The sequence below is a fragment of the Microplitis mediator genome, chromosome 6 (genome assembly GCF_029852145.1).
Source record: "Microplitis mediator isolate UGA2020A chromosome 6, iyMicMedi2.1, whole genome shotgun sequence".
Lineage (NCBI taxonomy): Eukaryota > Metazoa > Arthropoda > Insecta > Hymenoptera > Braconidae > Microplitis > Microplitis mediator.
In genome coordinates this window covers 16,663,775-16,807,953 of record NC_079974.1, presented here as the reverse complement: position 1 = coordinate 16,807,953, position 144,179 = coordinate 16,663,775, and the positions used below count along the sequence as shown (strand labels likewise).

The 144,179-nt window shown below is 29.6% G+C and overlaps 14 protein-coding genes and 1 long non-coding RNA gene across 28 annotated transcripts in view; 8 read left to right on the top strand and 7 right to left on the bottom strand.

The window, feature by feature from the left end:
- The window catches only part of LOC130669854 (uncharacterized), a 39,091-nt gene extending 13,755 nt beyond the window's left edge, over positions 1–25,336 (top strand). The window contains exons 2-9 of one of the 2 annotated variants that reach the window (XM_057472981.1): positions 11,644–12,049; positions 13,007–13,429; positions 16,457–16,953; positions 18,280–18,759; positions 18,835–20,013; positions 21,644–21,813; positions 21,877–22,139; positions 22,220–25,336. In XM_057472981.1, coding sequence (XP_057328964.1) covers positions 11,900–12,049; positions 13,007–13,429; positions 16,457–16,953; positions 18,280–18,759; positions 18,835–20,013; positions 21,644–21,813; positions 21,877–22,112 — 3,135 coding nt within the window. In that variant the 5' untranslated portion in view covers positions 11,644–11,899 and the 3' untranslated portion in view covers positions 22,113–22,139; positions 22,220–25,336. Of the gene's footprint in view, positions 1–11,643; positions 12,050–13,006; positions 13,430–16,456; positions 16,954–18,279; positions 18,760–18,834; positions 20,014–21,643; positions 21,814–21,876 lie in introns of both variants that reach the window. The other variant, XM_057472980.1, reaches the window with a different exon arrangement.
- A 661-nt stretch (positions 25,337–25,997) lies between these two features.
- On the bottom strand, positions 25,998–27,148 carry LOC130669862 (CXXC motif containing zinc binding protein). The gene is made up of 2 exons (XM_057473000.1): positions 27,008–27,148; positions 25,998–26,922 (listed from the first exon to the last, which is right to left on the bottom strand). Exon 2 carries the CDS (start codon positions 26,876–26,878, stop codon positions 26,393–26,395), a length of 486 nt encoding a protein of 161 aa, XP_057328983.1. The 5' UTR covers positions 26,879–26,922; positions 27,008–27,148; the 3' UTR covers positions 25,998–26,392.
- A 5,023-nt stretch (positions 27,149–32,171) lies between these two features.
- On the bottom strand, positions 32,172–49,433 carry LOC130669847 (uncharacterized). The gene is made up of 4 exons (XM_057472965.1): positions 49,265–49,433; positions 35,078–47,187; positions 34,754–34,993; positions 32,172–33,975 (listed from the first exon to the last, which is right to left on the bottom strand). Exons 2-4 carry the CDS (start codon positions 47,084–47,086, stop codon positions 33,904–33,906), a joined length of 12,321 nt encoding a protein of 4,106 aa, XP_057328948.1. The 5' UTR covers positions 47,087–47,187; positions 49,265–49,433; the 3' UTR covers positions 32,172–33,903.
- Positions 48,511–54,239, top strand: LOC130669849 (uncharacterized). Of its 4 annotated transcripts, XM_057472969.1 has the most exons (5): positions 48,511–49,020; positions 49,782–49,894; positions 51,116–52,049; positions 52,718–53,873; positions 54,002–54,239. In XM_057472969.1, the coding sequence occupies exons 3-5, from the start codon at positions 51,218–51,220 to the stop codon at positions 54,126–54,128; spliced, it is 2,115 nt and encodes a 704-aa protein (XP_057328952.1). In that variant the 5' UTR covers positions 48,511–49,020; positions 49,782–49,894; positions 51,116–51,217; the 3' UTR covers positions 54,129–54,239. The 4 variants fall into 4 exon arrangements, with proteins under 4 accessions (XP_057328952.1, XP_057328953.1, XP_057328950.1 ...); XM_057472970.1 differs by lacking the exon at positions 49,782–49,894; XM_057472967.1 differs by lacking the exon at positions 48,511–49,020 and having other exon boundaries at positions 49,452–49,894.
- A 95-nt stretch (positions 54,240–54,334) lies between these two features.
- Positions 54,335–56,281, bottom strand: LOC130670556 (enkurin-like). The gene is made up of 3 exons (XM_057473974.1): positions 55,999–56,281; positions 55,811–55,899; positions 54,335–54,586 (listed from the first exon to the last, which is right to left on the bottom strand). Exons 1-3 carry the CDS (start codon positions 56,279–56,281, stop codon positions 54,335–54,337), a joined length of 624 nt encoding a protein of 207 aa, XP_057329957.1.
- Positions 56,282–56,585: 304 nt separating this feature from the next.
- Positions 56,586–62,255, top strand: LOC130669848 (putative uncharacterized protein DDB_G0282133). The gene is made up of 6 exons (XM_057472966.1): positions 56,586–56,737; positions 56,825–56,922; positions 58,303–60,371; positions 60,451–60,555; positions 61,024–61,079; positions 61,182–62,255. Exons 2-6 carry the CDS (start codon positions 56,911–56,913, stop codon positions 62,033–62,035), a joined length of 3,096 nt encoding a protein of 1,031 aa, XP_057328949.1. The 5' UTR covers positions 56,586–56,737; positions 56,825–56,910; the 3' UTR covers positions 62,036–62,255.
- Positions 62,256–64,598: 2,343 nt separating this feature from the next.
- LOC130669412 (odorant receptor 43a-like) lies at positions 64,599–67,667 on the top strand. Of its 2 annotated transcripts, none has more exons than XM_057472313.1 (6): positions 64,599–64,954; positions 65,185–65,650; positions 66,443–66,542; positions 66,626–66,748; positions 67,078–67,233; positions 67,468–67,667. In XM_057472313.1, exons 1-6 carry the CDS (start codon positions 64,612–64,614, stop codon positions 67,519–67,521), a joined length of 1,242 nt encoding a protein of 413 aa, XP_057328296.1. In that variant the 5' UTR covers positions 64,599–64,611; the 3' UTR covers positions 67,522–67,667. The 2 variants fall into 2 exon arrangements, with proteins under 2 accessions (XP_057328296.1, XP_057328295.1); XM_057472312.1 differs by having other exon boundaries at positions 65,176–65,650.
- A 6,594-nt stretch (positions 67,668–74,261) lies between these two features.
- Positions 74,262–78,068, top strand: LOC130670274 (eukaryotic translation initiation factor 3 subunit J). The gene is made up of 6 exons (XM_057473599.1): positions 74,262–74,474; positions 74,572–74,654; positions 75,155–75,274; positions 75,570–75,708; positions 76,811–76,960; positions 77,832–78,068. Exons 1-6 carry the CDS (start codon positions 74,459–74,461, stop codon positions 78,026–78,028), a joined length of 705 nt encoding a protein of 234 aa, XP_057329582.1. The 5' UTR covers positions 74,262–74,458; the 3' UTR covers positions 78,029–78,068.
- A 2,807-nt stretch (positions 78,069–80,875) lies between these two features.
- Positions 80,876–85,582, top strand: LOC130670272 (uncharacterized). Its single transcript, XM_057473595.1, has 7 exons — positions 80,876–81,070; positions 81,224–81,331; positions 81,402–81,611; positions 82,714–83,271; positions 83,335–83,567; positions 84,313–84,534; positions 84,627–85,582. The coding sequence occupies exons 1-7, from the start codon at positions 81,044–81,046 to the stop codon at positions 84,652–84,654; spliced, it is 1,386 nt and encodes a 461-aa protein (XP_057329578.1). The 5' UTR covers positions 80,876–81,043; the 3' UTR covers positions 84,655–85,582.
- Positions 84,824–91,753, bottom strand: LOC130670271 (carcinine transporter). The gene is made up of 10 exons (XM_057473594.1): positions 90,017–91,753; positions 89,695–89,919; positions 88,676–88,852; positions 88,509–88,612; positions 87,253–87,407; positions 86,734–87,151; positions 86,451–86,665; positions 85,582–85,763; positions 85,207–85,385; positions 84,824–85,084 (listed from the first exon to the last, which is right to left on the bottom strand). Exons 1-10 carry the CDS (start codon positions 90,086–90,088, stop codon positions 84,868–84,870), a joined length of 1,944 nt encoding a protein of 647 aa, XP_057329577.1. The 5' UTR covers positions 90,089–91,753; the 3' UTR covers positions 84,824–84,867.
- Positions 91,754–94,334: 2,581 nt separating this feature from the next.
- Positions 94,335–99,821, bottom strand: LOC130670269 (importin subunit beta-1). 2 transcript variants are annotated; one of them, XM_057473593.1, is made up of 7 exons: positions 99,481–99,818; positions 98,889–98,947; positions 98,623–98,805; positions 97,495–97,848; positions 96,851–97,000; positions 94,910–96,780; positions 94,335–94,532 (listed from the first exon to the last, which is right to left on the bottom strand). In XM_057473593.1, coding segments are annotated over exons 1-7 (2,679 nt in total). In that variant the 5' UTR covers positions 99,542–99,818; the 3' UTR covers positions 94,335–94,531. The 2 variants fall into 2 exon arrangements, with proteins under 2 accessions (XP_057329576.1, XP_057329575.1); XM_057473592.1 differs by lacking the exon at positions 94,335–94,532 and having other exon boundaries at positions 94,906–96,780; positions 99,481–99,821.
- A 927-nt stretch (positions 99,822–100,748) lies between these two features.
- Positions 100,749–104,201, top strand: LOC130670273 (uncharacterized). Of its 3 annotated transcripts, XM_057473598.1 has the most exons (5): positions 100,750–101,150; positions 101,535–101,773; positions 102,485–102,613; positions 103,361–103,459; positions 103,600–104,201. In XM_057473598.1, the coding sequence occupies exons 1-5, from the start codon at positions 101,065–101,067 to the stop codon at positions 103,620–103,622; spliced, it is 576 nt and encodes a 191-aa protein (XP_057329581.1). In that variant the 5' UTR covers positions 100,750–101,064; the 3' UTR covers positions 103,623–104,201. The 3 variants fall into 3 exon arrangements, 2 of the variants coding, with proteins under 2 accessions (XP_057329581.1, XP_057329579.1); XR_008990344.1 differs by having other exon boundaries at positions 100,749–101,150; positions 101,535–102,367; positions 103,361–104,201; XM_057473596.1 differs by having other exon boundaries at positions 100,762–101,150; positions 103,361–104,201.
- A 3,445-nt stretch (positions 104,202–107,646) lies between these two features.
- Positions 107,647–129,485, bottom strand: LOC130670261 (probable nuclear hormone receptor HR38). Of its 6 annotated transcripts, XM_057473565.1 has the most exons (9): positions 129,347–129,485; positions 128,580–128,960; positions 114,222–114,463; positions 112,691–112,911; positions 112,239–112,560; positions 111,476–112,162; positions 111,093–111,401; positions 110,334–110,568; positions 107,647–109,913 (listed from the first exon to the last, which is right to left on the bottom strand). In XM_057473565.1, the coding sequence occupies exons 2-9, from the start codon at positions 128,710–128,712 to the stop codon at positions 109,657–109,659; spliced, it is 2,406 nt and encodes an 801-aa protein (XP_057329548.1). In that variant the 5' UTR covers positions 128,713–128,960; positions 129,347–129,485; the 3' UTR covers positions 107,647–109,656. The 6 variants fall into 6 exon arrangements, with proteins under 6 accessions (XP_057329548.1, XP_057329550.1, XP_057329551.1 ...); XM_057473567.1 differs by lacking the exon at positions 114,222–114,463; XM_057473568.1 differs by lacking the exon at positions 128,580–128,960 and having other exon boundaries at positions 129,347–129,483.
- LOC130670263 (uncharacterized) lies at positions 115,373–116,150 on the top strand. Its single transcript, XR_008990343.1, has 3 exons — positions 115,373–115,486; positions 115,551–115,630; positions 115,954–116,150. It is a non-coding gene; the product is annotated as an uncharacterized LOC130670263 (long non-coding RNA).
- A 9,755-nt stretch (positions 129,486–139,240) lies between the features above and the next one.
- The window catches only part of LOC130670260 (COP9 signalosome complex subunit 8), a 5,511-nt gene continuing 572 nt past the window's right edge, over positions 139,241–144,179 (bottom strand). The window contains exons 2-3 of the mRNA XM_057473562.1: positions 144,113–144,179; positions 139,241–141,394 (exon numbers count right to left, since the gene is read on the bottom strand). The exon at positions 144,113–144,179 is cut by the window's right edge and continues 183 nt beyond it. Of these exons, the coding sequence (XP_057329545.1) occupies positions 141,144–141,394; positions 144,113–144,179 (318 nt within the window). The 3' untranslated portion in view covers positions 139,241–141,143. The remainder of the gene's footprint in view (positions 141,395–144,112) is intronic.

Genomic DNA, 144,179 nt, shown 5'->3' with positions numbered 1-144,179 from the left:
TTGTTATATGCCATGATTCATTAGTTACATCCGTATGTATGTGTAGTAAAGCTTATACTATCGATGTTTAGTTCTTGAGTTCTAGTTTTCTTTCAACTTGCTATTAATACAGAACCGAGCCTCAGTGTAGCCTTTGTGACATTGAAAAAGCTCTTCTGATTCTTCCTCGTTCGTTCAAGACCATAATTGGTAGAAGTAATGAGCTCTTTCCTTCATCGTCTTCATCTCTTGTTCTTACTTTTATATTTTTCTCTCCCTCTTTTTTATCTTTTTCTGTTTCTTTATTCAGGTCTTAAGACAATAGAGTGTTAATTAGCATCTAAAATCGGAAAGCACGGATTACTTTAAATATATCATTAGTATATTAAAATACATAATAATAATAATAATAATAATAATAATTTTTGTGAGTAATTTCAATGTTATAATAGAAAAGAATTAAGAAAAAATTCTCAGTTCCTTTCTATTATAACATTAAAATTACTCACAAAAATGAATAAATTTATTTATTAAATTGTCTTATGAATATATATTATAATATATATATTACACGGAAAAAAATAAACTTTAAAAATTAGTGTTTGAAATAATAACCCGGAACCCGGTTGTCAATATGGGAAATTTTAACATTTCAAATAATAAATTTTATAATACGTGTCGTCAATTTTCTAAGTATCAGTTATGATTTTTAAAGTTCAAATAGTAATTTTTCTTACATAGACAATACATTTTCATACTTATCCTGTAATTATTCACGTTTTAATCATAAACGAAAAAATTACTGTTTAGAATGATAATTTTTACTGATCACTTTATCATTATATTACTTGTCGTTCTCAATTTCTATAGTTCATTTTTTTCCGTGTATATTCGTAAAGGTCCTGATAATTTCCAATATAATAAAAGTAAGACACCAAAAATTTAATAATAAAACGTCATCTATACCAAAAATATGACCGCGCGCAATACATAATAATAATAATAAATAAACAAATAATATAAATCATGACGTAGATTTGTCGAAAACGACTGAAACAAATAGTGAACTTTAGAGTATTGTTAGATACATATATTTATGTATGACTTCTATAAATTCATGCGGGATTTCCACTTCACTCTGTTGAGAAGAGAAAAGGACTCCCTGAAATACTTGAAAAGGATAAGTACCGTCAAGGAAAATTGTAGAGTGAACCCCTGGGTCAAATTCATCCCTCATTTTCCTTTTACCTCTTACTCTTATTCACTCTTATCCTCTTCACTGCCTCTCACTTTATTTTTCTCGTTTGTACTACTACTAAGCCTTACTAATTGAGAATTAATATAAGTACCACTCGATCTTGCTCTCTCTTTGCCATTATCAACAATTAAGCTATTTTATTCTTATAACTTAAAAAAATATGCCTTGTTTTTTTTTTTGTTTTACAGAAATATAATTAATTTTTTTTAATTACAAGTTTTAAAGTCTGATAGACAAAAGATTGTTCATTCATTTTTTCGCAACAGATTTATGGAGTTGTTTTCATTGGTCATAATTTTTTTTCATAGAAAAAAAGCTACAGCAATAAACCATTACGATATTCAAAGTACCTTGTTATTTTATGCAATAATAATTTAAAAAGTGCAAAGTTTTCGGTGGTGAAAAAAATAAATAAATGCAAATGCAAATGCTTAAATACAATTTGCATAATTGTCGGTAGTAATATTATGCAGTAGAATATAAGCATTAAGAGCTTTAGCAGACTTAAAATGAATATCCTAAATATCTCCTGCAAACCACTGTAGCCATAGCTTTGGCAAACGAAACGTGCAAATGAAGTAGGTAGCATTACATTACATTAATAGAAGACCTGGGTGTGATAATGCCTCCCCTTATATAAAAACTCAATAATCGGGTTCACACTCTCTCCCTATATTATATATAATATTTATATATTTATTATATATTATATAAAATAATACACATCAATAAGTTTTCTCGTTATGGATATCTATAAGACACTTTGACGTTTCATCGATTTCCGCATCGGTGGCATTTACATCCGGAATTGTATATGTAAAATATAAAAACACGATGGCAGAACAATATCAATACCAGATTTTTCTCACTGGAATAAATACATACATTTAAATATAATTTATTATAAAATATAAATTTCAATTTAATACATATATTTATTATATGCATTGACATAAATTTATTTGTTTGAAACATTGAAAGCACTCGTGGCCTCAATTAATTTTTTTCCACTTGAATTGAAACATTTGCATCCTTTACTTTTATCATTATTGTTATTGTTTTTTATTTTTTGTAGATCGCTTTTTTATTTTTAATCACTCGTGTCTCTGGCGCCCTGAAAACTCAACGGGAATTTTCCGCTTAGTATTTTAAACATGAAACAATAGCAAGATTGCCATTTATTTCACTGAGAATAAATTCTCAGTTTGGCATAGAGGGTTTACCCCACTTTGATACCCTGCGATTATTTTAAAAGATCGTCGCTGGGGTTTTTATTTTTAAACTTAAAAATATTATTACAGTTTGTATAAATAGAAAGCATTAAACCGTTTGGGTTTAATTAAAGACCTGGTTAAACGTTTTTCAGTTTTTATACACTGTAAAAAAGAAAGAGGTAATTCAGCGTGATTACGAATTTTATTTCAATCCGAATTCACTCTGTCAGTCGGAGTTTTGGAGTTTTTAACAAAAATCATTTGACATACGGAGTAAATTGGGAGTTTGTCTTTTCAGCGGAGTGGTTTGGATTTTATTTAAATCCACATTTATTCCGATTCGGAGTTTTAGTATTCAAATAAACTCCCCTTCGGAGTAAATTTCGCTCCGAGGGAATTAAATAAATAAATACGGAGAAATATGTTGACTCGAAACCTACCAATTTTTATTATGATGTCGGCCGAACTTGAAACAGGAAGTGAAGCATTTAAAAAGTTATTATGCTCTTATAAAAAGTTATTATGCCGCATCACAATTATTATAATGTATGGAAGTAATTGTTATTAAAGCTTATCGATAAGTTTTTCGCGCGTAGTAAGTATTGTGAAACAGCATAATAATTTTTTGGATGCTTCACTTCCTGTTTCAAGTTTGATCGACAGCATAATAAAAATTAGACGGTTTCGAGCCAACATTTGTCTTCATAAACAGTCTTCTGCTCTGCACTGACTCCACATTAACTCCAGATTTAATCCGCATTCACTTCGCCAATTTTTGACAGTGTATTCGCACAATTCAGAAAAAAATTAATATTTGTCATCAATTTTTTTTTAATATTTTGAACCGCGCTATTACGTAAGCTGTTAAAATAAAAAATATTGAGTTTGTAAAGCCTTTGTCCGGAATAAATAAAACCCCTCGGCATATTTACGATACTAAAAAAAAATTAGGTAAACTTTACATTAATATTAAAACTTTTTTTCACTAATATAATAAGTTATTTACGACAGAAATATTTTTTAAAATTATCAATTCAAGTAACTCATAAAATTCAGAGACTATTAGCCTCCCTGCTTAAAAAATCCAATAGATTCGTATAGCTGTATGTATAAGGCCCTATATATTACTTAACTATAGCACTTCTCATAGAACTCATTCATTTTTATACAATCTCTATGGGAATTTATGAGAATCTATTGAATTCTATAAGATTTTCTAAACAGGGCTCAAACAAAATTAATTAGTTAATTTCCATGCATGGAGAATAGAGACATGTCTCTATTTTCCATGTTTCCATGTGACAATCTGTAGCGTAAATATTTTTTCGGGTCGTGATAGATTTTAATTTATAAAAATTATCATTAAAAAAAGTTTTCACTTCAACTCTCTTATTTTTTGAAACTTTTATAAATTAAAACTTTACAGTTACGGCTAAAGTTTTAATAAATTTTTTTAAAATACATAAAATTATACTTTTTTAATTAATATTATAAAATGAGGCTCAATTTTTAACAAGTTCCTTGAAAAAATTTGTCAATACTTTAATTAACATTTTTCATCGGATAATTATAGAATATTTAAATAATCTCTCAATAATTCGTTTTTATTTAATTACCATTTATTCATTTAAATTTTAATAAATAATATTATTTTAATGGAATACGATTCAATCATTTATTATTGAACGTAATTAATTGATAAATAATTAATTAATCCATCCGTTTCAATTACTACAAACATTCGATAAATAACGTCCCCTCTCTGGGTAAATCTCGTAACTGCAAAATTACAATTCTTTCAGAAATCAGTCAAAACATCTATTCTGTTACTCGTGCGTTAATGGAAATATTAAAATTCAAAAGTCTCTCAAACGTTCTGTTATAATTGTTAAAATTTGAAGCTTTTTTACGCAATGGCAGTACAAAAGAATGTTTTCACTTATAATTTTGATTATGAAAAAAATTTAGTTTCGAGGTTTACCCAGAAAAGGTACGATAATCTATAATCATTTTTTCTATTTAATCATCTATGTGAAATCGTCCTATAGGACTTTATTTAAATCCGAATTCACTCCGTCAATCGGAGTTCCACATGGAGAGAAATTTATGGTAACAATTACAATATATTATGGGAATGGTTCCCATAATGCATGGTAACCGGTTTTTTTGAAGTGTTGATTATAAGAACGGCACCCATATATTATAGTAATCGTTACCATAATATATGGTAAGCATTATCATAATATTATAGTAACGTTTACCATAGTATAATGGGAACGATTACCATAATATTATGGTAATCATTACCATAATTCTTTTACATGCAATATGGGAACTGTTACCATAATGATGGGAATTGTTCCCATACTTATGGGGACTTTTCCCAGAAAGTATGGGCCTATATCCCATAATTCCAAGTAATCATTACCATAACGGTATGGAATGATATTTCATAAATGAATTAAGAATGGTTACCATAATTTCTCTCCGTGTACTGCATAATTATACCAAATATTTTATGGATTATTTTTTCTCACGAAAAAAAGACTTTAAAAAAAATTGTTTTTTATTGATAGAAATGTGTACAATGAAGTAACTGCAGTAATAAGAGCTATTACTAAACCTAGTTAAAAACTATAGTTAACTTGGTACATATAAAATATAATAGCATTGCTGAATATCTTGGATAAAAGCCACAGTAATAGTACACCTGGCTTAGTTCCAAATGTTAAACACGATATTTCTTTTTCTTATCTACACTCCTTATGTGCCAAAATCTCGTATAATATCTCTTGTATCCGAGTGATGTGAAATTGCCAAGATAAATTTTGAAAAGCAACTGATGATCGATTATAATCTTTACTTACTGTATATGTATACACAAGTTTTCCATTTAAATAAATTTAAAAATATTATACATTATATAATATTAAAAATAAAATAGGTCACTGTGCTTAACCATTAACTTATACAAGCACGATTGTAGACGATAACGACTGTCCTTTAGATTTTAAAGAGCCGGGAAAAAAAAGAGGAAAGTGTCGCGCATCCCTTGAGTTTGTGACTCGAGGGTTGCTTGCTTGTAGATGTATTTTGCCAACAGGGATGCTCACTTATATTTTTTTTACTTTTACCCTCTCTACTCTACTCTACTCTACTCTACTCTTTATTCTTATACCTCATTTCTCATCCAAACTATTCTTTTATAATTTAAAAAAAAAAAAAGAAACCCACAAATTTTCACACTTGCGTGTTCACTTTAAACAACCCATTAGTTTATGTCTCACTTTCATTAAATATTTACTCAGCTAAATGCGACCTCTTCCATAAAAATAATTTATCAACTCGCTCTATAGTTTTTTTGCTTTTTATTAATTTTTATTTCATTTAGAAAAATAAATAAACAGTAATAAATAAAGTAAAAGGTAAATAAAAAAATATTGTAAAATAAATACATATATATTTGAAATCTTTTCCTCTCGCTGTCTCTTAGTTCTCTAGAGTTTATTCTCTCGTACAGATATTTTCAGATTGGATGAGTCACAGTCGAGGTGCTAACTTTGGACTGGATTTTTTTTTCTCAATACTATACCATACCATACTATACTACATTCCCATCTCATCTTGTTATTTCGTAAATAGGGTTTAGCTGCATGATGTTGACTCTGATCCCTATATACCTAACGTCTCTAGCTTGTCTCAAGAGACTCATTTCATCGCGTCTTTTCCAACAAGTAAACACATATGATCGCTACTTCTCTTCGCACTCCAATAAATCATCAAATTCTCGTTATTTTATTTTCACGTGAAAAAGTCATTTATATAAAAATATTAATAAAAATAATATACATTCTCATATAGAGTCTAGAAGCTCATCATTCATTTTGTTATTTTCTTTCCTCAACATTTATGAGATTTTAATCAAAAATATATTTTTTTTTTTTTATATAAAAATGAATAATGCACAACTCAATTGCGAAGCAATGAGATGTGTTCTGCTAACACTTACTAGGTCCCAGCTGATTCACTCATGTAAAAATCATATTTACACTTATTCAAATATTCTCAACTAAAACATTCGTATCATTTGAAAGATAATTAATTAAGGGAAGCCACTAGTGTGAAATTTTGAAAAAATCGATTTTTTTTCATATTTCGATAGTCTATAGCTTAAAAATAACATACTGAAATTTAAAGTGCATATCTCGAATAGTTTTTTTGAGTTACAGCCATCTAAAGAGCAGCCGCTTGTTAGTTCTCAAAATTACATTTTTCAAAATTGCAGTTATAACTCGAAGTCGAATCATCCGATCGATTTGATTCGAATTGCAGCTTCTTTTATATTATATGTTTATAATATATGTTTCTTTTTCTTTTACAATATATGTGTTTACGTACCATAAATCTCCAATTTCCTGATCGAATCAAAAATGTAATTGTGGCAGGCCAAAAATCATCAAATTTTCGCGCAAAATTTGAAATTTTTTTTAAAAACGCCATTTTTTTTAATTTCGATTTTTTTTCTTAACTCTAGGGTTACGGTACAGGAAATACCTTCTTGTTTAATAAACTTATTGGTTTATTTAAATTCAGGTACTGTGAAGGTCGCTATCATTGCCGTAGTGGGGGGACTTTGTTTTTTTGGAGCGTGTGGAGATTGTAAATAACTCGCTGAGTTCTGAATTTTTTGGTCCAAAAATTTTATATTATTTTCATTATATATCCATAAACATATCTTTAAAACATTAAAACATTCCATGCCATAGTTTTCTTTGAAAAAATTCCCAAAAATCATCTTTTCTTCGGGTGGTCACACTAGTGATCCCCTCAATGAATAAAATGAACTCAATTTTAAGTCACTTTTTTTTAAAATAATGGTTAAAAAAAAATGTTAGAAAAATTTGTGATGTCCGTCAGTATGTGCGGATGTTGGTAAACACAATAACTTAAAAAACACACAACCCATTGATCTATTTTATTTTTTATTCCACTTGGATTCCTAAAGAGAAGAACCCTTTCAAAAATCACTATCAAAATTATTTTGATTTAATTACAAAATGAAAATTTAAAACTGACAATTCACGAAAAAATTTAGCTGCTATTATTTTTTTAATACTTTTTTGCAAATGAAAGCGTTATCTATTGATCACTTTCTAAATAAACAAGTGAGTTGTGCACGTTTAGATTTTTCAACTTTATTTTATTTATCGATAATTAAAAATTTTTATGATAAAAAATTTATAGTTATTTTATCAAAATTGTAATTTATTGTATAACCTTCTTAATTAGAAAAAGTTTTATTAAAAATTTTGTAAATGGCACAAAATTTCAATTTTATTTTATGTTTATTCATTCAATAAAAGTGAATTGGATTAAAGAAATGATTATAGCAGGGGAGACTGACTGTAGCGGAACATCCAAAAATTGAGTTAAAAAAAAAAAAGAATAATTGAAAGTTCTTTTATTACTTCAAGTTTATCATAGAATTCGAATCCAAATAAGTTTTATCATCAAAAATAATGATAAGTCGATTAAATATAAATGAAATGAAAATATATAACAGTAATTAAAACTGTTACAAAAAACAATGAAATGAAAAGTTTTTTAATATAATATTTTTGAATATGTTATTGTATCTTAAAGAATAATTTATTTTCTAAATTTAATATAAATGATGACAAGTTTGATTGAAATAGATACATATCAATTTAGTTCAGTGCTCAAAAGCCACAAGAATTAATTAATCTCGATATCTTGTTGCACCCTGGTCTTCTCTATATTTTAATTAAAATATAATCCAATTAAAATATTAAAACAATATCTGAAACAATGCAATATTGCAATCTTGCGACTAATGAGTTTATAAACCGAAAAAAACTGAATTTAAAAATCAAAAGTTACCAACTTACAATTTATACAATTCTCTATTCTCATCTGGGTTTTCTCGCGAAAGCAGATAATTGAATATTCCTATCCCTTGTCTCGTTGCTCGTTTTCATCCCCCCTGAGATTTTCTAGTAAAGGGACGCTCGGGTGCACAAGTGTATATATACAAATACAAAATTCGTAGAGATATAAACCAGACGCACAGTAGACTGAGGAAAATCGCAAGAGTCCACATGGATAAATCATATTTCCAAAGTGTATATGTGTATATAATAGTTGTGTCAGTGAATTTTCAACGACTCTTTGCTTCCATTCTCTAAAATCTCTTCTCTCATCTCTTTGCCAGAGAGTATAGCAAGCTATCTTTATTTCCGGAGTCAGGAAGATGCTTCATGTACCAAACCCCATACCCATCATCCCTCTAAATCGTGCGGCTACCTACCACCATCATTTCCTACCAATTTTAATCTTCTGCACGTGCACGGAAAAATCTTATAAAGACTTTTCCCGTTAAATAAAAAATAATATTACTCGCTGTTGAAAGTTATTTTTAAATTTATTATAAATGATGAAAACTTTAATAACTTTCATTATTTTTTATTCCATTTACTAACTCAGCTTCTTACTAATACATCACTTAAACTATATTCATTACTAATGTTATGAAAAAAGTTTTACAGGAGGTTATTAAATATCTCTTATATATTGAATTAAATTTAAAATTAAATATTTCAATTTTTTCATTTAAATATTATTTTAAATATTCAACTTTAAATTATCGCTGAATATAAATTTAAATCATTAAAATGATTTTTTTAAAAATATTGTATTAAGTGAATATATGTTTTTTTTTAATTATGTATTTATATAAATTCTTAAAACATTTTGCTGATATTCCGAGACTTTTATATGAAAGGATATCACGTATGCCCGGATATACGAATTCAATTCCCAAATGGGTAATCAAATGGGCGTAAAGTCCGTGCAATGAATGACTGCCGTCGAAGCGTTCGTGCATGCACATGAATATGACAAGAGAAAAAAAAAATATTTACATATATATAAAATAAAGAATGAGAATAAAGTATAATCGAGAATGCGAGAGGATAAAAAATATTATTTAAAAAACAAAAAAATTTGTAATTTAAAATCGAGCTGACAATTGATATGCACGAACAGTCGACGAGACAAGATGACAATTTGCGCTATTCAAATGTGTCGTAAATTAATAAAAAAAAAATTATCTATGATATTGAATTGTATTGACAAAAAAACAAACAAATACTGGATTGACCACAGGCTTACAATAAATTAAATTGACCAAACAGGGTGATGATAACCCTTTATTGTTAGGGAGACGTTTGTCAGGTAGCACCAGACACTAACAAGGCTTTGACTTGTCCCCCAATTCTCTCGATGCACCAGCTCGTGTCGTCTGTTACATCATGTATATACATGATGTCACTTTGCACTAACTCTATACGAGGGTGGAGTGTACATTTCCTGGGAGGGTATGTGGTTCCAACGACCACAGAACTGAACCCTTCGTTGGTTATAATGCACCAAGGACTCTAACACTCTCATACACTCTATATTATATGATGCGATACTCTGAAACAGACTTCATATTCACACATATAATACACACTACTCTTTATGTACGTGCTTATATGTTACTCTCATCAATGTTATCTGTAAATAGTATGGATAAATGGATGAATGTTGTAAATATATGTTAGAGTGGAATGTGTATAATAACAGAGTAAAACCAGCATTAAATGGCTCTCATGTATTAAATTATATTTAACCGGAAAATACAAATTTTATTGTATATTCAATGTTACCAATAATGTTTGTATTATACCTCTTTTATAATATTTATCATATAAATATAATAATTTATTTTTAGTTGTTCAATTTATATACGGCACGTGGGTTGTTTGTTTCGATGTATTAATTGAAAAATATTAGAATAATAATAAAGATAATTAATTCGGAGGGTGCGTGTCAAAAATATATATCTGCATGAATGAACCGATAAATTCATCCCCAAAGCAATAGAGACGCGACAGTTTGAAAATGCGCAAAAGATAATTAAAAGCATCAAGTCCGCGTGAAATATAAATTACTCATTTTTTTTTTTTTTTTTTTTCAACATCTGGTTTGTGTTCAGGAAATTAATACGCATGATAATTCTCATATATAGAGAATTTATTAAATTATATTTAATCTCTTATTTGTGAAGCGAGTGTACAAAAAAGGATAATTCTTAATTAATTAATTTATAAAATAAATTATACGCTAATTAATTAAGATATTTAATTGAAAATATTTTTTTAATATTCATAATTTGACCTTTTATAAACTATCAAGTGTTAACGAACTTTGTATAGCTTTAATTTAAACTCAGACTTTTATCTAGTTACTTATGATTTTATAAAACTCAATTGATTCAAATTAAGTTAAATGGAATTGTGTTTAAAATTGTCAGTAAAAATTAAATTTCTAATTTAATATTTAAAAGTTCATTTAAATTTAATCTACTAACATATAATACTGTTTTAATTTTGAATTAATATTTTCTGAACTCAATAATTCTTTTTTTTTCTCTTAAAATTAATTGATATTTTTTTTCTTGGCTTAAGTTAACTATAAAAATAGTTCACTTACTTTTTCATAAATTTTAATCGAATATAAAGATGTCACTTATCATTATTGAAATAATTAAATATACATATATAAATATGATCCGTTAATAATATCACTTAAATATTGATCCTTTATAAATTTATGCTCTATATTTTAGAAATGCCATTTAATTATTTAAACCTTCTATTGAATTAACAAGATTTTTACATGCGCTTCACATTTATTAATATGAAAAAATTTTTTACATAAATAAAATACATATATATGTTTTTACAACATTATATTTGAAGTAAAGTTTGACTCATGTCAGAAATCGAAAGTACTGCGAGTACACCCTCATCTCGATGATCCACGCATTATAACTTCTCAACCCTAGTTCCGTTTGCAGAAAAGTCAGTCGCCCCCACGACTAAATGTTATTATACATATATATATATTGCAAGCTGAACAAGTCGAGAGTAGACGGTAAAGTTTCTAATACCTCTGTACGTTCATTGTTGAGAAATTTATACTGAAAGCTTTCTACTAGATTTCAATCTTCTTTAACTTTCCAATTTTTTTTTTGTTTTTTATTTTTTTTTTAACTCAGAGAAAATAAAATGTTACATCTTATCTTTATATATTTTATTTATTAACAAAATGTTATTTTTGTTACAGATGGGCGGGAGGAAAAAAGGGAAATTTGGTGGAAAAAAATACGAATCACGTCAAAGATATTATAAAAATTTTTAATATAATTCTATAAATTCAAATAATGTATAATTTAATAAATATAAAGTAAATTTATATTTAAAAAAAGAATATTAAAGTAAATTTAATTATTTATAAGTAAATAAAATTGAATAAATTTGAATATAAAGACGACAATATAAATCGGCAAAGCTGATAATAATAGTTAGTTGTGGGCGTAATCATGTTCGGTACGAAGTTGCGTACGTGGATGGAGGCGCATATTGTGCGACCAAAGAAAAAAAAAGATAGAAAGAAAGGTGAAAAAGGTTTTGATTCAAATTGCAACTCACCAGGTAGTCATAGCAACAATCGATCGCCAGGACTTCATCAGGTATTTAAATTTTTATATAATAAATAAAATTTTAAATCTTAACTATAATTAATAATCTTAAATAAACATAACAAACAATTTTAAAAACTATCATCATAAATATATTAAGATAAATATTCTTATCTCCTGCGGTGAGACATATTGTTTTCAAATATTTAGTCACAGGAGGCTCTTTAATATTCAACACTTACCCTCGCCTTTAATAAAAGCCTGGTTTACCAGAACACCACGATATTTATGAGCCATATTTAATCCTCATCCTCTTAATGGTACGCAGAGATCAATAAGAAATTATTTGACAAACTAACGAACATTATATATATGTATATTTATAATATATAGTATATAAAAGCAACCGTAATCTATAAAGGTAAACTTTAGATCAGAGAAAAAAATATACTTTAGATTGAAATAAAAATCAGACGTATTTTTCTATTTGAAGTAACTCTCGTATCTCTTTTTCAAGTCACAAAACCACTCGTTTATTTTTATCGGCTAGCCATCGAATTATAGACTTCTCTCTTTACCATTTCCAGTTTCTTTACACTGATTTTAAAAAACACTTGTTATCTATATCCAACTTTAATTTTTTTTTCTCAATCAACTCCATTTATTCGTCTATCTCATCTTAAAAAATACATTATTTTTATCTGTTGAAAAAGTTTCCCAGTAAAGCTTTTATAAAAAATAAATTTTAATTAATTATTTATAATTATAAGCTTAATGAAGTAAAATTACCGGTTATAGACACTTCAAAAATTTTTATAATGTAATTTATACAAGATGCAAATATATAATGATACTTCTATCATATTTAAAGATATTGTAATTATAATTATTACCGTAAAAACACTTTTTTTTTATTCCTCATACGCTAAAATAAAATATAAAGTATCAAAAGCCGGTACTTTTACCTTGTATATAAATTTTTTTTATTTTTTATTTTATTGCTTAAAGGTTTACCCGCTTAACTCACCAGTAAAAAACGTAGACAACATTATTTTGAAGAACGGTTCGACGACAACGTACGTAGGCGCAACAACAAATTCGTCTGGAACTTCAGGTGGAACCGGAAGTGTTAATTTATCATCACCCGAAAGTGCTTATAGTACCGGGTATTCGACAGACGGAACATCGCCAGGAGCCAGTTATCCACCAGAGTATTATATAAATATCAGGACGGGGACGCATTACTTTCAAAGTAACAAAGGAGGTCGCGTTAACAAGCGACCAGGTGATACTGCCAGTATAATGGTCAACGGTCCGGTAAATGAGACCCAGATTGACGAGTGCGTCGAGAATATCAGGGTGAATGGTAACATTAACATGACACGAGAGAACAAAATCATCAGAGAATTAAAAACTACTATTCCCTTTAAGGTAATATAATAATTATTCACCGAAAAAAGTATTTCTTGATGCAAAAAATTTCCCCGCATGAAAAAACTATGTATGAATATTATAATGTGATATATTGTACAATATATAAAATAATATTTACATTTTTGCCGTATTAATATATGATAATATATTTTTAAAAAATATACTGCTACAATATAATAACTATATATTTATCAACATACATAATATTTTATGTATGTTTAACATACATATCTTGGTATATCTTTTTTATATTGATATATTGTATTGTTAGTAGTACATTAATTAATATATAGTATTATGTATATCTTTCATATATGTTTTCCAGTATATTGCAAAATATAATTTTTAATATATTGGAAAAATATAATTGCAATATACCGCAAACCATAGATTTAAACATTTAAATTCTTCCATATGTAATCAATTATATAGAGACAATATATCATTAATTATATAAGTTAAGATGTATGGAAATATATATAGTTTATTACGTTATATGAGATAATACATATAGAAAAATATAAAACATTATAGAGAAATAAATTTATTATTATGAGTACATTAGGGTGATCCAAAAAATAACAAATTTTTTTTTTTTCTTCCAAACAGGTTCAAAAGTTTCATTTAGATAAAAAAAGACGCCTGTAAAAAATAGAGCTCTTAATATTAACATTAAGAGGTTCCTCATCGCACTTTTCTATTTTCCATAAGAATAACATGGGAAAAATTTTTTTTCCGTCTTCTGATTTTTATAAGTAGCTAACGATGCGTCATAGGAATAATTGGCAGGCATATTTTTGTAGGGAATTAAATGCTCTACAAAAAAAGATTCTTATCATTTTTTGAGGAATCTATTTGTTCAAAAGTTATTTGAGGTTGAAGTCGAATTCATATTAAATTTTGAGATTTTCTACTTTTCCGGCGAAACTATCAGACTTATTACAAAATATCATCAGACCTTTTTTGTAGACAATTTTATTCCCTAAAAGTTATTTCAAATAAAGTTTTTTCGAATTCCGCATTGTTTTCTAGTTATTTTTATTTTAATGTCATGCTCATAAAAAAGTAGTCTTCTGATCGATTTTAAGAGCTTGACATTAAAATAAAAATAACTAGAAAACAATGCGGAATTCGAAAAAACTTTATTCGAAATAACTTTTAGGGAATAAAATTGTCTACAAGAAAGGTCTGATGATATTTTGTAATAAGTCTGATAGTTTCGCCGGAAAAGTAGAAAATCTCAAAATTTAATAATTCCCTACAAAAATATGCCTGCCATTTATTCCTATGACGCATCGTTAGCTACTTATAAAAATCAGAAGACGGAAAAAAAATTTTTCCCATGTTATTCTTATGGAAAATAGAAAAGTGCGATGAGGAACCTCTTAATGTTAATATTAAGAGCTCTAATTTTTACAGGCGTCTTTTTTTATCTAAATGAAACTTTTGAACCTGTTTGGAAGAAAAAAAAAAAATTTGTTATTTTTTGGATCACCCTAGAGTACATAATCCAATATATGTAAAAAACATATATTTCTCAATATACATATTTTTACCGCCATATATTTATTACATTACCAAGAAAATTTTTACGTGCACCAAGAAATTTTTTGCGTTATGAATTAAAAAAAAAAATTTTCTTGGGACGAGAAAAAATTTTCTTGGGTAAATAAAAAATATTTTAGAAAAAAAATCGGTTTCGCCTCGGCCAACAATTACATGTGATCTGAGACATTACTTACTTTACTGTCCTAGGTGTGTAATATACTATTATGCGCCAAGAATTTTTTTTACTCCTAAAAAAATTTTTATTTTCAATTCATAATGCGAAAAATTTATTGAGGACAAGAAATGTTTTTTTTTCTGTGTTATTTTTTAAAAAAATTTATTGGAAAATAAATTCCTTTTAAATCCAATAACATAATAATAATAATATTTACGTTATATCATAATAAAATTTAATATTCTTCTGTAAATTTAGGTCAAGAATGAGCAAAAAAGTTTTAATTATATATTAGTTATAGAACAAACCCGAATACTCAAAGCAATCAATACTTTTACGTGCTAATTAAACACGAGAACAGTAGCTATTTAAACGGGGTCAAAAGTTTGATTTTTTATCTTATCAGTTGAGAAAGTTTATCACGATTGTTATGGAGCATCTCCGGTCGAATGTATATTTTCGTTGAACCTTACTCAAAGAGTTCATGACCTGAGATTAGCTGTTCTTGGTGGTTAGGTTCAAAGACACCTCGGTGAGTTTATTCATATAGAACACCGGTGTTGTCAAAGCTACCATGTGTATTCGCGTATCTCTTCTTCCGCCGTTGTAAATTTTTGCATACATTTTAAAGTAACTTTAGTGTTGGAAAAAAAAAGTAAAAAAAAAACACACACATACGCCCATTCACACATTGAAAGCTTATCTCACGATAAAATGTTTGTCTTTTTTTATCTAATGAACGCAGACCCGGAAGTTAGATTCGTTGTTTTAAAATTATGTAACACATTTTTATTTTTATATTTTTTTATGAGAATAAAATCTAATATGAACTTTTGAATAATTAAAAGTTAATAAAAGTTTAAAAATAAAATCAAACTTTTATTTCCACCTGTAATTTAAAAATATATTTATAAAGTTTGAAATTTTTATCATGACATTTAACTTGATAACAAATTTTGTTTGACAAGACACGCTAATCATCAAAACAGATACTGTGTAAAATAGACGTCAGTTTGAATTAACGGTTTTTCATTCGACATCAGAGCGTCCAATAAACGACGGGTGGCTCGTTTAGTATGCAAATCGAATTGGAAAGCAACCCGATATACTGGGAAAAGGACAGGCAACTGTGTTCACATAAAAAGAGGGTTGAATTTGAAATAGACTAACCCACAGACATTAACATTCGTAAAATAATTATACCCAACTTGAAAGAAATATTTCGTAACAAAACTACAATAAAAAAAGAAAACAAATATATGAGTTTCGTACATTGAAAGCTTATTTTTTTTCCATCATAGACTGCAGAGGCAGTTAACCATCTAGTCAACAAGCAGAGTCAGCTGAATTCGCAGACTCATCAGCGAGACTCCCTTCAACTGCACCAACACCAGCAGCAGTATCATCATCAGCAACCTCAACACAGAAGGACCGAGTCATATTCAACCGATGTAACGGCTCGTAATAGTTTACCAGTGCCCTCGTCAATTCCTCCGCCCTTAATTTCTTCGCCCTCAGCTCAATCACCCCGACAACGTTCCCGCATTCGAACAAACCCATGGCTTTCGGCCAATTCTTCTGGCTCCAGTACTGCTACAACAACAACAACAGCAACAACTGGAACAATTGCAAATGGTTACAACAAATCCGGTTTAACCCTTGACGAGACCAGTAGTAGCTCTGGTCTTAAGCTCACTGAGTCTTCCGGAAGTGCCAGCGATGTGAATGTTAATAACCATAGGAACGGCCACGCCAAGAGGGAGTGCCGACAGGAGAGCCTCAGCGCAGGGCGTAGTCCGTGAGTATATCGATGCCATTGATTTTATGAGGCTTGACAGACGTTTAAACAGTTTATATCTATAAATCTAACGTATTATACTACTTGTTGTTAATTAATATCACAATTAATTATTTACATCCGTAAAAAATATTTTTTTTTTAATAGGTTTGAAAGTATATTGACAATATTCTCACCCATTGGCGGTGCATAATACAAACAGAAAAAAATAAATATTATAAACAAATTAAATAATGAAACTGGAGGAGTTTTTTTTTTGTTTTGTTTTAATAATGCACTGACAGAAAAAAAATCGTTTCGAATCATTAGATATTCTTATCACAAGAAATTATGATATTTAAAATTAAAAATCTAACATATTTTTGGTGCTAAAATTTGAAGATTTAATTCAAAATAATTTTCTTTATCGAAAAAACCCAAGTTTATTTCAAGATATTTTCATCTTTTTTTTGCAGTAGTGTAAATAAATTTTGATTTTCTTCTGTAAAAAAAATGAGTCCGCGCTAGATATGAAGTTAATAATGCAATAATTAATATCGATTAATTACTCGAAAAAATATTGTTTTCATAAAAGTTATTTTTTTTTCTCAGCATAATAATTGCGAGAAAAATATTTATTGCATACATTAATTACAAAAATGAATAAAAGTTTCAATGTAATTAAAAAGTCACTTTTTTTTCGTAAAAGAGTCGACTATGTTGTACCAGCTACTCTCTGGTGATGATTATGACGATTCCCTCGTTGCTATTGTCTCTGCTACCGATTGTATAAGCAGTTATTGTATGACTTACTTTCAAACTGAACTTTTTAAAATCTCATAAAATTTGAAATCTTTTTTTTTACTATTTTACGTCTTATAAAATACAAGTACATTTACTTACACAAGTTTTATTTATCTTTAATAAAATTTTTCAATAAATAAATTATTAAGACAAATTGATATTTTTAAAATAGTTAATTAATTCCAATAAAAAAAATATTTAATTTTGATAAATGTATGACGTCCTTTAGTACAAAATAGATTAACACCTTTCCAATTTATTTTCCCATCATATTTATATGCATAAACTTTCAAGAGTTTACCAATTAAATGTTTATTTTTTCTTTTATTTCATCACATACATTTTTTTTTTCTACTTTATTGCAAACTTTTAATCACGGAGTACAGTTGACAATACGTCTAGAGACTTCTTTTTGTGTAGTCTATCCGCAGAGACTTTTATTCGCTGGTTGAAAAAAAAAAAAAAAAAGAAACAAACTTTCAAAAGTCAAAATGAAATGAATAAGTTTATTATCTACTAATGTACTTTTTTTTTCTTTGGTAGAATAAATCAAAACTGGAGGATTTCACCAGCGATGGATGTTAGATCAAAGATAACCGGATTATTAAGGCGAGACAGCAGTAGTTCATCAGAAACATCATCAATGACACAGAGTTTTCGGTCTTCTGAAGATGACATTACGCTTAATGAAATGATGGGTAAATTTGATGAGAGTTATATTTATGAAAAAGAGACTGACATATTGTCAGACAGTGATCCAACTGATTGTGAGGATTATGTCAATCATTCACCGTCGGACATTGACACTGGCCAGGATGGCGGCGATGAAAATGATCCACTAGAAAATGATGAATTTGATTATATTGATAACGGGAGTTTTTTGGATCTTGAGGATTTAGAAGCTCATTTACCCAACACTGGCCACTGTACTTATTTTACATTTACAACTGAACTGACACGTCGCAGTACGCGGCTGAGAGAATCGCTTTTGAAAAGACGATCTAAAGATGAAGTTCAACATCGGTAAGTTTTTAAATAAACATTGCAACCATAAGATTATTTAAAAAATTAAAAAATCATCTCTATTAATTTTTTTAGATCCGCAAGTATGAGAAACAATTCAAAGCGTCAAAGTCTTCGGCACAAAAAATTCGATGATAAGTCTAGTGAGAAGCGTAAAAAACGTCAATCACAACGTAAAAAATCCGTATTAGAAAAATGCGACGACGCAACAGCAAATTTAAACAGGGTACTGGTAGAAAGAATGTTACTAAAAAACTCTGGTTTTAATCAAGGGAGTCGAAGTGTCGGTGGTACGCCAATTTGTTTGAGACGTAGAAAGCATCACGACATAAATGAGAATTTGTCGTCCTTGAGGCAGAATGAAGATAACCACCGTAACTTTATTCATCCAAGTGTGATGGATAATGACGTGGTAAAGCGCCGCTCAAACTCTGTGAGTTATGTCAATGGGAATATATTAAAACAGCAGCGTATGTCTGGAAATTCTTATATGACAACCTTTGCATCTGAACTTGCGCTTATGGAAGCCGATAGAGAAGCGGATAGAAAATATCGTGAGCTTATACTTGAAGCTGAAAATATTCTTGTAAATATGAAAAATACCAGCAGCACAACAACAACAACTACTGCTACAAATACTCGAAATACTTCACCTGTTATAATGCCTTCGCCGTCGCGACGTATTCATAACGGATTGGCTAACAAACGGGTTGAATTAATTAAAAATACTGAACTAAATATTGAATTGGCATTATTAAAGAGCCGTAATTCACAACCAGAACTACAGAGCGGAAATATACGTGATATTGAACACACTAGTCCTAAAAGACAATTTAATCAGCCTTGTTCACCAATCCATCGTTTTATGGAACGTAATTCTGGTAATTTAATAAAAGATAATTATCATTATCGTCACGATAAATGTCCCGATTCACCGGTTGTCTTACGCCAGATACCACAACATTCCCCATGTCGTAATTTGGTACAGAATCGGGTTTTAATGATGGAACAAGAGACAAGAGATAGATCGAGATCGCGTGCCATTGAATTGAATGGCATTAGATCGTTTAGTCAAGACGGTAGATTATCTAAAACTTTTACAAGAGAGCAAGCGTTATCTCTTGCTCAAAAAACCTCTAGTCTTATGATTAAAAATGAAATTCCAAGACAAACTAAAGAAGATACTCTGACATCAAGTTCTTCAGAGTCAGACGATCGATGTGAATTAAGACGAGCGCCTTTGATGACATTCAGGTAAACATTTATCGTTAATAAGTAATTAAATTAAGTCAATAATAATAGCAAGCGACCTACAGTCACTACGTGACTGCCCGAATATTACTACCAAATTTATTAAGTATTTGAATTCAACTATTTATTAAAATCTCTACTCTAAAATTTACTCTAGAATCTTTTGTTTATTTTTATTATCATTGAAATTTAATAAGAAAAATCTCGTCATTAACTCGCAAACTTATTGATTTCGATGATTGTATAATAACGGGATTTAAAAAAAAATCTACACACGGTCAATTCTTTTTTATTAGTTGTCTAATCTATTTTTGTTGATTGAAACCAAATTATATTTAATTTTTAATGAGTGTGAATGTAGCAGACATAAGACAATTTACAAATTTCAAATTAATAAATAAATTAATTGAAGTAATGAAATTTTAAAAAATGCACGTACAGACGTTGCATTCATCTAAATACGCATTTTTAAATTTTTACTCTTCTTACATTTTGATAATTTACTCTAAAATTTGAAAAATTGCCAATTGTCAGCTACATTCACATTCATATTTTTTATTATCATAGAAAACATAACATGAACTAAATTTTTCTTATTCTCTTTTAATTATATATATAATAGTTATGTATATTCAGTCATATTCAATGACAGAATAATTTATTTAAAGAAAATAAATAGGATCGTTTTTTTTCCCGCGTAATTTAAATGTAATTCGAATGATATAGATAAATTGATTTATCTTGATATTTGGCAATAAAAAAGAGTTTAAACCATGAAAAGGCATAAATTCAAGTCAAGGCCTTTTTAACGATACCAAATTTAATAACTTTAACTAATTCTATCATATAGATATGGCTGGAACAAAATTTACCTTATTCTCAATAATATAGACGAGCAACCTGCAGTCACTACGTGACTGCCCAAATATCACCACTAAATTTATAAAATACGCAGAAAAAAAGGATTTCTTGCCACAAAAAATTTTAATTTGCATCAAGAAATTTTATGCATTATAAGTTAAATACAAAAATTGTCTTGGGGCGAGAAAAGATTTTTTCGGTCAAGAAATAATTCCTTGCACCAAGTAATTTTTTCTAGTTCTAAATAAATTTTTGTTTTCAATTCACAATGCAAAAAATTTCTTGGGGTAAGTAAAAATTTTCTTTAGGCGAGTAAAGATTTTTTGTATCAATGAATCCTTTTTTTTTCTATGTACACATTTTTGGCTTTGAGAAGATTCCTAAAACCAAAAGGAAGCATAAAAATCTGTCATTTTGGAATAAGTAACGCGATATAAATAATATAGCTATATATTCAGTGACATTCAGTCATATTTGGTGACAGAACAATTAAAATATTAATTAATTAAAGAAAATAAATACGATCGTCTTTTTTCTCGCGTAATTTAAATGTAATTCGAATGATATAAATAAATCTATTTATCTCAATACTTGGCAATTAAAAAAAGTTTAAACTATGAAAAGACACAAATTCAAGTCAATACCTATCTGATGATACCAATTTCAATTACATTAACTAATTCTATCATATAAATATGACGGCAACAAAATTTTCCTTATTCTCTTAATAATATAAATAATTATTTATTATTTTTTTTTTTTTGCTCAATAGATCTATTGATATGGGACCGGTTAAAGAAAGCACTTACTATTGTCCTCAAAGTGAACCAGTAAAGAGAAAAGTTTACGCTGGTAGTGCAACATATGGAAGAATACAAAAGACTTTAGGCGAGCATGTCATTTTGAGAAATTCAGATGGAGATACTGCGACTGATGATACAGGTATTAATTTATAAATACAATTCAAAACAATAATTAAAATAATAAATTTAAATAAAATTACAGATGATTCAAGACGGACATTGAGAGAAAAAATAGCACAATTACGACAAGAACGTTTAGCAGCAGAAGCAAATCTTAGTGCTCAAGACAACCAAAATTTTCAGCATCACCTGACGCAGCTACGAAGACAAATGCTGATGCACACGATCGCTGGCCTAAAGCGTAGCCTCGAGGACCAGTCGGCTACTCTAAAGCAGACGTGCCTGCAGGACACGATCCTCGACGACACGTTGCCTTGAATCGATACGAAAAACTTGTCCCTCAAAGTATTTTCTTTTTTTATTTTAACTTTTAACATAATACCTAATTGTCTGTATAGGTACAGAGGGGATTTTTTTTTTAACAGACACCCTGCAGGGGGACTCACATATATTTTTATGTCTGTCTACAACTAAACGTGAGGAAGATTAAAAGAAACGTCAAAGTCATATATGACGTACTATATAAAATATTTTCAGGGTATTTTTCCTGGTCGTTTAAACTTTTTACAAAGACGTGTTATAACAGTCTCGATGTTTATTAATATACTGAGTATACAAATAATGAATGGAATTTAAAATTCATTATCATCATCATCATCATACACAGACACAAGTTTTTTAAATTTATTTCAAAATCAAACTTCTTCATAATGTTTATTTTATTTTTAATAGAAATGGGCACATTTTTTAGTGTAGATATATTTTTTTTATGGTCATATTCAAATATATATGTGTATTATATATAGTAAATAGATTAAATTTGCTACGTATAAAAAATTTATACATTTAAAATTTAAAAAATGGCGGTAGTAATTATTCTCAAAACAATACATCAGTAATCACTAGTACATATAAAGTAGATATTTAAAAATTATTATCAATCAATAAATATCCAAATAAATTATATTCTTAACAACCTAATGAATATGACCCACTTAGAAGTATTTATATATTATTTAATCTCATTGCTTTTTTCTAAAGTAATGATAAAAAAAAAGACAATTATCCATTACTTGTATTTAGAGACAGACGTTTACTATTTAATTATTGACGATTTTTTATTTCATTAAAAACAAATGACCGAGATTTTTATTTTTAAAATAGATGTTAAAATAAAACTTCTGTTATATTATTTATTATCTCGAATTGTATTTAACAATAATTTATATAACGTACAATACATATGTTATATATTTATATTACTTTGTACGTCATACTGTCAATACTTTTGATTACATTAAAGTAGTCTAGTGACATAGATTTTTTATGTTTGTCAGTAGGACTAACTTTCCCACTTTACCAAAGATAATGTAGAAAATGAACATAAAAAAAAAAGTCAACTTTGCTTCATTAGAAAATGAGGAGAAAAAGAAAATATTCTGACAAGTTTATTATTATAGGCGATTAATTTCGATGCCAAAAATGATATTTATGTTCGTTATTGTTAAATTAATTCATTTAACTTAATTATAGTTGACAGATTAAAAGCTGAATGTAAATAGTCTACTGTGTGACAAGGGATGAAACAAAACCATTTCAGACCAGGATGAAGTTGGCTCTCATTACCTGCAGTCTGAAATCGTGTTTCATTCTGAGTTACTAGATTTTTCATGATTACCTGCATTGGAACTTAAATTTTCATTGTCAGCAGCCATTCAGAAACAAGTTAATGTAAGACCTATGGAATGTTCAACTATTAGCGTAAGCGTAAATTGTGATTTCCAATTTATAATCAAGCAAAAACTATTTATTATTCAAACTAATTTTTATAAAACTTAATCACAGTCAGAACTGTCATTTACGTGAACAAAATTAATGGTTTGAAATTACTATTAAAAAAATGACAAGTATCAGAGTTTTAACTGCGAAAGCCTTCAGTCAGCGGACAGAAACATTATTTGTTTGTTCCCAGGGGACGAAACAAGTTTATTTCTGCCCGATGACTGAAGACATTCATAATTTACGCGTTTGCTAATATTCATTCGCGGCATTGGACAAATTAGTTTGTTTCGACTGGCTGTAGACACTGAAATTTCGATGCTGGTACAGTCGAGTCGCGTTATAAGTCCGCCTACGAGGTGTAGGGGAATATAATTCTAAGAATTCCTGTACCCCACTTATGTTCAGTAGTAGATTATACTTCCCCTACTTTACAAGTGTGTGAGAGCGTACGTGATTATTTTCATAATCGTGTTATGAGTCCGCCCGATTGATAAGTTCATAACTATTAGTCCATTAATTTATAATTAATTATTTAACTATTTATTATAACAATACAGATTCTATGATTATTATAGCAATAATATTTATTGAATATGTTATTAAAAGTTTTATTCTGCCGTGCTTAGGAAGAAGGTAGTAACTTCACTTACTGCCTTCTTCCTAAGCACGACAGTATTTTGTATTTTCATTAAAAAATGACGTTTAATTCGTCTCACCAACGTTCCGGTCTCATATCAAGAAACTGAAATGAATTTTTTTTTTTAGTTCATGGAGGGGGAATGTCCTCAAGAGAAATATGAGTCGATGGACTTATAACGAGCGGACTCATAAAGCGATTCGGCTGTATCATGAAAAATTCTTTTTTTTTTTTTTCTTTTTAGTAATAATTAATTTTATTAAAATGTATTCAGTGACTGAATTAATAGTTTTGCATGATGGGTTTTACCCGACCTGATCTTTGCGATTATCTTAAAAGATCGTCGTTGGATTTGTTATTTTGCAAATTCGAAAATTTTACAATTTGTATGTATAAATCCAACGTATTAACCCGGGTCAAAATATCTAGCCTCAATCTAGCCTCGATGAGCCTGAAGTGAACCTAGTCTCGACTGTGTAATTCGAATTCGAATTCGATTAGTATTATTTGAGGCCCTTTGATCACCATTTGAGGCTCGTTGAAAATTTTTTAGCATTATTTGAGGCTCATTGAGACTTTTTGAACATCATTTGAGGCTCGAAATGCTTTTTTACTCAGTGAGACTGGATTGAGGCTAACTTGGGTTCGATGAGGCTAGATATTTCGACCCGGAAAACCATTTGTTATTAATTGAAAAATATACCGACGATACTTCGATTGACGGTTCATAATAAAAAAAAAAAATTATTGTATTCAGTCACGGTGATATTTTTGTGAGAATAGACTGATAGTAGTATGATTAGATTTAATTAATTAATTAATTATTAGTATTAGTAATTAGAAATTTTTATGTGATTTACGTTGGAATATTTTCGTTAAAAACGAAATCATTATAAATTAATCGTAAAATGCAATATTTATTTAAAATTTAAATACTAGAAAATAGTAATTACGTAGTTTATATTTAGGAAAATCATAGAATTTAGATATTAACTATTTATTATAGTTATAGTACTAGTATTAGATAAATTATTATTTATTTATTAATGTATTTTTTATCAAGTTTTTATTTTCGAGAAAGTTGTCAGTTGAATTTATAATGAAAATTATTTTAACATTTTTTTAACACTCATTTTATTTTAGTCAAAATTATTTTACTTGAAATTTTATTTAATTATTTTAACTGACACGTCTTAAAAAAATTTTGAATTTTTTTACAGTGATCCCTTTACAAAAAAATAGTAGAACTGCAAGGCAGCATTATTTATTATTTAAATTTAATTGCCCAGTGTATATAACTTATTTTTGTTAATTTTCCTTTTGAATACTCGTTCTTAATAATATAATTAATTAAATAATACACTAAAAAATTAATTGAATACCAAATTAAATTAATTTATTGGCTGCTTTAATACATTCCAAGTGACATCAACATTTATCAAAATTCATCAAATTCAAAAAAAAAAAAAAGTAATTAATATTAAAATTGGTTTACTTTTAAGTGTTCCCCTGCTCGGATTTGTCTCCAGTCATCTGACGGACAGTGCAGGGTGGAAAAAAAAATAATTAACGAAATAACGAGATGAACTTATAAAAGACTATTGTTGTGAACAATAATAAATTTAATCTGTCTCGAACAATTTATCATTAAATAATGAATGGTTTTTTTGTATATGATTATGAATAAATTATATTATGTCGTTGTTAATAATAATTATTTTATTATTCAATCCTTATAATCCTGAAGTTAGCAGACGATATAAAATTTTTAAACTTTTTTTTTCAACAAATCATTTGCAAAAAAAAAAAATATGCACATGTAGAAAATTATAAAAACTGTAGATGTAATTATTTTTCTTAATTTATCGTTTTGAAAAATTAAAAAAAAATTAGATGCCGGCTAACTTTTGTATCATTAATCCATGATTCTGAAGTTAGCAGACAATTAACAATTTTCTAACTTTTTTTTTTTTAACAAATCATTTGCTAAAAAACAAACCAAAAATATGCACATGTAGAAAATTAAAAAGTTTAGAAGCAATTTAAAAAAATTTTTTTTTTATGATTTATCGTTTTGAAAAATTCAAAAATAATTATATGCCGGCTAACTTCACTATCATTAATCCTTGGTACAAATAAATCATATCTTTAATCAATAATAAAAAAAAAAAAATGACAATTACTTGACTTTTTCAAATTCATATCTGATGTCATCAACACTAACTGGTTTTTTAATTTTATCGCAGTAGTCAGCCCAGGGAAGATCACTCAAATCAACATCTTCAAACTCCGTTCCATCGTCAACGGCCTTGACGGCCCATCCACCTCCTGGTGAAAATTCCGTAGGTTCTGATCCTCGACAATCAAACACTGCTATTGTTTTGAATTTCTCGCTGTCTTCCGCAGTGTATTTTTTTATTGAATCTTCAATTATTGTTACGGTATTGATACGTAAGCAAAGTTTACATTTGGATACTAGATGATGAATATCTTTGCCATGAGGTGCTGGTACTTCTTCGCTTAATGATAAATAATTCCACTTGTCAGTTGATTCATTGCAATTGGAACATTTTAATTTAAAACCCCAACGAAAATTTGGATCTGTTGGATTTAACTCTTCAATGTTTTCTAATGTTGCTTGAAATTTTAATCCTATTTTTACCATTTTTATTTCAAGAAATTTTAGTTTTGTTTCTGTTTATCTTAACTCTAAAAATAAATAAAAATTATTAGATAATTATTGTTGCGTTTAATTTTTTTCACCTTTCCGGCTTACGATCGAATTGATAATTACGTTTGAATATTATTGTTTAGGTTAAACTTGATTTCACTGATAAAAACATACGTGACTTTATTTACATGAGGATTCAAACAATTTATCATAGAACGTTCTGGTGCGCTTGTTCGCACGCAAGCGCAAGGAAAGGCGCATAAGCATACGTTGGAATGACATCGAATGTCGTCGAATTCCGTAGAACATAATCTTGTTTTTTTTTTTTTTTTTTTTTATTGACTTAAAATAATCAATTTGATAAATGCGTAAAAAATAATATTTCGTACCAAATTTAAAAGATTACAAAATAATTTTTTATCATTTTTAGCGCCACTTTAATAATTGACATGTAATTTTAATTTTTAAATTGAAATCTTAAATTTGAGTGGAATGCCATCGAATTCCGTAGAAAAAGTTTTTTTCGTGAATTTTTGAGCTAAGACCGCAAATCCAAGAGATGCGCGAAATTATTTATTTTGTAAAAAATTTAAAACGCTCCAAATTGTTCCTCTTTATTTTTAGTGGATTTCTAATATTTAATGTAGAATTTAAATTTTTAAGGTGAGAACTTGAGCTTTGAAGTCCCATCGAATTCCGTAGAAAAAAAGTGAATCTTTTTGATGGATTTTTAAGAGCTAGAATAAAAAATTTGAAAAATGGATAAAAATATTTTATTTTGAAGCAAATCTAAAGGCTAAAAAATTGTCTATCATCATTTTTAGCATCTTCGATATTTAACTTAGAATATTCTAAAACTAGAATATACATTAATAATATACAGATATACCAGCAATAATAATTAAAACCCAGATTAAAAATAAACCCGGTTTGAAAAACTGGGTCTTAGATTTTAATCATAATTACATAAAGAAAATCCTTCATTGCTATTTTATTGACAACTTTTAGAACTTGAATTCTAATTGTGTTGCATCCTTCTATTCCTGGTGGAAATTTTTCGAAATTTTCTCTGTAAAACTCAGTTCTAAAGTTCTAAAGACTTTTTCAGAGTTTTTCAGAGAAAAGTCCGAAAAATTTCCACCGGAGATATTAAAACATTAAAAAATTCAATGGTTCATTCATTGGTTAAGCGTTCATTTACTGACTCAGTCACTCCTATTATAAATTAATTTTATAATTAGAGTAGACTACAAAATTAATTTAACAAACAATATTTCGCTTCGTGCCCATCGAAGTCTAGGATTCATCTGTAGAGCAAGCAAAGAGTTCAAGAATGTCAAAACACTAATACATCTCAGCTTTTGTCAAATCTATACTGGAGTAAGGGTCTATTGTCTGGTCTCCATATACTAAGCAACATATCAATAGTATTGAAAAGGTTCAATGGAAATTCTGAAAATGTTTACGTTACTTTGTGCGGTTAAAGAATGCAAACAACATCAGCGACTTTTATCACCAATTTAAGATCAGTAGCTTAAAGAGTCGCAGACAAATGGCTGACCTGTATTTCTTTTTTAAAGTGGTCAACGGGCTGGTAGATGTGCCTGAAATTCTGGCTGATTTTGGCTCTATTTGCTTATATTAAGGACTGACCTAAGAACAAGAAGGCTACCTATCGGCTGATAGGTCGAGTCAAAATTATGTCTACCATGAACTTAGAAATAGGATTGCCAGACTGGTAAATCAACACTACTGATATCAACTTTTTTGGTGGGTGGTGGATCCCTTTCCTCGTTTGATACGGTTGTAAAAATGTTACTATGTACTATTTGATTCTGCGTAACAATACTCATATAGACAATATGGTGCAATATATTTTTTTTTTAATTTATAGTGTTATATTTTTATGTATAATACCGATTGGCGTAAATTTAATTTGTTACGTTCCCGTAATATTTTATCGATTAAATTAAATTAATTATTTTTAATAAATTAACTTAATTCAATGTAACGGAAATCAGTTAAGATAAGAGAGCCGCCGTGACTCACGGGTAGTCAAAAAAGATGATGATGCATGAGACCTGGACCACGACGATTCTCTCACAAGGAACCTGAGATGCAGCGTCAACATTTTGATAACTCTGTTGGCTTTATTATATTTCTATAATGACTAAATAATCAGTCTTGGCAAAGAGCTCCTAAAGCTCGAACCTCTGTTTTTTGCACTCCATAAAATAAACCACAATTAATTCTAAAATTAATCGAACCTAATTTTCACTAATATTTTCACTTATACTATGACCTGTCTATACACTATTGCCATCCAAGGGCGAGTGCTCAATAGCAGTTCAGATTTCCTGCCGATTTTCTTACCAATATTCTCACCTGATACTATATATAATAATTATATGGAGTCTGCATCGGCAACAACAATATTTTAAAAATCACGAAAATTAATAAATTACTTTCTAAATATGAATTAGTGAAAATGAGTGAATATTCACTAATTCAAAGTGCAAATCGAACCACTAATTCCAAAAAGTGGTTCAATTGGCACTCCGAATTAGTGAATGTTCACATTCATGTTTAGAGAGTAATAATTTATAAAATAATCGACGACCTGCAGGTTGAATACTTTTGAATCTCCCTTCTTGTGGGGAATTAACATTGCAAATCGTTTTAAATCGCTTCTTTTTATAAGGGTGACGCACCTGGGATCTATCGATACCCTAATGACATCAACTTGGTAAATTAAAAAGTATTCTGTTTCATAAGTGGAAAAGGCAGAATGTAACAAATTAAATAAATAAATAAACAAATATTTGTAATGGTTTAATAATAATAAGACAATAAATTGCATAAATTTCTTTTATTTATAATAATAGTGCAACAGGCTGACGTTAACAAAAAACAAGTCTTATCACACACATAAAACATTTTACAATGTACAGCACCCCCTTTTATTATATTAAACACACAGTAAAATATCAGGTGGGACTATTCAAATAAAAATGTATTTATATATTTATATATGTATATATCTATATTTAAAATTATGATAAAAGTTTATACAATTAAAAATTTATTATTAACAATCAGTTATCGATAATAATAAGGCATATGACTCAATGTCCCGTTCTGCATAACTCTTTTCCTATTTTTAAATAATTATTACAAAATATGAAAAAAAATAAGCGACGATTTTAAATTTAATTAATAAAATGTTGAAGGTCACTTTGGTAATCCGTCACTCATAAAACAAAACATTAATATAATAATTGATGATTAAAAATTCATCTCAAAGGAATGTATCATTTAAATAAACAAATTATTAATTTTTTTAATATCGTCCAGCGCTTTATCACCCTAATTACCATCACTAATATAAATATAATAATAATTACAATAATGTATTAAATTACTTAAATGAAAATTATTATTATTTCATCTTAAATTCGAAATTATTGACGTACACTTAATCAATTATTTATTTAAAATTAATTAATAATAATGATATAAATTAAAATGCAAATGCGCGAATAAAATGCCCGTGTAAAAACCATTTTTTTAATAACTATTAACGTTTTAACATAAAACTATTATTCATTTATAAAATAACAAATAACAAATATAGATTTTATACATCAAATAAAATTATAATAATAAAATCAATAATAATAATAATAATAATTCATGACAATAATAACCGTAAAAATGATAATTAATAATAACAATGTAATAACGCACAAGTATTTTTATTAAATTTAATTGTCTCAATTAAATTTTAATTTAAATTTAACATCTAAATCACTCGTGATAGGCAAAGAAAAAAATTTAGTCAAATTAATTACCAAAGTGCAAAAATATCTATAGATTATCATTGAGACAATTAAATTTAATTGCAGTACTTTTAATGCATAATAACTAAACAAAAAAACAAAACTCAACAAGTTTGATGATAATGATATCGGAATGTTAAGTAGTTAATATGATTACTTTATACATTTAAAAACGGCTGTAAACAAAAAATAACAGCCGCTGTATTATTAAACATCAATATTTTATATATGAACGATTTTAAATTTTTTATTTCAAAATTAATATTTCGGCTTTCAATCGACGCAGTTTTGGTTTCGCAAATATGACCCCTAAGTACATCAAACAAATATTTTTTTTTTGTATTTTTTTTTTTTTTTAATAATAATTCCGTGACTATAAAGATTATTAACAATTTATTAAATTTAAATTTCATAATAACGAGCATTTTTTAAGTGATGAAATTAATCTAGATTTTATTAATTTTTTTTAACAATATGTTCGATAAAAAATTTAATTAAAAATAAACAGTGGTAACGTTGATTATTTGTTTGAAAAATTATTTTGTATTGTAGTAATTCGTCTATATTTATTCATTATAAAATAATGGTAATGTTAATTAAAAAAAAAAATTATTATAAAAGAGATCCATTGAATAAAAACCCTGTCCACATAAAATTTCAAAACTAAATTAAAAAATAATCGTGTGATTAAATTTCAATCACACTTTCAACTTAATGTATTAAACTGACGTATAAATATATATTTATATTATTATTTTTAATAATAATTAATATTTTTTTGTGTCATATACAAATATTTATAAATAACTTCAATTGAAAACACACTTTGTACACTCAAAAAACAATTATTTATATAAATTTATATTTAAATGACCGACAAATTAATTAAAATATAATAATCCAATGAAAAAATTCTGAGCATTGTTAAATAGTCAATATATATTTAATATGTTAATTTTTATTTTTTTTATCGATTTTAATTAATTACTTTCAATAAGACAATATTTATAGATATTTATATAAATACAATTATATAACAAGAAACAGTGAAAATCAACACACGTATTGTGTTTATTTAAATTTAACTTTTTTTTTTCAAATACTGTCTAATGCAAAGAAAAACAAACATTAATTTAATGTATTATAGGTACAAATTTACAGTGACTATTAAACAGTTAACTCGATTATTTAGTTGCAAAATAATTATATGGAGTTCAGTAATCGATTTATTTATATTTTTTTTAACTTCTGTTTATTTTAGGTTTATTGTTATTTTTACTGAATAAATATGTATATGATAAATAATTATGCATATTTGTTCACCTGTTTTTTTTTTTATTATCACAAATGTAACTGCATTATTGTGTTTACATTTTCATTGTAAATTAATAAGGCAGATACTTTTTTGAAGGTATATTTTTTTAATTATTTTTTTTCCTTAGTTGTAGTTTTTTTTTTTTTTTTTTTTTTTTTTTTTATTTCATTTGTATTCGATGTAATGATAAAAATCTATTACGGCACATTCGAATTACGATTTAATAACAAATTTCACACGGCATTCAATTCAATCGCACATTTAATTTTTTTGTACATGTCTACAAATATAAATATATATATTTTATATATTTATGTCCAGTATATTATTAAACATTAATAGATATTTATTACTTTTTTTTTTTTATATCATTTAGGCACAAAGAACACACACTGATTGCAATAATTAACACATCTAATGTTTGATAATAATTTGAATTTTTTTTTTCTGGCGGTATTTTTTATAAAGAAATAATTTATGGTACCACTCTCAATTGATTATGTTAAATGCTCAAATATTAATTCATTATTATCAGCATAATAAGCCTCTGCAGTTTAAAAATTTGTCTATATTTTAGTTAGAAATATATATATATATTAATTTTTTTTTGTATTGATAAAAATACTTTCCGAATATGATTGCACATAAATATTTTTAAAAAATATTTTTACAGCAAAAAATTTATATAAAATTTATATTTAATGCAAAATATTTATCTAGCGTAGCAATCAAATATTTTATAAGGTCACAATGGTATTGAATTTTTTGTTTGCTTTAAAAACAAAATTTCTAACGTAATGTGTGCTAATATTTTGTTTTTTATAAATAAGTTTCTACCAATAGTTATAAATAATTCAACATGATTATCAAATGCGAATATAAAAGCCAAACAAACGTGCATAAAATTTTTAAAAAATTCATTTAAAACTAGTGCCCTTTTAGGCTTTGAATTAAAAGAGATTCATTTATTTATATAATAATCGTATACTTATTGATTTAATTTAAAACTTTGTTTTTGTAAAATTCAATAATTTTGAAGTTAGCAGACAATTAGCAATTTTTTGATTATTTTTTTCAACAATTTAATTTTCAAAAAAATTCAAAAATTATTAGACGTCGGCTAACTTTAGTATCATTAAAATTCAATGTATAATTAAGGCACACGTGCATTATTTTTATAGAAAAAAATTAAACGTAGGCTAAAAATTATTTATAAGAGCAAGAGAGTGGATAAAAAGGCCAAACATATTAAAAAATTTTTAAAAATATAATTATATTTATATTAATACCCTTGTCCATTGCTAAATATATATATACTAAAATCACCGATTTACAAATAAAGATAAAAAAAATCTTTGTCTACTTAAAAAATTAATTCCCACAATTCTTAAGTGATTTATTTCAAAATATATATTACTCGTGTAACCCGAACATACTTACGTGTATGTAATATCCATGCAATTTCATACTCGAAATCACATAAATAAATATCAATATATTATTTCAAAATAAGATTTATATCTATAAATATATTATATATTATGTTTAATATTTATGTTTTTTTTTGTTTTTTGACTTATGAGATAAGATTTTTTTTTTCGTGAATTAAACAACCACGAGTATAACGTACTCGTAACATTTATTTGTACAATTGTTTGAAATACCGCGAAAATCTCTTGGCAAATTCAAATTATTTAAATATACACTAAATTAACTAACTGATTTTTCGTGTATTTATATATATATATATATATCTATATATATATGTATAACTATGTATATATATATTTTTTCCTTTAAACTTGTATTTTTTTTTTTTTTCATTTCACTAATATCTTTGGCTAACCAACTTATTAATTATTTACTCACGATTTGTTGTCTTCATTAATAGTTTTATTCTTATTACTGGCGCCTTTTTCCAAACTTATCGCTACATCCTGAAAAAATAAATTTATTGTCATTAGAAATATTTTTTTTTAATTGACTAATTAAATTAATAATAACCCGTCCATTAAAACTATCGATAGTTCAATTACGCTATCAAAAAATTTTTTATTACTGTTTTTTTTGTTTTTTATTTTTAACTTAATTAAATAAAGTATGCTATCATTAATAACTTGGGTTTACCCCAATCGATTATAGACTATTTTAAAAAAAAAACTATTGATAAAAAATATTAAATTTAATTAACAATTAAAATGTATGTCAGTAAAAACCCATGTAAAAAAATTTGTTCCAAAAACGTTAATCGCAGAAGACTTATAAATTTTCAAATTTTTTTTTCAATAATTTAATTTAATTTAAAAAAAAAAAAGCTAAAAATATGCTCATGTAGAAAATTTTAAAAACTATAGGTGCAATTTTTTAAAATAATTTTTTTTTGTTTATTTATCGTTTTTTTAAAAATCAAAGAATTATTAGACGTCGGATAATTTCAATATTATTAAACTTTTTACGATCCTGAAGTTAGCAGACAATTAAAAATTTTTTGATTTTTTTTTGAACAATTAAATTTGAAGAAAAAAAAACTAAAAATATGCACATGTAGAAAATTTAAAAAACTATAAGTGTATTTTTTTGAAATATTTTTTTTTTATAATTTATCGTTTTTAAAAAAAATCAAAGAATTATTAGACGTCGGCTAATTTCAGTATTATTAAACTTTTTTCGAACAAATTTTTTTTTACACAGAAATTAAAAGAATAAATAAATTACTTGAACAGCTATTTGAAGTGGAGTTGGTTCACCAGGTACGCAGTCTGTCCTAACGATACTGGCAGGTAATAATCGAGGACATGGTTTACCAGTGAACAGCATGAATAAGGCATGGACGGTTCTGCGTTGGGTAAGTTCAGTATGCCGATGCTGATATCCAGTTAAATGTCTTCTATGCCTTTCTGTTGTTGGGAACCATCTCTCACACAATATACAGTAACGTTTGTGTTTAATAGTCGCCTGTAAACATAATAATTCATTAAATAATATAATATATTTTATTAATCATCAAATAAATAGTCAACAATAATATTTAAAACAAACCTTTTCATGATAAGCCATTTGCGCAACGATATCAGCAAATGTAACAGCTTCGGAATCTTGATGTATAACAGAATCATCCTTTTCACTTTTTTTGTCATCAACTTTTTTCGGACTATCGGGATTCAATTCCGTGCTGTCTTGCTTTGTTATTTCCGGCGGAGATCTAGAAGTATCTCTTTCATTGAGATCAAAATTAACTTGATCAGCTGGTTCTAAAGTAGGCATTATCTCTGTTACATTTTTCGTAACTTCAGTCGTGGTTGTTTTTAATTCTTGTTGGTGCTGATGATGCTGCTGCTGCTGATGATGATGTTGTTTAGGTATTTTAGGTATTTTATAATTACATACCTTACTTGAACTATCAGTACTTGGTGACGGACATGGCTGTCGATTTTCTGAGTCTTTAGAACGTCCAGATTCATAATTATGTTTTTTTGATGATGATGATGATGATGATGATGACAACGTTGACGATGACGATGACAATGAAGAACTTGATGCTTTTGATCTAGAACTAGAGCTTTCAGCAGAATGTGAAGATGATGAAGATTTTATTTTCTTCGAGGTAGAATTACTAGATTCACTTAAATCATTCGATTCTCTTGAACGCTTAAGACTTTTTATCGTATCGTTAACCAAAAGAGTGCTGTCACGTGCAGCTGTTACACTGACAGATGTTTCTTCATGTTTTTTACTACTGCTACTACAACTCTCTGACTCAATTTTCGAACGTTTTTCTCGTCTATCAGAACTACTAGTTCTCTTCGACTTTGAATGTTTTCTATCGGAACTTTCATGTTTTCTATCAGATCTTTCTTCATGTTTTCTGTTACTTCCTTCATGTTTTCTATCAACTTCCTCATGATGTGATTTTGTTGAATCTTTACGTGAAACATCACACGAAACTCCACTCTCTTGGAAGACACGATTTTTATCTGTTTTTATTTCATCTTTTCTGCTTGAAGAACTTTTCGTCACATCAAATCCAGCGCCTTGTTTCTTTTCCGCCGCAGTCTTTGGTCTTGATGATAATAATTTAACTTTACTACTACTTCTATTACTATTATTATTATTATCACTATTACTATTATTATTATTAGTACTACTACTACTATTTTTATATTCACTTTTAGTTTTAGCAAGACAACGTTTAAGAGTTTCTTTAGCCGCCAAAACTTCTTTAACCAACGAATCAGAACAGCAAATATTTATTTCACTCGGCACATCACATTTATGGTGATAATTAATTGCCATTGATGTTGAACCACCATCACCCGTATTATCAACAATATTATCACTACGACTCTTCCATCTGTCTTTATTATTATCACCATCACCAACTGCAGTACTAACAGATTCCGCATAACTAGGCGAACAATAATTATCAACAATAGAACTTGTTATCTCTGGTACAGGAACTTCCAATGATTCAGAGCTATTATCAACTATTTCTAGTTCAAGCTCAAACTGAGTTGGTATCGCATCCTCTGAATACAACTGTGCCATATCACCATTAGCTATTCTACGTTTACCTTCAAGTGGCATTGGTACTTCGGATTCTGGTTGTGATACTTCTGGTGATGCTGGAAGAATTTCAATAGTTGTTTGACTCTCGTCTGACGATTCAAGTTTTATCACTGACTCAGGTACTTCATAATTTTCACCAACATCAACATCATCAATATTTTTGTTTACAACATCTACTGTCACGTCACGTTCACTGGCAAGTGTCGTGACAGTTGGTTCTGTTATTAAATCGTTAATTTTTTTACTGCAAGATGTTGCACTAAATTCAAATTCACTCATAGTTTCTGCACTTGTCGTTGTTGCTATCGTTGGTGTTGTTAGTTCAACTACGGCTGCTTTCTCTTTTTGATTTCGATCTTGATTTTGTTGCTGCTGCTGCTGTTGTTGATGCTGGTGATGATTTTCAGATGAATCAGTGAACGCTGTTAGTTTAGTATCAAGACTTTCATCTTGACTCGACTCATCATTCAGACGTTTTGGTCCATCGCGCCGGATAATTCGCGGGAAATCTTCAGTATCTGAATCATCATTTAAACTTCTCGTTGAATTTCTTCTTACATTAGATTTTTTCTCATGACCATGACCATGACCATGACCATGAGTATGACTATAACTATGACTATGGCTGTGATAACTAGAACTTGATGATCCTTTTCCTGATCTCCCGGAATCCGAATGCCTGCGCTTGCCTTTACTGATTGATCTATCCGAACTTAAATGAATTTTATCACTTGGATCAGACGACGTGCGTGTCCAGCGATCTCTCTTTGAACATGTGGACACATGTGATATATCAGTCATTGTCAGCACTTGAAGCATATTAACTGGAATTTTAACATGCGATGATTCTTTAGCCATTGTATCCAATACTTTAAAACGTTCAAGTTTAACTTCTGGTTGCCATTTAGAATCTAATTTAATAGCATCGCCACCATCTTTACTTAATTCACACTTAAACTCGGCACTTGATGACGCACGTTTTATTATTACTTTCGGTATTTTCTCTGACATACTTGTATGAGAGTTTGTATTTCCCTCTTTGTCTACTGACGGTGAACGTTCACTTGGCTGTTTAGTTTCACTTCGATGTCGACTTGATGATTTTTTCTGATGACTTTTTTGTGACAAGCTAGAAGTATCTGTTGGACTTTTTGATCTTTTCTTTTTCGAATCATGAGATGACTGAGAAACGCGTGATTCAGATTTTTTTATTTTTAATTTTGGAATTTTTTCATGTCTCTCCTCGATATTTACATCACGACTTGAGTCACCAACTCGATGTTTCTCACCAGATTTATCAGGCTTACTACTGCCACTAGTACGCTCTGATTTTTCTGATCTATCTGATCTTTCTGAATGCTCACTTTTCTTAGTGGTTTTGCTGGATGATGATTTTCCTTCTCGTGATGTTGATCTTTTTATCTTACGAATTTTAACTTTCGGTACATTCTTCGTAGACTCTGAATCATTGTCATATAATTCCATACTCGCATTTTCAAAAATCATTTTCGGTTGACAATCGTCAAGTTTTATCTTCATTTTGGGTACTTTGCACTCAATGATTCCAATTGATTTTTTAACTGAATCCTTACGCGATTCATGATGTTTTTTATCATCCAATTTTATTTTAACTTGAAATATTTTTTGATCCTCATGAGCTTTAGGAAACGATAACTCAACAGCATTTTCTTCAACTGTCGGTGTACCAGGACGTGATTTTAAATTTCTTATTATCATCTTTGGTATTTTAGGATGTGAAGAAATTTTATGACTTGATGATGCTTTGGTGTCTATACTTTTTAGTGACGATATATCTGACGGTGGTAATATTTGTGATATAGTTGATGATGATTTTGATGAATAATCAGTCTTTTTAATTATAAATTTTGGTATTTTATCTGACACAATTGTCGTTGATGGTTTCTTACTACTGTCCAACAGTTTTCCACTCACATCACTCGTTATTTTACCCAAAAATGTTAAATTTTTATCCGTATTTTCATTGATATTTGATGATGTATTCAAATCCTCCGTTAGCTCATTAGATTGGTGAATTGAAAATGTATCAAAATGATATTTAGGACTTGGTATACGTCCAGAAAAATTTAAAACTTTTAAATTATTATCTTTATTATTTTTATCTTCTAATTTATCATCAAAAAAAATAACCGGTGAGTTTTGTTTTATATCAATATGATTTTCTGGGCTGTCGATGCGCCCAGTAAAACTTAATATTTTTTCCTTTTCTTTTTCATTAACATTCAAATTTTCAACTTTATCACTTTGTAATGGCGATGCATCTTGAGCATTAGAATCATCTTCACTTTCACTCGATATTCTACCAGAAAATGATAATAATTTATCATTAATATCACATTTATTATTTTTATTATCATCTTCTGTTTTATCATCAACAACATTAACTTCAATATCATCATCATCCTCATCATTATCATTATTGTCGTCATCAACTTTTGATAAATCATTTAATTTATCAAATGTCTCCTGCTGCTCTCGAGTTTCACAGTTGTCATTTTTTAGTCCACTTAATACTAAACTTTTTCTCACGTCATTAAGATCAGTCGCATCGATGGCTTCTTGACTAGACGTTGACAAAAAATTAATACCACCATTATTACTAAAGTCATCACTTTCTTGTTTGGATTCAGCGCAATCACTTCCAAATTGTGTTGAACTACGGGTGTCAATATAATTTGAAACTTCAGACTCTATTGAAATTTCACTGTCAGGCTCGTGGGTTTTAATCAAATTTGGATTATTCAAAGGTCCAAAAACAACTGGTGGTACTGATGGTTTTTCAAATACATCATCGTCTTCATCATTATCCTTATGCCTGTTGTCATTAACCGATAAATCTTTCAAAGATAAACAAATAGCTGTGTCATTTGGTAGCATATCATCACACGTATCAGCTTCTCTATCTGTTTGTACATCGACTAATTTATCACTCGCCATTTTAACGTTAAATTTTCTGTAACCAATAATATTTCTATCAGCGATCGCATCAGTTGCCGTTGATAATGAAGTTCCTGCACCAGTATAACTACTTATGTCTTCATAATAAATACTCATATTATTATCTCTTTTGCGTGATTCAACTTCATCACTAGATATCCGTCTTAATATCGTTCCATCATTTAATTTTTTTAATCCAATAAAATTTGACATTTGCTTTGTACACACAGATGACGATAATGACGCTGGTAACTCTTTTAATTTATTATCATTCTTATTATTTGGTTCATCTTTATCGTTATCGTTGACAGCAGCCTCGTTATTAATTTTAATTTGACAATTTAATTTACGAGTTACTTTATGACTAGGAAATGCTAAATCAAGACCTTTTAGCATTGAACTGTCATAATTTTTATTATTTTTTATTAACAACATGAAATTCGTTAATTTTTCTATATTTGTAATATTTGGTATTGTTTTATTTATATTTTCCTGTACTTTAATTTCTTCTTCCATTCTTATTTCATGATTTTTATCTTCTATTTCTTCTTCTTCTTCTACTTCTACTTCTTCTTCCTCTTCCTCTTCCCTCATTTCTTCACCTTCATTTTCAACAAACAATTTGGCATTATCTTTATTTATATCATCAACTTTATCAACATTATTATTAACATTATTATCAGAATTAGTAACTGGTAAAACAATATCATCGTTAACATTTAAATCAACTATTGATTCAAAAATATTATTATCATTTTTAGACTCTTTAATATTATCAACTTTTTCCACATGATGTAACAATTTTTTTGGCCATCTTTGGCATCTCTTTGGCTCTTTACTACTTTTACTACCTTCTGTGTAAGTAGTAGAAGATTCAAGTCCACTGTCAGTAAGCATTGCTTGAGAATCCTGCTCAGTATCAACGCTAGCTGGTGGCTTCATCATCATTATTGAATTACCCCCAATATCTTTAAAATCATCATCATCGTCATTCGATGCTTCAGGATCTAAAGAATCAGGGGTCATTTTATTTTTTTCTCTCGCTGTTATCTCACGTCTTTCATCAACGCTGCGGATCTCCTTCGAAGGTATAACATTTGATTTCACAATAGTAGACATTGAAGTATCCGTAACGTCTTGATCATGACAGTCATGATGAACTTGTGTTAAATTTTTTGAAAATAATTCCAATTCTTCTCCATTTGATATTTTTGATTCTACACCTCTATTACCTTCAAAATTATCATTACTTATTATTTTATTATCATAATTAATGTGATTAATCGAAGAACCACTTGGTAAATCAATTGCACGATCCCATTCTAAATTACCATCATGCCTTCTCTTAAAATTCGACGCATCCTCGTGATAAAAATCTTCACTCCTACGGCTGGTGTACATCATGGACTGGGAATGTCGATGATGATCATAACTAAATGTCGAATCACTCGGCGAATAATTCAACGGAGTTGAAATTTCCGTAAAAATAGTACTTTGATCACCAATAAAGTCATCATAATCATCAACCCTATCTCTCGATCTGCACTCATATTTATTGTTGACCACTCTGTTATTAATTTTAAACTGTCTTTCATGATGACTATCACCCCACCTTCCACTCCCAAGCTTACAAGTCATTGACTTGGTTCTTTTACCCGTATCTAAATATTTGTCTCTGTCAGTTGGCTCATATTTACGTTTATTCCATCTCTTTTCTTGGTAATCTTTCGATTGTGCTCTTGGCTGATATAGATCTTTAATCATCGGATAACCTTCGCGTTGTCTCGCTTCCATAAGTAGAACGCGATAAGTGTATCGTGGGTTTGGACTGTACGTTATCTTGCCATCTTTAGTTGTGTAAACCGGAACTGTATTAAGATTAATCCCCAAGCTATCAGGACTAGATTGTCTAACATTTGAGTACGGATTACGATATCTTTCGCTATCTTCCAATCTCCTATTACGCACCTCTGCATCCATTCGCGATGATATACCATCCTCGTCGTCTATCAGTGAATATCTCGTTTGACTGTTATTATCATTTTCATTATTATTATTATTATTGTTATTATTGCTACTGTAATTTGGTGCAACGTCAAAATTATCAAAATCAAAAGATGATGTATTGTCGATTAAAAAATTTGATTTATTCCAAATGTTATTTATTAAAGTTGTATCAGATGGGCCAGGTGTCATGTCACACGGTGATCTAGAAACAATATTATCTAGATCATTAATACGGCAAGTATTTAACGTTGTGTCTACCGATAATCTACGTGGTGCGTCTTTACTTTTATTTAAATCACCGGCCGATTCACTATTCTCGTCTTCTTTGGTATCTTCTGGTATAATATCCAAAATATTATTCGTGTTATTTTTTAGTGTTTCTTGTAAATCATCGTGTGATTGACGAGACATTTGATTTAAATTAACGTTATAATTAAAACTATCGTCATTATCTTTATCAATTATTTTACGGTCTTGCATTAAAGTGGATTCAAAATTTCTACTATTATTATTACTATTAGTTGAATTTAAATTCTCATAATAATTTACTTTTTTGTTATTATCAATAAAATGTTTATCTTCATTAGACTTACGTCGATATGATTTAAAACTGTGGCCCCCACTGTGTCGGCGATAAAATTTTTCACTGTGAAACTTAGACTTCCGAGTGTCAAATTCATCGGGCACTGATTTACGACGACGATAATTAAAAATTGATTTGGGTGAATAATTTGTTGTTTCACGTTCGGGAAATGAAAAGAAGCCACGTATTTTATTATTGCGACAAATTTCATTAACACTATCAGTTAATTTATCGTTCAATTGTTTATTACCACGATTTTTATCACTACGTGACACATTTATCTTTATTTCAATCGCGTCAATGGCTTCACTTGCTTCATCGTCACTTTTTTCTTTAACATTAATATTAGCAACGTGTATTTGTACATCAGTATCTTTATGCCCACCACGAAAGCACTTTGTAACTGTGTGCGTTTCCAAGGATCTAAATGCATTAGATATTGTCTCAAATGATTTATCACTCTGTACACCCGACATTTCATCCATTTGTTGTTTATTATTATTATTATTATTAAATTTTTTATTTCTTTCATTATTATCAGCGTTATCATTATTATCATTATTTTGTAAAATAATACCACGAACTTGGATCGTTTTAGTTTTTATTGTCGAATCATCAGATAATGAATTATCTTCTTGACTACAGTCATAATCATTCGAATCATTTTTGCCTAATGATAATTTTTCAACAGATTTATCTCGACGATATTCTCGTAATGACTTTAACCGATCATTATTTTTCTCCTGTCTCCGGCGTTCAAATTTATCAAAATCCGTGCTCTGAGATTCACCAGAAATATCAAAAATAGAAGGAATATAATTTTTTTTATCTTCACCCCGCGATTTGTCATTATTTAAATAATTATCACACTTTGAATTATACTCGGCTGACGTATTTGCCGTATCAGTAGTAGCAGAACAACTTTTGTTATATTTATTAATTTGTATAACATCGTCATAGTTACCATGAGTTTTTTTGTCTGACTCATTGGAATGTATTTGTAAATTACTTAGCAAGTTCTCAGTACTATTTTTATCACTATGTACCATTTCATTAGTGGATAAGTTTACAGTTAAATTTTCGTGACCGTCTAAAGACTTAACTTCTATCCAGTCATCGTCCTCTTTATCTAACTGTTCATCATCATTGTCGTCATCTGACGATTCAAGTACATTTATATCACTAATGGGTAATATATTCGTCATTACTTTTGTTAATGATCGATCTTCAATAGACGTCATAGGCATCCTTGCTAACCTTGAATTATCATCGCTTATCAATGGCATCATGCAAGAGTCGTCTAATGACATATTACATAATTTATCAAGTTCGTCAGACTGTTGAAAATCTTCCGTATTTATAATTGACGGACATTTACCTGTGTCTATTTCATCAGATGACAATATGCGACTTACTGAATTACCAAGAATAGTATTGGCTCCTAATGATTCACCAGAACAATCGCCAGATTGTATCATGTCATTTGAAATGTCGCCAATAGTATCAGAGGTTTCTAAATTATTTTTTGATATTGAGTCTGAAGACTGCGTCATTCCAACCAAAGGATCCGATGATGGGTAAAATTCTTTATCTTTTTCTGGAGATTTATTTTTATCCATTGATATTAAATTTAAAGGCACTTGCTTATGATGATCTTCAAGTTCAAGTTTATTTGGTGAATGTGCATTATTATCATTACTGATACTGATGATAGCAGAGACATTTGTCGTATTACTTGCAGATGTACTAGATCTTCTTGCAATTTCAAAATCTTCAACAGCCGTTTTTTTATTACTGTCATTATCGTTATTATTTTTATTATTAACGCTACTATTGCTGTCATTAAATTTATTTTTTAAATTGTCTTGTTCATTAAAATCAAAATCCAATGAATCTTCAGGAGGTTTTTCATTTAATCTTCCATTTTCTAAGTTACCATAAGGATCAATTTTAATTGGCGAATGTGAAAAACTTATAATAGGACTATTTTGTATAACTTCTATTGGATTTGTTGATATTGATAAATCAGTAACGTGCTCTGGTGATTCTTCACTGTCAGAATGAATAGGCGTATTCAATGTCGTTGAAATAGGCGTACATTCAGACATTGGTAGATCAGGTAAACTAATATCATCTGGATTGTGCGATTCTTCACTTGCAAAAGAATGTTGTTTTTTAAGATTTAAAGAATTATTACTGTCATTATTAGGTGGATTAATTTTACTCGACTCGTTAATAACTTTTATTTGTCTGTCATTATTATTATCATTGCTGTTATTATTATCATTATCATTAGTATTTTTATTTTTATTATTGTTATCATTATTAGTATTTTTATCCGTGTTATCAGTTTGTGATGATGATTTTTCATAATTAACTTGCAATGTTTTATCTCGACTGTTATTATCATTTGCGGTTTCAGTTGTTGCCTCAACAATTTCTACAGACGCATCAATTATTGATGCAACAACTTGATCAACGACAATTACACCTCCAGCTTCTTTCGTAGTATCATTACATTCCGTTATTTTAGTACAAACATCAGAGCCTGGTTCGTAGAGTGTTATTGTCTCAGTACCCTCAGGTGTTTCATTAATAATCTCAATTGGTGCCTTAGCAATTTGTTCCATTGTCAATGAAGATACGTCACTATATACCGTTTGAATTGTCGTTAATTCGGATTCATTTGGCAAATGATCAACAATATGAATTGTTGGTATATCATCACTATCACTCTGTATACACTGGACAATAGTACCAGAATTAGCTAATTCTTCAATTGTTTTTAATCCAGTAACATTTATATTATCAACATTATTTTGTACAATTAAATTAGCATCTATTATCGTTGCCTGTTCGGTAATTTTATCAACGTTATTTATTTTATTTTGTTGTGATTCACGATTATCTTCATTTATAATTTGTTTTGGTGGTGAAACAGAAGCTCGTCTGGCTGCAACAACTGATGCAATATTATTCATTCCAGCTTGCGAAAGATTTGCAGCTGTGGCTTCTTCTTCCTCAGTTTCATCCCAATTAGCTAAAAATTGTCGGACATCAAGCGCCGGTTTGTCTGTAAATTCTTTTGAATTTTGATTATCAATCGTAGGCATTGACGTCGTTGTTCTTAGAGTATCTCCCGCTGATGTTCTTATAGGCGGGGACATATCAAGGTCATCAACATTAACTATTAAATTATCAAAATCCGTGGCATCATTTTTTTGCATCATATAATTTTCTTGATTATGTAAATTATCACGATTTCTTGATAAATTTAATGATTGTTCTGTTATTTTATTATAATTATTTTGCTGTTGATCCATTGGGTTTCTGATAACGTTAGTTTGATTATTATTATCCGTATTGTCTGTATTTTCTGATGTACCAATTGGATTAACAGGATTAAGAATCCCCGGAAAATGTCCAGGATTGTAATTAGTATTGATAAGAACACCGTTCTGATCAAACTGTAAATTAATCGGTGGTATTTGAGGTGGACCACTAGAAGGACTTGGTAATTTAGATGTTTCTTGAAGCATTCCTTGATAGTCAGCATTCTGTTGTAATCTCAGTATTTCACGATATCTCATCAGATATTCTTGATATTTAGGATGGGATTGATAACCCGGTACTCTTGTCATTGCGCGCAAATGACTTTCTATTGAAAACCGTTGCATAGATAATTTTTGTTGATACGCGTGATATTTTTGATAAGGTCCGTGTAATGCTGAAGGTGACGTCGGTAATCTAGTACCAACGGCATTGGGATCTGGAAATTCACGTGGAAAATCTCTAGCCATATCCCGAGGTAGTTGAGGATTAAAATATGAATTTTGTATTGATGATGGAAGATTACTTGCGCTTGATGTTGGCATACTATTTGTTCCTAGAGCACCATTTTGATATGACATCTGTTTATTATTGTACTTTTGTTGTACAATAACACTTTGTTGCTCTGGATACTTGATGATTCCTTGATTTTGTGAATGATTAGCCTGTGAATTAGGGCCACTGCGTCTTAAATACTCTTTCACCGAGTGAGGACACTTTTGGCATTCCGATGTAAAATTATAATTTTGCATTGGATTATAATTTTGAATTAAACTAGAGCTAGGATAATTTCGTGATAATTCTTTACGATATTTGTACTCGGGATAGTTACGACGATTGTCTACGGGAAATGGTGCTGGTGGTAATTCTTTATTTTCGATACAATCTTTTCTAAGGTTCATGTCAGGTACAAAGCGTCGATTTTCCATATGATAACCAGCAGATCGCATGTTATCTCTGTAGGCTGCGTTTGCTGGATAGTGACCATATTTTTCCCAGTGTTGGTAAGCAATACTCGTGTCGGGATTACAGCAAGGACCTTTGCAAGTCCCAAATGGTGGACCTTGACGTCCTCCTGGTGACATGGGACCTACTGGTGAGGTCTGTGGAGCCATACTGGAATGAATGTTACTTATATTTGATCCACTTGAATGATTATTAGGTGGGTTGAATGGCATTTGATTGTTCCGATGCGGTAATTCGGGTTCATTAAGTGGACCTACAGGCGCCAGACGCGGATCCATTGAACCCGGCATGCCCTCCATCATCGGATTTCTCGACGGCGATGAACCGTAATGACCCACACAACCCGAAAGTCCCATGTGGACACCCGTGTTTGAGTTTGTCGCACAACTCGGTCCAGCCATCGCCGTCGACGCGTAATTTCGTGAATAATTGACGTCATTGCGGTGGTGCTTGCTTTGACGTTCGTTTGTCGATAAATTTATTGAATCTAGAGCCGGTGGATTAATACTAGAGTGAAATATATGATTGGGATTAGCATTTTGTGAGCTGGACGATCCTGTACGTCCATGCTGCGGTGGGTTGTACTGATGCCAATCTGGCAGGTTCCCGCTGTAGCTCATTGTACATTGTCTTGCTGATCAAAACTTTTATTTTCAATGCCCAATGTTATTTACTTTCTCATTTACTAGCGGTCATGTTGACACAGCAGGACACTCGGAACCTGAAATAAGTTTTTTTTAATGTACTGTAAAGTGAAATAGTAAACATGTCATGTCAATTTTTTTTTTTTTACTGTAGCAAATATGCAGTAAGTTTTTTTTTACTTTTTCGTTAAATAACTTAAAACAGACAACCGAGAGATTACATACTTATAATAATATTATAACATAAAAGTAATTATATTATCTTGTATGAAAATATATACAAATATATATATTACATATAGTGCAAATATCAAAGTCATTAATATGGAAGCTGAATGATAATTTAAATGAAATTAATGTGTATGTATATATATATTTATATTGATTGCGAAATAAAATCTAGCACAAAGAATTAATAATTTTAATTGTTTACATATAAATATATATATTTTTAATAACAAATATAATAATTATTTCGATTAATCTATGATAAATAAATTTTTAATCATTATAGCGACAAATTTTCAACACAATCATACTCATTTAGGTCAATAACATTTAATCAAATGTATTTTATTAATTTTTTTTTTTAATAAAAATTATTTTTAAACATTATTGATCATAAATTAATTGTTTATTGTTATTTTTAATTTTTATTTGTTCAATTGATTTAGTTTATTTAAAAAATAAAAAATAAAACTTGGAAAAAACAAATGGTTTATTACGACGTGTAAGTGCTCAGAATAAATGTGGTAGAGTTTATCAAGCTGATAAGGTAGCCTTAGCTATTTCACTAGCTTATGATAAGAGATTTGATGACAAAACAATCAATTAACTATAGACTCCAATAAGCACAATAGTCCTTCAATTCGATGTACAAAAAAAAATCAGTATTCTTTTAAATTATCAATCTAAATATAGTTCAAAAAATTTTTTACAATTAAAATTCAAAAAGTGCAAAATCATTAAAAATTTATGAGTGTAAATGAAGCAGACATACGACAATTTTTTAATTACAATAAAAAAACGAAATAATTAAAATAATAAAACTTAAAAAAGGCATGTACTAAATTTTGAATTCTCTAAACATGTATTTTTTTATTTTTATTTTAAAAGTTTTAAAAATTGTCATGTCCACTAACTTTACTATCATAAAATTTGAGTGTGAATGTAGCAGACGTCAAATTTAAAATTATTAATCGAGTAAATAATTAATAAAATAAAATTTTTTAAAAATGCGCATTTAAAAAATTTAAAAATTACTGAGTACATTTTTTAAATTATTTACTCTATTTATTTATAGTTTTAAATTTGTCTGATGCCTGCTCCATTCACACTCATTAAAATTCAAGTGTCAAATAATTAAAAATGGATACGCGCCGCTAAAAAATTGTTATATCTATTGAATTAAATATTTAAAAAATAAATAATTCCGTGGTTAATTGCGATGTTTCCAGTTCAAGAACGTAAAAAAAAAACATATTGATAAACACGTGTATGTGTGAGTGTGTGAGTTGTTATTATTATGATTATTTTTTTTTTCTAAAAAGCCAAGTTAAATACACATTATCTACATTATTTATTGGAAAATCGTGTATGTAAATAATCGTACAGTTTAAAAGAAAAAAAAATAAATAACGATAATTTGAACAATAACAAGACAATATCCGTCACGGCATATCAGTATAATTTTTCGAAGCAAAACGTGTGAGACAAGTGACTTATTATAATAAAAAATTTCATACGGTAATAATCTATTACCGCGAAAAAAAAAGAAGAAAAAATAATATACATACATACGTATAAAAATAAAATTAATTTCACTAGCACTTATAAAATGGTAATAAAAATAATGAATGATATAAGAATAACATTTGAGTGATGTTGTTTTATAAAGGAGGTAAAAAAAGGTAAGAATAAAATAGTTTATCACGTTTGATATGCTATGACATATTTAACAGTAAAACCAACATGGTAACGCCTTGACACGATACAAAATATAATAATTATTGTCCACATTACTACGCTATCCACGTGTCACACTCCAATTACACAATTAATTAAACTTAAAATGTATATACATATATATATACCTAGAATGAACAAAATAAATAATATTAACAGTGGTATTATAAAAAAGTGATTATCTCTCACCTGCGTTTCAATATACATTCACAACACACTCGCCATTTTGGACTTGAATTATTGAGAAAAAAAAATCACGCGCCCCCTGCTGTCTTTAAATTACACACACGTATGGATATATCAAAACATCGTTAATACAGGTGTTCCGGAAGTATGTTAGAGCAATATAATTCCCCAATGCGAGGGTGCTCTGTTGTACAATCGGTTTTCATATCACAACTGCTGCTCTCACTGTTCTTACAAACACACATTTTTATCAAGTCCCGTTTTCAATTTACCGCTTTTTATTTATCCGCATGCGCGGGCATTTAAAAATGGCGCACTCTCCTTTCATACCCTTCGTATTTTCTATACTTCGTATTCGTAATCACTATATCCGTATTTACCCTTCACACATGTGGCTTGTTTGTTATTATGATTAAAAAAACACAACCTAATTATTTATTTATTACAACTCTAACTCTGTATATGTATGAATAATTAATTTTATGAGTGTTATATTAATAATTAATTATTAAAATGGAAGCCAGTGACTATTATAATTTATCAATACAAGAACTTGTTATATCTCCTTTTGCTGTTGATTGGTCACAAGATAATCAAATTTCTGTTTTAACCGAAAAAGGAGTTCATATATTTGTAATTATTTATTTATTTTATTATTTACTAACATTATTTATTTATGACAGAAAAGTTGGCGGACAATTGACAATTTTTTTAATTTTTAAATGATAAAATAAAAGTTTTTTAACAAAAAAATTAAAAATGGACTTTTAGAAAATTCTAAAATCAGTACATGCATTTTTTTTATTTTATCAATTTAATTGTTTAATTTTTTTATATGTAATTAAAAAATTGTCTTATGTCTGCTACATTTACACTCATATTTATGATACTGAAATTAGCCGACGTCTAATAATTTTTGTATTTTTTATACAAATGACAAATTTAAAAAAAAAATAATATTTCAAAATATTGCACCTAGTTTTTTAAATTTTCTACATGTGCATATTTTTAGTTTTTTAAATTAAATTGTTAAAAAAAAAATTAGATAATTTTTAATTGTCTGCTAACTTCAAAATTATATTTATTTATTTTAAAAATAAAAATAACTAGACATTTAAAATAATTATTTTTAATCACTTACTTGCCTGATTAAAGAAAATGATTTACTCAATGATGAATGTATATCTATATAGTATTTATTATTATTTATTTAAGCCTTCGTAGGATTACATGAACTTCTTAACAGAGGGTTTTACATAAAACTGTTTTCGAGATCACTTATAGCGAATACATTTATAAAATAATATAACATGGATTTAATTTGTTCCTTGTTCCTGAAATCTAAAATACGTCGCAAATCTACGCGTGTACCTGAAGATCAGAACGTTTTTCGCGCAACGAAAATGAAAAAAATTTATGCAATTTGACTGCTTAAGGGATAGTTCCGGAAGTTGGGGGTGGCCGAAGATTTTCGGCTGACATACCAGCATCTATATGCGAAAAATTTCTGAAATCTAGTCATTCAGTAGATTTTTTACTTTCCAATTTCTTTATTCGTTGCGCGGAAAACGTTCCGATCTTCAGGTACACGCAAATCTGGAGTGCAATTTTCGTCTATCCATGGGCCTAGAAATTTTTTCCTGTGGATTGTAAGCTGGACATTCAAGTACAATATGTCTAACATCCTCCCTGACATTCAAATTACAGACAGTAATCCTACAAAGGTTTAAATAAAGAATAATAATAATAGTATTGAATCACTTCTAATTGTTTTGAATAATTTTTTTTAACAGGGTTATTAATATACTTTATTTATTATCAATTATATTAATACAATAATTATATTTATTACAGGAATTACAACCGAATCCATTGTGTGCATATCCTACAGCTAAATTCAAACGATCATTTATTTATGCATCAAGTTATTTACCAATCGGACAATTTTTACCCCACATGAATTCAATAATAAATGAGTTCAGTCGAAACGACATGTATTCATTTTTATTAGACGTAACGTTAACACCAAAAATACCAGATAAAATAGATCATACACCAAGAATTGTTGGAGTATCTTGGTCACCAATTAAATTACTATCACCATCAAAATGTTTATTGGCTGTTGTTACATCAACTGGTGCTATAGATGTAACTACTAAAATAAGGAATAGTTGGTACTCGATAAGTAATTTATCAGCGTTATGGTGGGAAACAGTAAAAGATGAATTGGAATATGACCCAGAAAATATTCAAACAAATCTTGTCAATGCTGGTAAATTTAGAAGTAATTTACAGAGACTGCTTGGAACAGCTATAACATGGAGTCCACTCTATGAAGATAAATCATTGTCTTACAGCTATTTGGTGACTGGGTACCGTAGCGGTGATCTAGTCATCTGGAAAGTTATGAAAGTATTTGAAATAAAACTGAAAGTACAGCCTACGATTGTCTATCGCACGTGTTTTGATATAAATGTTAAAATTTCAAAACTTATTTGGGTAAATCTTGATACCAATAAATATTTAATTGTCGTTGGATTCATTGATGGACGAGTTTATGGTCTTCAAATAAATAAAAAAAATAATACAATAATTAAAGAATCACTTTATAAATATGAGTCTACTCCTGATCGTATGGCTGTCAGTTTTATACAAGAATATACACGCACTAATGAAGTTATAAATATTATTATTACTAAGAGTTATTTTTTAATAATGTTAACCATTGATAAGAAAGGAAAATTGTTGGGACAACAACACATTCAATTACCAGGATTTTCAATATCTGGTAATTTTTATTTATTTTTCAGGACATTCTCTGAACCTCCACTTTTTAAAAATTGTCAATGACTTCCAATTGTCAAAAGCGTATCAAAATTTTATGAATTAATTGAAAAAAAAAACTTGAAACTTTAATTGAAAAAAGAACAACTTCGTGATAATTTCGTCGAGATATAGATTTTTAAAAAATGACTTACAGTTGTTATCAATTAGAAGTTAAACAAAATTTGTCGATTAAATTATAGCCTCCAAAATTCGAATTTTAAAATTGACATGAAGATTTTACTGAAATTTGTTTAATAAATTTCGTTTAACTCCCAATTGATATCAACTGTAAGGTAAGAGACCCGATACCCGATCAGGGAACTAGTACTCGATCACTCATATATTTGTATATCAATATTTACTAAATATAAATATATTAATTCATGGAGTGATCGAATACTAGTTCCCTGATCTGTACTAGGTCTTTTACCTTAAGTTATTTTTTTTTAAATCTATACCGCAGCAAAATTGTCTTTTTTTCAATCAATGGTTTAATTTTTTTAAATTAATTGATAAAATTTCTATACACTTTTGACAATTGAGTCATTGAAAATTTTTAAAAAATAGGGGGCACTGTCTGAAAGTGACTTTAATTACTATTTAATATTTATTTACTATTAATTATTTCAGGTTTAACTTCGATCGGAAAAAATCGACTAGTAATAACAACACAAGACAGCAAAATGTATTTAATAACAATGAAAAAATGTAAATTAATTAGCGAGAGTATCAGTCACGATATGAAACCATCAAAAGTTCATTTTTTGGGATTAGCACGTGCACCAAGTGGCGTTACATTAGTAAATGTCACAAGTCCAAATGTATTGTACGATCATCTAGTGAATCGCGAGCCGAGCACAATTTATTTATTCAACTTCAAAGATGACGAATTTGACCATTGGAAAGTTTTAAATAAAGACGACGTAACGCTTGGTGATCATTGGGACTGTTTGGAATCAATAAGAATACGGGCGTCACGTGATGCTAATCCAGAACGAATTTTCCCAGTTATTTCTGAGGATTTAGAATCATTGAGTACTCACAGACTTCGTGTTATCATGTGGCTAACATTGATTACAGAAGTTATGAAGAATAAAAAACTTGTTAAGAAGATTGATAACTTTGTTGGTGAAGTATCAGAAGCTCAGCCATTGATATTCGTTCATTCGGCAGCTGATTTTATGATTAAGATATCGAAAAAAAAATTATTATCTGATGATTTGAGGCTTTCTATTCATTTTTTACGTCTTTATATGGAAGTTTTTTTGGCTGGTGAAGATGAAAGTACGGAAAAATGTATTTCAGTTAAACGGGCAAAAGATGCGTTGTCTGCAACAGCTAAATTAAGTTTAATTGAAGCAGAATATTGTAATTTGTGCGGTGAAATGGTAACTGATTTACCTTGGAATAAACCAACATGTCCAGTAGGTCATCGGTTACCGCGATGCGCTATTACACTATTGCAAGTAACATGTCTTAAGTTTCGAAACTGTCCTAATTGTGGTAGAATATTTCATCCACTGTTGGATGATGAGTTCGATGATGTCAAGTGTTTTTATTGTGATATACCGGCTATACATGACAATAGAATTGTCTCTATTAGTAATGAAGTTGAAGAAAACTGTCAAAATCTTTCTCTACGACCACTCAGTGATCAGCAGAACAGTAAAGTACAAGAAAGTGAGAATATAGTGAGTGAAAAACGATCAAAGAAACGTAAAACTAATAGCGGTGATACTTTCACTTTGATTGTTAATAAAAATGATGAAACTATTACGGAAACTTGGCAAGAATTTTAATTTTTTTTTTGTTTTTTATTTACCGACTATTATTATTGACTTTAATCATGACCATTCAATTGTATATATCGATTTTCTTTTACAGGATAAATCAATAAATAAATTTTTTTTTTAGCCATCATTATCATCGTCGTAAACATAAATATGAGGATGGCGTTCTATCATATCTATATCCTTCTCCAGTTGCTTTAAATCCTGCTCCATTTTTGCTTTTCTTTTGGCTTTGGGCGGTGTGTCAGTGAGAAATGGAAGGCTTTGAAACTGTTTCATCATTTCTTCCCATCTTTTTTTCATACCCTACAAAAATAATTATAATTTCTACTTGTAATAAAAAAAAACAAAATGAAAAACAATTAAGATTGTTCTTATTTCAATGGTGAAAAATAATTTAATAGTTTTTAATGGACATTAAATTTATAAAAAAATTAGAAGCAAAGATACTCTATTATTAGCTTACCGAAAGTAGCTGAGCACGTTCCTCATCACTAACGTAACGGCAATTCGGTTCTTTACTATGTTTTTTAAAGGATTTTTTATTATTGTCTTTACTTTCTAATCCGTCATACTCTGATGACTTTTCACTCTTTGCAGATGATTGATCTGAAGTTTTTGTATTGTTTATAAATTTATTAAAAATTTTTTTTCTTGCATTTTCACTCATACGATTTTTTTCTAAATAAAATTGAGGATTTTCATTTTCCTAAAGTTAATAAATAAATAAAATATTTTATTAAAAAATTTATACATTTGTTTTTTTAATAATAGAAAGTCTTCGGTTTCCGTGGCTCCGTCAAATGACCGCGAATTCTTGTAGAGCTCGACGAAATAAGACTTTTTTTCAAATAGCTGTAACTTCTTAAAAAATGGACTAATCCGGACGTTTTTTTTTTTCAAAATTTTCATCTTTAAGGGGGACCACTAGTGTGATCGCCTGAAAAAAGATGATTTTTGGGAATTTTTTTAAAGGAAACTACTACATGGAATGTTTTTATATTTTAAGGATATACTTGCGGATATATAATGAATACAAGATAAAATTTTTGGACCAAAAAATTGAGAATTCAGCGATTTCTTTACAATCTCTCAACGCTCCAAATAAAAAAATTCACGCCACTGCAGTGATAGCGAACTTTACAGTGCATAAAATAAAAAAAACCAAAAAGTTTTTTAAACTAGAACCCTAATTAAAAACTCCGATTGAAACGAATGAATTTCGATTGAAAGTCTATCGGATTTGAGCGGTTTCAATCGGAATTTTTAATCAGGGAAAATATTTCCCGTACCATATGACCCTCGGACTACGAAAAAAATTGACATTTAACAAAATGGCGGAGTTTTTAAAAAAAATTTTTTATTTTGTGCGAGAATTGGATGATTTTTGGCCTGACAAAATGTCATTTTTTTATTCCCTCGTAAAACTGGAGGTTCATGGTACGTAGAAAAATATATAAAATAAGCAGCGATTCGAATCAAATTGATCGGATGATTTCTCTTCGAGTTATAACTGCAGCAATTTTGAAAAATGTATTTTCGAGAACCGATAAATAGCTGCTCTTCAGATGGCTGTAACTCAAAAAAACTATTCGAGATATACACTTGAAAATTTAGTATGTTATTTTTGAAGCTGTAGACTATCGACGTATGCAATAAAAAATGAATTGATTTTTTCAAAATTTCACACTAGTGGTCCCCCTTAAATTATTTTCCCGGAAAAAATACAAAAAAAAAATGAAGATATTAAAATCTATCAAATTTTTCACTTTTTTGAAAAAAAAATGTATTTTTCTCGAAAACTTAGCGAGATATCAAACAATTTTATTCTTTAAAAAGTCTCATTTCGTCGAGTTTTTCAAGAATTTGCGATTATTTGGCAGCCACGGAAACCGTAGAATCCCTTTAATAATAATAATAAAAGAAAAATTACCACATTTTGACAAGCAGAAAAACTAGCAGGTTTACGTGGAAAAGAATTTCCACGACGATCATCAACATAATAGAGTATCGGTTTCTTTGCTTGTGTATTTTTAATTTTAATAATATTATCACGTTTAAAATTTTTTTCAGAATTAGTTGAATTTCTTGGTAACTTATCTGAAGTATTTGATAATTTACGTGACTTCCATTCCGGTAATTTGTGCGGATAATCTGGTATATGATAATGTTTATGTTTAATATCAGTACGTTGTATTTCATTGCGCGAATGTTTTCTTAAAAATTCTTGCGGTGGATTTAATGATACTCGAGGTACACCGAAAGTTTTATGTGCACTTTTGCCATGAATAGATGCTCTTTTAACAGAATTACGAAATTTAGATACGTACATTGGCGGTTCTTCTATTTCAATCGGTGGCTTTGCTATTAATTCCATTATATTTTCATCAAGATCATAAACCATTTTTATAATTTATGAATAATTTAATATGTTAAATAAATATCGCGTTGAGTAAATTAATATAAATTTTATTAATTAAAAGTTTATAGTAATTATTTATAACAGATATTATCTACCGCATGACATGTATGTACATATATTTAATATTTTATCAATAATAAATATATTACCTTAGCAACCGCATGTTTTTATTTTTAAATATTCCGCTTTTACTATCGACCGTCAGCCATTTTGTTTTAGCGCCATCTAAAAGTTTTTTTTTAAGTAAAAATTCAAAATCATAACCTTGTAATTTATTGTATTTATTTACCTATCATTTGTTTTCTTTTGTAACAACAATCACAAGTTAATTTGTAAAAATAAATTATAATTCAGTATTAGAAATATGAAAAATAAGAAAGTCATTTGTGGAAGTTAAATAAATTTATTGTATTTCTTATTTGAATTTTTAAGTAGAAGGTTTGTTTCAAAAACTTGTTTTTTTTCTATTGTAAACAGGTTGCATGATTTATTCAGGTGAATATTTTAAAAATCAATTGTTTTCAGAGTGGCTTTTAATTAATCTGACGAAATAATTAATTCAGTATAAGTTTAAATTCTTCTTCAAGTCCAGTTGGTTGAAGAAAAACAAAATGTTTCATCCGGTAAATATATTTAAGTTATATTATTTTATTAGTTATTATATATGAGTGTAAATGAGTGTAACTGACAAGTGGCAATTTTTTAAATTTTTGAATAAATAAATAAAATGTACCCAAGTAGCACAGCGACAACTTTAAGATGTCTTAAAGATCTTTTAAAAGGATAAAGACAAATTTTTTTTTTGTCAAAGTCACCTTTTTTAGTATAAATAAGACATGCAAATATTGGTCCCGAAGACAGAGAAGAGTTGTGTTGTTTTTCCTGTCTTATGTCAATTAAAAAGTCATTTAGATGATTTACTTTACAACTATTTGTAATTTACTTTTTGTCGTCACTTGTGTTAAGTCTTTTAAGTAGACATTTTTTCGGTGACATAAATTTCTGATCGTTTTGTCACCATATTGGTGCCTTATCGATATGTCAAAAAATATCCTAAAAACTGATATATTATAGATGTCACAAAGTCGTGTGCTACTTGGGTAGAATAAAAAAAAATGCGTATTTAGATCAATAAATAATTAGGACCCGCATTTTTAAAAATTTTATTACTTCCCAGGTATCACACTTGGCTTTATGACATCTATAATATAGAAGTTTTGCGGCTATTTTTCGACATATCAATAAGACGGGTAGCTGTCATTGAGACAAAAGTTTAGACAAAATTGTTTTTATTAACATTCCGTGAACCTGCATCCCGATTACTCGGAATTTCATTACCTACAATCCTGATTAGAAGGGATTGTTTTAAGATAGATCCCCTTTACACATAATTTCTTAATTTATGATAATTTAGGGGCAGTTGTTTAATGTGTAGATATACTGGCCCAGTAAAATCATCTTGTGTCAGCTGGATCAATTTAAAAACAATCACTTCTTATCAGGATTGTAGGTAATCAAACTCTGGGCGAGTGAGATGTAAGTAAACGGAGTATACGTAATAAAGGTTCTGTCTAAATGATACCTACCCAATAATACATTAAAATGTTGACAAAGAGATCAGAAATTTATATCACCGAAAAAAAAGACTTGACGCAAGTGACGACAAAAAATAAATTACAAATAAGTCATCAAACGATTTTTTATTCGAAATGACTTTTTTGAGACGGAAAAAAGAACACGAATTTATTATGACTCCTAGAACCAACGCCTATATGTCTTATTTATATAAAAAAACTTGGTTTTGACAAAAAAAAATTTGTCGTTTCCTTTTAAAAGACATCTTTATGACATCTTAAAGTTGTCTCTGTGCTACATGGGTTTAATTAATTAATTTGTTTATTCAAAATTTATAAATTGTCTCATGTCTCATGTCTGCTACATTGACACTAATTATTATATTCATTATTATAATAAATTAATATTTTCTCTGAATAATTGAACAGGAATTATATTCACTCATAACGAAAAAAAGTGAACTGTATTTAGCATCTTCATTATACGATGGACTAGAAGATAATAATATAAACCAAGTAAAAGCTCTGCTAAAAGATAAAGAAGCTGATCCAAATGTTTTAATTCCATCTTATGGTATCTCGCCATTTCATCTGGTGATTGGTAATGAGTCTGAAGCATTCGCTGAAGAAGTTACCAAACTATTTTTACGTCATGGAGGTGATCCGAATGTTAAATCAACTGATGGAATGACACCAGTCCACGTAGCCGCTGCTTGGGGACGTGTGCGAGTATTAGAATTACTGCTTGCCAACGGTGGGGATCCATTGTCTACTGACGATGACGGTCATACTCCATTTCACTATGCGTTTGAAGGCTCGTATTTCGAAGCTATTATTGTCTTGGCAAAATATTCAAGTAAAACTCAAGATGACAATTACGATGATGACAATAATGATGACAGTAATAGCGATAATGAGAAGCCTAAAGTTCAAATCACACTTGAAAAAATTTTTATAAATCGTGGTAACGTAGTAGCTGAGTATGTGCCATCGGAAATTGATTTAACGAGTAATACTTTTGATGAGAGTAAACAAAATATTAAAAGATTGAATGATTTATATAAATCTGACAGTTCTTTTAGTTGTAATTTACCGGCTGATAATTTTTCAATGCAAAAAAAATATTCGAATACAACTGATGAAAATTATTTTAATCTTTTTCCTAATAATAATATAACACTTCGTCGACGTCAACGAGCTTATGATGATAATAATAATAATAGTAATGGCACCAATAGAAACGCTATATCACCAATACTGCATGATGAAATAGTATCAGAGTTGAAGTCCGGATTTATTAGAGACGAAAAAAAACTGGTTAAAAAAATAATAAGGAGACTTTCTGATTCATTTGAAAAAACTTGTGGTTCATTAAACAATAAAAAATGGAGTGACGAAATTAAAAATTGTAAGCATACTAAAAAATATGTAAGTTTACTTCCTCAACCTAAAATATTTAAAAATAATTTAGAGTGTATGAAAAAGAAAACATATGAGGCATTACTTGATACATCGATCGTCAGTAAGTCACCAAATTTTCATATTAATGTTAATGTAAATAAAAATAATATAATAAATAGATCGAAATCATTGGAAAAGGAAAATTCATCAAACGAAACCTCGTTAACTCAACCATCGGATAATAATTTATGTGTTAAAAGTGCCAGTTCAACGCCAAGAAGAAAGTTTAAACGCAAACAATATAAATCTAAAGGAAAAGAATATTTTAATAGTAATATTATTGATAAGAATTCATCGAATTCGACTTACAGCGATGATTGTGATACATCGTCTTCTTCGCAAAATAATGAAAGTAAATCAGATATTGATGATGGATCTTTACTGAAAGATGTCGCTAGAAATTTAAATGATTCTTATGACGACGATTATGATAAAGAATACTCGGAATTAATGAGCAATGACAATTTAATAAGAAGTAAAGCTGATAAATTTAATGTTGACGGTAAAAAAATATTGGGAATCAATAAAATAAAATCTAGTTCATCTTCCAAAGGATCTCATCTACTTCTTCCACCTGGTAGACTAAAAAATAAAGTGAGAGATAAAATTGCTGACGAAAAAAATAATGAAGAAACTAAATCAGATGTTTCTTTTAATGAAAAAATAAAATCTATTCTTGATAGTCCAGGATCTTCAACACCGACGTCAAATTATTTGTCAATAAAATCCGAACTTAGCAAAGAAGAAGAACTTGAGCTGCTTTATGAAATAAATAATATTTACCAAGGTAATAAAACACCACCTGCTTCAATCTCGAAGAGATCCGACGAGTCTTGGTCCAGTGAGGAGCCAACAACATTATCAGATCATTTTATGGATTCGCTTTTAATTTACAAACCATCTATTGACACGACTAATGAGTGCGATGATTTTTATCCAAACAAAAAAAATAATGACAGTATTAGTAAAATAAAAGTTGAAGACAAAATGGAAAGTAGTGATACTGGAACTTACGAAACTCCATATAGATCTTTTAGGTTTGTAGTCTATTTAAATTTAAACTCTTAAATTTATATTAATTATTAACTATTAATTAATAAAATTATTTATTTACAGTTCTTCATCATGCGATGATTCATTTGTTACTGTTGAAGAGCAATATCATTACATTGATCCTGAAAAAAAGAAAGCTTTCTTAGAACGTCGGTTATGTGTTTTACCGTAAGTTATTTTATTAAATCACTTTTTAATTATATGCAATAAAAATTCATTTAAATAAATTGTTAATAAAAATTTTATAAAAATCTCTATTTAAATTTAACTTCGCTAATATTCTTAAGTTATCATTACGTTAATTAGTAGCGTAAATTATAAATTTAATTGCAGTAATAATAAGAACGACATTGATAAAATTGATTGAATTTCGCTTGCAAATACACAGTTACAGTTATACTTATAAGCAAACAGTAAAAAATTTTAATGAATATAGATCTAGAATAAATTAAATTAATATTGAAAATAACATTAACATTTATTTTAAATGTTTTTACTCATTGCTTGTATCTGACTGTATACTTTCAGTCTGTACGCGACTACGGCGATATCTATTCAAAGTACTTGGTTTAAATTATTGCGTAATTGATAACAATTATTAGTCATAGCCATTTTACAATATTCTTTGTGTTGCAGAAAACTTGACGTGTCTGATAAATGTAGAAGTGGATCCAGTTGGCTCGATGAAATGCGTAAGTAATTTATAATTAAAATATAAATTTTAATGATGTAATCATTTTTAAAAATATCATCAATTGATTAATTATTTAATTAAAATATATTATTTATTTTAGCTGAAAATAATGATAATTATCCATCAAAAGTTGTGTATAAACCGATGCAAGGTAAAAAAATTCTCACAAATTGTGACCTTCGCAATCGTTTAATTTTGCTGGGAGAGCAACCTGGACCAATAACATCAACAACTTACCATGTGTATTTAAAAAGACTGACAAAATTAGAAAAAGATGTTGATTTAAACGCTCGTATGCAAAAGTTGTCACTCCAACATGAGCGAACACTTTCTCCTTTAATTGAAACCGCATTACCAGACCCTTGGGCATGTAATCTTCAACCTTTCCAAGATCTTGAGGATCGAGTATTCAAAGAATTTGAGACACCGAAACCTAATAGAAGATACCGCGGTGGTATTTCTAAATCATACTTCAATTATATTCTCCTGGATCCGCGGATTACAAATAATCTACCGCGAAACGGCCGTAATTTATCAGCAGGACAACGCTGGAATATATTTCTCAAAGCTATTTTTTATATCGGCAAAGGCAAAGCAACGCGACCAGCAGCTCACCTATATGACGCATTCGATTATTGGTTCAAAAATAAGTCTGGTGAACCCTCTAGTAAAATTCGTAAAATATTAGACATTTGGCGGGATTCAAGAGGAGTTATTTGTCTACATGTCTATATGAATCGCATGCAAGAAGAAGCTTTTACTCGCGAGGCAGCAATGATTGACGCTATAGGTCTTGATAAATTGACTAATTGCGTTCGTGGAAATTACTATGGTATTATTACGACAATGGGTAATTTGGATAAAGTCGGTGTTGGCAATTATTTACTTTATAAAGCTATGGAAATATTTATGTACGAGGGCGAACGACAATTATTTCCACAAAGTATTACATAGATTTTTAAAAAAATATTATTGTAAGTAAAAAAAAAAGTTTATCTAAAATTTTTTATATTTTTATGGAATATGAGTTTAAAATATTTTAAAGTTATAAAAAATAATAAAATATTAATTGAAAGTTATAAATATGGGAATAAGTACGAATATGAAAGATATTAATTTAAAAAATATGATAGTAAAGTTAGTGGACATCTGACAATTTTTGAAATAATAAATTAAAACGTTTATAAAATAAAAATAAAAAAATACATGTTTAGAGAATTCAAAATTCAGTACATGCATTTTTTTAAACTATTATTTTAATTATTTAATTTTTTTATATGTAATTAAAAAATTGTCGTATGTCTGCCACATTTACTCATTTAAAAAATATAAATAACTAATAAAATATAATTGAAAATATAATTTTAAAAATATAAAAAATATAAGACTGTGCAATAAAAAATAACTTGATATTTTTATAAAAATTTTGATATGTAATTTATGAGTTACGATGATAAATATTTGTATATAATTAACGATGTTGTTTGATAGAAAATGAAAAGCAATTATATTTAAATAAATAACATCAATGAAAGAGTTTAAATGGTTTTTAATAAAAGTATTATTATAATCTATATGAAAATCTTACAGAAGAGTTTAATTTACAAGTAAGGTCTGTCTGGTTCAGTTTTCTTGGCCTTCTTATCTCTGGCACGGGGAAACCAAATGTGTTTTGTCGTATAAGTCATTTTAGCTAATTCATCTGCCATAACCTCTGGTGGTTTTTCTGGACGAGTGAACATCTTGACAGCTTCTTCTTCAGATGTCTTCAATATTGTCTTCGGTGGTGTTATTACTTTTGGTAGCGGCTTAGAACATTCGTAAGGAAATTTAGGCTCTGGGTGCCAACAAACAGCCATATCATTTTTAAATACTATTAATTCATCCGGTTTTTTGCTGTAACTTCGTCGGTGGCAGTAGTTTCTCAATGATCGAAATAGAGATTGTCGGAGTAACATCTGAAAAATGAAATATTTTATTATCATTTCATTAGTTGTAGAAATTAAATTATCGTACCTTTGAATTCTTAACTTTTAGTTTTGTTATTTCATCAACACCGGAATTATTTTTCTTTTAGGTTATAAAATTTATTTCCAGTGGGTGATGTTGGTAATGCATGAAATGGTTGAAGAAAATGATATTATCAAGAGTAGGATCTATTTTTTCATGGGTAGAAATATTTTTAACCGACACATGTTTTTTTAAAGTCGATAACAACCAAGAAATAAAATGGGTTGGGGGAAATCACTCAACCCAATAAAATTCTTGGAAAAATTATAATGAAAAATGATTTGATTATTTTCTACTTTTTTAATTTATAGACCTATTTAATTCACTAAAAAAAATTGGAAACCTCAACTGAAAGGTTTTTAACGTTTACTAGAACCTTAAAAGAAGGCTAAAAATTTCGTATTTTCAAAAATTCTCATTTTTCAGAATGTGAAACGATTAAAAAAAAAAAAGTTAATATACTTTTTAATGCTTTTGAATACTTTTGAATCGCCTTTCTTATGGGCATTTAACATTGCCAATCGTTTCTTTTAATTAGGGGTAGCAGATATGAGACAAATTTTAAATTATAAATAATCGATTTAAACGATGAAAAATATAAACATAAAAAAATGCACATACTGATATTTAAATTCTGTAAGTGCGCATTTTTTTAATTTATTCGATTTACATTAAATTCACATATTTAAAGATTTTTAAAATTGACAATTGTTAGCTACATTCATACTCATTTTTTCAAGAATAATTGTTTTGAAATCAATTTACTCTAGAAGCGCAACAAAATAATTTCATTTATTCCATTATAGTTATGAAAAAGAGGTCGGATACCGTTTTACCCGAAACAAGATGGAATTTGATGACCCTATTAGAACTCTTTGAATTAAAAAATCTACAATTAATAAATGAATGAAAATTTTTAAGATAATCAAATTTCCATAGGCTACTGAAATCGAAATTTGATGTTAAAAATTTGAGCTTTTAAAGAAAAGGCATAATTTTATAACACAAATTATAAAGACGGAAAAAAAATATATACGAGACGATAAATAACAAAGTTTTACCTGCACGCTTTGAGTAAAAAATTTCAACTTCAAGCTTTCGTTGATAAAAGTACAGCAATTTTTTTTCATTATTCACTTTTTAGTTTTTTCTGTAACACGAATTTAACTTTATCAACCATCCGTCATATTTAATAAAATATTTATGATAATAAAAAAATACAACGACCGGTGACTTGAGTTACAAAGTGTATTAATATACTTTGTTATTCAAATCACCAGACAATGTAATTTTTTTTTCAATCTAAAGTACAAAAGTTTCAAACTGTTTGATTCGAAGAAATAATTCGAAAAAATTGTCTAATAGGAACGTTAATAATAAAGCGGGTAAAGAACTTACTGCATTATTAAGTTTGAATTAATTATGTATGAGCACGTGCTCAGTCTTCCCGGAGTTTCTGCAAAAAAAATTAAGGTAGTCATACTAAGTTGCTAACCGTCAGTTGTAATTCAACTATCGTAATGGTACCTTCTCTTAAGTCCAGAAATAATAATAATAATTCACTTGATAATATCGATAGTACTGCTTCTAAAGATTTGAAATGGGCAGTCGGATTAAATCGGACAGTTTTGAAAATTCTTGGTGTATGGTACTATAATAATCAATCACCATGGCAAACATTAACGTTTAATTTTCAAACATTTATTTTTGTAATTGGAATATTCACCTTTGTAACATTTCCTCAAACATTAGCATTGATTAAAATATGGGGCGATTTAACACTAATTGTTGACAATCTTATTGTTAATTTACCGATTACAACATGCGAATTAAAAATATTTATTTTATGGTGGCATAAGAAAGGTAATATTTAAAAAAATTTGTTTTTTTTTTAATGAGTAGTAAATAATATAAAATATTAAATAAATACACATCAAAAAATTATTTCTCGCCCCAAGAAAATTTTCGTTTTCAATTCGTAATGCAAAAAATTTCTTAGGGAAGCAAAAATTTTCTTGGAGCGAAAAAACATTTTTTGCGCCAAGAAATCCTTTTTTTTTGTGTAAAATAAAATTGTTGTTAAGTTTTGGTAGCGCTATTCGACGATATTGAAAAAGATTGGCATGGTATTAAAAATGAGTATGAAAGAAATATAATGATAAAATACGCAACAATATCAAGGATAATGACAATATGTGGATTATGTGGCGCTTTCTTCAGTCTTATATTGTATCAAGGCCCATTAACATTTGGCATTGTTTTACGTACAATAACAAATCTGACAGATGATCCTGATAATTTATTTTCTCTTCAAGCTGTTTATCTTTATGATACTTCAACAGCTTACAGTTACTATTTGACAAGAATAAGCCAAATTGTTGGATGTGGGCTTTCTGCTGTTGCTTATACTAGCGCAGATGTACTATTTGGTATGATTGTTCTTCATGTATGTGGTCAATTGGAAATACTTGCCAGTCGAATTCAAGTAATTGCTGACAAACCACAATATTTTTCACGGCTACTGCGAGAACATGTAAAGAATCACGTTCGACTAATTCGGTATTTGTTGTTTATTATTCTTTTTATTATAAAATACTAGTAAAGATGAGTAAGTTTTGCGGGTTCTGTTCCGCTTTGTGTATAAACAAAATTCTGCACTTGGATTTTTATTTGCAGAGTGCACTATAAAAAATTTGGTCGGTGTTAAATTACTTCGACACTAGATTAAAAGTGCACCGCTTGATATTTCACACCAAGAAAATTTCACACCAAGCAGACCGTGTAAAGTCTTCGGAGACCAATTTTACAAAAATTTTTTACACTCTGTGCTTGTTTGGTTTTTCGAATTTCTAAAAATTAACAATAATATTAATAAAATAAAAAAGATTTAAAGTAAAAGACCTAGTACCCGATCAGGGAACTATTAGTACTCGATCATGTATTTGTATATCTATACCTGGGTCGAAATATCTATAGCCTCAATCTAGCCTCATCGAACCCAAGTAAGCCGCAATCCAGCCTCACTGAGTAAAAAAAGCATTTTGAGCCTCAAATAATTCTCAAAGAGCCTCAAATAATACTAATCGAATTTAAATTATATAGTCGAGTAGTAGGTTCATTTGAGGCTCATTGATGCTTTTTTTACTCAGTGAGGCTAGATTGAGGCTAGATATTTCGACCCGGGTATATTCAGTAAAATTTATTAAATATAGATATATAAATATATGAGTGATCGGGTACTAGTTCCCTGATCAAGTATCGGGTATTACCTTACATCTACTTTAGATCTAAATGATTCTTTTCCGCGATAAAATATAATAAAAATAGTTTACTTACATACATATTCTGTAGGTTTGTGCAAGATATTGAAAAAATTTTTAGTTTGATGTTACTTGCATTGTTTGGTTCTGTCGCTATTACATTTTGTATTCAAGGATTTCAATTTATAAATGTAAAGTAATAAGATTATGTATGTTTTTTTATATTTTAGTATAGAGAATTCAGCATTAAACAAATTTTTGTACGTTCCTATAGGTTTTTACAGATACAACAGTTGATTTACCAATTACACAAATGGTTTTTTATATGCAATTTTTAAGCTACTGTTTATTTCTAACATTTGTTTATTCGTGGGTTGGTGAAACTCTTCTTACTCAGGTGAATGTTTATTTTATTTAATTTCAGAGAGAATCTACAACGGATCAGATTGATGGCATATAATACAAATACTATTTTATTAAATAATGTATAGATCAAAATCGGAATATTCATTGAGTTGATCTTACATTGATTTCTCTTCCTTTTCAATTTATGACACAAAATATTTTGAACTTAAGAAAAAAGCTTAACAATTTATAGTATAAACTATAAATGTTTTTCTATTCAAAGCGGCCGCTTAATTTTTTTGTTCAGAATAAATAGACCAAATAATTTTTTTAATTTTAATAAATGCTATTATTTATTTATTTGTAAAAAAAAATTTCTAGAGCAGTGCAATTTATACGGCTGCTTGTGATTGCAACTGGATATCTTGTGATCATAATGAAGTGAAAGATATTATACTTATGATTTTTCGTTCTCAATACCCACTTCAAATTACTGCAGGAAATTTGATACCCTTGTCGATGAATACATTTGTTCAAGTAAGAATTGCTGTACTTACGAATCACCAGTTTTCAATTATTGTATAGTGGGAAGGTATAGAACACGACGATTTCAGACGATAATGAACTTGACCGGCATCAAATCCAAAATCGTGTTTTATCCCATACCACACACGATACTTAATATTTAATTAATGTTAATGATATAGAATATTTTAGTATAGTTTACATAAATTAATAATTATATAATTTATCATTATTTAACTTTTACAGTTGCTGAAAACTTCGGGTGGTTACATTTCTTTTTTACTTGCTGTAAAAGAATAATTTCAATTCCATTTATTATATAACTAGCAGATCCCGCCCGCTTCGCGGACTATAAAAATGTATTACTAATATAATTTATATACATATTAGTAATTTATACGCGTATTTTTTACAGTGTAATTCTTTCAATTGAGCAAATAAAAATATTTCTATAAATAAAATAATCTCTATAAACGTTATAATCATTAGGATTAAATATATATTTATTAATCTCGAACAAATATATATATATATATATATATATATATATATATATATATATATATATATATATATATATATATATATATATTTATTCTAAATGAATATATTTTTTTGTGTGTAAGAAATATTTATTAGAGTTAATATAATAATATTTTACTTTAATATTTGGATTTGTTGGCACTATAAAATAATTTAGTTGCCTATTAAATAAATATTTTCTTGACTTAACCAAATAATTTTATTATCTTAGAGAGAGAATTATTTATGTCAACCAAATAGAGTCTATTAAATCATTTGTTAAAAATGAGAAAATAGACTATGTTGACCTAATAAAATTTAGTTGTCCCAAATAAATTTTAAGTTTAATAGAATTTAACAAAACCAATTTAATTGTCCGAAGTGAAATTTTTTCTCAGTGTATTAAAACTTCCTGTCGAAAAGTTGTGCAGCTGTGAAGAGTGTTATTTGGAGTTTTTTATATTTATTAAAATTTTTGGCGGATTACACTGCCGTGTGAATTTTCTATCACTTACAGAAAAATGTTTATTAATTATTTAATCAATATTTTAAATACTGTAATAAGAGACATAGTAATCACTGGACTGCAACGTGTGTTAGTTATCCCTGATTCAGAAATCTAATTTGGAATGATCCAAACACGATCCGAAACAATTCAACGTTGGCAAAATTGACTATATATAGATATACACTTTAGCATGGATTGAATCATTCCAAATTAGATTTCTGAATCAGGGATAAGTGAAATGGCGTCGTTATTAATAGTAATTAAATTGAAAAACTACTCAAAATCTTCAGTCAGTAAGCTAGAATGTGATTCTTTTCTTTACAGCCCCTTTCATTTTCTTCCGGTTTTTTTTTTTTGTTCCTTTTTGGCTATCGTCCCGATAGGGTCACGTGCCACTTACTGTTGCTTATATTTATTTCTATATTTTTTGTTTATTATTTAAAATGTCTTGTAAATTTTTTGCTTTCGTTTTCCAAACACTTGACTTGTTGGTACACTGAGAGAAAAGTGCTTAGTAACCCGAAATATTCAGCGACAGATATAAAAATATAGTCTCCCTAACCAATTTTTATTGTTACTGGAACTATATACTAGTGTAAATCAGCACGAAAAAATAGTTACATTAACTAAACTTAAGAAACTATTTTTGCCTCATTATGGTCACTACAAAACTTCAATCTTTTTAAATCAAGGCTTAGTAGTGAACTCAATATTACCTTTATCATTGGGTCGATTAACATAATATAGATACAGCAACTTTGTTAGCTTAGTGACTGTGTGATAGTTGGTAGAAATAATTTTAATAGTTGACTCAACTAAGAGTTTAGTTGTCGTCTCATAGAACTGCATTTATTTAGTTTCTTTTACTACTGACAAAAGTATCAACTGTACTATTTCATCTTAGTTGTCTAAACAATCAATTTCCAGTTAATTTAATAATTATAGAATATTTCTGCTGACTAATAATCAACTGTAAAAAAAAAATTCAAAGGAGAATACAGTTATGGATACCGTTAATATTTAGTTTTCCTGGCTATAAATTCCGATCCTAATGCCAAAAGTGCGTATTGCAAAATATACGTCTTATTGGTTCTGCTGAGCCAAAGAAGCGTATCAAACATTTTTTTTTGCTTATCAATTCCAAATTGTTAAAAATGTGAAGATCGATTAAAAAAATGAAAAAAAATTTTTTTTTATACCAAAAGAACGTGTAAAAATTTTTTGTTGTCAATCAATTCGGAATTATTTATTAAAATGAAAATCAATTAAGATAATATATATCTTTTCTCCCAATAAATTTTTCTTTTAGCTTGAACAACTTTTTTTTTTTTTTTTGGTTGAAGCATAAAAAAATTCTCCCGTTAAAAAAATAGTAGTTATTCTGAGAAAATTTATTTTCTTCAAACTAAAAAATGCAATTGTTACTAAAAACTAACATATCTTGCTACAAAAAATATCTTCTATATTGAGAAATTAAAACTCTTTAAAAAAATATAAATTTTTCGATTGAAACGTGAGAACATGTTGACTTGAAAAAAAATATTTCGATTCGAGATAAAAATTCAAGATAAATTTTTACTTGCTACAGAAGTTTTTATTTCTTAATATTAGATATTTTTTTGAAGCAAGATGTATTAGTTTTTTGTAGCAATCTGCACTTTTTTGTTTAAAGAAAATAAAATTTCTCTCAATGAGTACTATTATTTAACGCAAGAACTTTTCATGCTCCAACCAAAACAGAGTAGTTGCTTAAACTAAGGGATAAATTTCTTGGGAGAAAAGATATGTATGGAGGAGAGGGAAGTCACCAGAGCAAGGCAACAGCAGTGGGAGTAGTTCGGTGCTCGCCACTAGATCGCGCCTACCTTTTGTAGTGTCCCTGGTAAGAAACTTATTTCAGAAGTATTATATTCCAAGCTTGAGAACAATTCTGGCATTAATTCTTCTCGGTTATTTAACAAAAATAATTTCTGTAACAATAGAAAAAACATCAAGTACATTTAATGTAATAGAAAAAAAATTTTCTGTATTTTTCACATAAATGTTGGCCATTAAAGAAAAAAGAATCCAGTAACAATGAAACAAAATTCGCACTACAGATCGCTAAATAATTTTGTTTCTTGTAATACTAAATTATGGCAATGGTAACTATGAATGTTTAGTTACAATAAGTCAAATTAGTACATTCGCCGAAACCCTGATTAAACAAAATGATTAAAAATGATTTAAAATGATTTGTTTTTTAATCATTTTAAATACTTTTTAATCCTTCAAATCATTTCTAATCCTGTCTCTTATGGGCATTTAACGTGTGAAATCATTTTTAATCATTTTGTTTAATCAGGGAAGTTCGATTTTCCAGTGTGTATATCTAGACACAAATACTTATTGATACTATTGTAAATAATCTGAAGAACTAAGTGTACATTATTAACATCACAATAATCTTAATGTTTATTAGACTAAGAATAAATTGCTTACTACAATATAAATCATAGTTATGTTAACTTTAAACTGATAGTAATAAAAACTTTCCCTAAACTAGTTATTAATGTTCATTATTGCTATCTTAGTATATGTAACTAAAAATAGTAAGAACGACTATGTAGTCGTAGAGCCCTTTACTGTGGCGTATTAGTTACTGAAACTGACTTCAATAGCTGAGTCGTCTGTGAACTACGATTCCTTAGTTCAGAAAACCGATTTTTTCTCTCAGTGTAGGTGTGAGGTATTATAACGTTAAAGGATTATTTAAATGTCAATGTGAATGCTTCTTATGAACTGGTGAATCGGAAAAGTCACTGTGTATGGTGGTGATGCATGGTTCTTGCTAGGAATTTCCTAGTGAGAAATTTGGCTCTACTGTCGAGGTCTGGTTCTGCTGCTATATGCAGCAATACATTCAACGGCGTGGTGATTAGGTTGCCAGTAGCCCTTCTCAGCGCAGCGTATTGGGTCCTTTTGACCTTGGTGAGATTTGTGACCGTTGTATCCTGATAAAAAATAAGTCTCCAATCAATGGTGGCTCTAACTAAACCTTTGTAAACCTGGAGTACTGTGGATGGGTGTGCCCCCCATCTCCAACTTGCGATTGCTTTTATAATATAATTAACCTGCTTGGCTTTATTATTTACTGCTTCCGTGTGTCGATTCCAATTGGATTTGTTGTTGATATTTATCCCTACACGGAGAAAAATAAATGATTGGAGTTATCATACTAAATTTGTAGCTGCAATCATCTAGGATGATTAAAAAATTTTTCAGTGTAAAGATGGTTAGTGCTACAATTTGTTATAATTGCAGTTACCATTTTTTATAGTAACAGTTACCATCAGGATGATAACAGTAACCATTAAGATGATTACAGCTACTATCAGGATGGTAATATTTACCATCAGGATAATAATGTTTCCTATCAAGGATAGTGATAATTTATCACTGATAAAAACACTGATAAAGAAAAAAAAAAATTATTAAATGCTATAAAAAAAATTGATCAAAAATTCAATAATTTTTAAGTACTGGTGCAAAATTATAAATTTTTGATTACAAATATGATGACAAACATACTTAAATTTTATTTATAAAATTTTTACAAAAAAATGACAATTATTTATTTTTTACAATTATTTAAACCCATAATTTAGTTATGTACACTTGATTGTCTAAAATATTGAAATAAGTTACTGTACAGTCTTCAATATCAGCATAAAATAAAAATTTCCAAGCGAGAGAGCTTCTGTTAATAACTTTGAATGATTGAGTGTGTTCATCGAAATAACAATCATCCAAGTACTGGGTAATGAATAAAATTTGGCCATTGTTGACATTTAGTATTTTTTTAACTTGGTAAAATGATGGTTCGTCAGACGGTTTCATTATAATTGAATTAATTGTTATTCTATCATTCTGAAAACTTGTCCATTTAATGTCTTGAACAAGGTCGTCTATTTTGTATGGTAAGGGTTCATGACATCCAATGCTGACAAGAACATCATTAATGGTAACATCATTAATTGTCTTAGATGGTAACTTTAATCATCTTTAATGGTAACTACTACAATTTCTGATGGTAACTGTAACCATCTAGATCGTAAATACAACTATTTAAAATGATAACTGTAACTATCTCTAATTAACATACATGATTGTAACAGTTACCATAAATATGATTTATACAATCATCCAGATAGTTGTCACTACCATCGGGTTGATGGTAAAAAATTTTACCATAAATAGATAGTAACTGCAATCATTTAATTTTCTGAGTGTAAAAATTTTGTTTCTTCCACTTCCTCAATGGATTTACTTTGAAGATCCAAGCTGATTCTGTCCCTCTTCCTTCTTCTAGTAAATATCATCATTGTGGTTTTTTCAGGTGCGATTTCCAGGCCTCTGGCCTTCAACCAAACGTTTAATTTATCCAACGATTCCTCCAGAATTAATTTTATGAATTTCAGGTCTTCCAATGTTATTTTCGTCCGGTTGTAGAGAAAAAGTACAGTCAAGGGGCATTTTGCGGCCTAGGCCGCAAAATAGAGACGGTGAAGTAGGGTATCCGGAAATCAGCACCTTTGCGGATGCCACCCAGTGCTCGAAAATTGAACTTTCTAAGCAAGTATGACAAAAAATTTTATTGTTTTAAGCTATAAAAACTGATGCGCTTAAGATATACTCTTTACAATTTGAAGAAATTAATAATTATATAACGTTGTATGTAAAATCAATTTCTCGACATTGATAATTTTATTCATCATACTGAATGTTTTTTTTTTTTTTACTTTTTTACTATAAACTTTAATGTTCCGAACAGCGAATGTTGAAGCTGAAACGTTAAATTATTATAAATTCATTTTTTTATCTACCAAACAATAATTTATATTATTTATATAACATGATTTATTTACATATAAACTTTAAATTTCAATACTTAAATTAAGATTATTATAATTTATTCTATAAAACTACGAAATTACTGTTTGAAATGATGTGAAATTGCGACCATATTCTAAATTTTTTGTTATCAATTATTAATTTTTATAATTCATTTTTTTGTGTATATTGACTTAGCTAAAAAATCACTAGTAACTGAAAAAACACGTGAATTTCCATGTTAATTAACATGTTTTCTCATAGTTACCGATGATTTTTTAATTAAATCAAGAATGAATAGTGTTATTTCGGGTAGTCTTGTCATTGAATAGAAGTTTCGGAGTAAAGCTTGGGCTTGAGGAGATCGAGATGTTCTGGATAGAGATATTTTGGAGTAATCAGTTTAAGGATAGTTTTAATATACGATAAACATATTTTAGGCAGAGAAATGCATAGAGTTGTCTGTGCATAGAGGTTTTGGAGCGACTTGTCATAGTGCCAATTTTTCTTAGACAAGATAATTTGTAAAAAAAATTTTTGGGAGTCTTGTTTTACTCTGTCCTACTTTATTGCTTCAAAATCTATTATTAACTCACGACAAAAAAATTTTTTTTTCTTTTTATCAAATTTTTGAGGTGCCACATTGTGCTAATTGACTATAATTTTTTTCCAAATCTAATTTTCATAATAACAGTATGTTAATTTGGTGCGCACTTGAGATTAATGACATAATATTTTAAAAATAATTAAAATTCAAATTATTATAAATTGACATCAGTCTAAATAATTTGATTTTTACCGACAATTTATTATTTTGAATTGCTGTAACTTTTCTCAAAATAAAATTTGAAAAAAATTATTTCGCGGGTTTTTTTAATTCGCAGCCATGTTCAAGTGACACTAATCGAGATATCGATAGATAAATCGAATATCGTGTATAATTGAATTAATAAATAACAAACACAATTTATTTAACAATACAAATATTCAAATCAATTATAAAAAATTTGAATATTTCCACTGTCAACATCTGGATGATAATTATTTTTACAGCAAAACAATTTTATTTGTAATAAATAAAAACTTTTAATGAAAAAAAAAAAAAAAGTACATCAGCACAGCGCCACAGTGAGTAAAAATAAATTCATAGACCCGCGGACGGTTTCCCGTCTGTGGTTTTCGTGGTGAACACGAGGCTTTCTAATAGTCGCGTCGAGAAAATATCAAATCTGGATTATTTAAAGAATAGTTTATAACATTATTAACTAAAAAAAATATTGTTTTTTAAATTTAGTACATCAGCCTCGTAAATATTGATTTTTCAAAGTTAAAATTATGGAGAACGCATGGGGTAAGTACTTGAATTTTCCATCTGCATTTCACATGGGCTGTAAAAAAAAATTATACGATTTTGTAGCATAAGGTATAAAATAATTAATGTCTTATAGATGCGGATGATATCAGCTCAAAACTTGAGTTGACCTTGCGATCAAATAAATGGGAAGGTGAAGATGAAGAGGAAGAAGTCAAGGTAAAAATTATTTATTATTGGTACTTGTGAATGTACATTTTTACAGCAACTTCATACGTACACTGTATGCTTAACCTTTTCTTCAATATGTTATCATTTATCTTGATTTTTTTAAATTATCTACTATATTTATATTATCAGAAATACTTACACTGACAATTGTCATAATAGTAAAGTTAGCGGACATCTGAAAATTTTTAAAACTTTGAAATAATAAATTGAAATGTTTATAAAATAAAAATTAAAAAAACCATGCTCAGAGAATTCAAAATTCAGTGCATGCATTTTTTAAATTTTATTATTTTAATTATTCCATTTTTTTATTGTAATTAAAAAATTGTATGTCTGCTACATTTACACTCATACAATTGTCACAATAACAAAAAAAAAACTGATAAATGGAGTTGTCTATAAATAATTTATTCAAAAAATATAAATTAATTAACTTTAAATTTGTAAAGAGATTGAAATATTAATATTTGAAATATTTAAAAAAATAGGACAGTTGGGAAGATGTAGATGATGAAGAAGAAAAAAAAGATGTAGAAAAACCGGCTGATGCGCCAAAACCTAAGCCTAAACCCAAAAAGAAAGTAGCTGAGAAAATTGAAGAACGAGAGGTAAATTTAAATATCAATTATTAATTTTTAGATGAGTGTGAATGTAACAGACATCAGACAAATTTAAAATTATTAATAATAGAGTAAATAATGGACAAAATTTTTAAAAAATGTTGAAATTAATAAGTGCATTTTTTATAAATATTTTTTTGGATTATTAACTCTATTTATTTATAATTTTAAACTTGTCTGATGTCTGCTACATTCTCATATTTTTAGTTATCAATTGATGTTTTTTTTTTATTAATTATTTTAATTGGAAGTATTGATAATAATTGATGTTGTAAATGATTAGAGGAAAGCCCGTGAAGAAGCCGAAAAGAAGGCAAAAGAAAAGGAAGAAGCGATGACACCTGAGGAAAGGAGAGCTGAGCAGTTAAGGCGACAAAAAATGGCTGAGGAAGCTGATCTACGACTGGCGATGGAAACTTTTGGTTTGTCAAACCTTGTAGACTTTAGTCCCCGCAAACCCCCTAAAACTACTAAGAAATAGCCCAAGCTATTATGCCATTATCTTATGAGTTTTATGAACCATAAAATAAAATTAAATAATCACGTGATCTTAAATTTAAAATGGTATAAATTCGGGTGCGCGGAAATATTAATTTTTTTATTTTTTACATTAATACTCTTTCGTACATAAAAAATATTTGTATTAAATTTATATTTATATATTAAGAGATGATTAAGATTCATCGGTAAACTAAAGAGGCATTACAAAGTCATTAAATGAAAAAGATATTGAAATAAAATATAATAACTGTGAAAAATCAATTCAATTTGCGCATAAGTTAGTAATGATTTTTTTTTTTAAACAATATGAGTAATAGTATGAAATGCGCTAAAATTTGTTGATAAATCAACAAATTATTAATAAATGATTGCAGTATTACGCATGAACAAAGTCAAATCGATTTTTCTGTGCGAATAGACTGAATTGATGGCAATGAAGCTCAAGATCATAAGCGATAATTAAATAATGATATTAAAAATTAATTGTCAATAGACAATTGATCATTTAAAAAGTGAATTTCTTTATATTTCTAAATTAATGTCAAAAGATATTGAAACAAATAATGGTTTAAATTGTCAGGAACCGTAATAGAGATAGATGATAATGCTCAGGAAGTAATATAACTAAACCAGTGAAATTGAGTAATAAAAATAAGTCTTAATTGTCAATTAAATATTTAAAGAAGAAGAAGAAAAAAGAAATTAATTAATTAAAATTAACATAACATATATAATGTTATTGTATTGTAATAAAAATCGCAATTTCATGCAAAAAAGAACTACAGTGTAAATTAATTTTTTTTCTAGACGTACTTTTAACCTATTCGCCATTGCGTTTCATTATCAATCTATCCTGTATTGTTCCTGGTCAATGTAAAACATTTATTTAATTATTTAGAAAAAAAAAAAAATAATAATTGATACCAATTAAATTTAAGTCACAAGAACCAAAAAAATATATGACATTTCATTAGTAGATTTAATTGAATAAATTAATAATTTGTTAATGTAATGTTTTTAAAGGCGTCACAGCTATTGATGCAATGCTCCCTGATACTAAAGAAGAATTCGATCAGTTTGGTGATGCATTGGTACAGAAGATCAATCAATTTAAGTCGCACATCGAGTATCCCGCATTCGCGGAAGAACTTATTAATCGTATATCTGTTAATTGTAAGTTATATAAATGTATTATGTTTATTAGGGTGGTCGTTGAAAATTAAATTTTCTCAGACGCCTCATAAAAAGCTTCTTTTTAGTGAAAAAATACGTGGGGAATTTAGTTTTTTCTTTTTAAGTAAAAAGAACACGTGCCTCAGGACGATCAAAGTTCATGTCTCGATACAATCGCGTTTTTTTTTTTAAATATCTCATGAAATACGCAGATTAAGGGAAAAGATCATAGGAACAATTTTGTAGGAAATAAAATTCTTGACAAAAAAGGTCATATTCATTTTTTTTTATAAAATGTGCATTTATGAAGATATTTTAAAAAAACTTTTTTAGATCTTATGAATTGAGCGTTTTAAGGATTACAAATTTTGAAAATAACATTTTTCTAAGTATATACAAACTATAACAAATATTAATGATTGATATGTTACGAAGTATGAAGTTGTCTATATTTAAGAAAAAACGTTATTTTTAACATTCGTAATCCTTAAAATGCTCAATTGATAAGATCTTAAAAAGTTTTTTTAAAATATCTTCACAAATACACATTCTATAAAAAAAATGAATATGACCTTTTTTGTCAAGAATTTAATTTCCTACAAAATTGTTCCTATGGCTTTTTTCTTTAATCTGCGTATTTCATGAGATATTTAAAAAAAAACCGCGATTGTATCGAGAAATGAACTTTGATCGTCCTGAGGCACGTGTTCTTTTTACTTAAAGAGAAAAAACCAAATTCCCCACGTATTTTTTTACTAAAAAGAAGCTTTTTATGGGCCGCCTGAGAAAATTTAATTTTTAACGACTATTCTGATGTTTAGATTATTAATAACTTATTTTTGGTTTTTTATTTAAAATTTTTATTTTCCAGTACCATCAGTTGTTCTAAAGAAACTCAGTACAACAATCAACAATTTAGCTATTGAAAAACAAAAAATAGAAAAAGGTGACAAGGGTAAAAAAAGTAAAGGTAAAGGAAAAGCCAAATTAAAATTGGAAGGAGACAACACCCATTTGAACGAATACGACAGTTATTCGTATGATGATAATTATGATGAATTTATGTAGCGGCCGTTATTAATTTTGACAATTATATTGAATTACTCTATAAATACAGATGATTTTTAAATAATAAATTTAATAACATTTAATATTAATAATAATTCGTTGACAATTTTATTGAAAAAATTGATATGTTATTTGAATAAGAATTATATATATATGAGAAAAACAATTACATGTGTGTATAAATGCCGGCAATTATTATTAAGAAACATTTTTAAGTACTTGTTTCCTCAGAATGTTTGCTCGTTCATTCTTATTATTCATTTTAATAATAATAATAATAATAATAATAATAATAACTATTACAATGAGGTGTGCATTTGTGCTACTGATATAGCCTTATTTGTTAAGATGCTAAAATATCCGTTAATAATTGATATTGGATGCGCATATTTCTAAATAAAGATTGATCATAAATATTACAAGTATCTTATTAATTATAAATTAGCTCTTAATGGTATGTTACGTAGAAAGAGATTAAACAAAACGAGAAAGAGATGACTTTCTTCACATTGAGTTTAAAATTATCTTTTATTCCGCTACAGTATATTGTTTTCAACTATCTGCATTATTTATTTGGTGATAAAGCCTAAGCTTTTTGCGGCCATACAATATAGATTTTTAACAAACAATTTATATATTTATTTATTTATTTCGAATAGAATAAACGCCGATCGGCTATATACAAAGTTCTTACTACAAGATTAATTGATTAAATGATTAGATAGCATCATTTTTATGCATGTACTTAATAACTATAAAAAAAACTATTGCACAGACTAATACAGATTGATAGAGTAGTAACAAGTTTCTTTGGTGAACCACCAAAGTAATCTAACTCAGTACAATGATTATTAACTAGATTCGCAATCCTGTTTATTGGTCCATAACATACGTAGTTTTTTTTTGTTTTTATTGAATACAGCAGACTTCGGGATCTTAGATCTGATCTTGAGCAGATGAAACTGAACTGTTCCAAGATTTCAGGGGAATCGATATATCCATTGATTGTTTTGTAAAAATGGATTAAGTCAGCACACTGTCTACGACTCTGCAGACTATTTATCCTGTACGGACTGTAAAAATCATCAGTATTCCTTGAACGTAGACGGTATGCAATATATGTATAAATATACGGTATATATATGTATAAATCTCATAGCATTGACAATTTTACACACAGAAAAAAAGGATTTCTTGGTGCAAAAAATTTTTACTTACCCTAAGAAACTGTTTACAATATGAATTGAAAACAAAAATTTTCATGGGGCGATAAAAAATCTCTTTCGCCAAGATATTTTTTTTAGGCCTAAGAATGTTTTTGTCTTCATTTCATAATGAAATATTTTTTTGCACCAAGAAATCGTTTTTTTCTGTGCAGTAGCAGTATAATATAAAATCATCAATCAATATTAATAAGTTATGCATATAAAGTGATTGAAACAAGAATTGCGAAACTCTTTAAAAGTACGTTGAGTTGTATAATCGATAGGCAATTTATTAAATTCTCTAATAGCGCTTACATTGAAAAATTTATCATATTTTGTACTGAGAGTACAGCAAGTATCAAAAAATCCTGCCTAACATCACCTCTACGAAGACAGGTCTCAAGAAGAGGAGGTATTTGACTCATATTAATTACCATATATTAAACAACAGTAAAAAAAAGTCTCGCCTTAGTCTTAATGCAAGCCAGCCTAGGTCCTGGTAAGATGGGGTGACATGCTCATGTCGAATTTTAAAAACAAACTACGCAGGCATTTAATTTTCTTTGTAATTTCAGCATTAAAATACTGTTTCAATAATTCAATACCAATAACATGTACGAATAAAACTCAATTTTATTGAAATTAAGTCAGAAATTGAATGCTTGTTCTAAGGAAGAAACTGATATTGAAATCGAGTTGATTTGAAATCGTCTGCTTTTGACTAAGGAGGAAAACGGGTCTGAGATACAAAAAAAAAAAGCATATTTTTGTGATTTTTTTTTTCAGAGTACCTTCATTATTAAAATTCTTAAAATTTGTGACATTATTAAGCATCATTCCAAGAATATTCTGCTAAATTTTCGTAAAAAAATATTAAAAAATAAGCCAGTGGTATTGGGGAGAACCGAGCCACCTCAAAAACAAAGTCTCCATGCTGTAAGCAGGATAACTCATGACTGCCTCATCTGAAATAAAAAAACCAAAAAGATTTCTTCGGTACATAAGTTTATCTTAGATTTGAACGAAGGAATAAACAAAATATTCATTTTTGAATTTTTGGTAAAAGTACAATCAAACAACTCTGATTTTTGCCAAAAATTGTTCTTTTCATTTAATTAAAAAACAAGTAGTTATTGAAAAAAAAATCCTTCGTTCAAATCTAAGATAAACTTATGTACTAAAGAACTCTTTTTGGTTTTTTGATTTCAGATAAAGCAGTCATGAGTTATCCTGCCTACGGCATGGAGACTTTGTTTTTGAGGTGACTCGGCTCTCCTCACTACCACTGGCTTATTTTTCAATATTTTTTTACGAAAATTTAGCAGAACATTCTTGGAATGATGCTTAATAATGTCACAAATTTTGAGAATTTTAACAATGAAGGTACTCTGAAAAAAAAATTCACAAAAATATGTTTTTTTTTTGTATCTCAGACCCGTTTCTCCTCTTAAACAGATTTTGAAACTTGTAGTTTCAGTGCAGGTGATATAAAAATTAATATATTATTTTTAAACCGTATTGTCCTTTATTTAGGCACATTTTTTAATATAATATGAGCATTGGTGATGCGATTGCGCAATCTCATTGACACCAACCACGTCAAAGCCTCAATTCCTTTGGGGGTTGAAACTACTACCCCCGATGATAAGACCTAGACTCGTAGATGGATTGATGCAATGAACGCGTGCGCGTATAATATAATCATACAGGAATAGTACTTAGACTGTTTAACATTAACCAAGACCACGAAATAGTCTTTAAATACAACAAGCTAATCAGCAAGATCTGTTCAGCAGACATAAGGCTATGAATGAAGACCAAATCTTGTTACTTCGAGGTAATGAAAGTGCAATAAATTTTCTTATAATTTTTATCAAAACTAAATTATTTATTTAGTGAATAAATAATTAAATAAACTTTAAGTTTACGATAATTGTTCAACATTATTGATTATTATGTATCAACATTCTATTTATATTATGAAATATAGATTGTGGTGGTGTTGCTGCTATCTGTGATTCCGTGGCCAGGACCATCTGTCTTTAAAATATCATGCCCCCGTGATCGCGCGTCTATGGTGCGACGAATCGTACATAAAGTAAACCAAATTTATTTTTTATTTAAATGGATATTTATATTGATATTGATTGAATGTATTTATTATTTAGCGATGGATACCTATTTTAAAAAAATATCAAGTGGAATTGCCTTTGGAATGCCCATTCCACGAAAGTCGAGATATATTTTACCCTCAGCAAGTGGCCAAGATACAGCACAGGACATCTCAGTGGACATGTGGACTGTGCGGGAAATCATTTTATGCAGAAAAACATCTCGATGCACATTTCGATAGCAGACATAGGAGTAATGTCAATACGGTACGTATGTTAGGTAATTATTTTTATGATAGATTGGTGAAAATGAGGACTATAAATTTTAAATTACAACTAGTGGCTTAAACTTTGTTTCCTTAATAATTTAAAAATAGTGATGATAAACTGTTGTGTTATCAATTTCACATATCAAATCATTTCTTATTTTAAAAATAATATAATTATTGCTGTAAGATGGACGTTGGTATAGTCTGTCTAGTTTTAAAATTAAATTTTAAATTTTGAAAAAGCCAAATAGCATACTTGGCTTTCTGACATTTAAGGTAAAAAACCTAGTTCCCGATCAGGGAGCTAGTACTCGATTATTCCATGAATTTGTATAGATATATTTAGTAAAATTTAGTAAATATAAATATACAAAGACTTGAGTGATCGGGTACTGGGTCTCTTACTTTATAAGATAGCAGTGTTGAGGCTGTTATTTGGCCTATCGATAAGGCACCAACATGTTGACAAAATCAGAAATTTATGTCACCGAAAAAATATCTGCTTAAAAAACTTTGCACAAGTAACGACAAAAAGTAAATTACAAATGAGTCATTATCTAAACGATTTCTTAATTGAAATTACTTCTTTAAGACGTAAAAAAGAACAAAAATTTTCTGACTTCTAGAACCAATATCTGTATGTCTTTTTTATATAAAAAAAAACTTGGCTTTGAGACAAAAAAAAAGTTTGTATTGTCCTTACAAAAGACATTTTTATGGCATCTGAGCCTGGCGACTATAAAATATAATGCAGCTTCGAATCATGTAAATAGATGCGTAAAGAAGAAATAATATCTGTTACTAGTTATTGCCGGGTTAACGCATCCAAGTTCTTTAGTGTTTTGGCTCCACTCGTACTATTAGAAATGTACTCTGAGGCAAAGTACATCAACATCAGCTTTATCATTAATTCTGTTAGCGAACCGGGGACAAATTCTCTGATGATGCACTTTACACATGACAAGTTTTGACGGTTGACTTCATCGTCCTGAATATTCTAATCATATAACGCATGTTGTCAATTTAAAATTTTTGAATTGAGTAATAATTAAAGAAAATCTAGATAAAATGATGATTGAAACTCATGGTTTATTTTTTAGGCTGAAGATGCTGTTTGTTTAGCAAATTATTGTGACATCATGCGTTGTGATGTCTTGGGTATGATGGAACTTGACGGTTCTCTAGTTGATGATTCAACAGGTACAGTAAATACAGATATACAAGTTTGGCGAGAGAATACAGACAGTAGGGTAACACCTTACGTACCCTGTGAATGCCGTGAATTAGCGAGGGTGTACAGCAGTAATGTTGGTAATAGCGATAAATCGGAAATTATTTCTACAAGCTCGTCTTATCATCGTGCGCATACAAAACATTGCCAGACAGGTGAACGTGGTACTTCACAGACAGCTTCATCAACATCAACAACAACTGCATCGTCATCCGGCTATCATCGTGATATCCCTCACGATACCGACAACAAAAGCAGTGCTTGTGATAATGATGATAACGAGGGTGAAAATGACACAAGCAATTTAGTGGAAGCAGCTCTTCCATCTGCTGGTGATAGACGAGAAAAAAATCGTGAGTCAGAAATTAGGAAACTTAAATCAAATTGTAATCCAGAAGAATTACAAAAGCTCAAAATACAATGTGAGGTAAGTTTCATTAAATTTATTAAGTATAGTAATTATTTATTCATTTATCATTTTTTGTTGTAGATATTGGTAAGAGATTGTATTGCTGGTCTTCTTGCTAATCTTTCAATAAAAGATTTTCAAGAAATCGAGGGAGAGTTAAATCGTGCAATTTGTTGGTACTTGAGTTGTGACAGATATTGGGAAGATACAAAACGTCATCAACGTCATACACCTTGGTACCTGCTCGTAACATTTTTGTTTTTACTTTCATCTGGCATATCTGCGTGTTATTATGTCGTCTCTCTTCTCCTTAGGTATTTTAAATATATATATATCTATATATATTAGACTGTGACAAATAAAATCGATATTTTTTTTTCGGCCCCATATGAAAATTTTGTTGTGTGTAACAAACAAAAAATTGTTGCCCTATAGAGCCCTTTAACTCAATAACAGAGTCTAAATAAGATTTCCTATTTAAATAACATGGGAAAAATTGTTTTTTAAATTGGGAATTTTATAACTCATCAACTGATCAATGGATTGACACAACCAATACATATTCTTGTAGAAAATTAAAGGCTCTACAAAAAAGGTCTCTTATAATTTTTTTATAAATCTAACCGTTCAGAAGTTATTGAAGCTTAAATTCAAATTTATGGTAAATTTTACGATTTTTTTACTTTTTCAGCGAAACTATCAAACTAGTCGCGAAATGTCATAGGACTGTTCTTGTAGATCATTTTTTTTAACCAAAATCTGTTATTTAATAATTTTTTAATCTCACTCGAAAGTTACAGGTTTTACAAATTAATTGTTTGAGAAAAAAACTGAAATATTCGTAAAAATGTAACTTTTGAACAGTTAGAATTATTAAAAAATTATAAGAGACCTTTTTTGTAGAGCGTTCAATTTTCTACAAGAATGTGTGTTGGTTGTGTCAATCCTTTGATCAGTTGATGAGTTATAAAATTCCAAACTTGAGAAAAAACATCGATTTTATTTGGTACAGTCTAATATAAATTAAATATATAACTATTAAAAATAAAATATGACTAGTTCGGGGGACGACGATTGCATGGATGGTAGCGAGGACAATCCAGAGTTTCATGATGGGCCGGACCGACCATCAAGTTCTCTTCATGATCCCGGAGGTGACGGTCAATCAGGGGAAAGACGAAAATATGAAGACGAAGATAGACTGATTGCTGCCGGAGCAATGCCGGACCATTATATTTACGTCGCTTATCCACCAGAACTTAAGCGCCGTCTTCTAGAAAGGTCATTATTATCCACTTAAACATACCTAGTTTTTTTGTATTAAATATATATCATGTTTAAACATCTCTATCATTAAATTATATTTTTTACAGTTGCTACAATCGAACCACGAGGTTATAACTCGACGGAAGATGATTAAATAAAATAAAATTTTTTGATTAACGCACGCACATAATCATGCGCAACACATTTTCTCATTCTTCAGTATCAACGTATATCAGATATCTATACTTAATTAATTAAAATAAAAAAAAAAAAGAAAGTATTTCCGAAATTAAAAGAAAACATAAAATTTCCATTTCTCGTGAATGTTTATTTTTTGGCTTATCAACATTAAAACCAGTATGTCATTTTAATGGAACCGTCAGAGTCTCTCTGGGTGTCCATTACACTAGACTGACGCATCAGTCGACGGGTCGACGTACTGGATCCTCTAGTTAATTGTACTTGTTGTTGATCTAATTCAACCGCAGATGTATCTGTCACTGGTTGCATTTCAACTGTCTCACCAACTGAGAGATCTTCGTATGACGTCGTCGCTGAAGGTGGTCTAAAATAAATATCATTAATTAAATTTAAATAAATAAATTTAAAAAAAGAAAATTAATTAATTAATAAATTGTCACTGTAATAATACTAGTCTTTAAGATTGTTATAAATTATTTGACTTACTTGATGGGCACACAGTGAAGACAGTCAGCACATTTCCAATCCTTTCCGAAGAGCTCTCCCTCCTCTACAGTCTGTGGCAGTCGATGATGTAGCGTTTCTGGTAACCGTAATCCAGACAATCCTCCGATTACGGAAACTGCCCCAAGTATTACAAGAGGTAATACTAAATTATCTCTGCCCTGAAATATAATAAATAAATCTAAACTTTCATACTTATTAATAACAGTAATACGCAGTGTTGGTCCATTTTCTCATTCCATTTAATTTTATATATTTTTTCTTTAAAATAATTATATTTCATGTACTTGAATAAATCCATTGATGCTCATGATAAAATATAAACTATTGATTTTAATTAATTAAATTACGTCTTACCAAGTATGTAATAAATGGGATTATAATTAATCCCAATCCACTGATGTACGCTGAAAATCCGATAGCAACACCTCGCAATTGTGTTGGATATAATTCACCAGCGAATGGATATATTATTAAGAAAGATGCAGATATGGCTGATTTTGATAGTAGAAATAAAATTAATGTAGTAATTACAGCATCTGTAAGTTATTTAAATAAAGTTATTGTTAATATTTAATAGGGAAGTGCGAATAGTTTTGAAATTATTGGATTATTCGAAAACTTACGAATAATTCCAAAATTTCCTTTGGAAAGACTTAAAATTGTAATAGATTTGCGAATAATTCAAACTTTCATCAGAGGTAAATCGTCCCCTTTCTAGGCAAAATTATAATTTTTTCAGAAATCGGTCAAAACATCTATTCTGTTACACGCGTGTTAATTGAAATATTAAAATTCAAATCTCTTGAACATTCTCTTATAATTAATAAAATTTGAAACTTTTTTTACGCAATAGCAGTTCTAAAGAATTTTTTTTTACTCATAATTTTAATTATAAAAAAAATTTAGTTACCAGGTTTACCCAGAAAGGGGAAGAAATAGAACTTAGACACGACTTTACGAAAAAATTGTTTTTGGTTACTTTAAAAACTAAGCTCTCCATTAAATAAAAATTGAATAGTTGAAAGTTGACAAAAATTTCTCGATTTTAATCGAATCATTAGAAAAGTTACCAATAATTCAAAAACTTTTGGATAATTCTATACTGATGAATAATTTGAAAAGTTACATAATACGAGAAGATTCGATTTGAAATTCGAATCAAATAGATATGTTTGATTCCTAATATTTAATAATAATAATAATAAAATATAAAAATATTTTACCAGATGGTAAAAGTACAGTTGCAACACAAGACAATCCAGCAGTGACCATGCAAAGACACAATGGCCACCTTCGACCCCATCGATCCATCGCGACCCAACACGCAAGGTAACTTGGTATCTCTGCTAATGACGAAAAGAAAAAACTCAAATGCTCTTCATTACCAAGAGCTGGACCATAATAAGACAATCCTACATAGACCATATTATTAGCAAACCTAAAAAAAAAGATGTTAATAATTACTAATTAATTTTTTACTCAAATTTTAATGAAATAAATTTTTACCAATTAAGAGTAATTAAACAAGTTTTCAAACGCATATTTGGTGTTTTAAATAACGACAAAACACCAGGTCCACTTCGTAATCTTTCTTCTTCACTTTTAGTTCTCGACATGGTCATTCGTTGTTTCAATTTTTGGGTGAACGATTCTGGCAACTCTTTACCGTTAACTTTTGCTAGAGTCTGCAGAATTTCACTCGCTTCACTCAATCGTCCTTTGGCTAAAAGCCATCGGGGTGATTCAGGTAAAAACCACCAGTAAAAAAAGTAAGCGAGGAAAGGTGTACTGGTAATAAGTGCTAATAGTCTCCATTGTGGTATCAAATAAGTTACACCAGCTAACATACACAGTCCCATTGTATAAAATGAACACGTCATTACTGTGACGAATGATCGGTAATTAGGACCGACAAGTTCTAAAGCTATTAACAAAACAAAATGTTCTATTAATTAATATTTACTCAATCTGAATTATGTACTGTCACTGTCAGTATAAAATTGATATAATAAATAAATTAATTACAGATAATAAAAGGTATTTGATATATTGCTGGTATCGTAAGTCCCACAACAACTCGACACGCAGCCCATGTCCAAAAACTATTGGATACTGATGTAAGAATACCTCCAGTAATAAGTGTAGCCAAACATGAAAAAAATGATAGTCTTCTTCCGATTCTAATAAAGCAGAAATAAAAACAATTATTATAATGTATATTTACTGTTATATTAAAAAAATTTCGGAGAGATGGATTAAATCCGAAGTAAATGCGGAGCGGGTGACTGTGTATTTATTTAACGTTCGTGAGTAAAATTCACTCCGAAGGGGAGTTGATTATAATTTTGAAATTTTTTTTCGAAGTGAAATTAACTCCTAAAGGAGTTTTATTTTAAGGGAGACCACCAGTGTGAAATTTTGAAATAATTAATTTTTTTGTTTTGCACATTTCAATAGTTTATACCTTCAAAAATTACATACTAAAGTTTAAAAGTGCATATCTTGAATAGTTTTTTTGAGTTACAGCCATCTGAAGAGCAGCCGCTTATCAGTTCTCGAAAATACATTTTTCAAAATTGCAGTTATAACTCGAGACAAATCATCCGATCGATTTGATTCGAATTGCAGCTTCTTTTATATATGTTTCTACGTACCATGAACGTCCAGTTTTCCGATCGAATCAAAAATGTAATTTTGGCAAGCCAAAAATCATCAAATTTTCGCGCAAAATTTGAAATTTTTTTTAAAAACTCTGCCATTTTATTAAATTTCAATTTTTTTCTTAGTCCGAGAGTCATAGTATAGGAAATACCTTCTAGTTTAATAAACTTTTTGGTTTCTTTGATTTCATGCACTGAAAAGTTCGCTATCACTGCAGCAGTGGGGTGATTTTTTTTTAGAGCGTTGAGAGATTGTAAAAAACTCGCTGAATTTTCAATTTTTTGGTCCAAAAATTTTTATCTTGTATTCATTATACATCCCCAAATATATCCTTAAAACATTAAAACATTCCATGTAGGTTTTCTTTAAAAAATTCCCAAAAATCATCGTTTTTTCAGGCAGTCACACTAGCGGTCCCCCTTAATATTAAAATTCCCAATCGGATTAAATGCGGATTTTAATAAAATCCAGATCACTCTGCTGGAAAAACAACCTCCGTATACGGAGTGATTTTTCCTAAAACTCCTGAACTCCGATATAAAAAAAATTCATAATCACTCCGAATTCACTCCCGATTTTTCACAGTGTAATAATTATCGTCATAAATTATTTTTTGTTACCTGTCATTTAAGGTACCGAAGAGATAAACTCCAATAGGACCACCCGTATTCAGAGCCACCAGTCCAAGTGTTGGATAAATGTCTTTGTCGCAGACCAAGTCAAACTGAAAGACAAGTAAATTAGGTAAGATGATAAATAAATAAAATTTACTAAATACTAAACATACATCAATGACAATAGATGATACTATTTCAGACATATCGTACTCCCATCCATGATCACAAGGTACAATTGGCCACGAAGTGTTGGTCATGTTGCCATCGATATACATAAAGTCGACGATAGGGTCCGACCAATTGACATCATACCTCGTGCACTGACTGTACACTGTCTCATTGGCGTCCTACTAAGACATAAATCAGCTTCATCATTTAAATGAGTGTTTACACACCTCCAATCATCAAAATAACCTGTGACTTAATGTCACCAAATTAAACTAATGGATATTTACTTTATAAAAATATACATCACAGACAGCAGAGCGTTCATTCTAGACAAGCCATAGTGCATACTCTCAATGCCACAAATTTTTTAAATTTAATAATATCAACTGTATAATGATAATATAATTAATTTATAATAATGAGTATCAATTAATAATATACGATGGTTTTCCAATAGAGAAATACCTACAGGAAAAAATATATTAATCTACACAGAAAAAAAAGATTTCTTGGCGCAAAAAATATTTTGTATTATGAATTGAAGATAAAAATTTTTTACACTGTAAAAAAATTTTCGGAGTGAACGCGGATTAAATCTAGAGTGAATGCGGAGCGGATGACTTTTTATTTATTTAATCCCTTCAAATTTACTCCAAAGGGGAGTTTATTTCAATACTAAAACTTCGAATCACGCCGCTGAAATGACAAACTCCTTATTGCTCCGTATGCCAAGTGATTTTTTTTTAAAAACTCTCAAGCTCCAAGTGAATCCGGATTTAAATAAAATCACTCGGAAGTCACTCCTGATTTTTTACAGCATAGGACTAAAAAAATTTTTTTTTCGCCTCAAAAAATTTTTTGTTTTCAATTCAAAATGCAAAAATTTTCTTGGGATGAGTAAAAATTTTTAGCGCCAAAAAATTTTTTTTTTTGTGATGACGTTCAAAGGGGTCCGGCTTACACAAGCGCCTGGATAACTATTAAAAAAAATCTACAATCATTGTCTTTGAGTACTCTGCACCTGATGAGTAGCCGGTATCGCGAGTCTCCGTCGACGTGAAGGGTCCAGAGCATCAAGACCCGGGACACGGCACCAATGAGGGGGTGTCGATGCCATAAAGAGCTGATTAAAGGCACAAAAACCGCATGGCAGACATGCCGGTAAACAAACCAACCAAAGTAATTTCTTCTGATAGTGACCGAATTCTCCGACAATTGGTAATAAATCATCGAGATCAAATGCATCCTATTTATTTCAATAAATCTTTTTAGATCTAAATTCTTACGTAAAGTAACACACACCCACACCAATCATCTATACCATTAATGGTACCATCACTTACATCATCATCACTTTTTTTTTTCGACTGATTATCAGGACCCGTCGAAGATGGGTTATCATCAGATCCATACATACTCGACCGTTTATCTTAACGCGCTCTGATTCAAGTGGATACGAAAATAAAGATTCCGTACAAACGTGTCACGTGAGTTGTTGCATCGTTAAATCTCTGTCTTTTTGTTACCAATGATGCACTTTATATACAACACACGATACTCTCAAGGATACTGATAATTAATATTTATTTAATCAATATGTAATATATAATCATAGATAGATATATACTAGTGTTATTGATACTAATACTAAAATTTGATACCACTTGAATCCAAGTATCACTTGAAAGATCCAGCACAAAAAGTAACGGGTTTCCGATGTGAGCGGTGTTGGGGGATGAATGATGACGATGTATGATTACCCAAGTTGTCGGGGGTAATTCAATTGGGTTAAGGGTACTTAGAAGAGGATTGAGGACACCGGTGACACAGAGTATGTCACTAGTTACATGGGACTTCACGTAGATGAGGATAAATCAGGCATTTAAATTTATTAAATGCACTATCATCATTTTCACCTGTAAACTATTTAAGCTCTATACATAATTATATATTATTACTTAATTATTATTATCATTATACCGAAATTCTTGTTGTTTTTTTTATCAGACTTTTCATTATTTGGATTCATAGATATATAGACTAAAATGTCGTTCTTAGACAGCACCCTCATTTATTCCAATTATTTTTTTTTTCATTTTTTTCAATCATATTCATTTTTTTTTTGACACACATTTTTTGACTCCACAGGTACATCATATTCAATGAATCGAACGATACGCAGGCATTTGTAATTTATCATAAATTACGCAAATACAAACTGATAAATATTTATTTAAATATCATTATTATCATTTATCACACTTATTATCACTCTTGTTCTCTTTCTTTTTCTCTCACGCTCCATCACTCTGTTGATTACTTGTCTTTACTTCATCATTAATTTCTTTCATTCAAAAAATTACTTTCACCTTTTTTCATATTATTACTCATTATCATCTGGCACAAAAAAATATATAGTAAAATGTACAAACGCCGCAATAATTAAATTGACGACGATTTTTATTTTTTTATTTCATCATAGATTCTCTTAAAAAAATTTTTGGTTTGTTTTTTATCCATGATTGATTATCGTATTTTATTTATTTTATAAATTGAGTGTACAAAATTCAAATTTATTTTAAGAAAAAATCCAAAGAGAATCTTTTTGTTTTGTATTTTTTTCTTTTTACTCCACTATGCGTTTTAGTTGCCAGTTGATACTAGCACGCACAGACATCCAGTCTCTTTCTCTCTATCAAGTTTACATTTATATCATTAGTTAATTAATCATAATTCATAAATATCACTAGCCCATTTATTCAATAAAGGTACTTTCGTTGAGTCCACGCGCGATTGTCACGAAATATTCATACCATGATTAGAATAAAGAAATTTTTAATTATTTTACTGATGTTCTTGTTGATACACTTGAGACTTAAGTATAAATATGTTTATTAATAAAACTTTAAGAGATAATACTGATAGTTAAAATCATTTTTAAAGATATGATATATATTTTTTTAAATTTAATTTTTAAAAATATTTAAATTTAGAGATAATTATCAAAATTTTCATCGATTCGTGCGAAAAAAAGTTTTGCATGAGGAATTTGCAAATTTAAGATGATTCAAAATTTTTTAAAATTCAAAACAAGAAAAACTGATCAGTTTTAAATTTTTTGCAAACGTTTTTTGAAAACTTATTCGAAATATGTTTAAAAAAATTTCATTTGAAAATTTTATTAAACTGAACTATGAGTGTAAATGCAGCAGAAATCAGACAAATTTAAAACTATTAATAGAGTAAATATTAAAAAACATAAAATTTAAAAAAATTTGAAATTAATAAGTGCATTTTTTATAAATATTTTTTTTTTTTAATATATACTCTATTTATTTATAATTTTAAATTTGTCTGATGTCTGCTACATTCACATTCGTTACTGAAATTAGCCGAAATCTAATAATTTTTTGATTTTTTTAAAAACGATAAATTGAAAAAAAAATATTTCAAAAAATTGCACCTATAGTTTTTTTCTATTTTCTACATGTGCATATTTTTTTTTTTTTTAATAAAATTGTTAAAAAAAAAAAATTAAAGTTAACTTTTTGAAAGAAAGTGTGAACTGTTTAAAAATAATTCTAAATTCAATTTTTTCTAAATTTTTAACAAAGTAAAAAAAACTTGAAATAAATTTTTGGATATTTAAAAAAAAATATTCAAAAATTGTCTGCAAGAACCCGGCTAGTATTTTTAGTTTTGAATTTTCAAGTTTCAAAAAATTTTAACTTAATTTCGAACTATCTAAAATCAAGCGAAATTCCTTGTGTCGAGTATTTTTAATGTAACTGAAGATCGAAAAACTTTCCGCGCAACGAAAATGAAAAACGTTTACGCAATTTGACTGTTTAAGGGGTAGTTTGGGTGCCTGCAATTTCCGACTGACATACTAGCACCCATGCGAAACATTTTAAAAATCTAGATCAAGTAGATTTTTTACTTTTCATTTTCGTCCCGCGAAAAACGTTCCAATCTTCAGATCCATCATTTTTAAAACTTTTTTTTTACACGAATATATATTAATTAAAAAAAAAACAATTCTCCAATTATTAATATTGTTGATAGTTAAAAATGTTTTTATTGCGCCATTTAAAGTATCATAAGCATCAACCCAACATCAACTTTAGTTCTCAAAAAAATTTAATGAACATTTAAAAATAATAAAAGTTCAATATTAAAAAATAAAATAAAAATCAACTACCCGTACGGAAAATATAACTTCTCGTATATCATGAGCGGCATGATATAAAAATATTAATTACAATTTTTTTTTCGAGTTATAAAAAAATAAAATGAGGAAGTAAAGGGATTTGTGGAAGTTAGTCAAAAAAAAAAGAAAAAAATAAACAAAACATTTTAAAAAAAGAAAACTGAAAATTGACACGATTAGTTTTGTTTCTTTTTTTTTTTTTTTTTTTTTTTGTTGTGTAAAATTCAATAAATTATTCCAGCAAAAAAGATTATTAATTTTAATGAATCAACAGTTGAACAGACATTCAAGATACGCAAAAATCATAACGTACCATATGCACAAAAAAAACATTTACATCTACATTCAATAACTCATACTTACACACGCACGTGTTCCATTCATCCATAATTTTTTCATATTATTTTTTATTTTATTACTTGTATTATTATTTATTTTATTTTCTCATATATTCATTCATACAACTTATATTCATAGTACATACATAAAATAGTCATTCTTAGTTCTTCACTTATTACAGATTAACTCATTCGTTACTAGCGCACTCAATGCGATTGTTGTAAAAGTTTTTTTTTTCTCTTTTTTTTTTTTTTTTTTATATAAATTTATAAACAAAAAAAAAAATACATTTGAAATAAGAGCAGTTGTTTTATGGAAAATGAACAATATTTTCCATGTAAGCCTATTATTAATGATTAAAAAAAATATATCTATTTATGTATATTTATATAATAACTACTGACATCGTTAATAATTATTAATTTACTCTTATTATTTAATAGTAAAAGTAATAATAATAATAATAGTAATAATAATAATAATAATAATAATAATCATAATAATAATAGTAATAATCATAATAATAATAATAATAATAATCATAATAATAATAATAATAATAATAATGTATTCAAAAGTATCGCATTGTAAAACAATCTTACATCATAGTCATTCATAAATGGATCTATCCAATGCAATTATCACACGCAAAAATTTATTCATATCTATCACACGCTACAATCAAACTACATGGCACCGTGACACCAAGCAGTGTGATTAGTCCTGTACTCTATTTAAATCCATCTTTTCAAATATTATTTCTCTCATTTCATTTATTTAAATAGTTTAACATCAGGCACACTCTTATCACCAGACATTATAAACAGACGTGTCTCTTGTTTTCACATTCATTATTTGGCAACATATCCACTTGCACTCTTCCTTCATCCTTCGTCGGCCATCCAAATTCTGACGGACGCAGCTTACCCGGCAATAACATCATTTTTTTTATTATATTTTATTTTCGTTTTAATTATTAATTCCAGACGATTAATTATGGATTGATCTTGACCGGGGGATAGTAGCGTCAACGCCAGGAAGAACACGTGCAGACATTATCATCCTATATCTCTCATCATTTTGTCATTGACATCCTCATTATTTCTTATTAATTTTTTTTTTTTTTAATTTTTTTTCTATTTTTAATTTTTTTTTTTTTTTTTTTTCAATTTTTTTTTTTAATTTTAAACATTGGAACTCACGCACATCCATCTACTCGCATCCGCACCATCCAATCTTGTTGTCTTTGTATTGTGTTCGATAGCTTTCTAGTCAAATCAATTCGCACGAGAGTACAATCATGGGGCGATCTGCAAATAACAAAAGCGGGCCAAATATAATTAACGATTATTTAGAAATTAATTTTTTTTTTTCGTTTTTTTACCGATAATAATTTTGTCTATTATCACAATATAAAATTTTTTAAATTATTTATTTTTACGTTGCGAGGCACGAATTTGTCGACATTGAGAGCAAAGAAAATTCCCGTGTAGAATTTAAAATTTCAAGTAATTAAATAATAATAATAAATAAAAATAATTAATGGATGAAAAATGAATAGAGGGATATTCAAAACGTTCACTCTTCACATCATAGTCTGCATCATCATAATCATCAGCATCATTATAATAAAAAAAAAAGTAAAAAAAGAGTTAAAATAATATATGATAATAAATTAATTACTCACCAACTTGACGTAGAATTAACAGCGTTTTTGCGCTTGCGAATTTCCTTAGTGACCCAAATAGCAAGAGCTCGTGCTTTACTATTACGTGCTCGTCTACCTTTGATAAGTAGCTCAGTGAGTGGTTCAGTTTCAACAAGGGGTAAAAGTTTAGCTCCAAATACCATTATGAGATCACCAAGTAGACCAATTGCTGCTGACATACTTTCATCCAAATGTTCACGATCTTGAGCAATTGTGGTGATGAACTGAATGATGAACGGCACCTGAGGTTCTATCAAAAGGACATCAGGATTCGGTACATCCGGATTAGTGCCTTCAGCATCACCGCGGAAACCTTGGATTATTCCGGTGTAAGCTTCAAGAACACCAACACGTAACTCATTTAGGTAATCAATCATGTCGTAGTCATTACGATCGACATCTGTTTGCGAAGCTTCAACAAGCGTTTGCAAAACGACTTCGAGGTATTTTTTAAACTCTGGCCCGATACTAAGAGCAATGTCTCCAAAGACCGAAAGAATTTGCGGCTTCACTGACCGATGGACTGTATTATTCCTGAGGTTTTCTAATAACAATGTAATAATATCATCGCAATACGGTAATACTTTACTCTTAAGAGCACGACAAATATCACCGGTAAGTCCAACAGCAGCTCCACACACTTGATACTCAGCATGATTCTTTAAACCCATGCAAAGGAATGGTTTGAATGCCTCCATATACTTCAAAAAACCTTCACCAAGTTGTTCAACTAAAGTTGATACTGCCATCAATGCGTCTTCTTGGACTCCACCAACTTTACCAGAGTTCGAACTGAACATCGATAAAAGTGCGGTCATAATTGCATCTGAAATTCGCGGCGCATCTTCGGGTGTTACTCTTCTCAAGACAGATTGTAGAGTAGCACAGAGAAGCGATTGCAAATCATGATACTGAGCACGGTCTGAATGATTTTGAATGTGTGTCTCCATTTGTAATACCTGCTGTAGTCGTTCTAAAATTACCATTGTTGTTTTTTGTACGGTTACATAGCAATCTCTAGGTGAATTTTTAACCATCTCCATAAGCGCTTCGTATGCAGCAGATCGTAGGTTCGCCTGCGCACCATCTGGACGATCTGTTGTTTCTAAAAGTTTTTGGACAATGTAATCAAAGAATGCAGACATACAGTAAGTTTCAGGCTGTTGTCCATCTTCAGTTTCAGCGGCTTCGTAACTCGCTTCAGCCAAACCTGTGAATGCCCAGCAAACATTGGCGGCAACTCTTGGCTCAGCATGCAGACCATTTGCTAAAGATTCTAACAGTGGTTTCAAATAAGTTTCATTGATGGCTGCCTCGGGTATTATTTCACAAATTCTACCAAATGTCCAAGCGGCTGTATCTCTTACAACAACACTGACGTCGTACATTAATTCAATTAATGTTGGCATCGCTTGTTCAACAAGAGGTTTCAATGTTGATGGTTCCAGTCCACCAAGAATTGAACCAAATGCCATCAATGCTGCGTCCCTGAATCTCCAGTCTGGATTTTTGATATTTTCAGTAACAAATGGAAGGACGTGAGGTACTATATTTTCTTCACAGCATGATGCCAAGAGCATCAGACAAACACCAGCAGATTTTGATGGATTCCAATCATCTTCATCATCAAACTCCTCTTGTTTCGTAAGCTTTTGAATCAACACTGGCACGAGGAACATCAGAGCACCTTTCGCGTAATGTCGAGACACTTTTGATGGTGGTCTACCTCCTTCAGAAGCTTCACCCTCTTCCATTGATAGATCTACCTCTTCTTCAGCAACGTTTGACCAGAATTCAATTCCCTGAAGTGCCACCTCATCGGTATCTGACTTCATTGCTTCAAGTGTTATCTGTATTACAAATATTCATTAGTTTGTCATTCCATTAACAACGATGCATTTTTTTTTATTAAATACTTACAGGGAAAAGTGCAGGACCCATATAAGGCTCCATAAATTGATAATACAGTGACATGATCTTGACAAGGCACTGGAGAGCTGCTACTCGTATTTGCGTATGAGTTGATTGTGTTGTTTCGCATACAACTTCCATAATAAAATTTCTTTCAGACTAAAAAAAAATAAAATAAAATAAATATCACTCATTCTTGTCAGTACTATGAATGTTTAATATTTATGAGTGTAAATGTAATGATAATGAAGTTAGCCGACGTCTCATAATTTTTAGACTTTTTTAAGAACGACAAATTACAAAAAAAAAAAAAAAATATTAAGAAGAATTGCACCTATTGTTTTTTAAATTTTCTACATGTGCATATTATTATTTTTTTTGTAATTGACTTGATAAAAAAAAAATCTGAAAATTGCTGATTGTCTGTCAACTGTAGGATCATGTGAATGTAGCAGACATCAGACAAATTTAAAATTATAAATAAATATAGTAAATAATTAATAAGATAAAATTTTAAAAAATTTGAAATAAATAAGTGCACTTTTTATAAATATTATTTTTTAAATTATTTACTAAATTTATTTATAATTTTAAATTTGTCTGATGCCTGCTGCATTCAAACTCATTAATATTCAAATAAATAATAAATTTACCTCAATCTCAAAATTACCCTTGGTAAATTCAAGTGAATTATAAAGAGCACGTGTAGCTGCTAGTTTAACATGATTTGATGTACTGGAACCTCTCATACCATGAATAATTGCGGTAAGAATTTGATTTGACTGAGATACCAAAACTTCACTGTCTATTTCTTGACATATGTAACCAATAGCTTCTAGTGTTGCTTCTTTCATCATTTCTGTACCATTTTGATCGGCAATATTGTTTACCAACAGTGCTATCAAGTCGGTCCATTGACCAACTGGTAATTCTGCTACTGCTACGTATGCTACACATTGTGCTGCTGAACTTGGTCGATTATTTTCTGTTCCTAATGCTCCTAAGATCTGAAACACAATTTAAAATAAATAAATATATTGGTATAATTTATTAACCCTAATCCGGTGTCGGTGTTTTCAGCATCCGTAAACGTTGAACATGGGTCATTAGCGGCCGCCGCTTATTTAAATATGTTATTCTGTAATGATACTCAAGTTAACCGATGTTTATCAAGTTTTCGATTTTTTTATAGATGATAAATTACAAAAAAAATATTGCACTTATGGTTTTTAAAATTTTCTACGTGTGCATATTTTGAGATTTTTGTTTTTGCAATTGATTTGTTAGAAAAAAAAAATCCGAAAATTGTTAATTGTCTTTTAACTTCAGAAACATTATTCTATAAAGAAAAATCTTAATAAATTCGTAGGTCTTCTTTGGACATAACTATGCGAGAGTTGTTGCCAGCCCTGAAAATTCCTTTTTCAATAAACATTTTCATCAAACTTTGGAGGCAAGTAGACTCTTTACAGTAGAATATTTATGAACCTGAAGATCCGAACGTTTTTCGCGGCACAAAAATATACAAAAAAAATGAAAAGTAAAAAATCTATTGGATCTAGACTTTCGAAATGTTTCGCTCAGGTACTAGTGTGTCAGCCGAAAATTGTAGGCCACCCCAACTTCCCTTTAAGCATTTAAATTACATAAATTTTTTTCATTTCCGTTGCGCGAAAAACGTTCCGATCTTCAGGTACATGAATATTTGAACACAAACGACCCTTGTTCAACCGACTAAAGTTAATTTTATGATTTTAAGAATCAGTAGTCATATATATTACATTTTTCTTAATAAATTCTCGTGTCTCAGCAGGAATAGCGAGCCACCTTTGTTGGTATTGTGCTTTTAAAGTTGGATCTTTGGATGTAAGCTGGTTCTTTAGTTGAAGACCAGCAGCCATACGTGCTACGGTACTGGCAGCCGGAGTACCCAGTACTCCACTGAGTCTCTGTACGAACTCATGCTAAAAAAAAAACATTTAATAAATAAATAACAAATAATAAAAGTCAACAATAAAAAAATTTAAATAAATATATAAATATTTACAATATTTGTAAGAGCAGCTTGTTCCAAAAAATGTTGCGCCGCTTCCAGCTCATTTTTATCTGAAACCCAATAAAAAAAACATTAAATATTAAGATAACGCTTAAATATATACGTTAATAATTCATCGAATTATTTTTCATGCCCCTAGCAACAGGCACGCGAGATAAATTTTTTTTGGCATCTTTCAGACTAAAAAAATTAACCTATATCTCAATCCGTCTTCAATTATTGGTAATAATAAATAAATATAAATAAAATTTATATTTATATTCAATTATTACATATGATTATTGTACCACGTTATCATGATGTCAGAATGCAATCGTTTGCATTAAGGAGTGACGCATGATTGAAGAGAAAAAAAATATGAAAGCTAACTCTTGATTTAAAAGCACATGTCCTTGACGGTAATACATTTCTTAGAGAACAATTAAAATGTATATAATAAATAGCTTTAAAAAAATATATGAAATAAAGCCGGTGAGTAATTTTTAGTAGATAAAGCATCCAAATAATTCTGGTAGTTTCTCGCGCGTGCAAAATAATTAGGTTGGGTATTATGGGTATATAGAAAATGAAAATGATGCCTCACCTTGTGATACGGTCTTCTCTAGGACCTGTATCAGCTGCACCGTCATCTGATCCATTTGCATCTTTCAACACCCGTTTTAATATAAATATTAATTATAAAATAATATATTTATAAACTTTTGTTGTACTAAAAAATTGTGATTTACTAGTATATAGTATAGATAATAATAATAATATAACGTAGTGAAATAAAAGTGGATGTAGTATTTCTTTAACGTATAGAAACGGATAAAAGCGACCAACGACCGGCGGATATCCACATGTAGTCACTGTACTAAAGTCTCCTCTCAAGATGCACGACAACCAAATCCCCACCATTGACTTCCTGATCGTTATGAAAATTTTTGAGCTTGTCAGCTATCCAACGGACAAAAATATCTTTATTTATATCCGCGTTTTAATGTGTCGCGACAATCGAACTATACTTATCTCTATTTAACGCCAGGAATTATTCATATGTCAGACTTTGTTGCTCTGCAATTTTACTGGCGCTAGTGGCGGCTTAATAAAAAATGGACGCGGGATTTTATCATCGAACGGGTTTCTAATGAGTAATCGAACATCAGTTTATTTTGTCGTCAATTAAAATAATTATTTCATCACTTAATAAATAAATAAATAAATGAAAAATTTTAAAATATTATTTTGAATTTAATTCATATATTTGGTAGGTAATTATGATATTATTTTAAAAAATATATTACTTTTGATAATTTTCTGAGGGACTATTTTTTTACGCGGCGCGCATGCGCAAAATAAAACCGCGAAATGGCGGACGCTTTTAATGCGCATGCTCACTGGCGCGCGTAATTTAAAATGAAAAACGTGAGTGTGAATGTATACTGGAGCTACTGAAAGTGTTCCCTTCAGTTAGCATGCAATTCCCATACCCCCGCCATTAAATGATGAGCAAGCTCTCAGTAGTCTCACTATAGCAGACATCAGACAAATTTAAAATTATAAATAAATAGCGAGTGCATTCCGAAATGCGCTGCGAGCAGCTGTAGCATAGCGCAGCGCTGCAGCTCAGCAGCAGGCCGTGCAAGTGCAGCGTAGTTGCAGCACAATTTTTGCGCGAAACACTTGCGTATTTTTTTTTAATATTTAAAATATTTCTATCATATTCTGCCGCTATTTTATTTTGATTCACGATTTTCAATTTTTCTCCCATTTCTGATAAGTTATTTTTCGAATATTCAAACTACCGCGCAAGTGATAAGAATAATTAATAAATTATTGATGAAAATAAAAAAATTTGAGTATACTTTGTAGCCTAATTAATATAATTATTTTCATAAATAAATTTTAATAAAATTATTTAATTTTAATTTTGAACCATGCCCAATTTTGTCAGAGTTGGTCTAGCTTAGATAAAGAACTTGACAAAACGAATTTTTCCAAAATTGATTCCGCTAATTTGGTAACCTTGTGGACATCAACAATTAGTAAAAATTTCTACCTTGTCAACTGATTTCACCCCCTCAGCACTTCACGCCATTTTTATGATTTATCAATTTGTTTTGAAGTCCTCGTGCTTATCGCCTCGTGCTGTAAAAATATAAAGAAAGTATAAAAAAACATTAGTATGTCTCATTGTTGTGTTAAATCTTGTGGACACAATAAAAATAAATATTCGTGCCGCTATCATCGATTCCCAAGTGATCCAAAAACGTAAGTAAGATTGAAATTAGGTGAAGTTATCGCAAATGATAAAAAGTCTTTATACCAAAATATATTACCAAATAATTAAAATTATTTTTTTAGTTAATAAAAAAAAAGGAAAATAAAATAAAATAATACAATGTTTTTTTATATAAAAATTAATATGAACCTGAAGTTAACAGACAATCAATTATTTTTGGATTTTTTTTTTAACAAATCAATTACGAAAAACTAAAAAATAAAAATATGCACATGTAGAAAATTTTGAAAACTACAGGTGCAATTTTTCCGAATATTTTTTTAAAAATAATTTATTGTTTGAAAAAAAATTCAAAAATTAATAGACGTCGGCTAACTTTAGTTTCATAAATTAATAGATAATAATTGTTTTAGTTGCGCTGCGTGGGTTCAAGTAGTAGGAGAAGAAGATTTTCTATATCTCAATAACGAAATATTGCACAAGAAAAAATATGTATGCAGTTGCCATTTCGTTGATGAAAATTATAGTTCATCATTAAAAATGCATTTGAAGTCTGCAGTTGTTCCATCTATTTTTAATGAAAAGACGGTCTCTATTAGTGACGAGGATATGAAGACATTCTTATCTCCGCAAATGATTGTTCCAACGACTTGTCAGTGTTAAAAAATTAAAAAAAATTTGGAAAATCCAAAAGTGCACGCCTCGAACGCTCATGTTATGTTTTTTTTTAAAAGTTAAATTTCGAATAAAATTGAATATCCCGCTCTTTTCCCATAGAAATTTTCATGGTAAATATACGGTAATAAAAGTAAAAAAAAAAAAAATAAGGAGAACATTCCTAATGAAAAATGGCGGCAGTGTGTGTTTGTTTACATGTAAGATAGCCGGTTTTAACCGTAATGATTTATTTTAAAAAAAACGAGAAGGCCTACAGTAGTGATTTTCGAAAGGAACCTTCTTTGCTTATTTCTAAAAACTTTGAAAAAAAAATTAAGTAGTTTCGTCAAGTCGTTCTCGAGATATCCGTACCACGCCGTTTTTTTGAACCACAGACTAATGCGCGTCCACGATAAATTTTTTTTAATGAACTTTTTTTTATATTAATACATATTAGACAAATTAAAAAAAGTATCAGGATTATTTACTAGTGTTTCAGCTTTATATTGATGTGCTTTTCATAATGTGTAAGAGTAATAGAAAAAAAATATATGCACTTTGATGAGTGGAAATCGTGTGACCTTGACAGGTCGGTTATAAAGCACAACCTCTCCGCTTCGCTTCCGAGGCGTGCAAAAAATTATTGCTTTATTATTTTCAATTAATATTCAATGATAAATGAAAATTAATAAGTAATCACTTACAGCTGTTGTTACGCCATTGAGTAATATCAAAAATTTACACATCGTGGAATATCAACCTGAAACTAAGAAAAGAAAATCGACAGATTTATATGCAACTGAGGAAATTCCAATAAAAAGAACACGTCAATCAGGTATGCATAAAAACCTGTATAATTATTACTGTTATAAGTGCATTTTTTTAAAATATTATTTATTAAATTATTTCCTCTATTCATTTATAATTTGAAATTCGTCTGATGTCTGCTACATTTACACCCATGAATAAATATACTGTCTTACTGATGATAACAAATATGAATATCTTTGTAGCACAAGTAAAAGCATGACGATGAGTATAATAAAATCTTGATGATTTTACTACTCATTAGGGAGTCAAGGATTATTATAGTCGATTTGAATAGGTGAAACGCAATAACTTTTTTTGAATCTGAAAAATCGTGATTGCTTGATTCGTTATTATTAATTGATAGACGGAGATGCCATTCAATTTTCATTTTCACAATCATTTAACTACTCTTTATTATTGTTTACTTCCGACAAAGCTTAAACTATTCATATGTTTATTAATGAACCGTAAATTGCAATTCAGGCCATTTTAAATGTCTAATCTGCAGCTTTACCATACCTCTGACAATCTGCTATCTCTAATAATGATGAAAAATTTTGTGTTTTGAGTTCTTTTTCGAATGTTATGTTGAGTTTTTTTTTTATACCTCGAACGTGAGGTTGAAAAAAAAACATGCTACTTTATCTGCTTTTCATTGGGGAGTTTATTATTTAAGTTTTATTAATTTGAATAATTTTTGGTTACTGCACTTAACTCCTTGGTTATAAAATTCTTGTGCTTTTCGACCGAACTAAAGGATTTGATGTTTCAGTGAAAATTGAGGAAGGATCGAAGAAACGGGTCATGAGGTGTACGGCAATAAATAGTATGACAGAATGTAAATCCGTTAATACAGTACAGATCCTAAAAAGTAAGCAGCCACTTATTTTGAAGCCATGTTCACTAATAAAAATTTTGGATGAAAATTTGAAAGCTATGAATTTCTCATCCGCGCAAGAATTAATTTTAAACATAGAATTGTTATTAAATAATCATAAAAATCAAATTAAGGTCAAGCAGTTGGAAGCTGCTAATGCAGGAAAAATTGAAGAGTTGAGCGCAAAAGCTAAGTAATTGCATTTCAAGAGTAGTAATTGATTAACAGCCACAATTGATTACGCAGCCACAGTTCCAGTTTAAAACTGGGTATACATTATCAAAGATTCTTGCGTTACAATGTCAATTTATTGATTGATTTGTTTAAATGTAAAATAATTTTTAGAAATTGTTTATAGACCGAAGTTTACGTTTCAAAAAAACGACGTTTAAAAGCTCAGATTTTAAAGCTTAAACAAAAGCTAAAATAATATATCTATGTTATAATGAAAATGTTTTAAAAACTGAAAATTTTGTAATATTTATGTTCAGAGCTTATATCAGTACGAACCGAAATGTACTAGTCAACTTCCTTAGTTTTTGTACTATAAAAGAAATTATAATAATTTTATTAATACATTTTAAGGTAATGTGATAATTTTACATTTAAATGCCAAAAATTATTAAAGCAATAATTTAAGTATAAAGTCTGATTATTTGTGATAATCTGATAATAAATTATATTTTTATATTTATATACTCTATATTACGAGTTTAAAAATGTTTTAAAATGTGATAGTGCTAACTTATCTTTTTACAGATTTTTCAATTTTAAAAATTATAGAATATCAAAAATAATTTGAATGTAAGGAAATAATAAAATAACTGTAAATTGCAATATTTGACTCACATGCGCAATATGAAATAATAAAAGCATTTTTATTAATTTATTGAAATATTTGTTTTTCTATGAAATGAACCTTTTGACATTACAAAATCCTTCTATCCACAACATTATTTTTTTTTTTTTTTAAATAACGACATCTATGTTTTCTAATTTATTCATTTAATTTCTTTATTTCATCGTGAAGCAATGCTTTCACAAATCCGACAATATAAATAAAATAATAATCTACTTGCATACTTTTCAAGTCATAGGGTAATGACAATTTCATATCGTAGTCCAAAGTAATTCAACGATATACCAATTACAATGAAATTTTTGATAGCAGTTGAACTTGTTATTTTTGGATTTCCTCGGGAAAAATTTAATTTCAATACTTTTTTATTCTTTATAAAATTTAACTAACTTTACAATAATATACTCCATTAAAAATATTATTTATTTCCTAAATTTTAATCGAAATAAACTGATATAATATATAATGATATTTAAATTAGTTATTTTTCATTAATTAATATACAGAAAAAACAAAAAAATTGATTTTCTGTCTTCATTTAAAAATTAAAAAAAATCTACAACTATTTTATTAATGATAAATTATTTTTTTTTTCTGACAGTTATTATTTTCTTGCAATCATAAAATTTTTAATAAATATTTTCAAATTTTTAGTTTTCAAAAATTGCCGCTTTTTTACTTCACGAAGCAGTCGCGTAAAAGAGTGGTCGAATGAATCGCAAAACCGATTGCTTTGTATCCACTGGCGGTCTTATAGCGTCAGTCAGTATCATCGACAACAGCAGTAGTAGTCCAGAACCTTCTTTACGTTTAAATTGAAGATCACTATTGCAGTTAATTCGCGGAATTGTCCATAAAATTTATTGCTCATAGTCATTGTTCAATGAAATGTGCAGGGTTTGTAAAATTTAAATTGTGCAAAGTGTCTGTGGTTTCGTTAAGTGTTGAGTGTTCGGTGCTAGTATAAAGTATTGCGAATTGCTGATGCTGATAACTTCCAAGTTCCTGAGCAAAATCATCTCGCATCGTTTGGTGGGAAATAGCAGTTAAGGAAAGTTTTTTTTTTAGCTGCAATACACTCGGAGCAATTTAAATTAAATCTCCAAGGGTATAAGGACACCCTTCTGCATATCATTTCCTCGCCAAGGTTTGTTCAAACACTTGCGTGTTTTTTTTTTAATTTTTTAAATATTTTTCTATCATATTTTACCGCTATTTGGTTTTGACGTACGATTTTTAGTTTTCTCCAATTTCTAATAATTTATTTTTTAAATATTTAAATTTACCGCGCAAGTGATAAAAATAATTAATAAGGGTGCATTCCGAAATGCGTTACGCTACAGTTGCTCGCAGCGCATTTCGGAATGCACCCAGAGTAAATAATTAATCAAATAAAATTTTCAAAAAATGCGCATTTAAAAAATTTAAAAATTAATAAATGCATTTATTATAAATATTATTTTTTAAATTACTTACTCTATTCATTCATAATTTTAAATTTGTCTGATGTCTGCTACACATTCACACTCATTGGGAAACTTTTGTTTTTAATTATCGAATTTAATTTTTAACTTATTTTTTATACGGGTAAATAAAAGGAAGCCATTTTTTTTTTTTTTTTTTTTTTTCATTAATTTAATGAAATAATGTATGAGAATACATTTCATTTTTGATAAGCATTATAACGAGCATTTATTATATCTTATTATTTATATATCACATTATTTTATTTTTTTTTTCTATAAAATATATTTATAGCGATTGCCGTATGGATTTTTGAAAAAAAATTAAGTAAATAATTGGGACACTTTTATTTATTTAGTTTTTTTTAATAATTCATATAAGATTATATATAAGTATATATATATATATATATATATATATATATATATATATATATATATATATATATATATATATATATATATTTTTTTTTTCTCGAAAATAGGGACTGTGCATTGGTTTTGTATAAATATATTTTATAGGCATTACATTAAAAAAAAAAAAATTGTTTTATATGAATGTGAGTGGTATTACAATTTATTTATATATCATTATTTAAAAAAAGAAACAAAGAATTTTTAACGGATTTTTTGTTTCTTTTTTTTCTTATATTACAAAGCTCATGGACCAGTATCTACACAAATTTTTATTTTTTTTCTTTATAAACCTATTTAATTTATACTAATATAATAATAATAATTATCGTAATATATTATTCAAATTAATTATTTTTCTTAAATCTATCATATCTTTTACAGTAATTCTTTTTTTTTTATGATCACAACATAATTTATTGAACAATCACAACAAATGATAGTGTATATACTTAAAAACTATTATTACTAGAAATTAATAATAAATTTAAAAGAGAAATAAAATTAATAATTTAAAAAATGTGCATTGACAGCATTTTGTAAAAAAGTTATAACAATGGACGTGCTTTCGGCGAAAAATTTAATTAATAGAAAAAAATTTATTTATTATTTATTTACGTATTTGTATTTATAGAATTTTTTTTATTATCAAACACATTCTCTTGCTCTCAATAAATTCGTAAAAATTATTGCACACCTCATTCATTACTGGCCAATTATAATAAGCATATAATAATAATTATGCGTATATTAATAATAATAATGTATATTTTTATATAAATAAATTATTTTTGAGGCCATTAGTGTATATTTTAATGCGAGAAAAAAATAAGTGTGAATGTAGCAGACATCAGACGAACTTTCAATTATAAATAAATAGAGTAAATAATTTTAAAAATGCACTTATTAATTTGTAATTTTTTAAGTGCGCATTTTTTGAAATTGTATTTTATTAATTATTGACTTTATTTATTGACAGTTTTAAAATTGTCTGATGTCTGCTACTTTCATACTCGTAGAAAAAAATTTATCAGCCAATGTAAGAAAATAAAAATATATTTTTTTTTTTTATTTTTTAAACACCCTCAATAAAAAAAAATAAAAATTTTATCATCTATTTCTAGACTAGAAATTTTAATTGAAATAAAAATGAAAAATTTTCGCGGTAAAATATCTAGACCTTTTGAAATTGAAACATCTAAATAATTTTTCAAACACCCCGCTAAAAAAATCGAAATTTGAAATTTTCAAAAGAAAGGAAGTTATTTTTATTATGTTTAAAAATGTTTTTTTATCGATTTACGATTGATATTTTTTAAATGGGTCAATAATGCAGAAAAAAATTCGATATAAAATAAAAAATAAAGATTTGAAAATTTTATTGCAGACACAAAATTTTTTAAAGATAATAAAAAATACTATTTTTTAAATTAATGGCATTTAAATATTTATTTATCTATTTTATTTATCATTGATTGATTTATAATTAATAGATATATTTATTTATTTTCTTTTTTCAATGTATAATTTTATTTTTTTATTAATAAAACTTAAAATCAATACACGAACAATTCTACAAGAGGGTGCTTAGAACATCACGAGCTAAAGAACGTGATTTTTAAAAATATAATTAAAACTTGATATCTAAGCTGTCTTTTGTACTTTAATCACAGCGGAAAATGTAATAAAAGATATTTTTTTTTTTTTTTTAAAGTTATTATTACAAATTATTTATTGTAATTGTCGTAGAGCAATCACTAGTAAGTATAATTAATAGACAATAGGAAAATTTTCTAAGAGGCACGATTAATTAAGTTCATTACACATCGCAGGCATTTTTTTTCTCATTTTTTTTCCTTTTTTTAAATTTAATTATACAGTAATCAATACAAATAATCATAATAATTGCAATTATCAGTAATGATTATAGGATTTTTTTGTTGATGACAAATTTAAATCTGTTGCAGATTAATTAATCTTAAAATAACATAAAATGTATATATATTTAATAATGAATTAATTAACATAAATGAATAATAACAATCATATAAACAATTATAAACAATAGCATAAAATATGTATAAAGACATTAATTCACTTTTTTTATTTTCACTCGACTTTTTATATATTAGTTTCTTTATTAAAATTAATATTATAAAATAATGGGTAACTTTACTCTAATGCCGTCTTGATTTTTTTTTTTATTCATTTTGTTTATTTTTTTTACAAATTTATCACCACGGTCTTTATTACAACTAACATATACATTTTTTTTTTTTTTTCAATTTATAAAATTTGATAAATTATAAAACAAGACGACACCATGATTATTTTAATAAGTCTTAAATTACTAAAATCACATAGACATAAATGTATAAGGACTGATCGAAGGGTCGATTTGTATATTTATTTATTAATTAATATTATTATCAATAATTATGAATTGATAATTTATTTATTTTTTCTTTTTACTTTAAAATCTCACTCAACGATTATCATGTGGTATTTGTCATACGTGCCTCGTTGTGAATATATTTATATATATATATATATATATTTATATTTAATATAAAACATTAAAGGGATTTATTAAATATATTAAATCGTGAGAAAGATGAAAAAAATATCCATCGCAAAATAGATTATTTGTCGTAACGACTGATCATCTCGATATCCTGATATGTTTATATAAATAATTCTCATACTTCTCACGTTAATAATTATTTATTAATATAATAATTATCAATTTGGGTACGTGAGAGGAGCTTATTGTTAAAGTAAGGCGTGTATTCTCTTTTTTTTTGTTTTATATGTATGTATATTATAATTATATTTTTTTGAGATTAATATTTCTTTGAAATATCCTTTAAATTTTAATTTTTAAACATTAAAAAAAAATAATAAAGATTTTTTAATTGTAAAACTTTTAAATAATTTTATTGAAATAAAAATTTATTTAAAGATTAGGAACTTTTTTTGAATTATTTCAAAGTTTAAATTTTTTATAAAATTATACACTATAAAAAATTGGGAGTGAAGTCGGAGTGATTATGGATTTTATTTGAATCCGAGTTCACTCCGTCACTCGGAGTTTCGGAGTTTTAAAAAAAATCACTCCGCATATGGAGTAAATAGGGAGATTTTTTTTAGCGGAGTGATTTCGGAGTGATCTGGATTTTATTTAAACCCACATTCAATCCGATTCAAAGTTTTAATATTAAAACAAATTCTCCTTCGGGGTAAATTTCACTTCGGGAGAATTAAATAAATAAACGGTCATCGACTCCGGATTTACTCCGTTAATTTTTTACTGTGTATTATATGAAAATATTTATAATTTAAAAGTTTAAAGATTATTTTTAATGAAATATTAATCGAGTTTATGATAAATGATAACTATAATTAATGAGTATGTCATGTTTTCTCTTTTTTTTTTTTTGTTTTTTTTTGTATTTTTAATAGGGAATGCTATTAACAAATAAAGATTCAATAAGAGGTGGCATCGGTGCAAGATTTTCCACCTTGAGGTAAAAAATTCGCTGAAGACCTTGTGCAGCAAGACTCCTTAAGTCGGGGAGTTTACTTAATAAATGTGACAGGTACTGAGTTTTTCTCTGGGCTTCTGAATTGTAGGTAACATGATCACGTAGTGATGATACTATTCTCATTTGTAAATCTTCTACTCGCTGTGGTTCTTTCAAACCATATCGATCTATAATTCAATTAGTAATTAAATTATTATTGCACTGAAAGTAAAACACGTAAGAAATTGTAACATTGATATTTTTGTTGTGAAAGAAATAAAAAAAAAAGATGAGAAGTGAAGGCGAATGAACTTGGATCGATCAGTAATCGCGTGATAACATCAACGATTTCAAAGTCGAGAAACAGGTGCATGCATCAACGTCAATACGTAATTTCCCAAAGAATATGTGAATTATTAATTGTAGAAAAAAAAACAAATCAACGCACGAGAAAACGTAATGCAAGTAACTGAAGAAGCAATACAATTATAAATAAAAAATTGACTACTCAACGATTCTTTGATGTTATGAAATAATTGATGGTTATTATTGATTAATGTTTGTATCATTATTACAATTATTTTTTTATTATTACATTATTAGTTTACCTGTAACGAGTGTAAGCGCACAGAGACATGCGAATGCACTGACATCAATTTCTACACTATGAAGAACATGACAGAACTTAAGGATATTGAATAGCCACTCGTCGAAACATCGGTAACATTGTGTTCGTGATAGTACAACACCGTTGCAAAATGTTAAAGTATTATCACTGACTCTCGTGCGATAAGCCAACCTAAGAATAAAAAGTTCCAAGCTTGCTGATTGGAAGAGTAACTCCTGAAACACATTAATTTATTTTATTATTATTTATGGTCGACAAATTAAACTGTTCAGATTATCCCGAGTCAAAAAACAAATTCTAGTTTAGTCCTCAAAAGCCTCAATTCCTTTAAGTGGCACGTTGTTGAAAATTGTAGTCCGAAAATTGCATTTTTTTTATTCACATTTTGCAAGTTAAAAAATAGGAACATTCAACGCAAAAATTTTATTCTAGTTCCTGCGATAGATATATTTATACTGATTAAAAATCCATTTTGTTTTTTTATTTCAGACCCATAGAAGAGCTAAATCATCCTGCGCCGCCCGGGTCCTTTTTTTTTTAAAGAGGCTAACTTCAACACCATCTTTGAAATGTTTAAAATAATTTTTTTTCTTAGTTGTAACTAGGATATCTTTCTATACTGTTGCCAATCTTAAAATTCTAAATCAATCCTCAAAAACCTCATTGAGAACTTTGAGAATTAAATCCGAATTTGTTTTTAAACTCGGGATAAATTTAATAATGAAAAATAATAATTTACTTGATCTTCTTTTAAGAGATCCGTAAATCCAGGAATTTTTTCGGCAAAATTATGAATAACATCAATGGACGTCGCAAGGAGATTATAAAATTGCTGGACTTTTTCAGCGTCTGTTACCAAAGGTGCTGGTACGCCTGGCTCATGGTACTGTGAGTAATCTAAATTAGCAACGTCAGGAGTAGTATCAACGTGCGCTCGTACTAACGCAGTGATCAGTGTAACGGGCGGACTGGGCGGTGATTCTTGAGGAGATTTTGGCTTGGAGGGAAGTCGACCTCGTCGACCTTTCAAAGAATCTGTTCTGACAACCTGAAAAAAAAATAAATGGTTATCAATCAAATAAATTCTCTACATATATTTATCTACATAAAAATAATACAAACCTCTTTGACCATACCGACCATCAGGCACTTTTGAAATCGACAAAATTGACATCGATTACGACGTCGTTTGTCAACAGGACATGATTTTTCAGCTAAACAAACATATTTAGATCCTTTTTGAACAGTCCTCTTGAAAAATCCTTTACAACCTTCACAAGTACGTACTCCGTAATGCTGACAAGCAGCAGTGTCACCACAAACAGCACACAGTTGACTTGGACTCTGTGGTGCTCTTTCATTACTAGCACTAGGTGACGGAGTTGAATTAACGTTGCTGGATGTGCTTGGACATGATTTTGGTGATTCTTGATTACTACCACTGCTCGTAGAGTCTGACCTCTGTAGCATTGGTGCCCGAGAGCGTGTTGACCCAATGTGAACATTTGATCCAGTGACATTGGACGTCATTGAAACCGGTGACACACTCATTAGATTCCCTTGCCCATAAGCAGGTATAGGTACGTTTGTAAACCCACCAGACATGTCTCTCTGGTGTAAATTACCAGCTGACTGCATTTGGGCACCGTGATTTGACGTAATCGCGGAAAAATAACCCGGTGGAGGTGGTGGTGGTGGAGGAGGTGGCGGAGTTGGTTGTGAAGGTGATGGTGGCGATGGTGAAATAGCCATCGCTGTTACTGATTGAATTGGCACTGCTACTGGAGGTGGTGTCAACGTTGGCGGAATCTATTTTGATGTTACAATAATATATAATCGTATACTTTAATTACTAATACGTCAATAATAATTTGTATTAACTTACATTTTGGTGGTGATGATTGTCTTGACGATGGTGGTGATGATGATGATGAGAGAGTTGCTGTTGGTGGTGATGCATCATTTGATGTTGCTGGTGATGTTGCTGGGATTGCTGATGATGGTGATGGTGATGCTGTTGCTGCTGTTGTTGAGGATGATAGGGAATAGCAGCATTGAATTCAGCAGTGTAAGGAGTGTCTGCACAAGCATACTGAAGAGCATCGAAACACTCGTCATCCATCTTGATATCCAGACTCTGGAGTTCTTGGCGTGTGTAGCGCTGATGAACGGTGTACGTCTCTTGGAAACTGGGTAGTGGAGTTGGGCTGTTATTTATTAAATATCCGTAATAATACGTAAGTATACTAAGTTAATGTACGTTAAACATCTTTCAAAGTAACGAAAAAAAAAAGGTTAAAGAAAAAAAACCGTAGACCAAGATGTTATGAAATTCACCTCAATGAATCTGTTTGTAGATCTCCAGGTAGTGATCGAGATTGCATTTGATGATGTAGATTTGATTGGGTGATATCGTCTTGTGTTGCTGTTACAGACTGAGAATTGCCTAACTGTAACTCTGGAAAGGGTTCTAATTCTTCAGTAAGACTTCCTGTATCCGTAGGATCAGTGTAAGGTGCACTGAGTAAATCAGCAAAACTGCCGCAGCCAAATGGGCTCTGCAATGTTCAAAAGGAAAGCCTCATTTATTATAGACGGCTATCGATGTGTTACTTTCTATTTGTTGTGTATACTCAGAATGATACATTGCTGTTATGACAGCTAGACGACAGGATAAACGAGCAATAAATGCTATAGATGGTAAAAAGCGTGTAAAAAGAAGAGAAAAAAAAAAGAAAAAGAAGGGTAGGTATTCTATTCGATGGTTTGACATTTAACTCATTGCTCCTTAGGGACCTCATTCTTGACAATAACTGGGTTTCATAGTTAATGTCTATTCCTGGTCTATATATTTTATATTTTATTTTAAAACAATTGATATATTTATATATATTTGAGTGACCCAAAAAAACCGATTTTTTTTTTGTTTTCGAGTCTCATATAAAAATTTGATTTTCAAAACCCTCCAAAAGGTCGCTTACAAATTTTGAAAATACAAAAAATGATTGAAATTTGGATTTTTTTTTAAATTTTTTCTTTCTCGTGGCAGCAATAGTTTATATTCGTAAAATAATGAATATACTGAAAATTTTAGCCCAAAATTTAAATAATTAAACGTCGCTCAAGAATTTTGAATGTTTCCGAGTGCTGTCTTTTGGATGTTTTCGAGCGACCCTTGAATATTAATATTAAAGAATTTCAATTTTTTCACCATTGATTTATATCATAACGAATAAAAATAGAACCCGAGACAGAATAAAAATTAGTTATTTACATACTTTTTATTTTTTTATTCAATTTTTAGTTTTTTTTTTGTTATTCAAATCTTACCCAATTTTATTGTTTAAGACTGTCCAGTATATTTTCGGTTATACAAAAGTTATATTTCAGTGAAATGATCATAATTGAGTTATAAAAAAATCCAAAAATTAATTCAAAGTATTAGTTACCTATTATGTGTTACTATTCAAAATTCTTGAGCGACGTTTAAAAATCTATATTTTGAGCCACAATTTTTATCATGGCATTGATTTTACAGGTAAAAAATATTTCCGCCACGAGATAGAAAAAATTAAAAAAAAAATCCGAATTTCAATCATTTTTGAAATTTCCCAATTTCTTGAGCGACCTCCTAAAAATTGTTTAGCGAGCTGATTTTTGGAGGTTCTGAAAACATTTTGAACCAACAAATTTTCATATGAGACTCGAAAACAAAAAAAGTCGGTTTTTTTGGGTCACCCTAATATATATTTTTAAAATGTAATATAAATTATAAATGAACGTAAAATAATAAATTTACTGATGTGTATAATTAATGAAAAATATTTTTGATAATGATATTTATTAATAGCTAAAAAAATAAAATCACCTGTGTTTGTAGCAGAAGCATACTTGATGCAACTGTGAATGCAGTGCCAGTGGTCGTTGTGGAAGCCGTTGTGATTGCAGTGGTAACAGAGCCACGATCTGTGCAAATTAATTCTGTGGATGATGATAATGATGTACGTTGATGATGTTGATTTTGTTCACTACTAGATATATCAACCGGTAATTGATGACCGGTAAATTCTTTTTCACAATCGTCTTCGCCACTGGGCGTATGAAGCTGCCCTGTTGATCATACACGAATAAATTTTAAATATAAATATTTTTTTTAATTATAATTTTATCAATAAATTATTTATTTAGTCAGTCAGGTGATCGAGTAAATAAATATTTAAATAAGTAAGTAAGTGAGTCAAGGTAAGTAAGTTTACAATACATTCATCAACAAAATAAGCAATTTTATATGAAATTTAAGTGCATTTTGTTACAGGTGCATGGCAAAAATCAAAGAGATAATGATTATGTTATCAGTGATTAGGAAGAAAGAGAGGGCAACTGAGCAATCGACGAAACGCTTTTTTTTAACAATGCATACGTACACTGATCGATACAGTATTTATCGTACTGCGTACGGTCCATGTCGATCATAACTTCGAATAAAGTCCTGGTCTTGGTTGTCGTCGACAACTGGATCGTTTATTAGACAATATTATTGATCTCTTCTAACTAATATATTTTATATACATACGATAAATAGTTCACCCAAAAATAGAATTGGATATAAATTTTAAAATTTAATTTAATGATTAATTACGAGTCTAGTTTTTTGATAATTAATCTTGTTAAATAGAGTCAAACTATTAATTTAATTATAATCGGAATATTTTTATATTTAAATGTATGATATGTTAATAAGCTGTAATATGAAATTCTGAGTATCTACCACATATGCAAAATATTATTTTATTAAATAATTTTAATGGTAAAATATCTGCGGCCACTGCGTAGTAAAACTCAAGTCCAATTCAAAGTTTTTTTTTCACAATTATTTAATGATTAAGTTTTTTTTTTATTATTTAAAGAGAAGTTGATATGAGTAGACGTCGATATGAACTGAAGTCCTCGGTGTCCTGGTCATATCTATATAGAAGCTATCCCACTTGGCAACCCTTGCATGCGTATATTATCTCAGGGGAGACATGAAATCATTGGCATTTGAAATATATAATATTTTTAAACTGCGGCGTTGATGTCCTTGCAAACAAGTAGTAAAACCGCCCTAAATCTTTGGTATCTTCATTTTTATACGTAAGTGCGGAAACTTTTCTTGTCATGTACATAGTAATCGTAATTTTTCAAACGATGATTTCAGTAGCAAAGTATCGATGAACTACAGCCTGGAGTTAATCTGAAAAAACGAAACGAATCTGCGTCGATCTTCTTGTGATGATGGTACGTCTTTATAAGGGACATAATTATTTTATTTTAATTCAATGTTTACCCACCTGTGGGGTAAGTTTTACACTTCTGATGATAACGCCCGTGATTTATAAATTAAAAAAAAATAAATAAGGGAAGAAGTGAAGTATTTATTAATAAAGTTTCATAGGGGATGAATATGAAATTTAATCTACTTCCTTACCCAAGTAAAGAAAAAAAAACTAAACAACCCCTTCGACAATAATGACGCTGGTAAACTCATACAAATCAGATAGTCACGGATTATAAAAGCCGTCAATTTAATTTCCCTACTGTATCATTTTTTTATTTTGCAGCACTTGATTTACAAGGCGTGACGAATATTTATGGACTGAAGAGTATAAATAGCAGTAATATATGACATATTGTGTATAGATCGTAAAGTACATATCAGTAGAAAAGCCCTGGGTGTAAGACTTGATCAAGTAGATAAGTCTAGTGTGGATATAAGGGATAAGTAGATTACTACCAGGCATCATCAAACCAAGATCTCGTCGCTGGACTCGGTTTTATTCCCTTCCACAAGTGTTATATACATCTGAAGCCACGCCTCTCCACGTGCCTGCGCACGTGTAGCCAGCCTTCGGCCGATGGTTGGTTCGCTATTCCGTTCCGTTGAATTGCGATGACATGACTTCAAGTTGGGTTTAATGATAAGAAGTAACAGCTAAGATGCAGTCCGAGTATTAAGGTACCAAATTAAGAAAGCTCTCATCATTACTTTTTTTTGCTTGCTAGACAACCACGTTCGCAAATACATTTCTATTTTTACCACTCAGTTCTTCTTTTAAATTTATACTACTAACACTCTACCAATCAAATGAATATATTTATCTCTTTACATTCATCATACATACTATATATTTTCATTACCCTCAATCCGATTGCTCAAAAAAATAATAATTTATCCCGAGTCAAAAAACGAATTCTAGTTTAGTTCTAAAAAGCCTCAATTCCTTTAATGTTTTATTTGCCGCCCAGAAAATAACTCTACTTAAGTACTCAACATCCCAATGAGAACTGTGAGGTCTAAATGCAAATAATTTATCGATTTTAAATTATAATTAAGACCTCAAAATCCTCAACGAAGGAAAAGTTATATTGCGAATTTTGAAAATTTTAGATAGAAAAAGAGAGGGGAGAGAATACTTCGAATGAGACTTTTGAGATTCAAATGCGGATAAAATTATTCCTTTATGTTTTGAGTATTTTGAGGCTCTAACCCAGATTATTTTATTCCAGTTTAGTCCTCAAAGTGGTAAAATTGGTCATAACTACTACTTTGAGGGCTAAACTAGGATAATTTTCTATTCAAATTCTAAATTGATTCTCAAAAACCTCATTGAGAACTTTGAGACTTAAATCCGCATTTGTTTTCTGACTCGGACATATACCTGAGATAAATTTTTACAGATTTCACTTTATCAAAAGATAAACCAGGACTATTTAAAAAGTATACATGTGTACATACATAAACTAGACTTGTATAGAGTGATTTTAAATTCGATTTCGAAGAAGTAACTGAAATAAATATAAAAGATAGGCACGAATGAGAAGCGACCGTTCAATGCGACGCGGATATGTAGGTCCGTGCCCTTTAACCTCAGCGTAAGTTACTTACGATATTGTACTACCGTGAGACCGAGTCTCTTATAGCTGTACCCGGTGTAAGAGTGAGCGCACTCTCTTTACGTGCGCTCTATAGGTTACGTATCAGCGTATTTGAGAGCGCACACGTTTGTCTTGTATATATATATTTATATGTATATTTATATATCTATAGATTTAATACTATCAGCAGCACCTGGTCGAGCATGTAGTGAATCTAGTGTAGTCAACGGCTCTCCACTCTCAAGATTTATTTGTACCAGTGTCTAGCCATGTAATTGATCCTAGACTAGAGTTAATCCAAACTAAGTCCTAGTTTTATTTAATTTTAATCTTTAATGAGGAAAATATTTTAATTTTATAATAATAATCACACTGATTTAAATTTATTACAAGTATATTATTTCAAACTTTCTTACTCTTTCTCTCTATTGATCTATTAAATTATTTTCTCTTAATTTTTTTCGTTATATGCTTCCAGACTTAATGGTATCGATTGGTATCGGAAGAGGCCACCAATGACCAGGCCAATCGGAGGTCATCTATTATAGTAATTTAAAGATAGAACGCCCGGCCTCTTCTCTTTTTCTGTCTGCATCTGTGTGTGTATGTATATAAGTGTGTCCATGTGTCACCGCACACATTTTTAACATACGACGAACACATATATATTATATATATATTTATAAAAGTAGTCGGGGTAATACACGAGCATCGAACTCTCCCAGCCGCTGCTGTCTACTGTATTCAATAGTCCTACTTAAACTGCTATCCAATAATTTTCTTTGCAATCATCTTCTTAACATTCATTCAACGTCAATTGAATATTCCTCATTTATTCAGACACCGTACTAAACTTTTTCTTATATACTTTTTCCTCTCGTAAATTTTTTTTTTATTTATTATTTTATTTTTTATATTTATTTATACAAAAGTGAACGGAGAATTGATTATGTCCGATTTAGGTAATCGTTAGTAGTCACATCTTGATGAGCTACATACTGCCCTTTTACTACTTGAAGAAAGAAAATAAAAAAAAAACCTTTCTCCTCAAATCAACTAAGTGAAATTCATATAATAAAAATTAATAGGACGATTAATCATTTATATTTTAACATAAAATACCTCAGTGACACTTGATTCATGTTAAATATTTTTTTTTAATTTTTATCTTCAATTATTTATTTATACCGTTATAATCGATTTAACGCTCGGCGGATAAGCCGCCTCTGCTACTCTGATGCATTGATCCAAAGGGGTATATTACCCTCGGCAAATAAAGCAGTAATTATTTTCATGACACTGTTTTTACCTCTTGGAAAAAAAAAAAAATAAAAAAATCCTCATCAGCAAAATTTATAAAATAAAAAGAATTTTTTGTTTTATGTACGGAGATATTATTTTTGTCTGAAATGATATGGGGTCATAGTAAAGCCGGGCAATGTTGGCCACCTGACGGAAATTGAAGTAAGAACATGTAAGAATTACAATCTTTACACTAATTTATGATACAGCCATTGGAAATTTTACTATGGTCACCCTGATTAAACAACTGAATTCGACCGAATTAAAAATTTTAATTCTGTTATATTCTGTCGAATTCTTCTCAACAGAATTCAACTGAATTGAAAATTTGAATTTGAATTAAACAGAATAAAACCGATTTAAAAATTTCAAATTCGTTTTAATTCAGTTTAATTCGGATTCAAAACCAGAAATTGGAGAATTATTTTCGAATCAATCAGAATTAAACCAAATAGAATTATTTAAATTCGTTTTAATTTGGACAAATTCTGGTTTTCCTGCCGAATTAGACAGAATTCATTTTTAAGTTAGGTACCGAATTAACAGAATTTATCTGAATTAAATAGAATTAAAAATTTAATTCTGTTTAATTCAATCGAATTCAGTTGTTCAACCAGGGCATAGTAATCTTTGCATGTGTTTATTTCATTTTTCATTAGGTGGCCAACACTGCAAAAAATTTGCGGAGTGAACTTGGATTAAATCCGGAGTGGATGACTGTTTATTTATTTAATTCCCTAAGAGTGAAATTTACTCCGAAAGCGAGTTTATTTAAATATTAAAACTCCAATGAAAAGACAAACTCCCTATTTACTCCGTATGCAGAGTGATTTTTCGTAAAAACTCCGAGCGACAGAATGAATTCGGATTGCAATGAAATCTGTAATCACTCCGAATTCACTCCTGACTTTTTACAGTGTATTTAATGTTCTTGGAGTAAAATTCACTCCGAAGGGGAGTTTATTATAATTTTGAAACTCTGGTTCGAAGTGAAATTAACTCCCAAAGGGAGTTTATTTTAATATTAAAACTCTGAATCAAATTGAATGCAGATTTAAATAAAATCTAGATCACTCCCAAATTACTCCGTTGAAAAAACCAACTCTGTATTTACTCCATATGCGGGATGATTTTTTTTAAAACTCCGAAACTCCAAGTGAATTCGGATTTAAATAAAATCCGTAATCACTCCGAATTCACTCCCGATTTTTCCAATGTCTAGCCCGGTTTTACTATGACACCATAGCATTTCAAACACGAATAATTTTTCCGTGTAAAACAATTGCTTAAAGAAAAATTTTAGTTGTTTACCAAAGAAAGAGTTTTATAAATAGACAAACGAAAGCATCTGGATTAGCTTACATTAGCTACGAAGGCGGACAAGAGAGACTGCAAGACAGAGATCACGTGATAACCACCCGCTGCTGTTTGCAGGACTATTACACTGATCATATGTATTTATATATATGTATAAATACATATTTATATTTATATATGTTTAATAATGAGTATGAACGTATGTATAGTGTGACCGAGGAAAGTGGGTACCGGTTTCCCGGTGTCCGCCAACCTGTTCCTCTATCAACTAACCGCGTGGGTAAACGCTAGCCGTCGTTACATATATACAATCACACCTTGTTAATACACTGTAACAGTGTACAAGTGTATGGATAAAATCACTAGGATATAATAATATAAGCTACACTAGAGAGAACAGGTTCTTTATACAGGACACGAATACTTTTTGTTCACCTTTTTATTCTTTGATTTTGACTCGCATTCACTACAACTATAACTACACACTAAAATTGGACCTTGTTTCGAATATTTATTGTCCTCATTAATACGTATTTTTATTTTTTTCTCTTCATTATTATAATTATTGGTGTTTATATAACATATTATGTCTGATAATTTGATAAATCGACGCGTTTATTCGATTTAGAGATTTTTTTTTTTAATAGTAAATGGATCGTTAATCAATCGACGTCTACCGTTATACATAAATGGTTAAACTTTTTTATTGATCTAACAAGATTTGTTTATATTTACATGAAACTGTTTGATTACCGATAATTCAATGATAATTAACGTTTTTTAAAAATTTCAATTAAAATAAGTAAAAGTTTTTGAAAACTTTTGGTAATAATTTCGGCAGTGCAGGAGGTATCATATATTTATTTTTGTAAAAAGGAATAAATTAGACACACATCCTATTACCATTTTACTGTAAATTTATTCTAAATCCTGTCTAAATTTCTACATGAGAAATTTCTAAGAGGATCTTTATAAAATTCAAAATAACTCGCTATTAAGGTCAAAGGATTTTAAAAAATGTTTTTTATTTAGTGAGCACTAAATCAATGTGGATTGATGTATAAAACAAACTTGTAAACTGTTTACCTACTAAATACTTCACACCAAACTTTTTTTTTACGATATTGCTTTTATATTGAGACATTGTCAATAATTTAAAAATAATATTTCATATTTTTTAAAATTGAATCAAACGATAAAGTAAATAATTCGTCTCATCAATTTCATATAATGGCAATAATTTAAAATTTACAACCAAAAATAAAACAAAAACAATAGGATTTTGAATGTCATTAACAAGGACGTTGTTATTTCAGGGTGATTAACAACTCAAACAAGTGTAAAGTGTAGGTCATACTCAAGAACGTGAATAAACTGAAAATAATAAAATCGTGCATGCGATGAAAAATAAAAATATTAATCACTAAATCGTTGATATGCCTACAATAAGTTTAGTATCAACACATAAACATGTTTAGTTTATATTTTAATAGAAATATATACTGCTTCAATATATTGAACGCTCCCCTTTAACACCAGAGCAATGAGTTAAAAACGGCCTTGGCGGTGTTTCATCGTCGATGTCGACGTCCACATACTTCTCTTATACACCGACATGCAAGTTGACCCAGTACAGCTTCTGCTTTACATTACCACCACCAATATACCACCCTAGTATCTCACCACCACCCTCACTCTGTTATTCTGCAACCACCTCGTCGGTTGTGACGTAGTAACGGCAGTTTATGACGTCATCGTTGTGCCGCAGTTCCGTTCATCGATTATCCCATCCCATCCTCACATTCTATTATATGCATATCCATATATATTTATATATTTACTTATCACTCTTTTTCACATACTGGCTAACTGACTACTGGGTTTATATGTTACACGCATTTTATTATTTTTCTATTATTTAATGTTGTGTTGTTTACAAACATAAATAAATGAAAATATCTCGAAAAGTTTTGAAAAAATGGACGTACTTTTTTTTCCTTTTTTTTTATTGTATTAATTCATATTCATTTTTATCAGTTTATTTTGCACCTTACCCACCTACTCTAAATCAACTCAAGCATTTTCACTTCCTGCTTTATGAACATATATATATGTATATATATGTTTCTATCTATCACACTTGTATACACTCCCATGAATATTAGCCCAGGCGTGAGAAATGTGATCATCGATTATCATTACGCTCAAGATAAGCATAAATATATTATTTACCTACACACTTGGCCTTTTTAAATTCATTATTCATGACATAACTTCAGTACTCTGGTATGCCACAATAAAATAAAATATAAATCAGTTCTTAAGTCTTAAAAAATTTATAAAAATTTTTTTTGTTTTAATTTTATTTAAAATTAATTTTTTAAAAAATTTAATTAATCCACGAGAAAAAAAATCATAAAATAAATTTATAAGACTTTCATCGTAGTATAGTATAAAATATGAAAGTTAATCAAATCAATTATTATTATTAATAAAATATAATTTAATTGATTGTTTAGTCTGAGGACTCAAAAAAAAAACTATATAATTAACACTAAATCTTAAAACCTGTTTTTAATATTTTTTATACAGTTAAATTTTAAAAATATTTAAATTACGACACACTGGTTATCAAACACATCGATCGATATTAATTTATAAAAGTTATACAATTTTGCTTTACCTATAAAATAATATATTTATAGCCAACATAAATAAAAATAATGGATTTTTTGTTACTGTGCATGTATAATACATCATAACATCTAAGACCTTTAATTTAAACTCTTCTGCCTAAGCACTTTCCATCCAGATGAATCCACCCCTTCAATGAACGCACGCCCACGATCACGAGAAATTCCCTCAGCCGCACTCTCGATCTCAATATACATTAAAGATTACTGGGTAAAGTCTCTCCTCTCTCTCAAATTATTTATACAGCTCGACTTCCCTCTAAGTTTAGTCTAATGCACTGCAACTATCTCACTCATAGTACAGTAACAAAGGAAAGTCTATATATATATCTACATATATATATACATAGTTCTTGATCACATCATGTTCAATCGTGTGGATCAGTACTAGAAGAGAATAGAGTAGTTGCCCGCGACGAGAGTATAGATCACGTTTTTATTTATTTCTACTCAACTCAACTAATATTAAACATCGTGTTCAGAACATTATTATGTTACATATATATATACACCTCATCGTTAGGTGCAAGTTATGCTACTCCTTGCTGTTATATACTATCACAACTTTTCTTTGTTCTCTTTGGTATGATAGTCTTTAACGTCTCCCGCATGATACACTAACTCTTTATGAACAGAATCCATTAGATTGAGCTACTCATATTCTGCAATAGTGTCGTTGATTGTTCACGTTCACTTGCATCTATGAGAAATAGCCAATGAATAATAGTATGCAGGCAGTATTGAGCATAAGATATATATAAGACTCGGTTAAATAAAATAGAGAAATAGCGGATTTGTTTCAACGACGTTCAGATTAATTATACTCATATTTATTATATTTCGTACTAATTAATCTTTACTTAATTATATCATTTATTGTAAATGTACATCTGCTACACTGGTGTACATTAACACTAATTAAACTTTTTCATTTATTATTTTTAAATCCGCTTTAACTTCGATCTAAATTTCCAACGTCAATATTAATTTGTCAATTTACGAGATATAAATTAACTCAACTGTGTAACAAAAATTAAAAAAAAAATAGTTAACAAAATAAATAAATAAAATTTCAATGTGAGGATTAGATAAAAGTACCGGTAAAGTTTTTTTGCACGAAATGATGGAAGTTAGGAAGTAAAAGAACGAGGTCGAGTAAAGATTTATATATAAACATATATAGAGTTGATGAGGGTAATAGAGATACATTTAAGTGGGAGGAAGCAAGAGAACAAGTTGAATTTTGTATATATATTTATATATAATACACCTGTATATGAAACTAAGTAAAATATACCGAGTCGGGCGGCCCCGAAATAGCGGCATACGTCCTTGAAGTATGACGTCCTCGTAAGTCGCTCGATAACGGGCGGGGTGGAATTGTGACGTCAGCGTTGGACGTTGCCACCGAACCACCAGGCGTCTGGCTCGTCCGTTTCCCTTCACTACCCCGACATGCTCAGCTGGTCGCCTACACGACTTTCTCTCTCTTTCTTTATCTTTTTCTATCATACTTTGATATTTTTTATTTGTACACTTTACTTGCATACTTATATATATGTATGTACTCATATGATATATATATATACTCATATACAGGCGGTATATAGTAATGATATGATGCAGTAAGTATATTTTCTATCCGTATGTACATTGTCTCGTGGAGATTAAAATTAATGCGGTAATCATCTCCGTACTAGCTTTCTTATTTTTCACTCTCTTGCAGTAAGATATGGAAAGGAGTGGCTTCATCAACTGGATTCCCGCGACAGCATATAGCATAGCTAAGTAATGATGGATTCATAGATTTAACGATTCAAAACTTGATGAACTGGCTGGACCCGAGATATTACTGGGTCTCGTGACCCAGAAGTACCAATTTTAAAAGTGGTCAACACTGTCGCTGTGATCCGACCGCCCATAAGCCTCTGAGAAATACCGATACCAAGTATTCAAATATAATTATTTATGGCTTTAAATACGACCTCAATATTTTTTTTATTATAAGTATATATATGATAATGCTTAAATATCTGTTGAAATAATTATAAAGTAAATATTTTCAGATACTGATTCAAACTAATAAAATTAATGTACGCTTGTACTGTATATAGATAAGAAGAAAATCACCATTCACTCATTTATAAAAAAAAAGTGTTATAAGATTATTATCAATTAATAGATGTATTGTGCACGATATAAATCAATGGACTCGATACATCGTATATTTTATTTTTATTTATCTATTTGGTTGTTAGACACGTGATCGGTTTTGATACGCTGATGAGGCGAGGGTAGTTTGTGTCTGCATGTTTTATTAAGTGGCTAGTTTCGATTTCTCAAGTACTTTGTTTTTATACAATTCAATTGATTTTTTTTTTGTTTGTTATTTTTTTTCATTTTTTTTTTTTTTTTTTTTATCAAATAAAACGCGAAAGCAATTTCGTCAATTGGAATAGTTTTTAATTTTTTATTATTTTTACACCTGTCATTATACTCACGGATATGATACTTTGTCTTAAAGGATTTGTATATGTTGACTTATTTGGAACGAGGTTGTTAACCCTTCAAATGAAATGTTCTACGACCTACTTTGTGATAGGTACTTTGTTTTAAGGACACAGTTAAGTACTGATATATTATCTGTATTATATAGAGTTGATGAATTGACGATTAGTGTCTTTTATTTTTTAATACAAATATATGTACTTGTATAATTTACTAATATTTATTACACTTAGATGCATGTTTTTTTTTTTTCTTTATATGTTTGTATTTGTGTGTACGTTTAAATAAATTTATAAATATGTTCGATCGTTTGCGCACGCAAACAAATACGTCAAACGTATGCATTAGTTGGTAGAAGATATTTCCGGTGGTCTCGTGGGACCGCGTGATCAAATCATTTTAATCACCAAGAGAAATAAACTCAAGAAAGTTACGTATATTTATATTTATATTTATAATATAAATAGTAATTTATAATTTGAATAGTGTACTATGTAAATTTTTATTTAAATTTTTAAATTAGGACTCATATTTTTTTCTTTTATTGTCGTCTTTTATAGAAGAAATGAAATAGAATGTGATGATATGATTGATAAAGAGATATATGTGTTAATTTTAAAATATGTAAAAAGTATAGTGGCACGTGACTCGGGTCTTTGTACTCTAGCCAAGCAGTTGGATCATGCGTGTATATTTAGTCGAGCAGCAAAACAATGCAGTTTGGCTTCTAAGAAGAAAAAGATACGCTGCGGAAGTGTATGATCAAAAAAGCTTCAGTGCTTCATTTTTTAAATTTTATATACACATATATATAAACTTGTTTACTGAACAATTATAAAAATCCACTCATGATTATTTAAATTTTAATTATTGACACGAGTTGCTCTGTATACTTAAAATTATGATTATCATCATAATTAGTATAAGATATGAGTGTATATATTTAATAACAACTGTATATTAATATGTTGTAAGCGTTAAATAAATAAATAAATGTCTGATTCATGTGTAAAGTTAGCGTGTCATACATCGTGTACATGCAGTAAATTTATATTACGTGAGAAAAGCACGTGGCGATTTGTGATATGGAAAGGGAAAGCCGCGGACGTAAATTATCATACAAAAAACAACGGTCATTGATATAAAAGATGTTTGATGTCAGCCAAATTTCTCAACAGCAAAATATATCAAAGTACGTACGTAAGCTAACAAATGTCCCGAGATGATGAATATACACCGACAAGTTCATTAATAGATTGATCGGTATTAGTTGTAATTATAATTATTCAAATTTAAATTGAGATAAAATATGTAAATTTAAATTTATTTTGTGTAATTGTATGCAGAAAATTTATTTGATTAAGTGGGATTTAAAAGTTGTTGATTGGCTTTGAATAAAAATGATGATGATAATGATGATAATGATGATGAAGGGTAATTTTTATACGATAGTCAGACAGACGCGTGCCAGTGATAAAAACGCGGGTGCGTGACCACCGAGACGAATGGCATGAACGACAAAGTGGCTATATCCGCGTGTATCTTGTTGTAACCGAGGCTAAGAAATAACGCCTAGTAGTTAGTGTCGGGCGTGTTGCCAGACTATATTTATCAACCAACGAACCGGTTACACCTGTAAAGACTGAGTAGAGAGTAACTATGTTTCCCGAAGAGTTTAACTGTCGATCGGGGACACATCAGCTCAACACTTACTTTCAGATGCTCAAAGTTTGTTAAACACTAATAGCTAAGCTGTTGTGAATTACTGTTTTTGTCATTTATTAATCATCACTCATCAGTTATAACTTCTTTGTAATTTATTCCTCAAGATGTCAATTAGTGGCAAATTATTATTTATTTATTTATTTATGGTTTGCTATTTTCTTTATCTATTTTATATTTTTTTTATTCATAGTTATGATTGAAACAATTAATGTATTATCGGGGTATGACTTCATTAGATACTTATCAGACACAATATTGTAATTTAATGCAACTATTCAATGACAAGAGGAAAATAGTGAGAGAGAAATATTTTTCTTTCAATACCACTTATCTCTCGACTTTCGATTCTTTTACTAGATACAACAACAGCAATAATTATAATAATAATAATGTTAATAATAACAACACTATGGCATCATATACGTGTGAGTGTTTTTATGATAATTCAATCCAATGACTCGACAACGATCGTCTCTCGATCACCAACGCCGCCTCCACAATCACCACCATCACCATGACCACCTCACGCGGCCAATAATTTATGTAGGTATGTGCGAATGCATGTATCCATATAGTCTATCTTTTCTATATATATATATATATATAATATAACGGTAAAACCTCTCACCGTCGTCGTCGACATCCTGGCCCGAGGAACGTCGAGGGCGCGATAGCAAACTGGAGAAAAAAAAATTCACCCAGACTTTCTTCATTCCGTCTCTTTTTTTTTTTTTGTTAAATATTGAATTTAAAAAAATTTAACTAATTGGAATAAAGAAGTAAATGGTTAATTAATCAGCAATATATTCCAGCAGCACAGGTCAAGGTGAGACAAGTTTGTTAGTAATTCATCCGATTAAAAAACCATAGCCCAAAAATTTTAATAATTTTGAATTTAAAGTTAAAACAGCGACAAGTGAGTCAAGGCACAATAGTAGAGTGAGTCGAAGGACTTACACTTGTTCCATGAGTGATGATCATTATGATGATTGAGATGTTCGGTGGCCTCGAGATTTCTGTGATGATCATTATTATTGTTATTATCTGGTGGTGGAAATCCAGGTCTACCTGGATAAACAGCAGCACCAATTGTCCTGGATCCAACGTGGGCCGCAACGCTGCACTCCTCCACAACAACACAGTCCTCGACAATGCTACCGCGCATTGTCGTGCCACCAGATACCGCAGGTTCAACCGTATTCGTTTTAGTACCAATCACGTTTTCAACAGTACGCATATCTACGCACTCTCTTATGTTTGTTTTTTTTTTTTCTTTCTTTACTTTTGTTTTATTAATCGCTCCCGTGATTAATAATCCAATTATTTATCGTAACGCGTAAGTATTTATATCAATGATAATAATAGTCATAGTAATAATAATACATTGTTCATAAACCTATTGATATTATTAGTATATATATCTTCCAGGTTGGTGGCGATAAAATTTTTAAAATTTTAAAGACCACTAGCTTATCTGAATTTGTAATTCTGCGCAATGATTTTTGATTGCGGTGATAACAACAATACTAACAGTAATATTAACAATAACAACAACAACAATAGTGCAGTAATAATATATATCGGAGTGCTTAGGTATGATTTGTTGGTGTGAGATGGACAACTAACACCCAAGGACTCGTTGATTGCGAGTAACAGAGAGTGGTGATGTATAAAAAAGGATGTGACGCGTAATAATAATAATAGTATAGGGTGAAAAATTAAAATAACAAGACGTTGTCTTTGTGTATTAAGATCACACAACCGACCTGCCACAGTCGCCGATGATGGTGTTCCCGATTCCCTCCAAATGGCATTGAAGACTCTCTCGTTGACTGCGAGCTCCAGACACTCAGGCGGCACCAAACGCTCGTTCCACAATTCCGACCTGGGAACTCGCATACGGCCACTAAATATTTCCTTTAGGGTGTTTTTAACTGTATTCTCTCTGTCACTCCCTCTCTCTATCTCTTGGATATTTATTGTTCGGTCTTTATTCCACGATGTAAATATCCACCAGTGGATTATTGTTATGACGATGACAATCGAACTGATAAACACTTGGATGATTCAGCATCTATGGTCTTTATTCCAGATAGACGTTCACTCCGATTCCCCTGATGTTATTAATGAGGAGATGATTCTTCTCCCTGTATTCCACGACGTACAGTTTTGTTAACTCATATGTGCTACGTATCAAATTTTACGTGCAGGGTTTAGGAGTATCTTATATGTGAGGAATAGCTATGCGCTTTTTTAAAACTCTCTAAAACACGTGCCTAGTGGCTCGTGAATTTGCGCCAAGTGAACAAGTGGTTGGAGGATTAAATGTAACGATAATGAGTAAAAAAAAAAAAATATTATCCACGAATTCGTTGGAGAACAATAGGAAGTGGGCTAAAAGTTATTACACTTGAATTTATAAATAAATTCCACGCGTGGGCTGTGTGATTAAAAATGTGCAAGGTAAAGTTTTCAAGAATTGGTTAATTTTTTACAACTATAACTTTTAATTCAGTTCCTTTTTTTTACTTACAGGTGATTTAATGTGACTTTAAATCTTGTTGATTAGTTGAGAAATCATTGATGGAAATAAATATGAAAATAACGTCTGAAGAATACACTTGTGTAAACAAATAGCAATAAAGTTAATTATATTTTGGACATTTATAGATAATAAGTCACGTTATTAATGAAAGAAAATAAAGTAATAACTGTCTCACTGTTGATTATCGGAGCACGCGGATTAAGAGAAGCCGATACAGCTCTCGTGGTGGTGCACGTAAGGCCGGTCACCGCGTAACTGAGTCCGGAGCGCGCGCGGTTCTCCACTATATTAAAACCGTACTGTGTGTAGCGGCGAACGGCGCCACGATGACGTCATTGTGAACGTCATACACCGGGATAGACCGGGGCAACGGTGGATCGATGGACTTGCGCAGCAGTACAGTGATATGACCCTTAACAGTAAAGCTCCAGCTACTACTGGTATTGGGGGTGCCGGGTAGTGACAAGGGGGTGGTTACCTCACTTTACTCTGTCTCCGCTAACAATGACGTCATTGTTATGAGTGACGTCATATCGTCAGTCTGCGCCTCGAGCGGTGGTCGTAATCGAGGGCGCGAAAAAATAGAATACTCAAGACAAGGAATTGAAGAATGAATTTCACCAACCGGAAAATACTTATCAGCCATTTTATTACTATAGCATTGATAATGATTATCATAGTATTTATAACAATGGTGACGAAATCCATTCAAGTAATATACCATAAAAGAGTTAATGAAGGGTGAATTTTACGACGTAACATATCTACATCATCATCAGTTTCCTCATCTTATTCTCTTTCTTCTTCTTCTTCTTCTTCATCCTCTTGTTCTCTTATGTATTCATTCATAATAAATTCTCTATCAGTACTATCTTATTTTTTATTTTCCTTCATACAGTTTATTACCTGGCACGATGCCATGTGCAAACAGACTATTACGTATGGGTCAAGTCTCACAGTCTCTTTCAGTTTATATATTATACAAGATAAAAGCTACCGTGGATGGAGTATACGCGTGGCATAATACGTAGGCGGGATGAACGAGAGCACGTGTAGTGTAGCAGGCCACCCTTACCATAATCTCGCCCACGTCTGCGTCACTTTTCCTTCCGTTTCGTCACTGTGCCACCCACCGCCTACTCAAAGTTTACCCGTTCAATTCACATCGTAGGCTACAAGTGAATCGTAACTATTTTTTCATATTTATTTTTTCTTCCCCTTCATAACTTAATGCGCCTAATCTATATGAACATATATATTTATACATATGTTATATTTGTTTTTGTGACTAAGCGTTAATATTTTTTTCTGATTACTCTTCTACTATTCGTATTTGTTATTGACGGAACCGACGATCGTACGCCCCAGTGGAGATTTAATGGCTTAGGTCATGGTGACGGTTAAAGCTTAAAGCTACTTCATTAAACAACCGCCAATCACCTTTTAACCTTGCATCGTGTCATTATGAAACCATTTTTTTATCAACCCTTTATATTTTTTATTATTTATTAACCTTCATGCTCTAGTGGCATTTTCGCCTCCAATATCTTGCACTTCCTCGTTCACTCATTTTTCGCATAAAAAACATTCGATGATGATAATGATTATTATTATCATTATAATTATTTAATCGATCCTGAGATGATGCGGGGAAGTATGAAAAAAAAAATGTGTACGATACATGAACCATTGGATCCAACGAACCGAGAGGCTGATGTATTTTTTTTTTGCTTCACCAGTATGTACATAATATGATACATAAGCTTTTATGCAATACTTGGAAATTACGATAGTTAATGCACGTGAAACTCTTGTCTCGTTTATCGTTATTTCTCATGTATCACTTATACTGGATAAAATATTATTTAAAAAAAAACGCGAATTAAATTTATCTCAATTTTTCTAGGTGATGAAGTAACAGACAGCATCAAAAACAACTATATTAAGTCACAATGTAATATTCAAGTTTTGTTTATTTATTTATTTATTTATATATATATATTTTTTTTTTATTTGTTGTTAAATTAATCGTGCATAAAAAGAGGAATCATCATCGGTATCTTAAACCAGCAAGAACGATGCAAAAGTAAGATAGCGAAAGGAGGAGCAGCTGCCCGCGAGGCAATTTCGAAGGTCTTCGGAATTCTTTAGAAAGTGGCGAAGCGAAGGTGCGTATGATGGATATGTGGTAGTAGTTGATGCACATTGGGCAATTGGGAAAAAGAAGAAATCAAGAGTCTGAGGAAACGAAAGAGGAAGAAACGATCGAGGTGATCCAGAGACTACACCAAACAACAAATATGATATATAAATATATCCAGATGCGTTTTATTTAATTATGATGCTGCCCTTGATCTCACTATGCTTAGCAAAAAATTACGCACCACTAAAATTTGCATGCTATTAATTTTTTTTTTTTTTAATATACTAAAAACATTTTTATCGTTATTTATATTTTATATATCTTATATAAAAAATACGAATAATTATTAGGTGATAAATTTATTGGGTGAGGCATAAAGAAATGACGGCAAATGGAATTTAAAAAAAAAAACGTTTTAAGTAACATGAAAAATTTTTTATAACGGAGAAGGTGGACGGGTGTACAGAAATCACGGCCAACAACCGGCCAGTGCCCTGTCATGTCTGTGGCTGTTAATACTGAAAGCGTAGGGTGGACCACACCAGAAATAATAACAGCACCAGCACTTCATACCAGCACCGGCAGCGGCAACAGGTTGCGTAATCGGCGAATATCGACAGAGTACGAAAACGAAAGTTACGGGGCAAGGCCCTCAAGTGTGTGGGCATGTGTGTGAATATTATATGTATGTGTCTTTGTTTATCTCACGGTGCTTTTGCATATATAGATTTATAAATATATGTATAAAAGCGTCTATTAAAATCCACTATTGGCAATGTTGTAGGTAGTAAGATGACAGTCTAGACGAATCCATATGTTATTTATTGCTGTTGTTACTGTTGATGATGGCGATAATAATAATAATTATTATGATAATGGTTATATTAATGATTATTACATTGCCGGTGGTGACGCGGAAAGAAGAAATGGGTGAGAAGAGAAGAGAGTGTCCCCGTGCATCTTCGGTTCGGGTGGAGGCCGTTAATATATAATAAAACATGAGAAGAAAGCCTTGAATTCCACGAGTGGACCAGACGACCGCGGTACTGCTATGTATATTACCTAGTGACACGCATATACACAAAGCGTGATAAATTTTTTTATTTTTTATTAAATTATAGTCGAACACATCATTGAAAGGAGTGAATAAATGGATAGATGAATAATGACGATGATGATGATGATAATGATGATAATGAAGAAGAAAGGAGTTAACCATGATGATGTCGACACTGAGAAATCGAGTTTAATCGTTTGATCTGTCTTTCCCTAATCACTTTTCTCTGTTACTCATGATTTACTTAGTTGATGATCTCTTTCTTTCTTCCTTGTATTCCAAGTGTACATGGAGAAAGTCACATCGTCACGATGTCATGTGTTAGGTTTATGTACATATGTATACGTATATTTATTGGAGAAAGAGTAATATAATAATAAGATAAAAGCTTAGTGTAGGTACACACATCATCAGCCATAAACGACCGCCAAAAGCGAAGGGCATTAGTTGTTTTTTAGATTAATTATTAATGTTATCTAATCGAGCCAAGGTCCCGGAAGAAAAGCGTACAGTTGTTTTACGATGATGCGGAGAGACGCATATAGGTGATAGTTGTTTTAGGACGGGGACTCAAGATGCTTCAGTAGGCCTCGTTGTTACTATCGAGACAGTTAGTTGTGTATGGGTATAAGTATACATCAACTCGTTTTATTGATTGATGTATACAGATATATAACGGGTTAAGAACAAGTAACATGACCTCCCTTTTTTATATTGATATACTCTCAATTGAGGAATGATGAAGTTGATCAATCAAGTATGTATTTAGGAAAGTATATAACTCTGTATAAAATAGATTACTTTTTTTTGTTAGCTGTTATTCGAATCAAATTTACTTAATCAATTGATTTAGTAATTGAGGCACTAATATTTAGCTTTAAGTGAATTGAAATTCGATATAATAAAAATGAAAAAGCAATGCTAATTTAAATATTTTTTTAATTTTCGGAAGTTTTTCTCGGTCTAAAAAAATCTTTGAGTACAAACTACAGACTGCACACTGAAAAAAAAAATATTTGTCTCAAATAAATAAACTTATTTGTATCTTTTTTTTTCAATATTTCTTAATGACAAATAAATATATCTGGTACAACTAAAGATGACAGTTGATTCAAATAATTTTATAATTTGACTGAAATATACAATTTATTTGTGGTAAGTAAATGATATATTGTGGTAAAGATATTTTGCGATACTCAAGCACATGGCCCAACTAACCTTTATATTCAGCAATTGGATCATTTCTTTACCCCAAATAAATCACTTATTTCTCGCAATGAAATTGCTCAATTATATTATATCTTTCTCACAATTAAATATTTATTTGGCCATATCCAAATATACGATATCTTTGGCTCAAATAAATCTTAGTCGGCTCAAATAAATCTTTTTTTTTCAGTACACATTGATGCACTATACTGTCTACTCTAGGGAAGTGTCCTAGGACACTTATTATCTAAATTTAAGCTTAAATTTTTAGATAATATTCGTTTGTTTAAGAGAAAAACTCGGCCAAAGTTTCTGATTACTGCATTAGTGCAGCAAAGATAATAGTGCGAGAGAGACAAAATTAAGAACGCCTGTAAATAGAATTTAAAAATTCAAAAGAATGATCAACGTGACCTGTTATAGGTCGTAATGGAATAATATTTAGGTGAAGTGTCAAAAAAGTAGACTGGACATGTGTGTCAAATGAAATTTATTAAACTTGATTTGATATAAAATTTATATTTCTCTTACAATTTTATCTGGATTTACTCGGGAGTAAGTAAGTATATTTACATGTATAAAAGTACATCTCTACATTGCTATTAACTTCTATCTCTCTTATAATTTTTTATATTTTTCTCTCGCTTCTCGATTCTCCGATAGATCGGGAAACGATGGGCTATTAGCGCCGCGTGTGAAAGGGAAAGCTAGCGGTCGGCAACATGACGACGGAGATGAGGAGAATGAGGAGGAGGAGAAGGAGGAAGAGGAGAAGGAGGAGGACGACTACGATCGACCTGGTCTCCCAAGAGACTCTCTCCGCAGCACGTAACGTCACGACGAATCCTTCGTTGTCTTTTTACCACCTTCTGGGTTCGTCCACGTGTCTTCTACCTTTGCCATCGTGCACTCACTATGCAAACAAATCTTTTGCATCGTTCATCATTATCCAAATGCTTACATCCAATTATATATTTATGTATATGTAAACAAATAAATAAATAGACACATGAAAGCAGGGTAACATAATATTGCACAGAACCAGGACAGTAAAAAAAGATTCATGGTCTTTATTATTTTTTCAGGATAACAATAATGTCGACTGGTATCCATTCAAGACGACGATAAATCAAAAATAAATTTTCAAACAATTTATTAATGTGATTTGATGACGTATCAGGTCAAATATATATTGGGTTAAATTGCGCGAGCGCGACCGACTTACAGTCGAACCCGTGAACCAGAAATTATTCAGGATGAAAATGAATAGCAAAGAGGATAACGGCCTGGGATATCAAATACCGACTTTCTCCGGCAATACTCAGTTTCGTTATTAAAATCCTGTCTTTTTAAAATTCCTGCGTTAATAAACTCAGGACGAACATTAAATTAAATTAAATAATAAAATAAAAAAAGGGAAAGACACATACGCTTTGTGCGACCTTTCATTACCCAGTAAAAATCTCATTCAGCTATCAATCGTTACTACTATACAACCAATTACTTGATTAGGTAAGTAACTTCATTACACCCCTGTCAAGATACGATGCCTTCATGTGTCATCTGTCACGCATATTGCAAGCTATAATCGCACCTGCGTCTCAGTATGATCATCGGTAGACTTAAACAGTACAGAGAGACGGAAGTTACAACGATTGCCATCTCAGAGTATCCATGAATCCACAATTGTGTGTATATCTATGGATAAGGATAATTAAAGACCGACAAAGCTAAACATTGTACATATATACATTGATATATAATATAATATAATACTATGTAAGTGAATGGCTTTTTCTCATTGGTTGCATGAGTAGTCCACAAGGAATCGATTAATTATTTGTAATTTCGCTAATCTCCGTGGGACACATAAATTCTCAATTATTTTATTGGCTTCTATGTATAGTGTGGCGGTACTAATTTTTTTATTCACTAGTTTGCATACCACAACAAAAATTAACTCCTCCAGTGAATTTTTTTTTTTTTTCATTTCCGAAATAGTATCGAAAAAATATCGCCTTCGATTTACACGGGTTTAGATCTATCGAGGTGGCTGTTGCGCTGTCTCTGTACACGCTCGCACCTCTCAGCTACGCTTGCAGCGGCAGCAGCAGCAGGAGGTGAAGGGCCAGGCTAGTAGAGAGGGAGTGGGTGAGCCGACCCCTGACCCCGTGGGTGCGGGGACCTTGCCGTGGAGTAGTATGCCTGCTACAGCATAACATAGCGGATACAAATGCACGAGATTGGAGACGGTGAATAGCGGCGCACGACGACTACGACCATACGACTACGACGACGAAGACTAAGAGGATTTAGACGGTGTGTATAGCGGTATAAACTACTAGCTTAGCGCACAAGCCGCAGTGACGCGACTCGCCCGCCGCCTTTCACTTTGAGAAGACGCGAGTTGAGAAAACAACTGAGGGAGAATAAGAGTTTTAGTTAAATAAAAAAAATGAAATAAAAAGAGAAAGAGAGAAAAAGATAAAGAGAGGTAAAGACAGTCTCGTGTGGTCTATGGGGAGTGCCTTTTGCCTACCTGCAGCTATTATCATATTATAGTAAATCTCGCGCTGTGCGCGCAGCCGCCGCGGGGCCAATTTCATTCCCACACCGTACTAAGTTTCTTGTGTATTTACTACTCTCACGCGACGTATTCTCTCAAGATGATCATCATCATGGTGGTGATGATGATTATGATGATGATGACGAAGCCGTCATTTTTAATATAGATAAAATGAAGAGAAAAAGAAAGAAAGAAAGAGATGACTACATTAAGTTATGGGTACTCAAATGCGTTAATTGCAATCCCGGCTGACGATGATGTTAATGACAATAATGATAATGATGATGATACCTGCCAGATAAGTGGACAAAAGTGAAAATCCTATCACTATAATCAAGACGTTTTTAAAAATCGAACATGTAAGGAGCACACTAAGGAGTGTCAAAAGTTTATTCATTTAAATAGACCTAATTTTTTTATTTTTTTTTTTAATGATTATCATAATTTTTATACCAATATGAGATTATTTTAATATAAAGTAAAAGACCTAGTACCCGATCACTCCATGTATTTGTATATCTAGATGTAGTAAAATTTTACTAAATATAAAATTTACTAATTATAAATTTTACTAAATATAGATATAGAAATACATTAAGTGATCGGGTTCTAGTTCCCTGATCGGATACTGGGTCTCTTACCTTACATGTAATTTATTTTTATAAAATATAAAAATATCTTTGATTTACAAAAAAAAAAAATAGTACCATCGCTTTTATTCCAGCGTTAAAGAAGACAACGATTACGTGTGTTCTGAGTTGAGAGCGACGCATTCGAGGTGAGAGGTAACAGTCAAGTCGTGGTTCATCGGCTGCTAGTTCTTCGATCGTATATATCGTACAGATGCTGTTAAGTATGCAGATTGCAGGTACGAATAGTCACAGCCGAGTCAAGACGACAACTACTAACACGACCTGAATGCTTTACCTCCACTCGTTTTCTGTTTCTTCTTATTCTTGTATCTATATACATACATATACAGATATATATTATCTGTAACCCTCTAAACCTGTACGGAAATCTCAACAAGTCATGCTATACATCATAGTAACCTCGTGGTTTGCTCTCTGGCTTCTGCAAACGATCCAACGATCGTAAATGTTTGAATCTACAAAAGAATCAAAGACACCTATCTAATAAGATAAGCTTGCGAAGCATGCAAACGCCGCAAGTCGTGCTGCTAACACTACTACTACTACTATTACTTACTAACAGACACTGTTGCGAATACGAATGCCCAGAGCTGCTGGTTGATGCAGTAACGCCAGTGCGACGTATAATTATCATCTCCCAAGGGCCTATCCCACGCTATTCCATTCCACTCAAGTGGGACACCGACGATTGCTGCGCGTGAACGATTAGACTTGGATCTAACTCTTTCTCTGTCTCATTATTTTTTATCACTTATACTCTAGTGCAAGAAGAGACCACACATACAATTTGATCTTAATCTTACACGGAAGATGCGACTGTCTGATGGACATTTGATACTGATGTAATTAAAAATTATAATTTACTTAAATTACATTATTCATATGCTAAATTATTTTGTAATAAAGTTGGTTCGGGTTATTAGAATACGATTAATTACTCACATGAATGAAAGTTATAATTTCAAGCTGCCTAGACACCCAATTAAAAAAATTTAAAATATCAATCGACTTTTCTTATTCATCGGTGATGAGAATCTGTCCTATAATAAGTAAGTTAATTTTATTCATTTTTTGGTGGTGATTAATAAAACATAAATCAACGATTACGTCACTAAACGTATATATACATAGACTCGATCGATTAATTTTTTAAAATGAATAAAAAGACTTCCTGGTGTATTAGAGATGAACTCGGTTTACTATGCACATTGAGCGTATCAAGCATTACTTGATACTTTGGCGTAGATTTGTCGGCACTCACTACAATAACAACAATAACAATACACCGTAGAGTATTATACTACATAGCGCAGCTGAAAGGAACGGGTTAAAAAAATAAAGAAAGAGAAACAATAGAAGCGTGGGCGCAGCATCCCGCGAACCCTAACCCGAGGTGATCCCATATTCCGTTCTCTCTGTTAGAGTATATATATATATATATATATATTTACCTCAAGGCACCAGCATCTTATTCGGTTCTTCAATTCCCGTCTCTCCTCCGCCTCCCGGAACACATTCGTGCAGCATCAAACAGTGTGTCAGGGAATACACATCTAGGTATAAGCCATAGCACAAGTCGCGTATAGATGTATATATATTCATGTTTATACTATGTAATATAGAGAGTACAGAGTAGTACCTATACAGACTCCTCGAGGGCTTGTAGCCTATTGCCATGGCCTCACCTCTCGTCGTCGTCTCTAACCTGCACCTTTCAGATATTTCTCTCGCTCCGGCGGAGCTTAGCGGAGTGCCAGGTTGTTGTGAAATTTCACGAAGAGTCTTATTTTATACCGTCACTGCATAGCTAACATCAAATACTGTATTAAGTATAAAATATATGTGATAAATAAAAAGAGAAAGAGATGTGTATGTACACATTTAGCCCCCGCGGTTGTAGCCCTGCTCGACCCCGTTGTTGCTGTTGCTGTTACTCTTGGGATTTTTATTGCTAATAGTCAAGCTGGTGTTATTGTTGTTATACTTGCCACACATTTACACAGGGTTATCGGCGACGACGTTCACCGTGATGTTCACGGCGATCTTAATAAATTATTGTCACTCAGACTTGCTGACGATGAAGGCCGTCCGTTCAGACGTTCTCTGATGTCTAGTAACTTAATTCCAAAAATAAATAAAATAAATTTATAAATAAAAGAGGACATAATAAGCTTAGTAGATGTGTGCTCAGAGATTCGTACTGCTGATTACATCCCTACTTAACTAGTAGAAGAGGAGAATATGTTAAAAAAATAAAAATTAATACACGTATACATTTATTCATGTACGAAGTATAAATCCATGCGTCGATTGAATCCCGGTTCGACGGGTTTTCGATTAATATATATCCCATGCATATATATAAATAAATCTATGTAATTTATGGTGTGGCTTTCGCCTGCAGGGAAAGTAATTCGGCTAGCCTACCTCGCGCGCGCTTTTTATATCTAGTCATCCTAGTCGATGGGTTTACCAGAGAGTTTAATACTGCCTACAATTCACAATGATACATTGAAAAATCATATTGTCGAGATGCTGATTTTATTATTATCATTATTATTATTATTATTATTATTATTATTATATGATGCAAAGGATCAAATACACTATACGGAATTGTAGAGCATTGATGTTACTGTTGTTGTTGTGGTTGTTGTTGTTTTGATGTGTTCTGATGAAGAGGAGGCGTTATCGCCGTCGGCACAGAGGAATGAGCTATGTCTAGGCGCACCTCATATCCATTCGTAGAAGCTCTTTTACTATTTTACTCTCGTCTTACAAGGCTGAGAGAGTATAAAAGAGTGAGAGAGAGAAAGAGAGAGGGAAAGGAAAAGAATGAAATATAAAACACCGGGTGAGAGCGGTAGATTGACCCGTCGGCGAAGGAGCGAGGATGATCGCGATAACGAAACAATCGAACGAGCCCTCTTGCAAGCCAACGAACCAACCCGCACCGCCCTGAATGTTTTAACGCTCGGTGATGTCGTATTGCGACATCACCACTGAGCACTTAGCTACGTGAGATAACGCGCTCTCTTCTTGTACATGACGTTCATTCTCCCGTACCCAGGAGAATTTTCTCCTCCTAGCAAAAGAGCCACAAGATATTTTACTTTTCTTTTTTTTCTCTCTCCCTCTTTTACTTTAAACAAAGTAATAATATCTATCGTTCATAGACACGGGGTGCGTGCCACACGGAATAATGATTTCGTCATCACGATGTCGTGGTGAATATCCTCGTTTACCTCGGGTTGAGTCTAATGCGTTGCCGTGTTGGTACTAGATGGTATATACTATAAAGAATGGGTATGGAAACGTAACTTGATGGTTGGATGGTTGGATACTTGGTGCACGGTGCCAGAGTGCAACTTAGTTGCTAGTAAAATCTGAGAACGATGAGCGCACGCTCTCAAGTCATAGGTACAGAGCGAGTACCGAGCGCAAAGGTCGTTTCTGCACTTCAACACAGATATCCATACATATATATATAAAATAAAAAGAGTATACATTGAAGAAGATGATGTTAAAGAAGCATCTTCCGTGCGATACAACGCCAAGAGGTCACGACGATGCCGACGGCAGTCAGAGAGTCACTTCTTGCCACTCTCCTCCTAGGTCACCTCGTGTGTGCCTCGTCGTCTTAATCTTCCTTTCCTTTTTTTCCTCTTCGTCTTATTACTTTTTTTATTCATCTCGACTTCAACTTGTAATATTACATCCCTCTTTGTAACTTGTGATGTGGAAAGACTTTTTATCCGATTAATATATTTACATTTACTCGTAACAACTCCGGCAATTCACATTTTTAAGTAAATGAGCTTTGGTTAGATGAGTTAACGCCACTGACAGTTCATTTTCGTAATTAATGGTCATTTATAACCATTTTAATCATCTCTGCTACGTGCTAAAGATGTAGCTGATACTTTTTATACATTTGTTGATATCTCTTAGAGATTTAAAAATACTTAAATATTAAATCCTCATTCTAAACGTGTTTTAATAATAATTAATATCTTAAAATTTTTTTTTATTTTTAATTTACTTGCTTAGATTTTTCTCTTCATCTTATACCATAATAATTAATGTAATAATAATAATAATAATATCAGTAATGGTAAAAATTTATATTTTAACTATTATATAATTTATAATTACTCTTAATTTTCTAAGAAAGAAACAAATTGCGTAAGCTTGTACAACTGATTTTCAGCAAGGGAAGCTTGAATTGTCGTTTGTTCTTTATCTAGTTTACAAGGTCTCACTGTGGTATCATCTAAAATCCATCCACGTTCAAGTGCTGACAATTTAGCTTGTTCTAATGACAAACCAGTCATTGCGGCAAGTACTGTCAGGTTTACGGACGAATACGCTTCAGAAATAAGTGACATTGCTCTTTCACGGACATTTTCTATTCGTAAAACAATAAACAATTAAATTAAATACGATAACAATAATTATTAATATTAATTATAAGGTAAGAGACCTAGTACCCGATCGAGGAACTAGTACTCGATCACTTCATGTATTTGTATATTTATATTTAGTAAAACTTATGATACTGAAGTTAACTGACGTCCAATAATTTTTGGAATTTTTTAAATGATTAATTATGAAAAAAAAAATATTTGAAAAAATTGCACTTTCAGTTTTTTAAATTTTCTCCATGTGCATATTTTTAGTTTTTGTAAATTATTTTTTGAAAAATAAATTCGAAAATTATTAATTGTCTTCTGACTTCAGGATTATTAAAATTTAGTAACTATAGATATACATTGTATGTTAAGATGTTTCAAAATATATATTATATAAATTATTTGTTTTGATCGGCGATTTTATTTTATAATGAATAATGACGTTGTTTTAATCTGAAATTTTATTCAACCTGATATAAGATTTAAAAATTATTACAGAGAAATTCAAATTCAAATTTTATTTCATAATTTCAAATATGAGTGTGACTGTAACAGACATCAGACGAATTTAAAATAATAAATAAATAGAGTAAATAATTAATGAAACAAAATTTTAAAATTAATAACCGCATTTTTTATAAACATTATTTTTTAATTTATTTACTCTGTTTATTTATAATTTTTAATTTGTCTGACGTCTGCTACATTCAAACTCAATTAAACATAATTTTTAATAATAGTATTTTTTTAAAAACGATTATATCATGAAATTTTTAAAAATCTTTTTAAAATGTTAAATAAAAAAATGTTCTAAATAATTATTTGTAAGTGTTATGAATAATTGTTTAATACTAATTTAATGTTAATTTTATTAGAAGATTCGTCTGAAGATGCTAATACTTGTAATTGGCGAAATTTTACCAATAAATAATTTTTGAAAAGGATCAGATGCGCCATTATTCATTATAAAATATACACGCAAAAAAATGAATGATACAAGTTAATAATTGGTAACTAAAAATTAAGAATGTGGTCACAATTTAATATCGTTCCAAACAGCAATTTCGTGGTTTTATAGACTAAATTATAATAATCTTAATTTAAATATTGAAATTCAGAGTTTGTATGTAAATAAATCATATTACAAGTAATAGAAATTACTCTTTGGTAGATAAAAAAATGAAATTATAATAATTTAACGTTTCAGCTTCAACATTCGCTGTTCGGAACATTAAAGTTTATAGTAAAAAAGTAAAAAAACATTCAGTATGATAAATAAAATTTTCAATGCCGAGCAATTGATTTTATATACAACGTTTTATAATTATCAGTTTCTGAAAATTATAGAAAGTATATCTTAAGCGCATAAGTTTTTATAATTCAAAACAATAAAATTTTACTTGTATTTGTGGTGCTTCCAATGAATGTGAAAGGATTAATTTAAAATATTACTGATGCGACTATATCCGAATCGTTTATTTGTCATGTTTTTTTTCGAAATTGGGTTTTTTGCATTTTTGAGTTCTTTGGATGTCCCCCCATAGAAATCAATAAATATATGCATCAAATCAGCGTTTAAAAAACAATTAACGGGGTGACAGCAATTTCATTTAATTAAGAAACCCGATAAGTCATTGACTTATCGGGCTTCTCATATAAACATGTGCAGTTTTAGTTTTACAGAAATAATTTTTTTTATTTAAAATTCGCGCTTTTTTTAGAAAAAAATTTCGAATGTTGTTTTATTCTTGGCTGTTATATGTCTAATTAAAATGTTGAAATTAATTATTATTTTTTGTAATTTCTGGGTTTCAGAGTTCAAATACATATTTTATACTTCATTTTATCAGTCTAATAAATGATTTGAGTGGAAAAAAATAAAAAAAAAAACAATGATTTTATAACTTTTTTTTCCGTTTGGTTGAGAAACACCATAAGTCAATCAACTTTAAATAATTTTGGAAGTAGTTTTTAATTTCAAAATTGAATTTTTTTTATTTGAATCTTTTTCAGAGACGCTAACATTATTGCCTTAAATTATTTATTTATTATTTTAATGTCAAGTTTTTCCAAAAAAATGTTTTTTATTTCCTGAAAAAGTTTGTTTTCTTGACTTATGGGATTTCTCAAATAAACGATTCATCTACATAGCAAGATGACGTATTTTATCATTTCAAACAATAAAATTTAAAGACCAAGAACGACTATTTTTTTTTTTTTTTTTTTCATATCAATATATTTTAGAGAATCACTCTTATACTTTTTCGCTTTCAATATTTTGAATTACTTTCTTTGATGCGGGTTTATTATTCAAACAATAAAAATGAATGAAAATCCGAATAAAATATGTACCTGAAGTTCGGAACGTTTTTCACGCAACGAAAATGAAAATAAATTATGTAATTTGACTCTAAAAGTGGCTTAAGGGGTAGTTGGAGGTCGCCTGCAATTTTCGGTTGACGTGCGAAATATTTCAGAAATCTAGATCCAGTAGATTTTTTACTTTTCAGTTCGTTTTTTTTTTATTTTCGCTCCGTAAAAAACGTTCCGATCTTCAGGTACATAATAAAATATATTAATTTTTTTGAGTGTAGATATACAAATACATGAGTGATCGGGTACCAGTTCCTTGATCGGGTACTGGGTCTCTTACCTGTACTTTACTTGTACTTTTATGAGTTTAAAAATAAAAATATGAAATGAATGAAAATTACCTTTGAGAGCAAGCATTATTCCACTGACTTCATCAGTCCACTCGATGTCCAAAGCCGTATGGACTGC

Coding starts and splice junctions, on each gene's coding strand:
- LOC130670273 (XM_057473596.1), top strand. CDS start 101,065: ATGTCTCATTGTTGTGTTAAATCTTGTGGACACAATAAAAATAAATAT. Junction 101,774..102,484: donor AATGATTGTTCCAACGACTT/GTCAGTGTTAAA, acceptor AATCACTTACAG/CTGTTGTTACGCCATTGAGT. Junction 102,614..103,360: donor AAAAAGAACACGTCAATCAG/GTATGCATAAAA, acceptor TTGATGTTTCAG/TGAAAATTGAGGAAGGATCG.
- LOC130669412 (XM_057472312.1), top strand. CDS start 64,612: ATGGTACCTTCTCTTAAGTCCAGAAATAATAATAATAATTCACTTGAT. Junction 64,955..65,175: donor TTTATGGTGGCATAAGAAAG/GTAATATTTAAA, acceptor ATTGTTGTTAAG/TTTTGGTAGCGCTATTCGAC. Junction 66,543..66,625: donor AAGGATTTCAATTTATAAAT/GTAAAGTAATAA, acceptor ACGTTCCTATAG/GTTTTTACAGATACAACAGT.
- LOC130670556 (XM_057473974.1), bottom strand. CDS start 56,281: ATGGTTTATGATCTTGATGAAAATATAATGGAATTAATAGCAAAGCCA. Junction 55,900..55,998: donor ATTACCGGAATGGAAGTCAC/GTAAATTATCAA, acceptor AAAATACACAAG/CAAAGAAACCGATACTCTAT. Junction 54,587..55,810: donor TTTCTGCTTGTCAAAATGTG/GTAATTTTTCTT, acceptor TATTAACTTTAG/GAAAATGAAAATCCTCAATT.
- LOC130670274 (XM_057473599.1), top strand. Junction 75,275..75,569: donor AGAAAATTGAAGAACGAGAG/GTAAATTTAAAT, acceptor GTAAATGATTAG/AGGAAAGCCCGTGAAGAAGC. Junction 75,709..76,810: donor ACTGGCGATGGAAACTTTTG/GTTTGTCAAACC, acceptor ATGTTTTTAAAG/GCGTCACAGCTATTGATGCA.
- LOC130669849 (XM_057472967.1), top strand. CDS start 49,775: ATGGAAGCCAGTGACTATTATAATTTATCAATACAAGAACTTGTTATA. Junction 49,895..51,115: donor AAAAAGGAGTTCATATATTT/GTAATTATTTAT, acceptor TATTTATTACAG/GAATTACAACCGAATCCATT. Junction 53,874..54,001: donor GAAACTATTACGGAAACTTG/GCAAGAATTTTA, acceptor TTTTTTTTTTAG/CCATCATTATCATCGTCGTA.
- LOC130669848 (XM_057472966.1), top strand. Junction 60,556..61,023: donor CGTCGGTTATGTGTTTTACC/GTAAGTTATTTT, acceptor TTTGTGTTGCAG/AAAACTTGACGTGTCTGATA. Junction 61,080..61,181: donor CAGTTGGCTCGATGAAATGC/GTAAGTAATTTA, acceptor TATTTATTTTAG/CTGAAAATAATGATAATTAT.
- LOC130669862 (XM_057473000.1), bottom strand. CDS start 26,878: ATGGTAAAAATAGGATTAAAATTTCAAGCAACATTAGAAAACATTGAA.
- LOC130669847 (XM_057472965.1), bottom strand. CDS start 47,086: ATGAGCTACAGCGGGAACCTGCCAGATTGGCATCAGTACAACCCACCG. Junction 34,994..35,077: donor AAATGGCTTATCATGAAAAG/GTTTGTTTTAAA, acceptor TTATGTTTACAG/GCGACTATTAAACACAAACG. Junction 33,976..34,753: donor CACTTCAAATAGCTGTTCAA/GTAATTTATTTA, acceptor TTATTTTTTCAG/GATGTAGCGATAAGTTTGGA.
- LOC130670271 (XM_057473594.1), bottom strand. CDS start 90,088: ATGTATGGATCTGATGATAACCCATCTTCGACGGGTCCTGATAATCAG. Junction 88,853..89,694: donor CGATACCGGCTACTCATCAG/GTGCAGAGTACT, acceptor ATGTCTTAGTAG/GACGCCAATGAGACAGTGTA. Junction 85,085..85,206: donor CTTCACTGTGTGCCCATCAA/GTAAGTCAAATA, acceptor TATTTATTTTAG/ACCACCTTCAGCGACGACGT.
- LOC130670272 (XM_057473595.1), top strand. CDS start 81,044: ATGAAGACCAAATCTTGTTACTTCGAG. Junction 81,612..82,713: donor ATAGGAGTAATGTCAATACG/GTACGTATGTTA, acceptor TTTATTTTTTAG/GCTGAAGATGCTGTTTGTTT. Junction 83,272..83,334: donor AGCTCAAAATACAATGTGAG/GTAAGTTTCATT, acceptor TTTTTGTTGTAG/ATATTGGTAAGAGATTGTAT.
- LOC130670269 (XM_057473592.1), bottom strand. CDS start 99,541: ATGCAAATGGATCAGATGACGGTGCAGCTGATACAGGTCCTAGAGAAG. Junction 98,806..98,888: donor AAGCTGCTCTTACAAATATT/GTAAATATTTAT, acceptor TTTTTTTTTTAG/CATGAGTTCGTACAGAGACT. Junction 97,849..98,622: donor GAGAATTTATTAAGAAAAAT/GTAATATATATG, acceptor ATTGTGTTTCAG/ATCTTAGGAGCATTAGGAAC.
- LOC130670261 (XM_057473563.1), bottom strand. CDS start 128,050: ATGCGTACTGTTGAAAACGTGATTGGTACTAAAACGAATACGGTTGAA. Junction 112,912..114,221: donor TGCTTCTGCTACAAACACAG/GTGATTTTATTT, acceptor TGAACATTGCAG/AGCCCATTTGGCTGCGGCAG. Junction 111,402..111,475: donor TGGTCGGTATGGTCAAAGAG/GTTTGTATTATT, acceptor TTTTTTTTTCAG/GTTGTCAGAACAGATTCTTT.